The 144,179-nt window shown below is 40.5% G+C and overlaps 1 protein-coding gene across 2 annotated transcripts; it reads right to left on the reverse strand.

The window, feature by feature from the left end:
- Nucleotides 1-13,966: 13,966 nt before the first annotated feature.
- Nucleotides 13,967-98,799, reverse strand: LOC113020238 (shisa family member 6). Of its 2 annotated transcripts, XM_026164023.1 has the most exons (9): nucleotides 98,700-98,799; nucleotides 97,319-98,257; nucleotides 91,458-91,615; nucleotides 84,551-84,646; nucleotides 84,072-84,140; nucleotides 26,167-26,229; nucleotides 25,242-25,262; nucleotides 22,730-22,858; nucleotides 13,967-16,749 (listed from the first exon to the last, which is right to left on the reverse strand). In XM_026164023.1, the coding sequence occupies exons 2-9, from the start codon at nucleotides 97,885-97,887 to the stop codon at nucleotides 16,136-16,138; spliced, it is 1,719 nt and encodes a 572-aa protein (XP_026019808.1). In that variant the 5' UTR covers nucleotides 97,888-98,257; nucleotides 98,700-98,799; the 3' UTR covers nucleotides 13,967-16,135. The 2 variants fall into 2 exon arrangements, with proteins under 2 accessions (XP_026019808.1, XP_026019809.1); XM_026164024.1 differs by lacking the exon at nucleotides 25,242-25,262.
- Nucleotides 98,800-144,179: the final 45,380 nt, after the last annotated feature.

The raw sequence follows: 144,179 nt of genomic DNA on the forward strand, positions 1-144,179 counted from the left end.
TCTGCATGTTTCAGCTTGCATGCAACCAGTGGCGTAAAATGAATCTAAATATGTTAAAGTGTTAGACAGAGGAGGTGTTTTTAAACCATTCACTAAGTCTACTGCATCATAGTCTCTTAAAGATAAACCTGCACAGTGAACACGCGCGCAATACACATAAACCTTTTTGTAAACAAGTGATGGTCTCTGCTGGTGGTTCCCTCTGTCAGACGCTTCCCAGCAGGATACAGTCAGATTAGCAGCATCTCATTGATGGCTTGTGAACATCCTCGTTTCATCATGTTCACACAGTGGGAAGCTTCACATCCCACCTCAGCCCCATCCTCGCACAAAGTGAAGAGGGTTGTCACGTGCTACGGTGTTGCTGGCAGAAACCACACTCAGACCGGCACAAGTAACGCTTATCAATGTAACCTATCACACGTTAGGTTTAAATTACATGTGCTGAGGACTTTTTTCTTTTCCTTCACTACGCCATTCACGGGTACAGGTCTGGTGATCGTTCAGGTCAGCCCATGTGATGGAGCACTCGCACTCACTCCGCTTCTTGATCAAATAGCCCTTACATAGCCTCGAGGTTAATTTTGGCTAAGGCTCAAGCTAAACCTTTGATGATATAAAAGTGAAGCTTAAGATTTCTTGAATGGCCACTGAGGATGTGAATTTTGTTAAGGCTTAAAGTTAGAACACGTTGACTGGCAGGTTTGTTGATCAGCCAGCTGTAGCTGAGAGCTGTTTGCTAGGCTTCCTACTGCTAATTGGACCTCTCATGGATGTTTGTGCTGTTGGTGCCTTTTGGAGCGTTTTAATGGAAGTAAGTGAAAACAATAAATATGTCTTGCTGAGAGATACAGACGGTCTTTGTCCTTTGAGTTTTGGTGAGAAACTTCTGGTATTTTCTCGTATATTATGGTTGTTATTAGCATGTTACTTAGCACCAGTTAGAACCCAGAGAGGATGGATGTAGCTTGCTATCTTGCACACCAGGTTCTGGACTAAACATGGCCACTTCTCGCTCCAAAAAGAAAACCAACAGGGAGGTTTCCAAAAGGTTAACACACACTTCAAAATGTGGATTGGAGAATAGGTGTCACGTTAGCTATGGCTATTATTTATATATCATACAGTTAGTATAGCTGTATTTAAAGCATGTTTAATGCTTTGAAGAAAGCACTGAAGTCTTTTTTTTTAATAGTTGGTTGATATTTCCATTCTTCAGTTTTTTTTAGCTTTAATTTACTCAAAAACTTTGTGTATTTTTGTGTGTATTTCTTGTTAAATGGGTAAAACCATAATGGGTAAATTACCTAATATGGTCAAACACTGCTGCAGTGCAAATAATCAGGTATAACATATATAGGGTGTTATAATGTAATTTTATATAATCTATATTTTATGTAATGAAATGATATACCACCCATAAAAAATGTCACAATACTAGTAAATGGGTATATAACTACAATATTAATTTTAATAAATTCATTAATTTTTGATTATATAAACAGTAATATGGGTTTTCATGTTTAACTTAAAAATGTCCAGAAAATGTTATTACAATATACTAAAAACCATACACTGTAATTTACAGTTTGGCCTCTTGTAGACAGAAAACCTCTGTTTCAGTCCAGGTACAACTTCACAGCGAAGCAGAATGAAACAGTTACACGTTTCAGGTACCTGTTGATAGAGTTGTATTGTTGATTGTCATTTATGCTTAGAAACATTTACTCATTTATGCTTAGAAATATTTAACCATAGATGCTTAGAAGTGTATAATTAATTGTGTAGTGATAAGTTGTGTGATCTTTAACAGGCTACAGAGGCTTGGTGTGCATTCCTGGAATGCACACCTGCATCTTGGGGGCATGGGAAAGGTTTGCATCTTGCCTTATAGTTTTATGGTAGGATTAACGTAGTTACATTTGTTCTAGTCTAAGTGCTTTTCTGTTTAGATGAACTGCTGGACTTCCTCACCGGGGGGGTCTAGTCTACCCTCTTCCTGACCAAGGATGTTATATGACCCTTAGATCAGCAGTAACACACACACACACACACACACACACACAGGCAAGGTACTCTTTGTGTTTGTAGACGTCATATGTTAATGAACTTATGCATATTCATGTAACCTCAATAAAAGGACAGTGATACGGGAGAACGGACGAGAGCTACTGGGGTCAAGCGAAGGGACGGCGCTCTGTCCAGTCTCTCCCGTGCACGAGTAACATGAAGAACTTGCCTACTTCGTGTCTTGCTTTGCGGTGTAATTATATTGCCTTCAACGTTCCAGCGAATAGGTTTATGCTACAAACCTAACACCTGTTGTTACCTGAGTCGATACTTGCAGCCCATTCAGGTTGAACAAGCAGTTTCACTTCTCCAGGATGGTGCATTCATGGGTGCCATTGCAAGAAAGTTTGCTGTGTCTCACAGCACAGTATTAAGAGGTTCCAGGAGACAGGCTGTTACACATGGAGAGCTGCAAAAGCTTGTAGAAGGGCATGAATCACACCGCAGAACCAATATCTGCTGCTTAGTGTGAGGAGCTGCAAGACTCCTACAAAATGCATATAGACCAAATTGTCAGAAACAGACTCCATGCCATCACCTAACACCCTCTAGCGGGACCTGTGTTCACAGCCCAGCACTGCAACTCATTTGGTATTTCAGAGAATATCAAAACTGGAACCTGTTTGCGTCACAGATGAGAGCACAACTTTAGTTATAGGAGACCGATCGAACACCAAATGCCTGCTGGAAATCTCCTCCTCTGTTTCTCGCACGTATTACCTTAAGTTTTAAAAAAATAGTTTTGAAGTTTGTGTACACATTTACAAACCTTACAAACATATCCATCTTATATTTACATGCTTATTAAAACTGCATATGACCATTCATTTACACGGGAGCTGTCTTAAACTGTTCAACAGTTTCAAGCAGCTTTAATTCTGGACATTTAATCATTCATGGAATTGCTGTACTGTTGCAGCGCAGCTCGAGTGCAACCTTTAAGTAACAGGGCTGTTGAACACTGAGCTGTTCTGACTGCAAATAAACTGTGAATAGTTTAAAAAAATCCGGAGTGCTTTCATTTTGGTTGCATGAAAAGAAAGGTGTTACTTTTTTCTGCTGGCATTTGATCAAATGGACACGAGAGCCGAGCTTGGACTCTGGAGAGGGCCCGGGCTCTGGTGTTCTGCACATTGATCTGCTCTGTGACCTGTACTGTCTGAAGTCTGGAGTATCTGCTGTGCTTCACGAGTTAAAGTCCAGGTTGAGGGAGGGAAAAACTCTGAGTTTGCCTAGAATGTGTGAAAAAAATGAAGGAGAAAACAGAAGGGAAGGAGGTAAAGAATGACTGAGAATTGTGAGCATCCAGCATGTGTGACTTCAGCAAAACTAGTGCCGTTGTTATCTCGGTAGCAGATGGAGAATGAATGGTGTGTATGGTGTGTGATTAATGAAGGCTGTTGTCAATAAGACAATGCAGGCAGGATATCTGTGAGGCAGTAAGCTTTGTATTTAATTGAACACTGGAGCAAAGAAACAGGACTTTTAAGAGCTTGGAAGATAGTTATGTGCAATATCACAATATAATTTAGGCAGTTACATTCAACAAACATCTAATTATGGTCAATTTTGGAGGGATTTGGAATGAATTTGCAGATTTTGTGTCTTGTTTTCACTTTGTTCTCTTCAGGTATGTTAAAATCACTCATGAAACCGTGGCCATTTGGATGCATTGTGACATTTATAGCAATGGCTGCTCTTATTTGTTGTAAAACCCTGCAGCTACTCTAATAAACATAAGGCTTCCTTTGGTCTACCCTAACGAGGATGTTTCCATGATATTTGAGGAGGGAGTTTGCAAGAACTCCCATAACTGTTGTTATTATCGTTATGACGGTAATTATCATAATCATTTTCTGGACAGAGTCCTCATCTCTGATGCGCAGCTCAGCGGCCCTCTAACTTTTCTTGGTGGGTAAAATTGACCAAGGTGATGAGGTCTGGGATCATTTGAGGTATACAACTAATCCATCTGTGGTCCGCCGGTGCTTTGCCGAGCCCATTAGGAAATTACTCTAATCACATCCGAGTTATGGATTATTATCATCTGCAGGTAGCCACTTCATAATCATTCACTGCTTAATTTGTGGGTTATAAAATCACGAAAGGGATCATTCTGTGGATCCTGTGTAGGATTCACAATGAGAAATGTCTTATGTGACAGAAAGGAAATAATGAGGTTCACGTAAATGCAATGAACAGCAGCACATCAGTGCAGACCACAAGAAGGTAAGACACACCACACAGTTCCCACAGAGACAGTCATTTTGGATCAAAGGAGAGCCCTGTAAATGATGCGAACCACATTTGATTAGCAGAGTCATTTGTGGTTTCTTAATTAGTCATTTAGTCAGAAATAAAGTCATTTATTTATATACTATAAAGTTTATGCTGCATAAATGCCAATACATATCACACAGTTAGGATTGAAAGCCAGGTCAAATCTGTGAAACTAAGTCAATGAAGAGATCTGAGGTTCTTCCCTTCTAGAGGGAGTCAAGGAAACATGGATGTGTCCTATGCAGAAGCCTTCAGTCAAGTAAATTCAGCCACCTTCAGTCACCTTTCTCATTCACTATGTGTTAACAGACCTCTCTGCAGTGATTCATACTTGTTATCAACCTCGGTCTCTCTTCCACAGCATGTCTTTATCCTGTCTTCCTTCTCTCACCCCAACCGGTCGCAGCAGATGGCCCCGCCCCTCCCTGAGCCTGGTTCTGCTGGAGGTTTCTTCCTGTTAAAAGGGAGTTTTTCCTTCCCACTGTCGCCATGACCCCCTATGAGTGCTTGCTCATAGGGGGTCATATGATTGTTGGGTTTTTCTGTGTATGCATTATTGTGGGGTCTACCTTACAAAATAAAGCACCTTGAAGCGACTGTTGTTGTGATTTGGCGCTGTATGCAGCACTTTTCATATACTTTGAATGCTTTTCTTTTTCCTTTTATTATGATTTAAAACACAAAGGATTAAAACACTTAAGGCACTCTCTTGTGACTGTAAGAATCTCAGACGAATGCTCGATTGTCTGTCAAACTCATAAAATTAACACAAAAAAACTTAGACTGTATTTATCTGCAGAATGCACATCCTTTCCAGGTTATTGTTACTTTTTATGTTATAGTTATACAATTTCCTCCCACCCATCCCCTCCACCCCCATTCACCAACTATCACTAGAGGCTATCTCACACACAGCTCTGCTACTGACTGCTCTCATTTAAGCAACAGCGAAGCAGTATGTCGGAGGGATCGATAGCAGCCGCCTACGAGAAAGTCGTATGTGTGTGTGCTTTGCAGTGGGAACAGCCGCAGCCTGTTAGCTGCATTCATCTTCAAACTCCCATGGTGCTATGGTCACCAGTGAATGGCACGGTGTTTACACAGGCTCCTTAAGCACCCTACTCTATTAACTCTCTGCATTTACATGGTGCCCACATCCATTCATTTCTCCCGGGAGGTGAGAACTCTCGTAGTGAACCATAGATTACATGAATTGTCCAATTTCTGCTCAGGTTGGATCCTATTGGTATAATAGCAGCAAAGATAATAGCTTCTATTTCCACCCCTGTGGCTGGTCAGCCGCATTTATTATTTGAGTATTTCCTCTTTATGGTTAGGTAAATATTCTACTTAACAATCTAATGCATTCACTCATCTGCCAGCTATGAGTATGTGTTGCACAGTTGGAGCTTATATAAAGGTATTATTACAGTTTACAGTGTAGAATGATTGAAATTTAAGAGTGTTGGATGCAAATATGAGATGATAGACGGAGGAGATGAAATTCAGTTCTGATGAGTTTGAGAGTTTTAGTGTTTTGACAAAGTGACGAACAGACTAAGTTAAAGTAAGAGAAAACTGGAAATTCAAGAAAATTAAATAAAAACGTTTTTAGTATAAATCAAAGAATATAAACTCAAAGTATTTCATGAAGATCTTATAAAAATGGGCCCTGAATAAAACCAAGGAGTGCCAATTGTGAATCTGCAATATTGGAAAAAATCATCAGGTAGGAAGAAGGGGAAGAAAAGTAAATAAGTTAAAAGACTAGAACACACAGATTGAGAGAGACTCGTACAATCAAATGGAGGAGACACAGTGAAAAGGTAAACACCAAAGAGCGCTATAAAAAATTCAAAAGTTGTCTAAAGTGGATGGTGAGGATAAGGCTATGGGTTTTTTCCTTTGGTTCTTGCTTGCTTGCCTTCTGTCCGTTCTTTGTTTGGCACATCAATCAATCAGAGCAGCGTTTGTCCCTCACGCTGCTGTGGCTTCTGATTGGATCACAGTGGTGATTCAGCAGCTCGAAATCCTTTGTCCTTCCAGACAACTCAGATCCCATATTTCAGCACAGATAAAACCCTGAAGTTCTCTGCATGTTTTTTTTGTTTTTTTCTTCAGAAAAATACCAACAACAACAAAGGAATGATTCATGAGTGTACTTGGTTATTTTGCATTGTTGGGATTAGCACTAGGGCTCAATAGCACAAGGATATATCCTTCTGACTGTTGGTTTGCTGATAGTAAGCGGGACCACTTTACAGTATACACCATATCACCTTTTTGAACACCAGTAGCTGTTGATGATGGTCGGAATCATTCAAGCAGCTATCTGAATTAATTAACCTGATAAAGGACACAGAGGGAACAGGATTAAATTGCTTAATGGCCAAACATTTGACCATTGCTCCTCAATTTGGGCCACAGTTGTCCAAATAACCTTGTTCGTTTTTCCATCTAAATGCAAATGGATGGGTGTTGAAGAAAGTGGAAACCACTGCTATTTGCCATCTGCCCATTTGTGTGTGCACTATTGTGACCATTAGGTTTTGTTCTGGTATTGTACAAAATGCATGGCCTGCTCACTCCGCTATGAATTTCAAGAGGGTTTCAGATGGACCAGGACATGATGGGAGCAAAAGGTATTAATACATGTGTCATAAAAGTAATGAGGCTCAGTGCTTTTTGTTGATGGTGTCAGTGACCAGGAATGCAAAGGCAGGTTGGGGTACAGGTATTTTTGTGTGTTCTTTGAAATTATTATAAAGCGAAACCAACCACATTGTAATTCTCAGTGGATCCAAATCTGTTTTTTTGTCTTAGAGATATGCACAAGGTGTCTGTTGGTGTGCCAGGACACACCTGGTTATAACAATGCTGAGATGGTTCTTATGCCCAACTCATCTTTTATGTAGTCCTGTGAAAAATTAATCTCATAGAACAACCTTTACCGGCAATAACCTTGAAGTAAACATTTTCTGTATGACAACCTCTCAGGTTGTTTTGTAGGAATTTTGACCAACTCTTCTTCATTAATTGCTTCAGTTCTGTGATTTTGCAGGCATTCATCTAAGCACAGCTCTCTTAAGGCCAAGCCCCAGCATTTCAGTCAGGGTGAGGTCTGTACTCTGACTGGACCATTCTACTGTAGATTCACTGATTTGCTTGGCATCATCATCATCCTGTTGCATGATCCAATTTTTAGGCCAAGCTTTATCTGTCCGACAGAAGGCCTCACATTTGACTCTAGGATAGCTTGGTGTACCGAGGAGTTCACAGTCAACTCAATTCCTGGAAGGTAGCTTGAGTTGACTGTTATTGTGAGTAACAGTGTACTGTGAATGAAAGGAAAGGAAATGAAGTGAATAAAAGAAAAAACATACTCGGTATTTTTCTAATTATTCTGTAATGCACGCTGACTTCTCACACTAACTGAGGCCTGTAGAGTCTGAATGTAGCTCTTATTTTTTTTTTTTTGTAATTTCACTGAGCATTGCATGGTCAGCACCTAAATGCTGCATATCAGTAAACTGCTAAAACCTTTTGCTTTTATAGAGGTGGTCACACTTCCAGATGATCAAGTAGATTTTATTAAGTGCACTTAACTGTTATTTACCCCCAGAATTCCTATGGAAACACTTCCAGGACTGCATAAATTCTTTTTTCACTGTAGATTATTGTAAGACAGCCCTTTGGACTCATTTTTGAATGCAGAATCTTACTCTACTTACTTTATCTAGAGCAGACCTTCCCAAAGTGTGGGGCCTACCCCCCTGGGGGGGTATGGCGCAGAGCCATTGCGGGGGGCGGTATGAAAAGGGGAAAAAAAAACAACAACGCTTGGACACTACTAGTACGGGGCGCCCACACAAACGCAAAGCAGGAGATGAAGCATCGCTGAATATGTTTCCAAACCAACTTCATTCTAAGCCAAAGACTAGAAAATATGGTGAAGCAAATCTTCCCTTTGGTTTCACCTGCACAAGTGCCGAGGTAGGTCTCCCCTGCAGAATTGGTTTTCCCTTCCTCGGGAGCAGCGCTGGGCTCTTCCTATCACGGACAAACAGTATCCCACATTCTTGATTTTTAGTTCACAAACACTTGTTGTAATGACTAACTACTCCTGACATTTTGGAGATCTTTGCTCTTTATACAGTAAAGTTACAGCTGGATACAAATAACATCAGGCTGATCCTGCCACGATTTGTCCCCCGGTTCAAATCACGGACAAACAGGATCCCACAGCTGTTTATGTTTTTAAACCTATTTTGCACAGAGAGGCATTTTTTGAAAAAGGTATTGTAATTATTGCAATGTTGAATATTATTACACAGGAAAAAAACAACTACACGTAAAATAATTACACTGTGACGCCTCTGCCTTTCTAAATGGAGGAACAGTAACTGCGATTCTGCAATTCATCTCATGTAAACAATAACGTGGCGCACAGCGTGATGTGAAAAAAGATGTGAACATTTTTCTTGTAAAACAAAAGGGGGCCTAGCAATAAAGTTTGGGAACCACTGATCTAGAGCATATTTATGGCCAATTTAGAATCACCAGCTAACCTGACATGCACTGGACTGTGTTAGGAAGCTAGAGTATCCACACTCTAAAAAATGTTTTGTTGGCTCAACTTAAAAAAATTGAGGTAACAATTTCCACTCAGCTTTTTAAGTTACAAATTTTGCATATTATTAAGTAAATCCAGCAAGTAATTTTTAGGTTTGGCTAACTCAACTGGTTCAACAAACCAACATGATTTACTTTGACCTGTAAAAGCATAATTAAGTTTAAGCAACCTAATATTAATTTAGAATTTCTGGTAATATTGAGTTGACAAATTACATTAGTTGAGTTAATCTAACTTACTTTTTTACATATATCCTACTCACAATTATCCATGCAAACATAGCCATTTAAATTATTCCAGCTGATGAAACAGTTTATTGCATAACATTTTCGAAGTAATACACTTCTGTGTCATACAACATAAATCAAACATTACAGCAGCCCTTTAATTATAAATGAGTGGGCAAAAACAATAATATATTTCAGTACAATTCCTCCGCAAACAACCTCAGTAACAAAAGAAAATGTAGCATGTTTATTACTTGGACAAGGTGTGTTGAATCAGAAGCTAAAACATACCAATTCACTTCGTTTTTCTTCATCCACAATGGTGTCTACAACTTCTGATTAACTGAACACACCAGCCAATCAACAGTGTTTAGTTATTAATAGAAACAAGCAGAGCAGTGGGGCCTGATGACCGACTTTGAGAACCACTAAGTTTGTACTTAAGAGATATTACCCGTTGGCTGGCTTTAAGCCCATCAAGTTCCAGAAACACCTTCTGGAATACCTCTAGAGTGTTCTTTACTTGTTTGGGGTAGCTCAGATTGAGAGCGTATATAAGTCCCATCATTAAGGCACATGCTCTGGGCACATCAAGGTCTTCCAGGACAGCTGTTCCTTCAATCACAATTTTAGCGACGGCTGGAAGAGACACTGCTGCACGTCTGGTGACTACGATCTTTACCACTTCTTCTGAGAACTGTTCTTCACCATCCTGGCAAGTAGGTTAAAAAGAAACATGTCGGTATTTTATGTGCTATTTAAAAATATAACACAAAACAATGTGAGATTTACCTACCAGCTGTTCTCTGAAGAGATCCTCTTCTTTCTCTTTCAAATACACCACCAGGCAACGGATTGCGACCTCTCTTCTTGTTTCCACCGAACTCTGGAGAATAAAGTTTACTAGGCCAAAAGTCAAACACATTACATTCATAGGACTAGCGTTTTGCTAATTATTGATTTAATTTTTGTTTTTAACAAATAAACAATTAAATTTTTATAACTTGAATTTAATCTGTTACATACTGCCCTGCTTTCAATGCACCCTTTGCTAGCAGTAGGTTAAGGTGAGTGAAAGTAAATGTAACCTAGATTTGGAGACTATTTCAAACAGTTTTTGTTGAGCTCTAAGGACTATAAAAGACTACAAAGGCTTACCAAGGCTTTTGAGTTAAGTTATTTTAAGTATAAAACCTTCTCTAAAACACCACAATGAAACACTGAAAAGATGAATCCAAAAACTAAATAAATAAATAAATCTACAGACTGTAATTTAAAATTGGAAAAATTGTGTCATATCCAAATGTGTGAGAGAATTTTCTTTTTAATTATTTGAAGACCACTGTTGACATGCTACAATCCCACACTTCACATTATGCTTACAATTACAGAAGGTAACGAAAGCAAGTCTTATGTGCACACACACAATTTTGTTTTTTTCTTGCTAGGTCAACTAACTTTAACCTCAGGCATATTTCACATTTGAGCTTAAAATATCAATACATTTGATAGAAATACTTTTACTCACACTCTGTCAGTAATTAGTTACCTCACCCAAGACCGTCGAAACACAAATTTACTCTGACACCATGGTAGATAAAAATGCAGGCAGCTGCTGACTGGTTAATTTGAACATATACAGGTTCAAATTGAACATGCTGTGCTGTCTGCAAGGTCTATCAGCTAACCAAATGCACCCTGACAAGTGACAAATTTTAAGTATAAGTGGAAAAATTGACAATTGCGAGGAACGTTTGCAAGCTAAAAGAAAGCTAGCTAACAACTTTAACTTTAGCAACTTTACTATGCTAAACTATGATTAAAACCATCAAATTTAAAGTGTACAAATATAACTTGTAATTAATCTATTTTGAAATTCAATGCTTAGTTAACTCACCGAACACAGTCTAGGGGAAACACACCTCTACTCCCACAAAGTGATAAGAATGCAGACAACTGCTACGCCTGTGATGATACGAACATATGCTACGGGGTTACCCTCTGCTGTATGCATGGTCTCATACACACCTATGGCTAACCAAAGTAACCACCAGAGTGACAGATTTAATTGACAGATTTCATTAATAACAGGAAAAAATACAAACGCTCTTTTATACTTTTATAGAGTAACAACTAGCATAACACAGAGTGTCAATTCACATCATGTAGCTGCCATTGTCAGACTAAACTTAAGCAGTAAATTCCTGTAACTAGTACATATTTATAAAAGACTATAAAACAAGAAACTTACCAGGTAGTGGTGCCAACCTCTGTTTTTTTCCGTTCCGTCTTTTTTTATGGCAGTTGTAATTATTTTTTCGTTATGGTCCAGTTATGGGCAGGTCAAACACGAAGGATGTTCAAGCTCACTTTTACATGTTACACAAACTTAATATTTTGTGTTGTTGATTGATGACAAAAGTATTTTGTTCAATATACTCAAACATTTAAGTTAAGGAGGTGTTTATTAATTTCTGTGTTGCACTGACTTATAACATTGATTAGTCAACTCACTGAAACGTGTACATGTAGACAACTTACTTTTTTAAGTAGAAAAATGCTTTTTTGTTAAGTTCTACCTACAAACACCACGAATATTTTTTAGAGTGCATGGAAAGCACACAGAAGTGAACTCACCAGGGTTCAAACCAGGAAACTTGCTGGGAGGCTCCAGTTTTGACCAAGTATGCCACCTGTGAAGGATTAATTAGTGAAGTAGATCGCCCACTTTTTTGCAAAAAGGCTATCAGACGAGGGTAGTGAAACGTCAAATGCTCAAACCACAAACAAAAACAATAATTGTGTCTCACTGCTGAAACCATCATGTTTCCAAAGGTTTGCATTGCAAGCTTCACAGTTTTGCAACCTCTTAGTGAGTAGTTGGCGAGAGTTCAATGCAAAGTACTGACTGTCAGGGCAATCTGCTAGCAACAAAAGCAATTGCAAGGAGGTTTTTGCTGCAGCATCATATCTTTCTTTGTGACTAATTTCACCTAGCAACAGCAAGCAACCTCCTGCAAACACTTACCAACTGGCCCGAATTCACATTTTTTCCAGCCGTAAGCAGTAAGGTTAGTGACCAGGCCTATGTGGCAGAGACCTTACTTTGTTTTTTACTGGCTTTTGGAGGAAAACTCCTGTGGCCATTTGAGGAACTGCAGTTTTTGGTGCTTCTGCATCTGCATAATATCCAAGTCCTCCCCAGGTTCACGCTACGGGTTTCCGAGTTTTGTTATCTTGGACTTATATAAGCACACGTTATTAAATGCATATATACAACACACATGGTTTGCTTTAATAATTTGTAAACAGAAAAATGCACAAGAACAGTCATAATTTGTTTGTTGAAGCCTTTAAGTTAGTCTCCGGTTATTTGTGCAGTTACATAGACGTGTTTTCATTCATACCACATTTATCTGTATTATAAAAACTCCTCTTTGACTATGAAAGACAATACAATCCTAAATAAAAAGGACAACAAAGCCTGTACGGCAGCCAATGAACTTCACAACTTTTTAAAAAGAGTAATAGAGCTATAGAGCTATACTGCATGAACAGGAAATATTGCACATAGAGAAAAGGCTCTTGGGATGACATCATTATTAATTAAGTGAAAAGAAGGAGCAGAAGTTTGTGAAATTAGTCGAGCGAGTTGGATGAACACATATCTGTCTAAAGCAGTCTATTAATCACGCCTTCTTCAAATGGCCCTCATTTGTGCAAGCACTTTCCAATATAGGAAGAAAAAAATAGTGTACAAAGACGGTAAAGTTGGAAAAAAGACAACCTCAAACTGACATCATTAAATGCATATCTGACATTAAAACATAAAGTGGCACATTAAAACAAAGAAATACATTTCTTGAACTTAAGATACATTTGGCCAACCTTTCATGCTCCACAACGTAAATCAATTTTAAATGTATTGTTATGACAAGAAATGAAGCACACTTAAGGAAAACGTGCAACAATGCATGAGCGTACTTGAGCATAATCACAGAATTGAATGGAATGAGCCATTGCTTTCCTTTGAAGTTTTCCATTTAAATTGCACAGTCCAAATCACAAGTAATATTGTATCCAAGTTGTATATACAGTGGCTGACCACTCAAATATCGAAAGAAACAACAGTTTTCCTGATATCTTACTTGTCCAGTCTGCTGAGAGTTGTCACAAAGAGACACGATTTCAATTTCTTATTTCCTGACATTTTGGGAATGGAAATAGCAAGTCTGTAGAAATACAAAGGTTATTCTGAGGAGCATTTCCTGACCTTTAATGAAAACATAATGTCATTTCTGGCCTTTATACCATAAACTGAGCTACAATATAAAAGTTGGATGTAGCTTTAAATCTCTAATTTATGGAGCCCCGCAGGGGACATGGGAGAAAAAACAATTAAGACGGACTTTTGCGAGATATCGCAAAACAAACTCGGGATCTCGCAAAAGTTTTAGCTGCATTCTTCGAAGGCTGCCAGCTCGAAGCCGACCGGGAGGTCGAGGCACGATGTGCCGGGAGAGCGGTGTTCCTCCCGGCTGTAGTAGGTCTCGACCTCCTGTTAGCTTCGAGATGGTGGGTGTCAGATCTCCAAAAACGTCTGAGCACATTTGCAAATATATGATGTCTTGTAAACCGAGCAGGTATCTGACGTTTACACAACTACATTCACGCCTCAAAATATCTTAAAAGTGTATTTTGTGACCCAGAAAGAGTTTGTTTTGTGAGATCTCGCAAAAGTTTTGCGAGATCCCGAGTTAGTTTTGCGGGATCTCACAAAAGTCCGCCTTAATTTTTCTTCTCCCATGTCCCCTGCGGGGCTCCGTACTAATTTTATAAAAGTCTATCAGAAAATGACTGTACTGCTCACTTGATGTGTGACACTTTCTGTATGAGTTCATAGTTTCAATTGTTAGTTACAAATTATCTTTAATTTAGCAGGATGTTTATTTCTAAAGGGTGTGAAAGTGTTTTTGGATTCTCCATCAGACACACCGCTTCAGCAGAAAGCTGAAGTTGGTGGCTACGTCCATCTTTTATATTCAGTCTAGGCTTAAATTAAGATGGGACTTGTCTTAGTGAGAAAGCTATTTTTTTGGACATGTGACCATTTCCTAAAGGAGGTGCTTAACTGGCTTTCCCTGGGATTTGAATTGGGACTTAAATAGGGACTAGATTGGCAGGAAGCAGCATGACACTCCACCTGTAGTTAAAAAGTGCAATGGCACGCTTAAATTTTCCTGCACTTAATAGAAATTTGCCTTAAAAAACTGTCTTTGGCAATTTTTATGACACACTGTGGCGAGTCCATGTAGAAAACCCAAGCCCTGAAGGAATTACACAAATCCTAACAGCCACACTTCTATTAATAGTATAAAATCTGGACCCCGACTGTCTCACTTCCTGGACTGGATCTTCATATAGCAACCGAGAAAACCTTCCCCACCTCCCAGGTCAACTGAAAACAGAAGCACAGTATTTTCACATACCTGTAAGCCCATAAAACTTTAATAAATCTTATTCGAGTAAAGTTTAAACAACTTTCAATAAGAATTGGAAGATTGATATATATCTAATGGTTGTTTTGGCTGCAAAGTTTGAGACTTCTTCAATTGAATTTTTGAGGTATATATACTGCAACATCTCTCACCGTATAGGTTTTCGCTGCTGGTTCTGCTGGTAAACTATAGTCAATAATATTGCACAGAAAGCAAAGACAACAAGCATGATTGTTCAGTTAAGAGCATATGGGATTCCATACAATAAGGCAATTGCTTTAATGAAAATATCTCAAACATTTTAATCAATGCTTCACTGACAGGCGATGTGATGTCCTCTTTAGTACTGATTGGTCCATCACATCGACAAACTATTACACAACTTGTGCACTTCTTAACACGGAGTGCTTGATATGTAGAGATGGAAGCAGCTGACCAATCACAAACTGAGAATTATGGATGGATGGGGTTACGGATGACAAAGCAAGGATATGGAAATTCAGCAAATTTGAATGACCATCAGGCTCCGTTTTCACCTGTAGACTTATTTCTGCAGACTGAAGCTGCCAGTCAACACTGGTAAAAGATTTTTTCACACACAATCATTCTATGCTACAAGCACAGTTAGAAAAGAAAAAAATACCCCCCAGATATATATTAAATCCACATATTTTGCCGACATCTGTGGAAATAATGTTATTTGGGGGAATTCACCTTATCTAAAACAAAATTTTAAAGTAGGAATCAAGGATTCCAGGTGGGAGAAAAAATAATGCCGGAGGGCCAGCTTTTCTAGGTTAATGCTGCTAATGTAGCCTATTTACAATCTCCTATTATATGCAACAAAAATAGCCTTGTTTTTCACTAATAAGCTGATATGTTCTGGCCATTCACCGAAGAAGAAGAAGAAGAAGAGAAAACTTAATCGAAAAAAAGGGAAGTCATTAATTGTGCTTTTTAACCCACAAATCCACTTCATCGCTGAAATGGGACAATTCAAGAGGCACCATCTGAAGTGCTTACATCAGTTAATGAGAATCTCTAAAGCTATAACAAGGACTGAAAATACAAATAGTAAATATATCATATTTATATATTTATAAAGTTGATACAATTCCCTTCCAGTCCCAAATCCAGTTTAAAAAATATTTTCTTCACATTGTCTAATGTCCGACATGAAGGATCTTTGTGTCGCCGCGCAAAGCCCTTATGATGCTCTAAAAGAGAGATGTCTTTGCCAGGGTTTGATTCTAATTATCCAAAATCTGGATGACACAGAAAGCTTGTGCTAAAAAGCCGGAAGAGTTATTTTTTTGTTCTCTTTTCTTAAATGCAGGAGGTTGTTTTGATGAGAAGACTGAACAGTTCTGCTGAGTATCCTTCTGTCGATGTTGGTGGTGGGTCTCAGGAATGCTTCAACCCCGGAGTTAAACAGTTACCTCGTTCTTACTGGCAGTGTGGTATGTGTGGTGGTGGCCGGGAATGTACTGCAGGTGGTCCACCGTGTGTGTTCGTCGGGAAGCAAACGCCTGCCTCTTAGACGTGGTCACTTGGTGGTTGACCGTCAGCGTGTTGTAGGAGTCAGTAGAGGCACTGGGTTGAGAGTACATCTTGGTCACCTTGTGGCGGTCCATAACTGGCGTGGTGGGTATCAGCATGTCAGCATGAGACATCGCCCTCGCCATGGCCTTCTCCCGGAACTTGTCACGCCTCATTGCTGGGGACAGCAACAGCGGATCCTGGGAATGGAGGCGGTCCGCTGAGAGCAGCTGCTCTTCCGAGAGGTGGCGGCTGCTTCCATATGCTGCAGCCGCCATCACACCGTAGGAAGACAGGCCGTACTCTCCACGTCGCGGCGTCCTGGGAGGAGACAGGACGTGGTCCTGCGACATGGCCCTTTGGACTCGACGAGGACGTTGCCGCTGCTGGTGCTGCTGGTGTTGCTGGGGTTCTGCGTTCAGCTTCACCATGTGGGTTGGTCCCCGTCCACCAAAGTCAGGATGATGCTTCCTGGCGTAGTAGTCATCTATGTCTTTATCACCTGGGGAGTTAGGAGACAAAGATCATCAGGGAGAGGCAGGCATTGAGTCTTAATGGCTTTGCTTTGAATGGCTGTAATTTTGGATAGCTTGGCTTATGCCACATCTCTCCGCAGCTAGCTTTATTTCAACAAATTAGCAAAATGCACCCATCAATCACTGAAACAGCAACATTGCATCCCTGGTCAAAAATAGCTGCAGTACACTGGCAAAAACTGCAGTGTGGCTTATGAGGTGGAAAGACAGATGGGGGGTGGGGGTGCTGTTTCCATGCTCAACAGCGGGAGTCGGGAACCTTTCTTATAAACCAGGAAATTATGAGCATCCACCCAGTTTCTTAACTGTTTATCCAGCTTATGATCAGGAGCAGCCTGATCCTGTCTCCCCTCTCATAGGGCAAAAGGAAGGATACACCCTGGGCAAGTCATAAGTCCAGAACAAACAGAGAAAGGCAGACAATCACACATTCATACCCATGGCCAAGTCTTTAAACCGTGGGAGGAAAACTAAGAGAGTACTAGGAGAACATGCATATACAGAAAGGCACCAGTAAATCAGGGAACACTGAATAAACATGTTTATGTCGTTTATGTACACAGGAACACATGGTGAGCTTAGCTGTACTGACCTTCAGACTGTCACATAATGCCCGACGATCATCACTCTGCTCTTTCGGTATGAGTAATATAATCCAGTCGTGTCTAACCCTGGACTGTCAGCAGCATAAGTCAGTGTGTTAGGAATCAAAGGTTGCAGAATAATCCCACCTTGTAGCTCGTGAATTAAAAATTATCTTATTTCCATTTGATTTACAAAGAATTCTGGGTAATAAGCCCCCGTTGCTAGAAAGTCTAAATTTGGTCCAATCATGACACAATGTGTTGAATGAATATTAAAGCAATGGTTGCTCATTGCCAAAATGTTTCCTGGGCAAGTCGTGCTTTGCAGCATATTAGATCATTTTTCATTCTGATACGTTTTAGTAATCAAAACAAATTATTGCACAAGCAAGAGCCTGTACCTGCATCAGAAAAAAAAACCTCTCCCCAGTCTAAGGAGACTCTTTACTGAGCATAAAATCTCTTTTCTGTGGCTATTTGGGTATTAGAAGCTTTCTATCTACTATTACTGAAGGCCAGGCTCGTGCCATTTGTGTGGCTCAGTACAGATGACGGTTGCGTAGTGCGTCTCGCGACATCATTAAGTCAAATAACAAAACACTCAGCTGCGGCGGCAGATTAACCCGGTCTTTCACAAAAACGCGATCCCCACGGTAATAGTGGCAGTAAGAACTGATAACATAATCCCACACCAGCTGGAAAGTGCTATTCAAAGCAGTTTGAATTGTTTTGTCCTTTCCCTTCGTGAAAAACAGGATAACTCCAAGCTCTTGTCAATGTATTTGTCCTTCAGCATTGAGAACACTCATCAGCAAACCACAGTACTCAACAGTTCATGCGCGGGTGGTGCCTGAACGGGCAACCAGTCATTTAATCCTCTGCCAGAAAGCAGGCCGCCGCTCCGCTGTGTGCACACACTCCTAATGGTAAAATCATTACCGCAGTATTAGCCACAGGTAGCTCTCAGCAGACTTCTGTCTACCTGGTTTTTGGCCGTGCTCGCAAAAAGGGGAAGGCTACCAAGGAGCCTGCCTGATTAACTATTGTGCTGAGCAGTTGTTACCTCTGCAGTAGTTAATTACTGCAGAACACAGAGGTTGAATTGGCGCTTTAGGACTATATCACGCTTCACCAGGTCGTGGAGAAAGGGGATGATGGGAATTGTTTGTCTGGATGCTCGTCTCTCTGGGAGAGATGTCACGCCTGGATGCAGAAGGTCACCTTATTTTCTCCCACTCTGAGGTTTTAATGTCCACTAGTCTGTGCATTCCTAATGAGGGAAGCCAAACTCTTGCCTGTGGCGATGCGGTCTAGCATTCTTCCCCGAAGGGTTGGTTTAGATATGACATTACGGCGGGAAATGTCAACCGAACTACAAGTATAGACACAACTGACAAGCTGCGGCTCATATCTCTAATGACAGGTCAAAGTAAAGTTTCCAGTCAATAAGATCTCAAGAGTTACACTCAGATAATGATATGGCATAAATAAGAAAAAAACCCACAACACGGAGCGGAGTCTATATAACCTTAGGGTCTGAAAAGGGAAGATTAAAGATTAAATTAGCATTCATTCCTTGTGGTAAAATGTTGTAAACTGTGGTCTATGTGAACACCACCATGGGGATATCTAAGGTTGCAAAAAGTCTCATAAAAAGTCTACGAGAAGCAACTTTCTGATTTCGTTTCCAAAAGGATGACCATCTGTGGTATTTTCTGCGAACTTGTTTGCTAACGAATTGTCAGTCGTTAGCTAATGAGCAAGCAGTTTAAGTCTTCCCAACTCCTCCCCACATATATTTTTTGCAGTCAAGATGCCTGAAAGGCTCATCTTGAGGCTTGAAAACAGGAATTTGCAAACCAACAGGTGACGTCACAGTAACGACATCTATCTTTTGTACTGTCTCGACTGTGGTGCAAAATGCCTGTTTTAGTATAGAAGTCTATGGGAAAATGACTGTACTGCTTTTATGATTTATGACCTCAGTAACCACTTTTCTATTCAGTTTATTGTCTCAATCTCTACTTTTTCTTTATATAACTCAGTATTTATCTTTAGATGGATGCTGAAGGATGTCATTCATTAGGGTTGATGCTTTGCTATTGACACATGTAGTAAAATGTAGCAACGTCCCCCACTTTCTACAAATTCCTACACATTGTTTACTTTTATATTTGAAGTCAAAGTTTTCATAGGACAGGACAAGAACAGATCAGAAAACAAGAGATGCTTTTTGTTACAATCAGCTGAAATTAGCTATTTTTTCCTTTCTGCCACTGAGATAAGTAAAGTCATCCTCGAAATGGCCTGCTCCTCTATAACTGCCTCCGCTTCCATTTGATTTAGGTCTTATTCTTTATGGATGTACACATGTTCCACTGTTTACAGTGTAAGTGGCTGAAATGATTTAAGAAGGGCAATGGAAATTACTTGATCTCATCTCTGCGGCTCAGATAAAACGCAGCACTTTACTGTTAAAATGATTGCGAGAGGCTGAAGGGTCCCAAATGTGAAGCAGAGCTACAACACAGGAAATTGCTAACAACTGCTAATTAAACCCCAGCTCCCACTTTGCTAGATTACATGCAGTATAGCCAGTGTATTTATGTGTCAGCTATTGATCACAGGACACCGTAATCATATAATGCGCTAACACTCGTGAAATTGGTGGAACATCAATTATAAAGTGATCGTCAGAGGTTTGGAGTAGGAGTGGTAGAATGTAAAAGGGGGATAGAGTAATATCAATTAGGTATTTCTTTTTGGGCGGATTAAAGGTGGCTTATTTGTTCTAAAAGGTGTTTTAATCCCTTTTAAGGGTGATTAAGGGGAAAAACAGCAGAGCCAAATATGATTGGTTTCTCCTTCTTTGTGCCGCCTCCTTGGAGGAGCTAAGCGGGTTATTTTAGAGCTGCGTCCTCAATCCCTGCGTCGTTGACGTCGTTGAAGGACGGAGAGGATGGAAGTGCCGCTCTCGCTCTCTCTCTCATACACACACAAAAACTACACACCAGAAATGATTTATAATTGCCAATTTTAAATTGCAAATAAACCATGCTAATTTAATTTACTAATCATCGTCTCTCCAGATGGTTTCCATTAAAATTGCAACTAATTATATTACTTTTAGGCTTGTTTCCAAAGATCTCACTCATGCTAGAACTTCTTTTTTCTTCAAGGGATGACTTTCCTTGCGTGTTTGACAAATTCTGCTGGGCCCCTGTCTCAAATTCAAAAAGCTTCTTTGTAGTTCAACATGATTCATCTCTGTGATTTTCTGTGTTTGTACAGGACTCTGGCAAGATAAGAGCAAAGCCCTGAGTTGATAAGTGAAAGAAAAGACAAACTTATAAAAGACAAATGTGGAATGCGCTGAGAGGAGATTGCTCTGATGCATGTTTTTCTATCACATAACCACACAGTGTAAAAAAGGACCAGTGACATGTTTAAGTGGCTTTCTCTGTGTGCGTACCTTGTCTTAAGATTCCTCCTGATGCTTTGAAGGTTTTATTTGAACCATTTTTGCAAACTCTTGTGAAGCTCTTTCTGAGCTTAAGGGAAAACTAAAGTACACCCAGAAGTTAGCGATGAAATGTGTACTTTCTGGGTGCTAAAGCTATAAGCGAGTAGGATAAAAGCAATTTTATATATACATATAATATATATGCCAGTTGTTAACAGTCATGTCAGCCCACATCAGCTGCTGGAATGACTGATCTGCTTCAGCTTTATATATTTTGTGGAATTTTAGAGCATTTAGAGCATACTATTTAAAAAGGGAGTTTTTCCTTCCTACTGTCGCCAAAGTGCTTGCTCATAGGGGGTCGTATGATTGTTGGGTTTTTCTCTGCATGTGTTATTGTAGGGTCTACCTTATAATATAAAGCACCTTGAGGCAACTCTTGTTGTGATTTGGGGCTGTATAAATAAAATTGAATTGAATTGAACTATTTAATGCCCCACTCACACAGGCCTAGATACTGGTTGGCAACTGCCTGGCAACCACCAGTTGCTAGAGAAAAAGCAGTTGCTGGAGGTTATAGGCGGTTGCTGTGAAATTGTCTGCAAAGCCAAGGACACACAGACCTAAAGATCTGCCAGTGACTCAGTGAGTAAGGAAAAATGTGTCTTCCCCGACAGATTGGAAAGTGATTGCTTGGTGTTTGGTAGGGAATAGGTATATGCAGCTGGAACAAAAACCTCCTTATCATTACACCAGATGCCTGTATTTTGTATGGAAGATGCATGTGTATTCTTTTTAATGCAATAGAAAAACATTCATACTTTATGTTGATGCAAATGTGTGGAGGTACTTTTAATGCAGTTGTTGAGTTTGATTAATTTTGGCTACATGGAAACATGCCCCAGAAACGTCAAGCATGAATAAGGCTATATGCAATCAATATTTGATTATAAAATCTCACTAAATACGTCAACTCAATGGACCCTAACAATCCACGTGCCCAGCCTAGAAATTAGCAAAGCTGCAGTTTAATGACCTGGGACTGAATTAATTCACAAGATAAACATAACATTAAATAAACAGCTTAATTTAAAGATCGCATTAAAAAATGTTTAATTCATAAATAGTCGAGATTTCCTATTTGTTTTCTTGTTCATGCCTCATGTCCCATCTTACTGTGCAATAAAGGTAAATGTAATTTACTGTCATTTAGGAAAGACCTTCCACACAGATGGAGCATACCTCAGGAAACTTGTGGCTTTAATGAAAGTTAAATAAATGAAGAAAAACTTGACTCATCACATGAAACCATTCTACGAACCAGTGGACAATGCACCAGTGAGGAGGTTAAAGCAGCAGCATCCACGTTATCATCAAACTGAAAATGTCACCATGAGGATAATGAACTGTAGTATTGGCGAGACATTAAAGTGCCATCCAGTTGTTGTATAGAAGCCATTCAGCTGAAAAAAAAAATGGTTCTTAATATGTCATTAAGAGACATTAGCAACATGACATGGGCCACAGATGGAACTAAATTACACGCCAATTAGATGTCAGTCTATGAGCCGATAGATGAGTGGATGGGAATGAGTGTGGAGCCTCTGAGCGTGCTGTCATGCATTTTAAAAAGTTTATTTCCCTAAAAAGGTGAAAAGTGAGAGTACTATCTGTATGATGAGCTAACAAACATCTGGAGGTAGTTATCATGATGCATGTCTCTGTAATGGACATTGAGATGTTTCATCGGGCCCGGCGCGGTGAATCGAGTAAAACCTCTAATGCACAGGCCCGACATGAGGGTGATGTCATCGCCTGTGTTTTTGCAGCGTATCAGGTATGACACAGTGATGGAGGACGACTGAAGGACCACTTGCTAGATCTGTGGAAAGTATTTACTTAAGTCAGACTTGAGGGCCAGCTCGTAGGAAGGCGGCAGATGGCTCAGGTTCTGGAAGGATCTGGACAGGGACAGGTCGTAGGCTTCCGTGGCTGAGGTCAGGATGTTGTTCATCCGCTGGGGTCGCTCTACAGGGGACAGGGGAGGAAGTGGTGCACTGCAGTCAGCACACAGTCAGTCAAAAGGATGGGCTCTACACTGGGAGTCTTTACTTGAGGGAAAAAGAAAGGAAAGTGATGCAGTGGGAAATGTGTGTTGAGAAAGATTGAGCAGGACTACAGAGCATTTAGGGACTGTTTTACACATTTTTTCAACTTTTGGTAATAAAATTAATAAATAACTGAGACACTGAACAGCAAGTTAGAGTATTAAAAATGTGAATGTGGGCACGGGTAACTGGGGTAACCACTGTAACTACACCCACCATATCTTATGTGCATGCTGGTCAGATTTGGGCTGTTTTAAAGTCAGAACTAACAGAAAAGGCCAGTTATTTCTGTTCTTATCCTCCATATGCTCCTTGTTCCTCCTCCATCCACTCATGAAATGATGTGGTTCAAGTGGTTTTTGTATCTTTCTTCTGAACCATGTCGAAAGTTTTCGCCTATTCCTTGCGACCGTCTGCAACTTTTTCTTGGTTTTTTCCCCTTTATTTTCAAAGTCGCTCTCACCCTTTTATATTTAAGCCTGGTACATGGCTCCATTCAGATGAGAACATCTTTTCTTTTGTGACATTTGGATAGTTTATTTTGGGCATATGTGTATGTATCCTTAAGATAGTTGCATGAGTTCTCTCAGAAATGCCAAAAACTTGGGGCTCGCTCCAAATGATCACTGTCATTTTTCTTCTGAACTGTGGTGCTTGTTAAAAATAGCCACAACTGAGCGGTGAATTTCGGCATCATTTCAGCTTGTGATGTCCTGCTTTTTGGAATCTGGCATGGCCAGGCAAACATCTCTACACATATTTCATTTTCAAGATGAACAGTTCTGCAAAAAAACTTTACAAATCCTTGTTTTTCATTTCAACATTTGTTGACCAACAGCTACCAGTGCGTCAGCCTTAACTACTTTATGGACAAAAGTCCCGCTGCCACTGGTGGAAAAAAATCAAGTATGCATATATCAAGGCATGCACTCTGCCTTTCCAAATATTTGTGAAAGAATGTTGTGCTCTAAAGAACTCAGTGAATTCGAGCATGGTATTCTCATAGGATGCCACTCTTGCAACAGAATTTCCTTCCTACTAGATATTCCACAGTCAACTGTAAACTGTATTTTTGCAAAATGGAAACATTTAGAAATCACAGCATCCCAACCAGTGCTGAGGCACATGGTGCATGAAATTCACCAGTAATTCCAGACTTCCAAAACTCCTCTGGGATTAACATCAGCACAAAAAGTGTGCACTGGGAGCTTCATGGTATAGGTTTCCATTGCCGAGCAGCTTCTGTAGGTAATGTAAAGGTAGCTCAGTACTTTTGACCATATAGTGTATCTGTTGGTTGCATCAGTACAATCTATGGATGCACAATGTGAACCAAGCTTGCTGGGACTGGTTGATAGTTTACACTTCAGCCTTTTGTCTAAACATGGCTACTTCTGGCACTAAGAACCTCTCAGACTGGGATCCCAGTTTGGAAGATGTAATTTTAATTCTTTGCTGGACAGAAACATACTCAGAACTTTAAAAAGAAGAGATAACATGTTAGACTGAACTGAACTAAAAATTAAAAAGTCAGAATGGGCTGTATTTTAGAAAGGACTATGCTTAACAAAGAGCGCTTTGCTTGCTAAGGCTTGCTGAGGATTTTGCATCAAGGCATTTCAAGGATATTATTTACTGAAGTTGCAGCTTCAATGAAATGACTAATTTGTCTTCTTTGCAGTTCTGAGTCAGCGGGAAACTGCGTCACTCAACTGCATCTAAGCAGCTCAAACGACAGATCATTTTGCACGCCTTTAACAGTTCATTTGGGGATATCTGTGATATGTATAACACCATTACAGCTCCCTGCACTGCACAGAGCTCCTGTGGCTTCAGAATTTAGGACGCCCAGTCACGGGTCAGGAGGCGCGGTGGGCGGAAAGGGCTGGGATTCAGGCAGGGACGCGGGTGCTGGATTTAAAAATAGGACCGGGCGACTACTGCAGCAAGGAGGATAGGGACACACAACACCAAGGAACATATGGTGTAGAGGGGAGACATTCACAGAATCAGAAAGTGTGTGTGGGGGTTTGTGGGGTAGGTTGAGTGAAGGAAGAGGAAAGAAAAAAAATGTGTGTAGAAAAGATTTTTAAGGTTGGACTAAAGGTCATGGATTGTAATGCAGCAATGTGAAGTTTTGCAACTGCAAAATATACACAAGCGCTTGAACAAAAGGAAAGAAAAGGAGAATAATGACCCTCAGTGTGCAGGAAAAGAATTCAGTTGCTACTATACATGAATTATGTTAAAGAAAAACTGATGAAAAGATACACATAAACACCATGTGTATGTGTATTACTTACCGTATCTCATTTGTCTGTGGGCTAACAAATCCAAGTGAGAAAGAAAGGATCAATAACAATCAATGTGCACAGTATGTTTCAAACTAGAGGTCGCCCTTGGTCAAAAACAATATTGCAGGAATGCTGCCAAGGGTTAACAAAAACGTCCAAACCAGCAACTCTTGAATTATGCATTGCAGCTATGATCCTCATCAGAAGCTAAATAGACTTCAAAAGTGCTGTTTGAAGAGTTTTATTTGGTTCTGAAAGCACTTTCGAAACCCATTTTCCCATGAAAAGCCGGCCTGTTTAAGAGGCAGACAAGCGCAGGCAGGATGTGGATGGCAGCGCTCCGTTAATGGTAAAAAACTTTGTTTAATGACTCAATGACGATAACTTTAACCCGAAACAGTGACACAAAACACTGGCCTCTGCAGTTTTAGAATATCACAGAGGGGATTTTTGTAAGTAATTAAAAATCCAGGTTGCCTCTTTCATTTCACAGCCATTTAAATGCAGAACCGTTCAGTAATTCCACAGTGAAGAGCTGCTCCCCTTTCACAGAAAATCACATTTAGAAAAATAGATGGGATGCTATGAGAGTAACTGGGTTTTCAATAACTCGAGCAAACTGCACAGGCGATCCTTTGATTATCACACTTTTTGCTTTTCATTTTCTCCGAGGATTTCTTTATCAGCTCCTCGTACTTTAAATTCCCTGTGAAAGGCATACTTTTGTTTTTGAAATTGGAAATAGTCTATCACAGAAATTGCTCGGCTTTCTATCACTTAGAGATAATAATGCATATCATTTTGGAAAATGAAGCCAATGACTGCCATGAAATCAGGCTAAACTAAAAAGAGTATATCACGTTATCAGTCTAGGGTTACACAGTGAATTGGACTCTGCCTGTAACTACACATCAGCAGTCAAGCAGTTTCTTACCCATTTTAGGTGTCAGGGCGGTCAGGTCCAGGTGGCTATGCTGGTAGTCATGGTGGTGGTTTCCTGTTACGAGAAGAACAAAAGCAAATAAAAGTGTGTCAACATCAGCAGACACAAAGAAAGGTAATAAAAAAGAAGCCCCTTTTTGATTTATTCAGACTGCATTATTATATAGAATAACTGACCCGACTCAAAAGTAATAACAATCAAGTCAAAAACATATTACAAATCAAGTTAAACTAAACCAGTCAGCAGCACAGCAAACATGAGGTATACAGCCCAAATAAAAATAAGATGGTTATAACTGGAATCTAATCCGGTCGTTAAGTGATGACGTGACGAATCCTAATTCCGGGCCTAAAGTAGTCTGCGTTTAATATGGCTTTTGTGTTGTTAACATGTTTAATGTTTTGTATTTTCTTCTATTTAATCTCAAAAGGCTCCTAAAACAGTCAGTGATCACTGTTGACCTCCCTCTGCTTTTATTACCGCTAATCATTTATTTAAGCTCAGTTTTTAAAACCTTAGGATGTAACTAACCTCGTATTGTGGATGGATTATCTCAGTTGTTCTCCTGGCTGAAGTTTGGTCCTTTTACAGCATCCTGCCATGCGATTACATTTGTTCCTGACCACCGAGAACACTCACGTTAACTTTTATTGAGTGGAAAAAAAGTTATCTTGTTTATATTATGCTAACATAGCTGTGTCGCTAGCGATCACGTAGCACATCATTATATACCAGCTAGCCAAACTTCAGTAACCCTACAAACGTCACTGCTGTTTAGTTTTTGGTCTTCATTTATGTTGGAAGTGATAACAGAGCTGTACGTTTTAATTTGTTTCCAAAACCCCGCAGTCAGGACACGCTATATTGTATTTAGATAGAAGCTAGCGAGCTAACTTCCTGCTAACTTCTAACTCCGTTAAATGTCATAAATTCCGTTTTCATGGATGCCTGGATGTTAAACTCAATTGTTACACCTGGTAGAGCAGAACGCTGATCATTTTATTAAAGATGAAAGACTTTAGACAGCTTTTCAACTCTCAGTAATGCCATAGTGATCGTTTGATATATGGACCTGCAGCGGAGTTTAGGTCCAGACACGGCTAGTGATGTCAGACTTAACGACCGGATTACTGTTATAATACTGTTAATATGCCTGTTTGACAACAGCTTATGAAAAATGTCAACGTATCTCCTGGCTCAAGGGATCCAATTTTTGTTTTCGGGGTTTTTCGAAGACTCAGAATCTGAGAACAGATTCTTCTATCGGTCCTATTCAATACATTATACACCCGTGTTATACAGGCCATCCATAGCTGCTGTGCAATACAAATAACCTTGCTTTGCCTTGACAGTCACTACACTTTATGCATTATCTATGCCGCAGTGTTGAAGTAGTGAAAAACTGACCTTTATGAGTTCGGCACGACTGGCTCTTCTATAATAACGTGACAAATGTTGTTCTCTATTTCAGCAGAGTATCAGTCAGCCCTTCCATCCACTCAAGTCAGTATTTGCTATATCCCCAGACATGAAAGCTTTGATTTGTTCAGTGTCTCAAGTGAGCAGTAAACTGCCACTGCTCAGTTATGAGCCTGTAAGTGTTTCTTCCATTTGACAGAATCCACTGTTTAGCAGCGCTTTACCAAGATGATTGATTATAGTCACTTTGTCTGGGTACGTGGAAGCGGCTGCACCTCACGGTCATCCATCTTTGCGGCGGGTGTGTCATTTGATGTTGCGCTAATATTGTAATGTGTTGTTTTGTTGGCTATAGAACAAAGCAATATGTTGTGAGACCTCTGTCACTGAGAAGCAATGGGAATTCCAATAAGTGAAAATATTGCCTTTATTCAATTATATCTTCTTTTTTTCCCCCCTGAACAACATACAACTCATGGTTATGCAGTTGTGGCTTATTTCCATTTAAATATGTTCATCTATCATTCAATAAGGCAGTAAAAGCACAGCTCTGATAGCTGCGTGTGAGCTCTTTAAGAGGCTTTGAGCTGATGACAGTGGCTTGAGTTCTGCCTTTGTGAAAGATCGGTGCCCGTAGGTCACCGACGCTGATTTGCCGGTGGGAGTTTGTGACATTTCAGACAAATGTTGACTTTTGCTAACATCCTTAATGTGGAGTTGGTGGAGTCTCTTTTACATTCAGTTAGTTTTTGAATGTAAAGGCTTTGAGAGTTAAACGGTTTTGACTATTTTGGCTAGGTGCGTTGCATCATTATAAAGCATGTCTTCGGTCCGTCCTCCCTGCAGCTGTACTCTGTTTTCCAGTCACACAGGTTTGATCAAGGGGCCAATTATAGCAGCTATAGAAAACCCAGTTAAATTACCCTTCTATGAACAGAGGTTTTGTACCGAGTAAATAACCTTTTACTATCTGAGTAATTGGGGAAACTGCTTTTTCCCCAGAGCAGAAAAACAGACCTCTAGATAAATTTCACACATTAAAATGTACCACAAATGTTTAGCCAAGGTTCAAAAGCTTATCACCCGGCAAAGATGGTTTCGCTTTGAGGTAATCTCCGGTTCAGAGTATGCATGGGTGTGATGCCTTTATATAAATATGAATGGGATCACCAGCATTGTGCAGTGCCTCTGGTACTAAACTGAGCACATATCGGAGACCTAAAGAAAAATATTAAATATTATATATACATACAAAAAAAATAAATCAGATCTAGTCCCATGCATGGCAACATGGAGCATGGAGCTCATTCACATCAAACTCAGTTACTCATGAGGCTGGAGTCTCTATTTCTTTAGATGTGTTTGGTCAGCAAGCTGACATTTCACATCAAATATATGAAATTTAAAGTCCGTGCCTTCAAATAAACTGACAGCTAAAGAATCCTGCTACATATTAAGAATTACAGGGGATTACCAAATGAAGTGAAGGTAACTTGATGCAAAAAGTATTTTGTTTTTAAAAGTAAGAAGAAAATCTCCCCCACTAGAGAACATCAAGTGCGTCATGCAAAGCCGAGCCTTTTAAAAGATGTCCTCTTTCACTAAAGCCTGAAACCCAGCAGGACGACAACACAACAAAACTCTTAGGGCTATGCAGTCTGCTGCAACAGCAGTGCACAGATGCACTACAGATGCATTACATAGATAAGGCTTAACACTGTTTTACATACAAAACCTGGCAGTTTAATGCACTACTGAAATATACTGAAACATGTGGGTATAATTAATAGCCTTCACCCATCTGCAAAGGTAATGCCATTAGTCTATCCAACCATACATCTACCCATCCATTTTCTTCTGCTTATCCAATTCAGGGTCATGGGAGGGTTGGAGCCTATCCCAGCTGCCACAGGGCTGAATGCCGTCAGGCTTTTGGAAAAGACTGCACGTATTTGCTCTTATTTAACCACTGAATGTTAAAGCTCAGCTGACAGTCGATGCTTTTAGCAAAGCTCAGATTCAGATTGAGACTGTGCCGACCAGTCGAGTTCTTCTAAACCAAAATGTAAAAATAAATAAAAAGATTCTTTATGTACCCAGGTTTTTACTGCGACTGTCACCAGAGTTGAAAATGATCTTGTATGAAAATTTCCCTTTACTGGAACTAATGAGCCTTAACAAGAGAAGAGCCTCAGACTAAAGGTAGAATGAGAGAATACTGATACTGAGTACTGTTATTAAAGTGTTATTAAAGTGCTAAACAGCAGTCACTCGAGTACGGAATCAAAAAAGTGGAGCAAATGTCAGTTTTGTCATTCACACAGAGATAGTGGCATGTTGAATGCATCAGCGTGTACTGAAAAAGAACACACCGTCTAGGTGTTAATACATAATGCAGCAGCTCTCACTGTCAGTAAAGTGTGTCACATGGATTGGCTGTAGTAATTCAGGCAGATCTGTCACAAATGAACTGAATGCTTCCAGGTTCCAGCGGGTGGACAGAGGGGATCCCACTGTGACCCAGATCCATTTTAAACGCCTCGCTCTGGGGGAAGCTGATGGACAGACGCTGGCTACCGAGACAGCCCATGCTATGTCATTATGCTGGCAGAGTGTGAAGTACCATGTGGACTTGGTGGGACAGATCACCTCATTTTGCCCTTCTACATATGCATGTGTTATGGAGAGGCCAGTTTACAGAGGAAGACGAGTTTCTCTAGAGCCATTCAGGATTTTAAGCTCTCATGTATCTGTAAAGGGAAGCTATGATGGATACATTGAATTATTACTAACACTTTACAATCTGACACAGAGTAACTACATCTGTAAAAAAAAAAGAAGAAGCAGTTTAGTGACATTTTGTGTATTTGGCAACTACAAATTTATGATATATAATAAATTAATGTCGCTTTTTTGAACTGGAAAAGTGAAGTGAGGCAATTTGACTAACCACATAACGCAACAGATGAATAGAGCACTACTTGTGGGAGCCCACTTGTGTTATTTGTTAATGTTGGTGGAAAAAAATGGAATAAATTCCCAAATCAAAGCAAAATAAACTGAAAAACGTGTATACAGAAACTGAAAACTAAAATTTAATGTGACACCAGACAAGATGAGATGCTTTGGATATTAAATTCAGCAGTCATGTTTACACCTCTGCTATACTGACGACAATTACATAATTCTGCACATGCTATTTATCAGATTTCCTCTACAACCTTCGTCAAAGCTGAACTAAAGAAATGACACATTTTAATTAGCAACTTTGGTCAACCTAAAAACCCTACTGTGACTCAACTATCACTACAGCTTACATTTAAATTGCCAGCTGGTTCTCTGCTGTTTTGTCAAAGGCAGGACTGCCTTGACTTTGTAGAGAGATGCACAAGGTGTTCTTGGGCACTGGTGTATATATATATATATATATATATATATATATATATGATTATGATATGTTTTATGATTATACTTACTTGTAATTGCTTTACTTTCCTGAAACAAATGACTTTAGTCATTCATGTTTGAATGCCTTCTATGCACAGCAACGTTTTAGACAGGCACAGTTTTACATACATTTTACATACAGGGATATATATGGGAGATATATGCACTACTGCACTACACTAAGGAAATTGAGGCAGGTTGGAAAATACTGACAAGGTAGAAATATTTAAAAGTTATACAGGTAAAAAATTGTTGTGTAAAGTGCTGTTTTTTGTTTCTGTTGAGTATTGCAGCATCGACAGTGATCAACTCGAAGGAAAATGACGGAGGCAAAAATGTCCTTAATATTTTGGGAACTTTATTCCACATCAACATGCGGCAAAACTTTTCCTCATGGGTGCCTTTTTTGTTGTTGTATACTTTTTTTTCCCTCAGGGGCGTGATGACTCAGCATACGTGCCCTTACAATGAAACAGTGCCTCCTTGTGGTGACAACTATAATACTGTCTCTCTGTTAAACAACAGTTACCATAATGCAGTTAAACACACTGTACACCATGAGTACACACAATGAATATCTTAACAGTTTCCCCAGGGGGCTCATCAGAAATGGAAGGAAAAACTGTGTAACCCAAAGAGATGGAAAAAACAAACGAAATTTTAAAAAAAAGTCAATCGCGGGCAAAGTAAATAGGAAGGGGAGAAAAAAGCAGGACCTAAACTTAGAAAACTGAGAGAAACGAGGGATAAAAACAGCTGACAAGAACAAAGAAGAGCATATGATCAGGACCATTTAATACTCAGGGCTGAGTGGAGACTGGTGGGGAACGAGTCACAGGTGAAGTTACTCAAGACAAGCACACAGGGGGAGGGGCAAAGCAAGACAGATGAAAACAGACTATCAGAATAAAACAGGAAATAAACACATACCTGAAACAAGGTGAAACTACACTGAAGGAAAGTAAACCTTTAAAATGAACCAGAAAGTAGACAAACGACAATTTAACTGAAACAGGGGGACAGACATAGAAAGAGGGAGTAGACAGGTAAACACCAAGGATACTAAAACAACTACTGTACTCTGAAAAATGTAGACAAAAATTAAAACACAGAATCAGAAAAGAGAAAATGTGAGTCAGAAAGCTCACGATCTACTAGAACAAACAAACCTTTTAAAAAACAATGACAAGGACATCCTGTATGACTTTGGACTACACTTGTCTAATTAACTGTGATCTCACTCGACGATATTTCTTTCGTCTGCTAATTTTTAGGCCATGGCACAGGAACGTGTTATCCCATTATTATTTAACTGTTGTCCCTTCCAAGCATAGACAGTATGAACAAAGGGGTAAATCCGACGCATGCCCTGAAAAATCCTCCTTACACACTCTTGGAGTGACTGTAATCTACTTTTAGATATGACCCAAAATGACTGATTGCATCTATAATAATATCACAAAAGCATTTATAGGTCAAGATTTCTATAGGAACAGGCTCCACCCCCTGGCAGCTATTAAAAGAACACAGACTTAAGGCCCCCCTGCTTTAAATCTGCACTCCCAGCTTCACTTTTTAGACTCGGAAGCAACATCCATCTTTTATGGTTTCACAACACCAGCTGGTGGTGCAAACGATTCTTTTTCCCCTTCTTTCTTTCACCAAAAAATAAATTACTTGCTACTTATTAATCAGACATTTTCTTGGAGGACACACATGAAGTTACAAAGAGTTAGACTTCATGAACATTCAGGGGAATGACTTTAGATAAGGCATGCAACGTTCAGTCGTTTATTGGCTGCAGCCCATCTTTGATGAGTTTTGGAAGGTTGTTGCTCATCTCAGCGTATCGGGTATTTAAAAATTCTCAGTGTCATTTTTCACTTTCTGCACTCAGCGTAATTATAGCATTTCTCTGTGCACATGACTTCATCTTATTTCATTCTACAAGTAAACCACATCTGACTGAAATCATCTCATCCTGTAAAGACCAGGATTTGAAAAAAAAAAAACAGGAAAGAAATCCTTTCACCAATCCTTTCATGCTTTTCCATCTCACATGGTGCTGTGGTGAAAAGGAAAGTTGCTTCATTTTGCTTATTTAAACGCCGGTGTCTAACATTAACGCGATCCACACAAGTCTCAGAGCCTTACCCACACGCTGCCACGAGCTTGACCGATGGTGTTTCGGGGAGCACGGCTTCTTGGAGTCTGTGAATTACTAACAAGGATAAGCACAGATTTATCTGATGTCTTCTTCGATATGTCAGAAGTCACATCACACAAAGCTGCCGTTATCCTTGCCGTGAAATAGAGGACTCCATGAACCAGAAGGCTGAAAAAGGATAGGAAACCTGAAGAATCCAAGTAAGCAGCTGAAGTTGGAACAAACAGATTTATAAAAAACAAAAGCAGGCTTGCAACTGGCCAGAAGTGAAACGGATTACTGAAGAACATATTCACAAACCGTCTCCCCACCCCAAAGGTTTATCTAAAGCTTTCTCCTTCGACACGCCTTTCCATCCACTTATAGTTTGGCTCTGTTTTTCTTGGTTTAGGAGCATCCTTTCCTCCACTGCAGAGAAATCTCTGCTACATCCTCCAGTGTTTTTGGGGGGGATCTTTTTGTTAGCTGTTCTTCCTGTTTCAATAAAGCCAGCCCTGTAAACAAATGCTTTTCCCATTTTAGTGTGGAGAAGCTCAACTTGTGTACACACAGCTCTGACCTTCACCCCATCCAACACTTTAGGGATGAACTGGAAACAGAATGTCCAGCTTTAATGGAGCAAAAAGTGCAATGCTTTTACAGAAATACACAAAAGTCCTCCTTTAGTGTGAGTGTTTAAAGTGCAGACGTTCCAGGAAAATCCATTTTAGCAAAAGATCCATGAAGGTTCACAAGGTTCACAGTAGATTTAAGCAAATTTAAGTCAGCTATCCAATGTGTAATGGATTATAATAGAAATATATAATATGTGCAGCTTTTGATATTTGGAAAGCAGACTGACCTTTTCACTCCCCACAGGGGATAGACACCAAACTCTGGACACCACAGCTATGATACTAACTCCTTCTTTGCTGGATGGTAGTCCCACAGCGCTGACACTGGGCGAATCGAAATTAGCGACATCGTGAAGTCACCGACGTCTTATGTTCCATAAAAGTGTGCTCGACGTGTCGGCATAGCAATAAACTGAACATGAGTACCTGAACCGTCACTCAGCCACTGACCTCATTAAAAACAACGAGAATGTGCACATATCGTTAATGATTCTGCCAAAAGATTTCTTTTTATTAGAACTTTTTCTTCGCATCAATGCAGTGTCCTCTCAGAAGCAAGAATGCCGACATCTCTGCATTCATTTCAGAGTAGCTCTCATTAAATGACCACATTTAATGAGAGCTGTAATTAATGAGCAACGCTGAATTCCTGTTCTAGCGTCTTCTGTCTGTGGAAAGTTGGGCAGGCTGAAGGAGAGGAAGCGAGAACATAGACAAGCTGCTCAGTATTAAAGGAAAACCCCAGAACTCTGTGATCATACTTGTAAAACACACGTGCTCATTGGTTCAGATGAAACTATATTCTGTGCTCCTGAAAGATTGTTTTAATGCAGTATTAGTTAAAATACAGCCTTCATTGTCAGACTCACTGTGACAGTCCCAAGCTGATTTTCTATTTGCTGTTTTAAACCAGGTGTAATGATCGACGAATGGTAGACTGAGAGACTGAAGCACACTGCAGACTCATGGGCTTGCAACCTGTCAATCATAACCTGCTTTATCCTTCAACTTGTGACTGAGACCAGTAAAGTGTTAACAGAGGATTTTAAGCAAGTGAAACAAATGCTAACTTTCCCACAGACTTATGCTGTTTCCCCCTGGTGGCCATTGGAAGGAATTGCACTGCACTGCCTTCACTTTTCAGAAGGTCCGTCAATCTTTTAATTGGCGAGACCTGATTGCTACTTCAATTTTTCACAAAAAAACTGTAGTTATATTAGTAACAAACCTCCTGCTTGTTGCAGCTCTTCAGTTCAGTAGTTGTTGTTTTACCATTTTTAGATTGAACTTTTTGGCCCATTGCTTTTTGCTGATTTTATTTTTTTAATGCCAAAGAATATGTTTACAGACTTTTTGTGTGTAACCAAGACAGATTATAGCTCAAGCAAAAAGCTGAATTTAATAAGCCTCATTGCATGAACAGAAGCAAATGAGTAAAAACTGGCAAAGCGTTTTAATTCTCATTATAGATGTAAAGGAAATCATTGATGTAAAGGAAAGACAGGAGAGTATTCAAAAAACAAATTATCCAGTAAGTTATTTTCCATAATTGCGCTCCGTGTTTTCCCGTAATTACATTGGTCGTTTGGCACGGAGCAACTGTTGATAAGCAGACTGATGAAACGATGAAATGAAGGAGAAATGGGCAGGTTTTGTCAAGACACCACAAACTGGAAAATTGCAACTGGGATCTTTTAATGACTTTGTAATTATGAGGCAGCCTCATCTGCTCGTTGGCATTTAACAGAGAGCTCACGGAATACTAAAATTAAATGTTTATGTCTTTCCCTTCAATTTGGGAATGCATTTCATTTTAGTTACAGCTAATTGGAGTTCGTGCAAGTTTAGACTTTCATCAGTGATGACTGCGCAGTCAGGCGTCACGCAAGCTTCAGAGTGAACTAGAAAATCGCTCTGAACAAACAGCTGAAGAATGCTCTTTGTTTAGTCTCTGATGTGCACTTCCACACTCTGAAAACAGACGAGTGCAGTCTCTGTTTCCAGTGATTTAGTATGTTTTTAGTTGTTTGTCAGCCTGTCAGTTGTGCCCTCAGTTCTGACAGATGTTGGTCTGTTTTCAAAGAGCTCTCCCTCTTTGCCGAAAAGAACAGACCGGAGAACCGAGACGACTGTCTTGGCATTACATGATGGCTTCCCACCAGGGGCCCGCGAGGCCGAGGATCTTTGTTTCTCCAGTATCGATTAGGGATTGTGTGTCACAGCTCTTGGATGCATCATGTGCTCCTGACATGCTTTTTCCAGTCAAGAGGAGGCGCAGCCTGTTGTTTTCCCCTCTCCTCCTGTGACCTTGTGACTTTTTAACAAAAAGAAGAAAATACCTGCAGACCCTGCAGGGCAAAAAGCAGTAACACATAGGTGTGGAGGGACAAACCTAAGCTGTGTTTATGCACAATATTTCTTTCTGTGCCAAGGCTGTGCTCCCATTCTGGGAATGCGCTCCGTACTTTGCATTTTGTGGGCTATCTGAAGGAATCAAGGCTCTTTAATAATCGGCTCTCCCATCTCTATTCTACTTATCACACAACAAATTATAAATAAATTCAAGATTAAGGCTTCAAGATCATTCAGCTATAATCAGCTACAGGGTTACAATTTCTAGAGTAACACCTAAATCTCATCTTCAATATGTGGCTACTGTTTTAATCAAGTTTGAGCTGGAGGAGGTGGAGTCTGGTGACCGGGAGGTCTTCTTAGACCGCTGTCGACCTTAAATCACAAATTCTCAGTTTCGTCTGTTCATCGTCGTTGTGAAAGGTTTGGTCGATCAGCAGAAGGTTTCAGTTTACAGCATGAAGGTTGGGAATAGGTGCTTTACTATGTACTGCAAGATGATAAGTTGAGCCATCTGCCTTTTCAGATATCCAAAGAGAGAAAAAACATTATTAAGGTTAACACTAGCTCCCTTTTTTTAGCTCTGTTTTTGGTCCCCTCCATCTGATTCTTTAGCTGCTATCTGCTGCTTTATGGTCACCAGTTTAGTGGTGTGCAATGGGTTTTTAGAGGTTTTGCTCAGAAAACTAATTATAGAATAGAATAGAATAATCCTTTAATTGTCCCACAAGGGGAAATTTGGTTGTAACAGCAGCCAAAAAGACACATATACAAACAAACAGTACACAGGACACAGAACAGAAACATACACAATTTTCTTACATATCTATATATTTACATATTTACATATTTATACTCAAGGATGCTCTTCGATGGGTCACGGCAGCTTAACATTTAAAGTTCACACGATTTCAACCATTGCTAATATCTGTTGTGTCAGAGGAACAATAAATATTTGAGTATATTAATGTATATACACTAGCACTGTGAGGCTTTTACTCTGTGTATATGTTAGGCCATTTATTTCCCAGGCTAACCTTGAAAAGCAGCATCAGTGTCTTGCCATTTACTGACTACTGAGATGATCTTTTTCCGGGAGGCTTCAGTGTAAGTGGGTGTTATTTTACAGCCTTTCTGGCTCCCTGCATGTCTTTGAGTTGCTTTGTCTCCTTCACACTTCTGTCACATTCACAGAATTAAAGCAACAAACGCCCATTCCTCCGCCGCCTCCTGAGTAATGTGCGATGATTACAACAGATAATTACATCTATTTACATATAAATGTGATTGATATTTTTCCTACAGAGCTTCAGCTTCTTTAAGCTGCTGCCGGAGACGTTTGGCACTGATCTTGTTATAATCTATCCATAATATTTGGATCCTCCATCTGAAGTTACCTAATTAAATGATCATTCGCGACAAGTAAACAATCGGAGATGATGACGCTAATTAATGACGGCGCAACGCTGCGAGGCCGTATGTGTGGAGAGACGCTGCTATGGCATCTCACAGTGTTTATTCGAAGACTTGTGATTATAAGGAGTCAGATGTTGTGTTTTCTCAGTTGCATACTCAGAGTGACTGCAGAGGCCACAGGCTTAATTGATGAGGTGCTGTCATCCACAATATCGACCACCCTCATAAGAATCTCAAATGAACACTCCAGCGATAATGCCAGCACTCGTTAAAATCTGAGCGCAGTGGGACTTTCGGAAATGTCAAGACAAACCCAAATGGTTTCAAAACAGGAGGACCTTTTAAAATAGATGCCACAAACCCCATTTTCATAACAACGAGCAACAATATCTTGATTGTGCATTCATAATTTTCAGATCTCCCTGCTGTGCTTTTTAATTTTTACTGGCCCTGCCTGAAGAGACCATTTGCTCACCCTGTGCAGCCTTGTGTCAAACATGCCCGGCAGTCAGGTCGCGCCTCAACAGGTACATAGTCAGATTACTTATTAAAACGTTGGCTTTAAGCCCAAAAGGTCGGCAGCTTGCCACTTGGCTGCAGGTGCAAAATGCGGCTGGCAGGAGGTTTGACCTCGGGTCAAAATGATCCTTGATTTCCTTTGACGTACTGTAATAATTCTGACACACTTAGAAACTTTTACTCATTAGCTGCTGAGGATTTCGGTGTAGCACCTGTCACATTCGTGAGATGATCTTATACACAGGCAGTATAAAGTTGACTGATGTATGCCTCGTACAGCCTTTTCACGAACAGTTTGGTGCACATAATCCTCTCACTATTTAAAGAAAGGCTATCTTCACAAAGTTTAAGTGTCATATATCTACAGCATGGTCAGTTTATGAAGCTCACAGGCTTTCCTTGCAAGCTTGACTGACTGTAAGGACAAAATGTATGTTCCCTGACTGGGTCATGGGGGGGTTGGTCAATGCAACTGGTGATATTGTTGGAAATAAGTATAAAGTGCTGCACCCAGTCTGCATTTTACTTGCAAACTACTGGTGACCGTGACAATGTAGTAGTGACCAAAGCAATCCCCAGGAGGTTTTTGGTGAAGCTAATTTCACGCGGTGACAGCTAGCAACCTCCAGCAGCCACTCACCAACCAGCGAGGGAACACACACTTTTCCCTAGCAGCTGGAGTTTTGCAGGGGATCACTTACTGGTTTCCAGGCCTGAATGACTCAAAGTGTCAAGCAAAACAATAACAACTTGTTTCACAGGCCTCTATCAGACAGCTGCTAGTAATATGGGGCATTTAATAAAACCCAATACATCCTGAGCTTTGATATTTAAAGACTACAGCTGTAGTTTGCATTCCTCACCAATCTATACCTTAAAAATGAGCCTTTGAAAACCCTTGAAAATATTTAGTCTGAATAAACCCTTTCAGGAGGTTGAGATGAATATAAGCCACACATGACAACAAAGAATGTGGTTCACTTCTCGGCCTCTCTCAGAGTTGAACTAACACTGCTTTATTTAAAGCAAGCAAGGTGATCTTCGCTGACCTTAACTCCCGATGCTCTCGGCTATTTTTTGTAATTTCATTTATCAGTAACATCTCCACAACTGTAAGGCCAAACTGAATACATTCAGTGCCTCCGCACCATCACCTGGAAAGAGTGAGATATGTGAAAGTCCAGCAGAAATCCGGTTTAACTTCAGCCCCATCAAAATTCTAATCAAAATTCAAAACAGTGACTTTTTATGACGAGTCAGTGGCACTGTTGCATCTATAAAGTCAGTGTTAGTATTATGCACACTGAATGTGCCAACCCTTTTTTAAAAATGTCAGGGGTTCTGTTTTAGTAATTGGCATTATCCTCAGTGCAGGAATTACACAGTTTGGAAAGGCTCAAACAAAGAGGTAAAATAAACCAACCTTAGAGGACACATCTATGAAGATGACCAGCTTGTTTTCTTTTACACCTGCCATGACGACCAATATCTATTAGTTTTAGGTGTGGAATCTTTTTTAGGTGATGTCATGTACATTTTTAACATATGTTTGTCTCCTCTAGTGGATTTATTCTCAGGTTTTGGGATATACTTCATCAATATATAACACTTGAACAAAATCCAGCCAGTACATACATACATATATAGTCACAGAGAGGAAACGGAGGCTTTGGAAATTGAACTGAAAAGAAGCATGCACCTCTGGACAGAAGGGTCTTTAGACAAATTTGCAACAAATATTTTTTCAAACCAAGCTTGATTTTTTGGATCCAAATGAACAGATTGGACCAATCAGACCACTGCATGTTGCAACAGGTGCAACGTGCCCTGGTACTTAATATACAGTGATACACAAACAGGAAAATGTTACTGTTTTACCTCAGACACAAAACAAGACATCAGCTCTCTGAATGATTCCTCTGCTTCCTCAGATGAGGTATGAATTATGTCCAGCTGCCTCTTTGTCATGAGAAGTGAATAAACCCAGAATCTCATTTTCTTCCTTCTCTTGTTTAGAAACATCAGCTCATCATCGCTTGATGTTGATAAACTTCTTTTCCAAGTGCATTTTGATGTTTTTATTGGATTACACAAAAAGTTTGTGTCACTTTTTTGCAACTCACTCGGTGTGTAATGGCCTTAAGACTATATGGTAACCATCCATCCATTCATTATTTAAAAGAACAATATTATATAGAAGTTTCCAAATGCACACTTCAAGTCCTGTTGGCAGGTTTAACATCCCATATGGAACAGATATATATCAATCTTATAAAGTTTGTATCGGTCTTGTGTGAAACTCGTATGAAAAGCATACAAGAGTGAAAACAGATATAAGATCCCTTGAAAAATTATATAAATGAAACTTGTATGTTTTGGATATTTACTAAAACAATATATGAAAGTAATGAGAAAGTGGTCACATTCATGAGTAAATCATATAAGCCTTCTATGATTCACTATATTTCTTTTCCATATGTGATAAAAGTTGAATGTACTGTCACCTATCAGTTTGAGACGTCCTGTTTGAAGCCTTAGCCTGAAGATTGTCATCTCTGATATTTTAAAGTTGGGCGTGACAGTTGAGGAGTGGCTCTTACAGAAAAGCTGAGGGTCACTGCGCACCCACTTAGCAGTCACAGGCTGTCCTGCCTTAGAGCAGAGCCTGTTTTATAATCCATTTGACTGTAAATATGAAAATACAAAATGAACATTATTCCCACTGGCTCCACTTTTAAGATTTGAAAGCTCGGTCATCTGACACATGAACATGAACCCTGTGTGACTCCTTGAGCTACAACTTTGAGAGATTTCTCAGCAATGACACATTTCTCAGCACTGAAACGAAATGCACTATGTTCAAATATATGATATATGTCAAATATAAATATATGGAGAATATGATGATTGATATCGAAAACCATCAGTTTTATCAATTTAATAAGTGGAAAACCCAAATATGTACTTTCTGAATCGACTGTATCAGCCCGCTCAAGGTTTCCTCGAGTGAAAACAGTTATTCTGTTACAAAAAAGCCGCTCAGTGTTTGTATAACCGCAGCCTGTACCCTGCAGTTTTGCCACTAGTACAAAGGTAAACATGTGGCATTAACAATTTGACAATTACAATGCCAAGTAACAACACGGCAGTCCTTTTATAAAGCAAGTTAATTGACTCTTTTCTTAGGAGGTCTTTTTATACTCTGTGTCTCCACAGCATTTGGTTGTCTACCCCACGCTCAAAGCACCCCCCGTGGTGCTGACTGCAGGAGTGACTACTAATTAGACAACAGCAGGGATGTGTACAGTAAAATGGTATTGCTATATAACTTGACTTTAAAAACTGCTTCTTTATGTGTCTTTTTTCATGCGTAATCTTTTGCTTGAAATATGATCCTGACTTGAGGCAGGTGTCAAATATACAGAGGAAATGAAAACTCATCAGCTGCAATGTTGCTACCTGTCAGGACAGAAATACGCCGAGTGAAATCAGAAGAAAATAAAAATCACACAACTAAGTGAACATTTCTGGGGATTCAAAATACTTTTCTACCCAAAATCTGAAAGGCTGAATTTCAAAAGGCTGAGATAAGATAAGAAGTAAAGGAAACAAGGGAAGATAAGGAGCAGGTGAGAGGCCAGAGATGAAAGGAAGGATTGAAAGAGAATGAATGTCTATGAAGGTTTGTGTCAGAGCTTTTGAAGACATGTCTGGTTCTTACAAAAGGAAGGGTCAGTGAACAGATAAGGGTAGAATGGGTGGTCTGCCATATGCACAGGTGAAGAAATCCCACACTGCCAAACAAAAGAGAATGGAAAACACAGGTGAGAATGAAGGATGGATGCATCCTCCAAGGGATGCCAGACATTTTCTGACGTAGGCGATAACAAAGAGGTGAAGATGAAGAAAGGTGAAATAGACTAGGACCTTGATGTGTTGCTCTTTCTGTTCAAACTAGAGAAATAATGGTAGAATTTGCTCATATTGCTTTTCTTTCATGGAAATTCAGGGTTAAATGTGTGGTATAGACATACCTAAAGGTTGTGTTTGGTGTTTATGCCATGGCTAATGCACTGCTGTGGTCCTACACTAGGTTTTCTTTTATCTAGTAAAAGAAAATTTAGCAACATATAAGGGAAAAAAAGAAGATATCTCTCCTAACCTATGGTTTAGTCAGTAACCCAGATGTTCTCAATACAATGATGTGGACAAGCTTCACATTTCTAAATAATTTTAAGCCTTACCAAAACCTCAAACAAGCTGAGTGGCTCTCATTTCTTCTTTTATTCACCAAATCGATCAGACATCAGATCCATCTGCAAAGGCTCGTTTTCCCGAGTGGTAGTAAATGAAAAACATCTATGCCTCCCTCTGTAGTGACATTTGCAAAACCAATACTAAGTCTCGCTGCCCTCAACCTCCTCCCCTTACAAACAGCTACTCGCTTTGTTCAGTTTAATACCTTAAATGTAGACTCAACGAAACAGTTTCCGCCTTAAGTAACCTAAACAATGGACCCTGCTCTTTTTGCAGAATGACAAGTGTATAGTCAAGACACGATAAGCACCAGGGTATCCATTCAAAGATGCGAACTAAGAGAAAACTAGAGTCAAGCGACAGTTTGTAAGACTGATTTGCATTGTGCCTTCAGGTATCTTGGGGGAGTGTAAATGAAATTTCTGCAACCTCTTGTCATCTATCCGAAGACTCCTGCTGTCAGGGAGCCTCCACCAGCCACATTTTGATCTTTGCTTTTATGTCTCTCAATGCTTTGTCTCGCCTCTAACCAAACATGTGTTTTAATTAGACTCAGAAAGAAGCTGCTTCACTTTTCATCTGTTTTTTCTTTCAAAACTTGAACCTAAAATATTATTTATTATTTACTCAGAAAGAAGATTGCATTAGCAGAGGCAAAGATTTCTTTATGTGTTTACTGCAAATATGTGCCTGTGGATAACACAGCGTGACGATCGCACAGACAGCACTTATTTATATATATATATATAATAAGACAGGAAATTGCATTTTGATGGCCTGAAAACTAAATAAAAACTGAAACTAGACAAAAGTGAGAGATGAAAAGACTCGTGCAAGTCTGTGAATATGGGAACAAACAACGTCCAGCCGCTTCCCACAAGACAGAGTGATGCACTAACAAGCTCTCAGAGTGCCTCGTTTTTCCACCTCTTGCTGTTTCTGTTCATTTTGGGTGCCAGACACATCTGTCTGCGAGCCTGCAAAGGTTATGACTGCTCGGAGATGAAATCCTGGTGGGCATTGCATGACTGGAATCCACATAGAGATTCAGGTGTCTATCAGTGTCTGCTGTTGCTCCTGACAAGCAAACCTAATAACAAAACAAGAGCTTTGGAGGCGTGAGAGCTGCTGATGATAAACGAGTGTGTTCAAATCCGGGTGGAGGCACCAGTGCGCTGCACCACAGAGCAAAATATATCAAGCATAAATCAGAGTGTCTGCAGGGGATTGATTAGTTGATACTAATGAACTCCTGCCAATGCCTTGCATTTTTAACTACTCCATGATGAACGTCTCTGCTATGACTGAGCAGCAGGATATTTTATTTTAGCTCGAAACTATTTCAACTCTTGGAAAAAGTACAGTTTAGTGTACTTCAAGTCTGCTTGAATGGTTTTGGGCAGGAGAAATCTTAACACTAGACCACACAGCTTGTAAAATGGTTTGGGGAGCACCCTTTCTCTGCTTCAACATGTCAGTATTACAGGTGCTTTTGTGGGTAAATGGGAGCTGAAAGAGTCCAACAACTGGTGGAAACCCTGCCTGCTTTTATAATACCACATTATTGTGGAACTATTATGCTTTCCCTTATGCACTGTCATATATAAACAGCAGTGAATTCATATTACTTTGGCCAAAGTTTCAAATCACGAGGTCGGTATATGTAAAAATCATCCATGGGAGGTTCAGACTGCCCTACATGCTCAGGCTACGTCAACACGAATACGTTTTTGTTTGAAAAAGCATCTTTTTCTCTCCGTTTTGGCCTTCCGTCCACACTGAGACGGCGTTGTTGGTCAAAACGCTCTCCAAAGAGGATACATTTGGGAAAACGCCTTTTCGAAAATGATGACATATTTTAGTCACGTGATGCAGTCATGTGACCAGTTAAACTGAGATAGCTGAGGGCATTATACAGCGGTTGTTTTGTTTGCTCTCAGGTTTGACAGCCCTGTTAAAGATTAATATCAGTCTGTACATGTGACCAGACTAGCTTTTCTTCAAATTCTTTAACTCTCACTCGCTTTTGTAACTTTGTACTTTTGTGTTACTCGCAGCAACAACTCCACCTCATTGTTAGTCCATTTAAAAAACTCGGTGCTTTTCCTCAACATTTTGCCGCGACGTTTCAAAGAGCCGGAAAGGAAATAAACGGCAGAAAGAAATGAGGAAGGTCGAATCGTCTTGCGTTTTCAGTCGTTTCAACTTTTCGGAAATGATTGAAAACTGTAGTGCGGATGTGGAGCATTTTTAGACTAAAATGCCGTATTCAAATTTATCCAGATTAGTGTAGAAGTAACCTAAGTTTTTACCCCTCAGCCATAAAAGGCTTATGGGTTATTGTTGTGGATACTCAAGTTTGTGAATGCGATAAGTCAAGAACAAAGCGGCGTAGGAGTTTCAAATTGATATAAAAGTTGTATCTACTAAAAATCTCGGACGAATTTGAATTTGATTCTAATGGACCTCGACCTCAAGGTCAAGGTATAACCTTTAGTCAGTCAGAAAAACTTTGGCTCATGGTGACGTGGTGACACGTACGCTTGGCAGCCCTGCTTTTCTATGAGAATGTAACCAGACTACAACCAGTTGGCAACCAGCTGAGCCGAGTTCTTTGTTGCAAACAGATGTGTTGCAGATGAGTTGTAAAGAGGTTGCTGTGTTATTTTTACTTTAGTGTACCTGAGCCATTAAAAGGAAGGTGACCTTAAAGGGGGGAAGAGATTGTTTCACACAATCTGGAGGCACAATCAATCATATCGCGCTTGTAGAATCTAAGAATAAAATGAGCATGAAAATCTTCTTTAATGAGCATCGCTTTTGATTTCAAGTTAGCAGATGTTTTTATTAAATTCTGTAAATTTATACAAAGTATGACTCAAACTGAAGCAGAGACTAATTTTTTCTAATTAAGAGAGTGTCTACAGCCAAAAGTGTCTGACAAATCAATAAGACTGATGGATTTCAAGCAGCTGAAGGTGGAGATTTAAACGCAGTCATAAAAAGGTCTCCACCAACTTGCCAGAAATGCTGATCAGCACCGTGTGAAATAGAGGCTCCATTATGAAGTGGTAGGCACGTCCCCATTATTGCTGACAGGGTTGGAAACCTATCATCATCTCTGCAGATTAAAATAATCAAGTACAAACATTTCAGAGTTCGTCATTATTTCCTAGTGTGCAGTTTGTGATGAATGAAATCTGAGCGGAGATCATCGTGCGAGTAAAGCCAGTTTGAGAAGTTGTTACTCCAGGTTGTGAAGAGAGGCACAAATAACACGTCGCAGAGTGAAATGTGTTTTCAAATAATGTTCTGCTAATTATATTTCTCTGAAAGTTGAGCAAAAGCCATTAAAATGATTTCATTGCCGTCTGAGTGGAGCATTATTGAAATTGCCTTCATGTGAAGAACATAAAGACATAAAAATGGCTGTAAGGGAAAAAAAATCCAGAGCAACTGCTGGGTCACATCATTACATCCAGGTTTCACTGCTCAGCTCCACTCAACCGAATATCAACTCGTCCAACATAACTTCACTCATACGTGGTCCACAACAACGCGAAACCAGATTTTCTGCATGCATGTCAGAGGTCAGTGTTAGAGTCAGGGAGGAAGGAAGGATGAAGACAGCCAGAAAAGAAGGAATTAAAAAAAGGAAGAAAGTTAGGAAAAGGAGGTGAAAGGGAGAAGACTGAAAAGAAGGAAGGAAGAGAGAGAGGAAGGAAGGGAGAAAGGAAATAAGCCAAACAAGAAGGAACAAATGAATGGAGGAAGATGGAAGCAATAAACAAAGGAAGAATGGCAGGAAAAAAGTGTAAGATGAAAGAAAGACAAGAAGGGAGACCAGGAGTAGGAAGGAACAAAGGAAAACTGGGAAAAGGCATGATGATAGAGGGAATGAACAAATGAAGGAAGAAGAAGAAGAAAGGAAAGAAGATACAAAGAAGTAAGGAATGAAATAAATGCTAAAAGAATACAAGTAAGAAAGGAAAGGAGCTAGGAAGGAAGGAAAAGCAAATTATCAGCTGCATCATGTAATCACACTGACCAATAAATCAATAGTGGTGAACATGTGGATGTGTCTCTCAAACAACCAATCTGTCAAATAATTAAGGGAAAAAATCTCAAATGTTAGTTTTCAAAGAATTTTACATTTATTCTTTTACAATCTTTAAAGTTGTTGTCAGAAAGTGCCACACAGACAGTCTTCAAACGTCTTCATGTTCCACACAAACCGAGTGGCATCACAGGGACAAACAAGGTTTCCCTGCAGATCCATCGCAGCGAGCAAAAAACAGCCACCGAGGGGAATTGTGGGCATCGGTGGAACGAGCCTGTCCAGGCTGTCACAATCCACACAGCACAAAACTGTCAGGACTTTGTTCACAATAACGACCCAAAATCTGCGGTACGCAAAGACTTGAAGAGTCGCGATAAAAAGATGACACAAACGAATGAAAGACAACAGGGACGGAGTAGAGACTCTGACCTGACATACACTGAGGGAGAATACGCTGACTAAATACAGACACCAGGAAGAGAAGGGTCATGTTGAACAGATGAACTAAAGGAAGAGAACAATGGAGACGAGTTCAAATGAAATGAAAAAGTAAGCAAGAGGGACCAATAATAAGCTGACAGAGACAACACTGAGATGGAGGCGAACACAGTAGGTACAGAATTTAACACTTTGGGGTATCCAGTGGATTCAAGTGTACACGTGAGGAGTTGGAGGTGTCATCCCTTACAGCACTGGCACCAAAGGACACCTTGTACACATATCTGGGACGCCAGCAGCTCTGACCAAATTTAAATGAAAACAGTTTCATTTCCTACCAACAACTTCCAACATGTTTGAAACCGATGCTTATCCGTCTCCGTTACTTGAACAATATGACAGTCTCGCACCCAACCTTTACCCGTACAAGCCCGATGACCTATTTGCCGTTTGATGACTCGTTGGAGCGCCTTTTACAATACGCCAGGAAACCCATCCCATTTCTAACACGCAGCTCCTAATTCATTATAACAATGGTGTGTAAATTACCTCGGGCTCCTTCCTGTGTTCTGACACTGAAGAATGCTTCAAGAGGAAAACAGCTGAACTTGAAAAGGAGATAAGGGCAAATGAACCCGTGTGGGAAGTCTTAAAATACCCCCTTAAATAGGGCAGCGCAAGAGGCTCGGGGTGTAGCACGCTGTACGGCGAGCCCGTCCACGCAGACGGGACACGAGTTACATAAACCGACACGAGACACCGCGGGATCCAGCTAACTGGAGCTCCCGATAATGAAAGGGAGCGTTGAGGGCCCTGCGAGCGATCGGGACCGAAATGTCACCTGCTGCACGGCGACCCAGATGACTGCGCAGGTACGGCACCCAGCCGGGGATTAACTCCAGAACTTATACTTTGAATTTCAGCTCTGCCAGCGAAGCAACTTGTACAACTGGGGTGTTCTGAAACAAATGAAAGGAGCAGAGGTGGTTAAAGATTCATAGGCTCTATATTCACAGCCATCCGTTTCACTGATGAGGTGCATAGTGAGGGATTAGGGAGGCCTTGCATATTGTTAAAAGTAAATTGGTGCCTTTCAAATTTCGCAGCATTGCCCGGTCTGTCCTGCACATATAATGAATTCTAGTAATGAACCGCCTTATACAGGAGCTGTAAAGCGTTGTACTATGCAGACCACATTTGTCACCATTACAGTCAATATTTGGTGACTGCCACAAGATGAATGTTGCCCTGGGGAACAATGAAAGAAGCCTGGTCTAATCTAAAGTGAGTCATGATAGTCTCTTTGGCTCCTGCAGGCGCAGGTAATGGCCGGCATTATACAATGCAACACCAGCTATTTTCTATCCCTTTCCTTTGATTCTTCTCTGTATGCATCACACTCTGAAAGCATTAATATTAGTTCGAGGAAACAAAAAGTAAAAGGATTAAGGCAATTATACAACAAAAAGATGGAAAAAGAAAAGCTGAAATGGAGCAGATGTATTTTATTTCTGAGTCGCAGCACTGACCCAAATATTAGAGGTACATTCACCTCATTTTCTATTTGCGCTGGCTGTCTCTGGTGACCGAGCTTAACATGGAATCAATTCAACTAATTGGAGACTTCAAATGGAATTGTTCTTGCCCAGCACCTGAATCATTGCCAAAAGCGCCTCATTCAGACAGTGAAAAACAAACAATAGTGTTACTTCTATTAACTCTGTCTTCAATTAACTGCTTAAGTTCCCAGTTGTGTCTTTATAATTCCCCGGTAATGATATTAAAATGAAGGGGTGGGTTGTAATCTCAGGTTTCTTTCCTCCTACCCCTGTTAAACTATCGACAACGCCAGAACAATAAATGTCATGGTCCTGGGTCATTTTGACCCAGTGTTCTTAGTTTTTCTGTAGTTTTGTATTTTGTTTCTTATGTCCATTGGATTGTTTGGTTTGGTATTTGGATTCCCCCTGTGTCCATGTTTTTATTGTGGTGTTTGCTCTGGTACCGTGTTCCCATCCTATGTGTTCTGTGTTCTCCTCATCCCCTCGTATTCATCCTTCTTCTCTGCCTCTCTCTCTGCCTCTCTCTCTCCGTGCTCATCTCTGTGTACTGTGTTGTGTTTAAGGTCCACATCTTGGTGTCAGTATCGTCAGTTTCGTGTCCTCCCTTTCTTGTCTTCAGCTGTGTTCCCCGTGTGTTCCCACTTCCCTCGTTACCTTCTGTGTATTTATGTCAGAGTGTCCCTTTGTTCTGTGTTGCGTCGTCCCTCTAGGTTGTGTGCATTTTCCGTGTCTTCCCAGCGCCTCAGCTTTTAGTTGCTCCCAGTATAGTTTTGTATGACTTCTTATGTTCCTGTTAATAAAGACCGGCCTTTGAGTTCATCCCCGTGTGTCTAGAGCCGTGCATTTGGGTCCTCTCTTGCCTTCACACAGCCGCCGCATGACAATAAAGGTGTTTACGTACCAGACAAAGCGACTGCGCTTTGATTTTACCTAAACGTGCATGTTCAGTCTCAGTTTCTGCATCCATGTGTGGCCAAGGAAAACAACGTGAGTGGAGTTTTTTCTTTATCCGGCACAAAGCAGGTTCGGCACCTTCACGCGTGTAGACTCAGTGTTTTAACCTACTTCAGCTTTAGGCCAGCTGGTTGGGACCAGCGCTAAATGTGGCAGAACCTTCACATGAACGCACAAAGTTTGTATGGAGATATTGTAGGAAGCAGATTGAAGCTGACCTGAGTACGAATGATCTCTTTGTTCCAGGTGTCAGCACTCCCCTACCAGCCGTGCAGTGGCAGTTCAGAAGCCTTAAAGGTAAATTGGGGTTAATTTTGTAATTGTCACACCTGAGCGGAGTGAATAAAGGCATGACTGAGCGGCTTTGTGATGGTCCCAGCATCTTTCTGCAGAAACCTATCATACTCTTCTGGTTGTGTTTTTTTTTCGTGTACTTGAATCTTTTTTAAATCGTTGTTTTTAAAAAGATTTTTTTCAGCATGAACACATCCAAAGTTAAAACTACAGTCTTTATGTTCTGTTGCAGTTCATTAGCTATGTGACACCATGTGCTGGTTTATAGATCGTGATTCTTTCAGTCCATGTTCCCTCTGTTTGCTCCAGGCAACTAGGCCCAGTCTGGGCTTTGCCTTACAATCAGTGTGGTTCTTAGTTTTCTAAAGCATTCACAGGTTCACTGGAGGCAGGAATTACTAATGGATAATTCAGCATACATTTAATGTTTCTGATTTTCCAAACATTTAAATAAATATCTAAATGGTTCGAGTTGCAGTCGACAACGTGTGTGATCACAACTGTCAAATCCATTTAGTCTTTTCTTGAAGGAACTTGCAATCTCAGACTCCCCTCTGGCAAACAATTTCTCCAAAATGTCCATCACTAGCATCTTTTTATGTTTTTACTGAAGGTTTACAGAGGTACTGTCACACTGAGTGAAATCTAGGATCAGTCATATTTCTGATAAACCTGTCGTTTATACACATGACCAGAAATCAAATGTTAGATTTGCAATTGTATTAAATCAAATGTCTGTGGCTCTTTAAAAAAAGTCTAGTTCATTCCATTTCCATTAAACCCAGAGATATTTTTTTCACATTTTCAGCCACCCAGACTCTCTGCAGAGGACAGCGTCTTGCTCAGCAATTCACCCTGGATTTTCCCTGCACTGCCGGGTAAATCCAGCCACAAACAACCTAAAACTATCTGACCGTAAAACCTTTATTTTCTGCAGTGGTGTTAAGGGACCCATGCTCACCTCCCCACTTTTGTTTTTACTCCTAAGTCCTTCAGCTTCATAAGAATCCAGCTTGTCAGCTGACAGACTGACAGAATGCCTCGGGGCCACCCTGCATCTCCAGCCGGGCTGGGGCATTAGCATGCACGCAGAGTTTGAAGCTCGTGTCCGTATCACACTGTGTGCGGTCATATCAAACCTCCTCCTCCAGTGCTGCACACTACAGGCAAAGGCAGTTACAAAAAAAGAGTCGCCATGGCTACAAAATATAGCCCAGCATACGATCTGTAAAAGAAGCATTTAAATTAAATATTAGTTAAAATATTTTCAGATGACAAATCCTCAATTATTACTCAAGCCTGCACTTCCCTTCAGCTCTGTGGAGCTTTTTAGAGTTCGTTGTTTTAGGTTTTGTGCCCCAGTCCTACCTGCAGCATACACAAAAATAAAAGCATATGAAGGATATTAAACTTTTTCTGTGAACTGGATGCACAAGTGATGGCAAAGATATTTAACTTATCTGTAAAGTGTATTGCATTAAATAAATCAAGTCATTTTTTCCCAGCTACAATATTAAACCACTAAATTGAGAATTAAAGCTGTAAATTTTATTAATAACAGTTGTGATGTCTTTTTCCTTCATGCAAAAATAAAACACCGGTCTTGATGTTTGTTTGCTGTATTATTGCTATTTTAGTGTTCCTACTGTATTCCCCATAAACAGTTTATTAGCTACAGCAGTCTTGGTCACGACAGCCCTTTGCCAGTGAAATCTTTACGGTGTTCTCAGTCACGCAGACAATGAAAACCACAGCAATCAAAGTGTCACTGGAGAATAGCTAATTATAAAGATGCAGAGTGGATTGCTGTTAATTTGTTTTCCCTGAAAGGCATCAGCATTTATAATATTCCACAGCATTCACAAATAACTGTGTATTACTGTGTTTTCACAGCAGTTTGTTAGTGTGCAAAGAAGTGAGAGGAGCAAGATAAGTTTACCTTCGGCTTCACTCATTGAACCACGTTATCATTTGTATGTGTCTAATTAAGCAGATATGCTTTAATCATAATCAGAAAACAACAGTTTGGTAATTTAAGAAGTGGTTTCTAATCATTATAACATCTAAATAAGCATGAGAACTGTGCACACTTAACTTTTAAGGCATGTAAAATAATGCCCGTCCTGAACTGTAACCATATAATCAAAGGTCACTGTGGTTTGTGTTGCCATTAGCGATCAATTGAAGTTGTGTTTTGTCCTGTTAGTGCAGCTTCTACGAAATGACCTTCCCTTAAAACTGCTCTCCCTTCTCAATTATGTTTTGAAGGGAAACAATTTTTCTCCCAGTTAACTTTTGTTTGTAACCTTTCACGGATATTTTTGCTATTTATGTTCTTGCTCTCCTCGTGTGGCTCCTTCTCAAGCAACAATGCACCAAGTGGTTTTACCTGTACAGTGTAGGAATGACCTGTGGCAAAGTATGTGACACAAAAGTGTGCAAAAAAAAAAAGCAAAATATTTGCACACTTTTGTTTTGTCCGCTGACAAAGCACATTTAGTCTTTAAGGACCAAATCTATAAATCATCCTATTGCAGATTCAGCATCTTTAACAAAACACATGTTCAAATTAAAAAGCTTAAAGAGCTAATTTACTCTTGTGCCTTGCTACTGTGATTGTAGCACAGAGGATAATATTCAGCTAATACCCGTCACTTTTTAGACTCATTTCCTGAAATTCTCAGGTGGATTAAGAGCATTAGAGAACGACTTACAGTGTTTTGAACAATGCCTTTGTGTTAAGGCTACATTGTGAAATAAACCCAGAAAAGAATATGACCAAAAAAAGAGATTTAATATAGCAGGAAGCGGAGGATTGCAGCGCAATATAATAAGCGCGGTTGTTATTAATTCAGTGTCTGATCTCGACAGAGTGCTTATCATAGCAGAAAGTAGGCCACCGATTCCAGCCAAAGATCATGTAATTTTCTGAAATGAACATCGTCAGTGCAAAGGCCAATAAAGCAGAGACACACCTCTCTGCTCGATCTCCATAATGAGGTCAAGCATTAAATATGCCGCCTCTCGGAGTGAATTTCACTTCCGCTCTGATCTCTCTCTCTGATTCTTAAGCTTTTTCTCTCCCGGTGACATTTCAATTGCCACAATAGCTGCTCGTGTAAATGCTGCCAGTAAGTGAATCATCACAATTAAGTTAAATCATCACAAAGGAACATCAAAGCCATCAGTAAACCAAGTAGAAATGAAGAGCGACCGCAAAGGTTTGATGTGAGAGAAATGTGAAATAAGGAAGCCGGTTATATTAATACATAGAGGACATTTTTCCTGTTGTGAGTCGCCGACACAAAATGAAGTGTTTCATTGATCTTGTAAGAGCCAATAAAGCATTTGTTAACCTCTCTAATCCCTCTTCAGATATGTTTTAATCACTCCGTGCCCATTTTGTTTCGTTAGCTGCACATACAGCAGCTCTTTATCAGTGTTTTCCTCCATTGCATGTCCCTGAAATCTAATGAACTCGTCAAAGATGCGGCTTTTCATATACGGTCCCCGCTGACTGCTCAGTTAATATCATTTACCTCCGTGGAAACGCATCTGAGCCTCGGTGGATCACGACAAATATTAGAAATGTAGAATATTTATTTATATTTAGTCACAGTTTTTGATGAAAATGTACATCTAGGGGCAGGAAGATGATATTTTGTGAATATTTAAAGAGGCTGCTGTACAACTGAGAGGTTTGGTAGGAAGAAAGGAACTGATCTCACTGCGTGTGATACATGGAGTATGCAATTTTATTAAATGTTCATGCGCGTTTTATCAAAAGGAAGCTTTTAAAGAATTAATGGAGGAGTGTTTCAGGACTGTCTGCACTGTCTCGAGGTAGTTTTATATGGAAGATCTGTGTTCAGTGAATAAATCTCATTTCATATTAATGACACGGTGTCTTGTTAAGCCTCTGAAGAGTCAACACGAGAATTATGAAGAAAATTTAGTGCAGGGTGATGCCTTTAGAGAGATTTTGTTTAGTTTTCTGCGAATATTAAGTGCTGAATGTGAGATAAAGTCATGAACATGTCTAAAAAAAGCTGTAGATCCATCCAGCTCTAACCGGCAGGAACATGGAGGATGTTAAACCGTCAGTCTTAAATATCTGTTGACCAAACCTGGAACTTCGTCTTCCCCTGAAAACATCTCTCTGGTCTAAACAGGTGAAGGCTGCCTTGTTTGTGGCAAACCCCACAGAAAGGTCACCAGCTCCAGTGGATACGGGCTCGGGGTGTTTGTGGAGGTGTACCTTTGTTTAAAGACTGTATGATTAATTCTGCTGGTGTAAGGTAAAACCAGACAGCAGCAGTAACAATGCAATTTCACAGAATCCTGACTTTTTTACAGTTTTATTGTACAGCTGCGTGTTTTTATTGAAGTCTTTGATGAATAGTAGATTTTATCATTTATTCTTTTTTTTAAATTAATTTATTCCAGGAAGGATTTTACCTTAAGTGTTGGATTGGATTACAGTGAATCCTCCTAAAGGTGGGTGCAGTTACTTTAAATCTCGGAGCGCATTATCATAAGTGGCTTTCAGTTTTTCTTGCTTCTTATTTGCATGCTTGGCTTTTACGTGTGTTTAGTATTCGTCATTTTTAGTGCAGTGACTGAATGTCTCTCGTGTTCTTTAAATGAGCTGTGATTCCCCTAGTCTTGGATTGACCAGCCTTATCCCTATATTTCTATATCTTTTAATGTTATTTGAATATTACGTTTGTTAATACTCAATGAAAGTAGCACTTTTAAAAATAACTTTATGCAGATTTTGGATTTTTAAATGAGATACGATAAATTCTATCATTAAACGCGATGGGTGTGCTTGTGTTATAGGGTGGCTTTATAGTGAGAATCAAAGATGCATTTGTAGTTAATACGAGAAGGTAGATTGTGTAGGTCCTGAGGGGGTGTTACTAAGATCATAAATATATATTTTGCCAGGTTTTCTGTTGTGGCTGCACGTCCATCCATCTTCTGCTGATCAGGCTTTTGCCCAAGTGGAGAAGCCTTCTCTCCAACCATTGCCTCCAACCCTTTCAGGGGTATACTGAGGAGTTCCCAAGCTACACAACACCCAACCTCACCTGGAGGGATCAAGAACCTCAAATCACTTCATCTCAGTGCGTTTGATGCAGAGGAGGAGCTGCTCTCCTCTCAGCCTTTCCTAAATCACTGAGCCTCCTCATCCTTTGAAGGTCTTTGAGGATAAGCCCAAACATCCTTCGGAAGAAACTAATTTCCACAATGTAATTTTTTAGGTCACTAACCACAGCCTGTGACCATAGGCGAGAGCAGAAACATAGTTTAACTAGTAAATTGGCAGCTTCACCTTCACAGCAGAGCGGGACAGCATCAGCACCACTGCAGACACTGTGTAAAATCTCCTGCTCCACAGTTCCCTCACTTGTGTTTTTGTCTTACTTTGAAGGTACGCGAGGAAAAATTAGAAACCTGCAGCCGATGACTGATTTTTGTGGTGAATTACAATCATATGTCCTGTCTGAGCCAAGCACTGATGCAGCAGAGTCTTAACGCTGATAAATCGCCGAGGTGAGGAAGAGCCCAAAGGATACTAGAAGTTAATACCCACCCGAGCCACAGCCTGTTCACCCTTCTGCCATCTGGCAAGCGATACCCAAGTATCTGCTGCCATACCGCCAGACTTTTGGAGAAGTTTCTCTTTTCAGGCTGAGAGAGAAGCCAGTGTCATCCTCCTAACAACGCCACGATATTAGCTTTATTATTTTCTCATGACGTGCTTAATGTGTGGTTCACTTCTGCTGAAAAGAAAACAGATCAATGTGCCCACCATAAAAATCACCAGCACATTAATTCACATAACATTTCTGATGATCGAGTGCAAGCGCCGCACATGTAGCTGCTGGTCACATAAAACCTTCATCACTCTCCGCAGAGAGCTCTTTGTAATATACCTGGGGAAGAAAATAATTACACTGAGGCTGTGGGAATCAAAACACATGCATTATAGTGCTCCTTTTTCAATATGTAATTTACTATATTACTGAAAAAGTTATTAGCCTGACAAAATACCACAAGTAGGATGTATACACGTATACAAATACCACAGGTCCACTATTGGCTTGTAAACTGGATGGACATGATTTACAAGCAACAGCAGGAAATGACAAAGATTTTCTGGTAATAAAAAGAAAAAGAAAAAATCCTCCCGAACAACCTGTTCAACGCTGGAAAAACAAACTATGCTAATAATCATCAGAATCCAAAGTCATTATCTTGATTGTCATGCTGGGAAGCAGCCTTGCTTTAAAATAGTGACACTTATATTTAAAAACCCAAACAGTGAAAACTCAGAAAGGAGATTGTGTTAAAATATTTAAACAGACACATTAGTCTCTGTTTGCATCACTTGGTGTCAGTTTGTGTCCTCACATGGACACTGGAAGCAATCATGCTGCACTCACACCAAAAAGTAGACCCTCTGTCAAGTTTCATGTCTCAGGACATAAGAAGACATCATTTGGTTCTTACCAGAAGCAATGTGTGAAACAGCAGCAGTAACTTTGTGCTGTTTGAAATTGATATATTATTTTGCTGGTAGTGATTTTGAGACGTTATCAGTTTCTCACTTTTTGTGGAGGAATGTTAGCACACAGTTCTTTACTGCATCCTTTCAGTTCATTGAAATGTGCAGCATTCATTCATGCACAGCTCTCTCATGGTGCCACCACAGCACCACAAACTCATTGCCCTCTTATATGACCCAAACTGGTCCAAGATTTTGCTGTTGGACAGATGGCCTCACGTCTGACTCTAGAATGTTTTGGTATACAGAGGATTTCATGGTAAAGTTGGTAACTACAAGGTGCCAAATTCCTGTTTGTGCAAAAAAAAAAAGCCCCAAAAATCAGCCCTCTTCCACTCTGCTGACAGTCGGTACGAGGCGAAAATGGTGAATGTTTTTTCCAGACTTGGTGCTTTGCATTGTGGCCATTCACATTGTTGAGGTTTTGTGGTTTGTTTAGATGCAGCTTTGCAGATCTAAGCCATGCTGCCATGTTCTTCTCAGACAGAAGACGTTTTCCTTCCAAACAAGCCATACCTCTTCAGTCTATTTCTACTGTTGTGAACTGTAACATTTAATCTTAACATGCTAACTGAGCACAGCACCGTTTGACCGTGGGGTGAATTTACTGGAGCGTCCTGAGAAGGCTGGCAGCTCTCTCAGAGTAGCTGATGGCCTTAAAGTTCTTCCCAGACTGATCATTTTCTGTCATTTTTTAAGATCATTGCTAATGCCTTTCCTCCTTGGTCTTGTGATTACACACCTGAATGCCTCAGGACAGCAAACTGTCAACAATTCTGTTTTTATAGAGCTAATGCTAAAACTTAGTGATCAGTTAAGAGTGCATGTGATTATCCTCTCCGTTACTTACCCTTACAACTCCTATAAACACACTGATGGTCTTTGTAGTTGTTGACGGGACCATTTTTGCATTTTGGCTTCATTTTAGTTAAATGAATAGTTGCACATCATAATATATCATGTTTTGTAATTCATATGAAGTTGCCTTTATCTGGCATTTAATTTTAAGGACCTGTTACATCAGGAAGACAGCTGGAAGTTAAATTTTATAGTGTTTAATATAATTACTGTTGCTTTAATGTTTTGGACTGAATTTGAAGGTAAATGTGTTTGTAGCTGTTGTGAAACTCTCACAAACAAAGCCATTTTTCATGCCAACAAGGATCCCTGATGGTGTCAGAGAGGAAACACCATCTGTGCACAGCAGCCAAGCCTGTCAGGACAACTGCAGCATTCAGAAAGACTGACATCAGGATTATGTTCAGATTGTCTAACCCCGGCATTCACAGGCAAACAACAGACGAGGATGCTCTTAACTAAGGAACAACCAGGGAAAACAATCACAGTTTGTCTTTTAAAACTTGAGAAAAGTTGAATTATTCTCTTATGCTCATGCTGGTTGCTCTTTAAGGTTATTTTTTCCAGGAAGAAAAAGCGCTAAATCCCGAATACTCGGTGTTCTGCTTACATTTTAAACCTGCACAGCATCAGGTCTCAGGTGATACCATATTTATGGTTGTCAAACTGGAGGTAAGTGTCACCACAGATCCCACAGCAGCTTTCTACGTGAGCTTCCACATTTTTGAAGTTTTAATCACGCAAAGGCTTCACTCTGAGATGAAAGATTTATTTTTAGTGAATCAAACCTTTAGGTTCCTGTTGATCACAGAACTTTTATACCAACATCAAACGCTCCGTGTAAGTAAAAACCCACAGGCTGGTTGTGCAAGCTGTTATTATGATCTATTTTAGAAGACAAGCAAAGTGTATGTAAAATTCACACTGGTTTTTCACCTTTAGATAGAAAGGTGGAAGAAAACGGAGCTTTCGAACACTCTAAATTTGTGTATGTGTTAGGCCACACTGTGAGGGTTTCCTTGCCTAACCCAAACAGAGAGTTTGTGTGGCCCACATACCTTCCAATGTAGACTTTTTCTTTCTTTTAAACACTCCTAAATTATGAGGTTTCGGGAACACGAGTTTAGTTGGAGGACGGTGTGCATATGGAACAACTGTAAAAGAGAAACAGTTCACTTCTTAAATTTAGACTGCTGTTCTATTTTTCTATGCTTATGCACAGTATAGTGATACAAGTTGTAGAACTCTATATTTCAACTGAGAAATGCAACAGAGGAGCAACGGCACGCGCGTCACTGGCCAGAATTACAGCAGTAAGTCAGAAGCATGCGATGAGGTGCATAATATCTAAACGCGCAGATTTGTGACACCAAAATCAAAATGACGGCGTGCTGCTTTATGAAGCACAAAGATCACGGAGCGGTTAACTGAAGACTAAATTATCGGACGGTACAAGCGTTTGAAGCCGAGCCACTCTGTGACAAAAGGTGTCCAAATTACCTCAGCGACAGACCGCGCTTTCTGTTAAAGTCCCGGTGTGAGCATTTAATTGAGTTGTCAGCCCAGTAAAAACAGAGACTGCTCTAAGGTCGGTCTCTTGTTGATTGAAGGTTTTGTGGTGAGGTGAGGTGATGAACCTCTGGAGGAAGTTATTGCTGCTGTGTGGAGTGGCAGCTCTCAAATGATCTCAGTGGGAAAAAGTAGTGGGATGGGACCAGAGGCCACGAGGTTAGACCACACTAGAAGTGTCCTGAATTTCCAATCAGTCCAGCGAAAGGTAAAAAGAGACCTGTCCACTAAAAAAAATTTTTTTGTAAAGGTTTCAGAGGAATTCTTGTCCTAAGAATTGTAAGAGAGAGATATCGTCTTGATTTATGTCCAGGGGATACTTTGGCTGGATCTCACACCAATTGGTTGCCATATTTTCATAATTCCTCTCTTGTGAAAAATAACTTTGTCATTGATTTAAATGTTTTCACACTAGAATTGATAAGAATCATGGTTCAGTTTCTTATAGACTGAGATCTGCTCTATTCAAAGGCTCGGGGCTATTTGTAGCTGACTGTGGTCCAGGAAAGGTTTCACACTTCTACACTCAGGCTGGAGATAACTGAAAAGAAAGCTCTCTAATGGTTTGTCTGTCTGATTCTAAACAAACTCCAGAGCAGTTTGTTCATGGCCAGAATGTAATTCGACCTCGAGCCAACTCACCTAGCAGGTGTTCGAGCTAAACGGCTTCCCATAGCATTCTGGGATGTAGCAGAATACCAGAAACACGCAGAGTACACAAAGTGCGAACACGTATTAATATGAATGTTAGAAGTGAAATTTTCTTTCTTTATCTGCTTTTGTCGCTCATGCCCGACCCGTCTGACCAGCAGGCAGCATAAACGTTTTCGCGTGGTTTGTAGTGATGCCTTTTGGTTCACGTGGAATTTTCTCTGTGTACAAAAAGAAAAAAGAAAAGAAAGAAACAGAAGAAGGCTACAAGTTTGCAAACTGATCAACTGATACATCAACTATAGGTGTGAAAACGAATGACATCAGCATTTGTTTGCTATTTATTATTTTGCTGCCATTTCCTGCAATATTTTGTTCCTGTGCAATGTTTCGGCAGATGTGCAATGTCATCTCTTAACTTGTCCTTAACAACTATAGCACTTCCACTCTTATTTATCATTTATTATATTTTATTACGATGTCCTTGTTCACACCCCCACAATGCTTCCTGTAACCCAAACATCGTGTATACACTGCACACAGTGTTCTTATATTGTTTATCTTCTTCTTTTCTTGTATATTGTTTTCTTTACTTTTGCACCTTCATTGTGCAAACAGCTGTACAATGGCAATAAAAGTTCTAAGTTCTAAGTTTAGTCTAAATGCACAACACACTACTTGGTTTAGTGCCATGTTGTCGTGAACAAGATGTCCAAGTCCAGCTAAGTTTTCAGTTGCAGGTTCACAAAATAACTCTTCAGTCCAACAATTTATTTCTATTATTTCTATATAAATAAATCTATATAATCACTTACAAACAAGTCAAACCAACGTTGAAACCTTTCTCCTTCCTATCATTGCAGCAAATCTTAAGTCATATTGGACCTAAACCAAGCCATTTCATATGCAGTCAAGTCAGAGCACTTGAAGACAATTCATATTCTATTCATTTAAGTCCCTGAGAAAGTTCTGATGTCATTTGCACTTACATCTGTCTTGGCTTCCAGATCTCTATTAATATTGTGTAGAAACAGCTGCAGGTAAATATTTAAACATAAAAGCCTCAAAGCTCTAAGGACCTCGCTCTTGCTTAGTTATTTACGGTTACTTGTTTTTAATCTGTTAAAAACACGACACGATCACAGGCTTGTGTTCAGATTTTAGTCTTAAGTAAAACAGTCTCATTAAGCTCAAATTAAACTCTCGAGTTTAAGTCTTGAGCGTCCAGCTCTGAAATACAAAGCTCCTAAAATTAATTCAGATATTTCATGAATACTGTATTAAAAAAAAGAAAACTCATACAAAAACAAAAGCACTCAGAGAGCGCAGTTCCCAAAGGAGGGCCAGAGTTATATTAAAACTTTCATGTTTTATGACATTTTTATTACCACACGCTAATGTCAGCCTGCTTACAATACAAAATGCTTATGCTTGACCTTTGAACTATGACCTTCATGCATGACGTACTAAAATGACGTATGTTATTATCTTTTTTACCCTTATGATTAGAGCAGAACTGGATGACATCTTTGGTTCTACAGGCTGTAAAAACGTGAGATTCTAAGATATATTCATGCTCTCTCCATAATGTATTACTAAGTTTTGATTCTTGACTTCTTTTTGGTAAAGGGTAAATGGACTGATTCTTATATAGCGCTGTTCTACTCTCCCGGAGTGCTCAAAGCGCTGTATACAACATGCCACATTCACCCGATCATACCCATTCTCACAAGCACTGACACTAAACACTAAAGTGCTTTTTCTAACAACATTCACACACATTCACACTCCGATGGACGCATCGGAGAGCAACTTGGGGTTAGTACCTTGCCCAAGGATACTAGGCATGCAGACTGGAGGAGCCGGGGATCAAACCACCAACCTTCTGATCAGTAGGTTGGTGACCTGCTCTAACTCCTGAGCTTTCCAAGATTAACTTTGACCTTGAGCACTAACAGTGGGGCTAGCTGTAGCTCAGGAGGTAGAGCAGGTACTCTGCTGATTTCAAGGCTGGTGGTTTGATTCCTGGCTCCCCCAGTCTGCCAAATATCCTCGGGCACGATACTAACCCCAAGTTGCTCTCCGATGCATCCATCCGAGTATGGAAGCACTTAAATGCATAGAAAAAGGTGAATGTGGCATGTTGTATAAAGCGATCTGAGTGCTCCAGGAGAGTAGAAAAGTGCTATCAGTCCATTTAACAATGAAGGCCAAATGCCAAAGATCAAGTATATTGTTGTGAAGCTTGAAGACAATGCATTGAAAAATGTGGGTAATATAAAGTTTTTACTGGTTTTCACATTTGACGTGGCCTTGTCCTTTATCCAGTCGCTTGAGCTGTTATTGGTCTCCACCATCACACCAAATTTGAAAATTATATCTTGAAATTTGTGGACTCCTAACAAACAGTCGATTACATGCTCCCTTCCTTCAGGGGGAGAATGATGGCCATCATGAAAAATGTTAAACACCAGAGGTTTGAATTTTTATTGAATTTTAAGGATTAGTTTATATTTTAAACCACAAACCTTCCTAATCACAGCTATGTGCTATAAAGACACTGATTGGCATCAATCACAGCTGCCCAGAGAGGCTGACTGTTATAAAAACCAAACAGATGGTTTCTCATCAGGGAATAACCTCAGTGTGACACTCGTTTATTTATCCAGCCAAAAGAGAGCAATATTTTATTAGAACTTGTTAGATATGTTGTTCAGAAATCATGACCTTCGGAAAAAACCCAGCTGTCTTTGTTCCAAATAACATGGCTGCTTGCTTGTCTTAATCAATTAAATGTGTAAGCTCTTAAGCTCATTCCTCTTGATATCTGTGATATGCATAATAATGACCTCATTACTGGAGGCGTCAGCATTGTGTTAGGGAGATTGGCTGCAAAACACACTTTTATTATTTGTAATTTATCCTTCCGAGGGGCCGAGGAGGAAAAAAGAAACAAATGGTGAGAGGAGCCAGGGAGGCTGCGACAGAGAAACCAGACACTGTGTGAAATTGAAGCTGGTCTGAGTCATTCCAAGCATGAACGCACATCCAACCATATGTGGCATCTGTGCTATCTGCCCATCACCGACAGCAGGCTGAAATGTAACACATAAAACACGTCGTCTGCTACCTCTTTGACAAAAAGGTGCAAAGAGGAAAGAGAAAAATGACCTTTTCTCGAGTGACTCAGGGCCTTGGACATGTTCTTTTCCAACCAGCACTGTTTCATTAAACTCCATTTTCAAGATGTGTTTCTGTTGTCAAGGTTTCAGTGTGACGATTATCTGTTAAAGGACAAACTTTGTGTTTTTATTGAATAATCAGATGGTCCTCTGGCACGAGGAGAGACTCGAATATACTTCATCGAAGTAGTTGGCATGTTGTTTGACAGAAACGTCAGTTTAGTTTTAAGCACAAAAAGTCAGAAAATAATCATTTATCACGCACTGTGCACTTTCTTGTGAAATGCATTGAGCGTGCCTCGCATTTAAAGGCGTTTTGTTCATAACTTATTCATGAGTTTTGTAATTCTTTCTCATGCAAACAGACAGAATGTCAAACAGGGAAATGTGTGAAAAGAGCTGAGAAAATGCAAAAAAACAAAAAAAGAGAGATGTTATTCAGCGCAGCCTCGTGCCTAGATTTAGATCTAGTAGTGGACATTTGTGATTGAAAAAATAAATTAATTTAGATTTAAAAACTGCTTCTATAGCCTGTTTCTCACGTCTACTACATTATCTCTAATTCGCTTAGTTAGTTATTCTAAACTGAGAGTTATGAAGTGCTTTTCTATTTTTTAAACAGATGAATACGTTGTGTAAGTAATATTTATAGTTCTGCTGATTAGCTTCATCTTTGAAATTGTGTCTCGGTTACAGTGGCTCAAGTTTGTCGTTTAAATGAATAAATTTAGACACTGATGTCTGCTGACGAATTGCATCTTCTGATGTCTTTCCTTGAGTTGTGTAACTGTCTGATGTAACTGCACTTTTGTTGAACATGAGCATGATGTGCAGGATTAGGTCGTCTTGTCTCGTTGTGTTTTAAACTTCCAGCTCCAGGTCCAGGCCTCGAAGCCCTCCAGGCGTTCTCACTAACAAGCGCTAACACGAAGGTGTAAAATAATCTTTAATTTAATCATTATAATTATAGCTTACACTGTGTGAAAAATACTGGTTACGAAGTTGATATGAGAGTCACGGCATCTTTTTACTGGGTTTCCTTGCTGTGTCATATCACACGGAAAAAAGGCATCGTGTTGTGAGCCACGCTCGAGTTTCGTTGCTCATCCAGGTCGTGTGGGTAAAGGAAGATAATCTATGACCGGCAATATGCTGATGTTAGATACATGCCAGGGTAAAGGTCAATCAATATCAAGTAGGGGGACATTTGTAGCATATGTGGTGATAAGTGCAAAGTTGTTATGCAGATTTCTGCAGTGTATTTGCAGATTTTCTGTGTGAAAACAGAACTAAGGTTAAAAATGTATACGGCATCACAAAAGATGTGGCTGCTTAAACATGTAGATATAAAAAAATTGGAGAGGATGAAGGTCAGTCGCTTGAATCTTTGTCTCCAGATTTACTTTCAAAAAGTCAAGACTCTGTAAACAAGACTAGATAGGATTTAAAACATTATGGATGTGTCCTGCACCAAAAGCAAAAGGTCTGCTGTTTAACAGCATGGAGCTGAAATATTATGGTTTCTAGCTTCATATAAAACATTTTACTTCAGAGTTCACAGATTGTGAGAGATCTCTGCCACAGGACTCACAAAAGAACCTTGGTCACATCACAGGCGGGCTTTGTGCTAAACTAGTTTGAACCTAAAGGTGACCTGTTGATAAAGAAATCAGGTCTGTTTGGAGCTGTGGATTCAGCTGACCTGAAACACTCACCCATCGCTTTGTCACGTGTGCAGTCTTCTCTCCGCCTGAGCATCAGCGGAGGCAGCAGAGTCTTGGAAGCCCTGCTGCACTCTGTGGTGCAATGTGACCTGGATGAGAGTTGGAGGAGACTTATCTAATGTGGGGCGGCACAGATTGCATTGTGTCCACAGGGCCAGGGACCACAGTTCTGAGAAACCTCAGGGACACAAAGCGCTGAAAGCAGATCTCTAACAGAGAAGACCAGTCTCCAGCCTGTTCGGCTTAGCCTCTGGTCTGAGGCTAAATGAAAAAATGGAAACATGTAACTGATTCGCTTAAGCCAAGAACTTTTATGTTACAACAGTTAGTCATTTTTTTGTTGTTTAATTTGACCCCTTTGGCAATGGTCACTACTGGGGAAAATTAAAGTTAATTTCAACAGTTATGATGTTAAATTGGCTTTCACAGTAAATTTCAGAAAAAACAATCATAACTTTGTGTTTGCTCATTTTTGAGTGGAGTCCAGAAGTTAAATGAGGTGAATTACCGCCACATGTAATGATGATCCTTGTTAATGCTGGTACATGTGTACAGTTATATAAACTGAAGCAAATTTTAAAACTCATCTTTTGTGGAGTTGGACGAGCAATGAAAATTAAAAAACAAAAGTCATGAAAATACTTCTATGGTTCAGATAATCATCCACCAGGTGCAACCAAAGGCTTTAACAGCAACAAAACCTCCACCCCTGATGCCGATGCTGATGCCAGGCTAAAGTTTATTGTGGTCTCTGCTAACAGTATAAAAATCCAATTTGGCCTGGATTACTCTGAGGATCAGGACAAATCAAAGGAGCTCGGAGGACCTCTCTACACCAGATGAGGTCATTGTACAATTGTGTGTAAAGAGAAGCATCTTTATGTGTGGTCAAACAGTCACACTTGAGTGCATCACAAAAAGTCTGCTCTCAAGTACAGAATAGAAGAGCGAGGCGTCAGCGCACACTGTCAGACAGTCTTGTCAGAGCTGTCTGTTGTGTTGCACTTAATTGTACCTACAGAAGATCCACAAGTGAGGGACATTACAAGGGAGAGCTGGAGAAGGAGTCCACACCTTGCCTGCCTTCGCACTGCGGCAGACGGTGTTTCAGAAAGTTACACGTTCTGGACAAAGCTTGTTAAGTTCTGTTAGAAGCAGTTTGTGCTGAAAGTGGGAAGTATAAAGATCCTGCAACACAGAACATCAGTAGCTGACATAATAACATTCTGGTATTTTGTGTTTAGCTCTTGGTGGTGACGGCGACTGAACTACTTGATCTAAGAAGACAGATTTAGTTAAATCAGACTACTTGTCAACAGAGATTACTTTTTTCAAGTAGCGAGTAAAGTAAGGGATTACTATTGCAAAAACGGTAATTAGATTACCATTACTTTCCTGTAGGAACGCTGCGTTACTGTGTTACTAAAACCGTGATTTTTTTGCGAGAATGTCTCACGACAGTGACGTAAGTGAGTGCGACGTTCGTGACAACAGCTGTGTGCAGATCAACAATGGATCATATATTGAGTGCGGGAGAGAGTATGAGCGTGCAGCGTTTAAAGCGTGGAAGTACTGACCTTACTTTGAGTTTGAGTCCATAAAAAGTGACAAAAACATTAGTGTCCGTTGTGCGTGGGAAGAAAACTTCTTTTTACACCGAAAAAACCCCTAAACAAGCACCAAGTGCGCTACGACGTAATGGGAAATTCACAGAGAAGCTGCCGTATCCTTCCACTGACCGCTGCGGCACACCTGCACCAGGGTAAACCTCCACCTACCCCACTCCTGCTTTACAGGTGAAAATAGAGCAACAGGACCGCTGAGTCTTTGACTTTATTTATTTTCTGCTGTGTTTTACTTGCATCTATTTGAAAGAGTGAGTGTAAACACACAAAATATTTTATTTTATGTGCTGGAATGTGCAGAAAATAGGTTTAAATGTTAAACAAATTTCTTCCAGTCAGAGAATGTTGCATATAATTTAATTTTTGCTTGATGCATAAAGTTAAAAGATTAAAACTGATAAAACAAGTAAAAAAAAAAAAGAGACTTTTCCATTTGATTACATTTTGTATGATGGATTATGTAGAAAAAGTAGAATTGGGCTGAAAGATCTATCGCTTTATCACCTCTTCAGGTTGTAAATCGTGTTTTTAAAAGTAACTAAGTAACTAAGTAATTAATTACTTTTGAAAATAAGTAATCAGTAAAGTAACAGGATTACTTTTTTGGGGAAGTAATCAGTAATTAGTTACTGATTACTTTTTTCAAGTAACTTGACCAACACTGCCTGTCAACAACGAAATGAAACTAAAAGGGTGATAAGTGTTAAGATGCACCGCCAACCGATTCTGACCGAGTACATGATGAACTGGGAGAGAGTCCCCTCTCAAAAACCATATGTTAGCTGTAGCTAGTTTATCATTACAACTTGTGGAGACGTTTTATACCTCGTGTGCATCTACTTGTCACCAAAGCTCAGCTCTGAATCTGGCAATCTGAGCTGCATCTCTGGCCAAGAAAACACAAAATCATTATCTACACGCTCATCACTAACTTGACATGGTGGATCTGTGAACAAATCCAATTTCTCTCCAAAATAATGCCTCTAACAAGAGCCAGCAGCGTGGCAGCACGTCTCACACGATCACAATGTCATACGAGTCAAGTGCTGCTCAGCCATTACTCGAGACATCTCGTCGGGGAAACTGACCGCAGATCCAGTCGTCGCCCGTGGCCTTGGCTGTTCCTTTGTCGTGGGCTAATGTAAACACGAATGTACACTCGCCTCCTCAGGCCGGATGCTGGTCTCTACCCTTCGGATCACAAGTTCAATTAATTTCACAGTCGGCGGCACCCGCAGTCATTTCACCAGGGCCTGTTGTCTGGAGCTGGAGAAAAATGGGAAGAATATGATGCGCCCAGAGTCAAAGCCGCTCAGCTGCTCAGCCGCTCAGCGCCTCCTCCTCCTCCTCTCTATCCACTGCACCCATGAAGGCTCCAATCGCCCAGAGCCACATCTTATCAGATAGTGCCACGGCTGTGCAGCATATTAAAGCTCATATCACGACGATAAGGGGAGATGAGACGGATTCATGCATCATTACTACTCTGTAAAGACATCTCTTTTCCATCTCATACAGCAGAAATGTTGGAATTTAGGAGAAAAAATGCAGTTCATTAAGGAGTTTGAGCTAATTCACAGTCTGCTGGATCAAATGGCTGTTGGATTCTCACACAAATAAATAAACCAGCGACTGCTTCAGACGTGAATGGAGGTCACGTAAACTCTGCATCATAACACAAACATTTAAGAAGCAATATAGTGGAATAGCTCCACTGCAGACACCCAAAACAGCTCGATATGCTGCCCTCAGTTTACCATTTTATTCATCAAAGCAAACATGGTCTCACAGAAATGTTTTCATCAGGACTGTGAGGCTCCGATTTGCACTCAGTTATTATGAATGACTACATTCACAAGACACCTATGAGTGAAAGGGGTATAACTTGCACCTATCAATACAGAAATCACTGCATAATTACAGCTTCACGTAGACGCTCCTATTGGCAAAGTTCAAATGTGTCAGAGCTGCGAGGACTACTTGACTGGTTTACTGGCAAAAAGTAATTGCAACCATATTGATAATCAATTGCAAATGATTAAAAATGCCAAACATTTGATAATTGGAGCTTCACATGTAGAAAATCACTAGGTTTAGATAATTGTTTGGCAAGCTAAACCAACTAACGATGTCTCTTTGTGCACTGCAACTTAAATCTTTGACTATTTTATGAGATTTGAAGTCAGCTTAGTACAGAAAATTAGCAGATTGAGTTTAACAGCTAACAAAGTTTATGTAACTATTAGTAAATAAGTATTTGTTAGAGTGTTAATTTCGTATTATTAGTTAATAATTATTCATCCGTAATTCAGTCCTGCTATTTTGCACGGCTTCCTCTTCTTCCTATCCAGAGCATCTTCCGGTGTGCCTTTCGCAGCCTTCATATTGTCTTTGATTCGGTCCTGCCAGCGCTTTTTTGGCCTTCCTCACGGCCTGTTGCCGCCCGTTTCTAATCGTTGGGCTGAGTTCTCATTGCAACGGACAACATGGCTGTACCATCAAATCCTCGACTCTCGCATCTTGTCCGTGATCAGCACCACTCCCCATCGTTTCCTGATGTCTTCGTTCATCACTCGGCCAAGTCGTTTGAGCACTTTGACTCTGTGTGCCACTGGGTGCACGGCTGACTTGTAGACTTTCGTCTTGAGATGAATTGGCATTCTCTTGTCGCACAGGACTCCAGTGACCTGATGCCACCAGTTTCGCAGTCCGAGGTGACGAGGGACCCGAGGTATTTGAATTGGGTGACTTTGGTCAGTGGCTCGCTGTTGATGGTGCCGTCAGTTTGGGGGCTGTATTCGAGGTACTCAGTCTTCTTAATAATTAATCCGTAATTGTTAAGTATTAATTAAAATTTAAGTATGGATATTGTGTCAATAAGGCACATATGATAATATGATAAATAAGTAATAATTATTGTTATTTTATGCAATGCGTGACCACAGCATTCTTGCCATTTAAAAATGATCTGTTGATACTGGGAGAACAATATTAATGTGTTTTTTTATTTTGCCACAGTAATGATGAAGTGGAAAGCAGACACCATGACAGCCCTGCTTGGAACAAGAAAACTGAATTACACTTGTGTTTACTTCTTTCGACAGGCTTTTGGCCTTCAGCTGCACGCTTAATCACTGCAACTGCATTGTATCAGCGGCACTCACACTCTCACAAACAAAACTTCACACTTGTGTAAGCACTGATTTGCAAGTGTGTGTGATCAGAAAACTTCAGACAAAAAAAAGAAAAAATACAGAGTGATAGATGGAGACTCTGTCTCATCACTGGTTGGCTTTTAAAAGAGTTATTGAAACACACTTGTGTCTAAAAATGCCATTTTAGGAATCTAATGCATGAGTCTATATGCATACTGCTTATGACTTGAGACAGACTTATTTTAAGGGTGACCTGGTTTCACTTTTCCTTTGCATATCTATAGTGCTGGTTAAAAAAATGCAGATATGGCCTTAAACCTCTGTGTCCTCTGTGAACTGTCCTCTTGTGGCACTGGAGCCTACCCATGAGGCACAAGGGCACTCCCTGGACACGGCTCTTTAACAGGACCTGAATCCAGACAAAACCCCAGCTGGACCTGTCCCCAACCTTTTTACTGCGATGCCGTGGGCTGCGCATCAGCTCAGTGGCACGCACTTAAATTAACACTAATGCTGATAGCTCTCTGCAAACCACATTACACTCAATGATGAATGAGTCCAACATCCGTAAATATTGTAATGAACCATCATGCATTCCTGCAGGCACCCAGCTGGCGTCGACTCTAATGAGCACTCGGAAAAGTGGCCACACGGCTTGTTGAAACACCCCTGATAGATGCATCGCATTATGGGCAAAAAGGCCACCTTTAGTAGAAGTGAATTCACCCTGCTCCCCTTTGGTTTCCTTCTTTAACATTTCTCATTCTGTCTCTTAGCCTCTCTGTCATGCAGGGCTGTGTGTGCTGGTTGCTTTTCCAGGACAAAACACAAGGGATGATACTAATCGCAGACCTCTCAGTGCTACCCACTCACAGCTTATACACCTCAGATTTGCTGTGTAGTAAGCCTTGAACTCTCTGTCACAGTGTGCTGCAGTACGGCAGCTGAATTTTTCATACTGCTTCACATCTGTGCTTTTTAAAGAGCTGGATTTATGAATGAAGCCTGGTCTGTGAGCGAGTCTTCGTGCGTGCATGTGTGAGTGCATGTGTGTGGGGGTTGTATCACTCAAGTTATTCAAGTTAGGTTTGCCCAAAGGGTCACGGGAAATCTGTGGGCAGCTCTGTTCACACAAAACATGCAGAGGCACTGACTAACGAAGCATTTAGAGCAGAAGACTCAACCTGAAGACGAGCTGCAAATGTAATTTCTGATGATGATTTACATACAATTAGCATCATTTTGTGAAAGCTAGCCACTGGTCGCAATTTGACAAGAAGCACCAGTAAAACGAGCGAGGAGCGGGAAGAGTGGGAAGATTTCACGAACACGAATCACATCTCTGCCCAACTGCAGGCTGATCACTATGATAATTTGAGCATTCACTCTTTTTCCCCACAGTTATATTTGGCAAATTTTGGATATCATCTGGAGGTAAGCAATATGGGGCGAGACCCTGCCGCAAGTGGAGGAGTTTAAGTATCTCGGGGTCTTATTCACGAGTGATGGGAGAAGGGAGCGGGAGATCGACAGACGGATTGGTGCAGTGGCTGCAGTGATGCGGACAAGTGAACATTTTGTCCTCAGAGTTGACGCAGGAACAATGTGATAGCTAGATAACTGGCCGCCAAACCTGCAGCTCTTGTGGGATGTTTCCAGTCTGAAGTGGTCAGTATCTATCAAAAGGGGTCCAAGGAAGGAGCAGTGGCGAACCAGTGATCCAGCATCTGTGGTGCGTGCTGGACAAACAAGTCAGCATATGTCCAATGAAATTGTGGTCCCACCTCACAACATCAAGGACTTGAAGGATGTGTTGCTAATATCTTGGTGCCAGATACCACAGCACATCCTCAGGGGTTTGGTGGAGGGTTAGAGCTGTTTAGGCAGCAAATAGGGGATCGACACAATATTAACCAGGTCCCTGATTGGTGTTCAATCTCATATTGCAAAAAGCTCTTTTACATTTATACTAATTATGAGGGAATTTAATGATGAAAGATCCAAAAGCCATCGATCCTTAAATGCATCCTCTACATTATTTATCTCATCTGTTTTTTCCCTGCTACTTGTGCTTCTTACCTTATATTTTTCCATTTACTTACATCAGGGTAGTTAGTTTTCTTTTTACCTTTTTCCCTATTTGCCACAGCGATGTTCTCAAGATTCAAAACACACACTTCTCATCTCGACTAAGGCCGTTCTCTGTTTCCCCAAAGCTTAGTTTTGACGTTTAGCCAAAAGCCCATCATTACAATGTCAACGTGCGCGTCTCTGCTGGTCAAACGAGAGTAACTATTACGAAATGGAGTCCCATTTGTTTTCCAAATGAGCATATTGTCCTTCACAACAGAGACATTAACATTCAGCCTCTCCTCACAACACTGAAACTCTTTTTCTTTATCCTTGGTTGTCAGCTTTTTTCTCGCTTTAATTATTCTATCGCTCTGGCAGCTCTCTGGTCCCATGCAGTCCCTCATCATTGTAAAGGGAGAATACGTCCCGCATGATAAAAGCAACGCTGCCTCGAGCTTGCCTGCCTACTGTACGATAGCTAATTCTTTGCATACCAATACAAGCAGTCCTCTTGGTATTTGCTTGTGGACAGTGTGCTGACTGAAGCATTTCCATGTCCAGCTCTGCCGTGTCCTTGCCCCCTACTCATAATAGATATTGACAGGTGCGGCGCAGATAACACTAATCTGCATCCTAATAGGATTTTACATGTCATAGAGTGCTTTCTCGTCACCACGGCATTCAATTCACAACTTTGTTATGCGGCTAATAGCATTACGGTGGCACAGCCTCCGGCCTTCAAAGGCAAGGATGTGAAAGTGGAGCCTGACTCATTCACAGGTTTGCTGTCTGAGCAGATGAATTAATGCTTATTGGACTCAGCATATGGTCCATTAACAGTCACGATAAAAAAACATGTCATTAATAAAATGCATCAGTGAGAGATTTAGTACTTCAACGAGAGATGTATTATCTTAAAGAGCATTTTTCTTTCGTTTCAGCTCAACGATCAGAAGGAAAACAACACTGTGACGCGTTTTAGTGGATTTTCTTAAAACCTTTAAACATCTAAGATAATTGGAATGATCTCAAATTAGATTTGAAGATCGTAACTTTTATCAGCTCTATTCCTTTTTCACAAGATTCTAGTTTCTTCTGAAAATCCCAAATTTATAAATACCATAGGCTGCTTTCTCTTTCTTCCCCTTCTCTTGCTACTATTACAAATACAACCAGCCATTCCCTTCCTGTTGTCCTCAGTGGGTGTCCACCTTTCCATATGACCTCCACACCCACCTGCTGCCACGTGTCCTTCAGCCATTGTCGGATCATCTTTGTGCCACTTCAACCATGGGGGCCCTGCGGCTTTCTTCTCTCCTTTTTTCTCCTTATCACCTTTTACCGTCAGAGTGTTTGTGTCTGAGCAGTGAATGTGAGTTCATATCCTGTCATAGCGAGCTGCTTCATATGATGGAACTGCAGCACAGCATTCGTGGAGTAATCGTTTAAAGGGCCCCTGTTTTCCAGCTCCATATTTAGATTCTCCTCTAGGGTAGTTTTCCATGATTCAGACTTCAAAACAGAATAGAAAATTAGTGGAAGCCATAATAAATCAAGTTTAATTTGAGCTTTTAGGGACTGTTAATGAACTGTGTTAACTAATGATTTATGTTTGCAGAAACTCACAGTATTGATAAAAGAAAGGCGTGCGGTGAGATCCAGTACAACTGCACTGCAGAAAGTGCCCGTGGAAGGTATTTTTCTCACTCTCGTATGTCTTTGGGATTACATTTAAATTTGGATTCACATTTTTCATAATACTCTTAAAGCCTCCCGTATGAGGCAGTTCTTGGTTATTTTTTCAGTTTAAATGTTTGTGAAGCACTTCGAAATAGCCCTTCTGTGTAAAGACATTTTCCTTCCTTTTATCTTTTACTTGTAACTTTTACCCACATTCAGTCACTTCGACTTTTTTCTGCACTTATAAAATTACATACTCTTAATTTAAACATTGACTACTAAACCTGATATTAGAATTCAAAGCGATATACAAAATGTTATACATAAATATGTTCAGACAGATATGCACTAGCCTCGATATCAAAAAGGACAATATATATTTCCAATTTCAGATAAACGGTGTCAGGAAAAGATACGGCGAGAGCTCAGGTTGACCTTCCATTTGGTAAGCTCTCGAGATGTTATTTCAGTGTACAAACAAGCGCTACATAATTCATGAGGAGAGGCTGGATCAGAGGAGGTGTTAAGAGGCTATCTGTGTGTGTGTCAGGATGCATGAATGAGTCTCAATATTCAGTTCTCGGCCATGTGGTTGGAAAGACTTGTGGGATTCTCCAAGTGTGAGTTTCATCTAACCACTCTAATCAGGCTCATTAGCCTCCTATTTAATGGACAGGGGAGATAAGGAGACAAATCAATTCATATTGTGCATTTGGCAGCCGCAGATCTCTGCACGGAGACTGCACCATCTCCCTGCTGTTTGGAATCACGCTCATTGAGAAAGTTGAGGATTAGGAAAACGCTGCGCTGACTTGAAATGACTTGATAAAGACCAATCACAGACTGATGCTGCCTGAAAATTGCCCAGAAACAGTCAAATATGTTATTACAAATCAAAAAGGTCACGTACCAGGTTTATCTGGAGGCTGGTTTACATCAATGATTTTAAGAGTTGCACCAGAAATGAACTTCTTAAGGTTTTAGCATACAGGCACTGCAATAAATGCAGTGACCTTTAAGTTATTAAGGTTTGTTATTGCTAAATATTTGCGAACGTTTTTATATTTTGGTGCAACGAAAACGTGATTCACTTGCTACAGATATCTGCATACATTTGACTTTGCACTCTGTACATGAAGTTTTAAGGAATTTTGCATTGCAGCATCACACTGTTGAGGGTACGCAAGTTACAAACTACAGCTTCTCTCACATACTTTTTAGAGCTTTAGAGGTCTGTGTGTACAATTTCTTTTTACCAACATCCTATTTATAATTTCATATCCACATGCAGACTCAGATCCAGTAGCCAATGTTGTGGAAGACATGAATGACGCTTCGGTAACACAGGCCTTGAGGGCGACCCTGCTTTGAATCATTGGTCTCTGTTTCTGGTTTTTGAGTCACACTCTTCAGTTTCACTTTCACTCAGTGAGTAGTTGCTGAGTGTTTGCAGATAAGTTGGCATCTTCCGTGCAAACTGCTGCTGGCAGTCTGCAGTCTCTCTGTAACCAGTGTCACCTAGCAACAGCCAGCAACCACTCAAATGCACATTTTCCCCTAGCAACAGGTGGTTGCCAGGCAGTCAGCGACCACTCTCGAGGCCTGTGTGACAGCGGCCTAACATGACTGTACCATGGGCTTGTATTAAGCTTATACTGACCATCTTGCAGTAAGTTGTACCTTGTTTTTCATCAATGCCAGTGGTCATAAAACTCAGAGACTTGCAGCCCTCTTCACATTTAAGTTTTTGGTAGGCTAGCGACAACCAGGCCTGTGGTGTTTTTCCAAATTCTTAATTTCATATTTCTTGGTGGCTCAAACCAAATTTTATCGCTTATACAAATTTTGGTGACGGTGTGGGCGAAGTTAACACAACGAAGAACGTAACATCGCATTCACAGGGAAATGATGAAATCAAGACAATATATAGGAGAATCAAAAGAACTGAAATTTATAATAAATGCTTTTTAAAAAATCTTAAGGTTAATAATGAAGACAGACAAATATTATTATAGCGAGAAAGACTTATTTATGTTCCTGTGACTTTACTTCCAAATTAAATGCAGAAGACTGCAGCTTTTACCATCCATCCATCCATCCATCTTCATCCGCTTATCCGAGGTCGGGTCGCGGGGGTAGCAGCCTAAGCAAAGAGGTCCAGACCTCCCTCTCCCCAGCCACCTCCTCCAGCTTGTCCGGGGGAATACCAAGGCGTTCCCAGGCCAGCCGAGAGATATAATCTCTCCAGCGTGTCCTGGGTCTGCCCCGGGGCCTCCTCCCGGTGGGACATGCCTGGAACACCTCGCCCAGGAGGCGCCCAGGGGGCATCCTTGCCAGATGCCCGAACCACCTCAGCTGGCTCCTTTCGATGTGGAGCAGCAGCTGCTCTACTCTAAGCCCCTCCCGGATGGCCGAACTTCTCACCCTATCTCTAAGGGAGAGGCCAGCCACCCTTCGGAGGAAGCTCATTTCCGCCGCTTGTATCCGCGATCTCGTTCTTTCGGTCACTACCCACAGCTCGTGGCCATAGGTGAGGGTAGGGACGTAGATCGACCGGTAAATTGAGAGCTGCAGCTTTTACCTCATTTCTCAATCCAACATGTAAATATAGTGCATTTAAACTGAGTTAAAATAATAGCTGACAGTGTAAGTGTCTCTCACAGACAAATGTTTCTAATGGGCTCTTCTTTTAAAAATGGAGTTTCTATGACAATATAATCCCATGGTGGCCCAGCAATATTATGCAAATAAACCAATTACTCTTTGGAATAAAAGCAGATTCATTTTTCTGCATAAATACACAATGCAAAAATAGTCCATTTAACCTTGTTACCACCTGCTCCTCTCATCTCAGTAAACAACCGCAGCAAAGGCCGTATGACCCTGACATCATGTTGAATATTTTATTCCACCCCACTATGCTGAAAAAAGGTGTCTGATAGTGAGAGTAGCGCAGTTTGCCTTTACAAGATTTGTGCGTTTAGGTTCATATGTAAAGCAGAGCAGGATGAAACGCTGCAGGGATAAGGCACTTGTATTTCGCCCGATGTGATGCCTTGCCTTTGAGTCTCAGCCCTTTGAATGCTCTGATCATCTTAATGGAGCAGGTTTGATGCTGCGTCTACACCTGGATCCCACGCCACGTCTGCCATTTGTATAGATGTGACCAGCTGGGAGATGAGCTGTGGGTTGTAAGTAAGTGTGCAGAAGACGAGACTTGATGAAAAACAAAACAGCTTCTTCTTTTTTTTAAAATCTAGTCGTATTTCCTGTAGAAAACCAGCAGCATTGCCGTGCTCTGTTTCACCACCTGTGAAGACTATACATCAGATGCTGCTGGTAGCCCTGCTGGTTTTAGATAAGTGTTGGGATGGGAACTGGTCTGTGTGGGCAGAACACAGCGGGTCTATCACAGACTTTCCTGCCCTTGTAATAGAAGTCCTGTAGCTCTGTAAGCTCAGTAACTCTGTGACATATAGCGGTCGTGGAACATCTCCGATCTTGTATCTTTTATAAAATAATAAATATGAAGATTGGAAGGAAGCATATTAATCGGTTGAAAGAAACAGTAGCTCTTATCAAAAGGCTTGTTGTCAAACAATTTGCAGTGACAATTTTTTTATTTTAATCTTACTGTAACAAACCACATCTTGTTGTTCATGATGTCGCTCTACAAGGTGAGGAATTCAGTTACCAAACACACAAACACAGGTACATGTTAGGGCTCCTGAAGATATTTATCTATGCCAGAAATGGTGACATCATCACGTTGCCTAGCAACCGCCTACCTATGGGCTGAAACGACTCATTTTTGCACATACAACAGCTTATATAGGCATAATATTTTAATTTCATAATAATAATAATGTTTATATTCACATAACTTGAATTTTATGATATTGATGCTGCTTGTAGCCTCCTAACAACAGAGCATAAGCATGCACTATTGTTAACTCATTCACTGCCATTGACGTCTATAGCCATCAATGGCAGTGAATGAGTCAATGGGTTTAACTCATTCACTGCCAATGGCTGGCAGTGAATGAGTTAAGTTAATGTTGGGAAAAGACTAATTGTGGAACAAACTGTGGTCAAAGCATGTAATGATTGATGAAAAATAACTGCAAAGTCAATAAAAACTGAGTCATTTACCAAAATGTGAGCACAGTCTGGTTTTCCTTTACCACCCTGCACACCAGTCTGAAGGCCGGCAGTGAATGAAATGTTCTTGTTGTTGTTATTTGGACAGTCTTATGTAAATAGGCAGCATCACTTTTGCTTATCATTATGAGTGTAGTGTCGATGCACAATGTAGTAGCTATCGAAAAATGATACCAGCAACATTTTGATTGGTGCCTGTGACCCTCACTGAGCATGAAATCTGCCAGAAAATTGAAGGCTTGGTTGAGCAATAAAAGGCTGTTTTGGTTTAGCAGGTAGCTGAAATGGTACACACTGGGAAAAATAAAATAGATTTACTGTTGAAAAATATTTCCATTTCCAGAAGCGGCAAAAAGAAAAAACGGCAGATTTATAAGAAAAAGACAAGCTGCAGATGCAGATGGTCCTTCAATTCATCTTATTTCACCACCCAGGAGCTCTGAGACGGGTAAATGCCAGAAGGTTTGCTGGGAAACATCCACCGGCTAAATGGGAGACTTACTGTACAGCTGAATGGGACATTTATTGGAGTGTAGAATGGGGCACACCCACTCAGTACCAGTAGTGCAACTGTACACACTGACTTCATTGACTATTACTAACAGAATATTTTGCTTCAGAGGAATCAAAATTCTCTAAGAGACTTTCTTTCATCGCTAATTCTTTGTTTTAGACCATCGGTCTCCCTTTTAGACTCAAAAATATTATAGTTCTTTTCTTTTAGAGGAGTTTTTTTCATTTCATGCATTTTTTTTCAAGACGCATTCCACAACGACCACAATCTCAACCCAGTGATATTTGGATATTTGTACCAAGACTGTCGAGGAAGCATTAAGCCTATTCAAAATCAGATATCAAAAATAATTACACATTATCAGCTCCAATCACAAACGGTGGCTGCACACTGAGGGGAGAATGCATGATCTTCTATAACCAATAAAATCTCGGTTGCTGGTGCACATCCTTATCTTTCCAGATGAAGTTGGAAACTTTAGAAAGAATTTCAAGCAGCAGCAGCAGCAGCAGGGAGCCGTCACTGGATCCAGAAGGAGCTTGACTCACCACTGATCCCTTTGAATCAATATAAAGTGTCATAGTCTAGTTTGGTAAACATGAGTATGCAATTGGCTGATGTCACCTTACAGGATTTTATTGATCAGTGATTCTCACGTTTGACGTTTTCAGTTACAGCATGCTCAGATTTTCAGCCGCTACGAGCATCTGTAAAGACGAGCCTATATAAGGACTCGGTAATGGAGGCAAACTGGAAAGTGAAACCTACTTGGCACAATTTGACACCCCTCCATTTGTACTCACACTCAGCTACGCAGCCCCATACATGCATAGGCACAGACACACTGTAGGCCTGGAGGGATTAAAGCAAGGGGAGGTGGGAGCGCTGCAGCAGTGCGTCCCAATAAGACAAGGTCACCTTAAGTGGATTGGGATGACGGGGTGGGGAGGTGGGGGGGTTGGGGAGGTTGGAAGACAATTCCCTCAGGATGAAAACAGGGAGCAACTCATGAAAAAGTAATTAAGCAGGATGCACATCAGTGGATGCCACAGGCGGGGAAAACAAGGAGAGAGATGAATAAGCCCCGAGGACGAGGGGGATGTTTGTACACAAGATGTCTGGGAGATGTTCGCTAAATGCACACATTGGGACTGTTTAACCTCCGAGATATTACACGTTAGCCTCAGAGTTACAGTGAGTCGACAACTATTCGGGAAACAGCAGTCCAAACATGACTGGACCGTGTTACTGCACGGCTTTTGTGGCTGATTTACCCCATTAAACAGTATTTTAAAGCTGCAGATTTTACTTTACTAGTAGAAAATGATTGCTAATTGTTTTTAAATGTCAACAGCTGGAGGAAAACTCTTGCTGCTTACGGCACCCTTTTCTTTGTAGTCGCAACAATAAATACTGTAGCAACGTTCTCTGTTTCAAAATAGACATTTAAAACTACAGAAAAACTAATGTATGTGTAATAATTGGTAAAGTCATATAACTACTTTTGAAAGAAGTCCATCCATCTACATTCTGCTCCCTATCTGGGTCCAGGATGTGGGGGCAGCCGTCCAACCAGAGATGCCCAGAAACCCCGCTTCCTGTCACCTACACCAGCTCTTTCAGGGGGCCACTGAGGCCTTTCCAAGCCAGCTGAAAGAGACAATCACTCAGGCATGTCATGGGTCTACCCTGGGGTCTCTCCTCTAATTACCAACCCAGAGTGGGCACTCCACCCTTTTCCAGCTGAGAACAATAGTCTCAGACTTGGAGCTGCTAATTTTCATTCTTGGCGCTTCACACTTCACGCTGCAAACCACCCCAGTGAGAGCTAAAGGCCAGCGCCTGATGAAGGACCACACCAGCAGCAAAAAGAGGTGATCTTCAGCCTCTTGGCTCTGCCTAGAAATTCTGTCCATAAAACCATCCAACAGCCAGTGCAAACAGGTTTGACTGAGGACGCAGCGAAAGAAGCTGCCTCTGTAGCTAACTTGTGTAACACCGGTCGTGTACATCCATCCATCCATGGATGGTAGAAAGTCATTTCTAAAAAATGAAATAGCAATAAAAACTTGAAAAATCTACCAAAAAATGTGCTGGACCAATCAGAATAGACAGATTTGTGTCACATCAATGACAATCTGAAGTTTAGATGTAGATCTAAGAACTCTGAGAACAAAGCTGAGCCTTTAATTCCATCACTGAGTCAAATTTCTGATACTGATGCACAAGCCAGTCAAGCTTTCTTTGAATCGTACTGTTATCTAAAGCGCTGCTGATTAATTATTTCAGATAAAAGAAAGAAGGAAAATGCCCTGAATGTCATTTTGATGTCAAATTAAACTCAGAGAAACAGGCTGAACAAAGAAGAGATCTTATTTTGAATTTTCCTTTCCTTTGGGAACATGTTCTTAGACAAAACCTTAAAATCTGTGCTACTTTGATTAAACTGACATTCCTTGACTTGCAAAAGGGAGCGCAAGCGTTTTTACTAAAGGAAGCTTTTCTAAATCAACAATGTAACAGTAGACCCTCTTGTAATTATGATGGAGTTAAACAGGAAAAATCAAATAAACTGAATTATGTTACTTTTGGCCTTAAAATAAACCACTCACCCTGCTTTCTCCTGCCTTATCTCATAACCAGACCTTATACAAAACAAATACAGTGATCACACTTCTGGATAAACCAAAACACGGAGCATCTCAACCAGTTTTATTCAGTTAAAATATTTAGAAACATCAGCTGTTTGCATCTGCTTGACTTGCATATAAACTGATATCTGGAGCTGTTAAGCAGCATCGCTACATATAATCCATCCAGCCTCACTTAGTCACTTTACCACCTGATCCGAGCACTCCTGCAGGCAAACCAGAGATGCTCGTGTGTCTCTGTGGATGCACTCAAAGCTCAGAGAGTCATGTTATATCACAGGTGCATGAATATTAATGACATTATTTGGATCTTTGTTTAACAGCTTGGTGGGACTGACGTACATTCAAATCTGTACTGTTTGTACTGTTCCTGTCACTATAGCACCCCCACACAAACAAAACAATGCTGCACACACACACAATATGGGGCGTAAGGTCAAAGTATTCATGCTTAGATATTGTCTAACGGAGTGATTGTGAATGTCTCATCCAGCCTTTTAGGCCAATAAACGCATCCAGGATGTACCTGAATAGAAAATGGACTTCTAATGAAATAGTTCTTCTTTCACTGATATAATGTGTTCAACTACTGAACCTGGTCTGTGTGACCAAAGCCTTGTATCTCCAACGCTGGTGTGTTTAATGGTAACTGATCCATCGAAGGTGAAGCAGGAAGGACAAAAACTATGATAAATGCAGTAAAAGATAAATAAAGGATGGAGAAAAGTAATGGAGAATGCATCGTGACAATCTAGAAAGAGTGAAAGAAAGGAACAAACTGAAAACTAAAAGAGGAATACAGGAAGAATAACACAAGGGAGAAAGGGAGAGAGGAAGCAATGAAGGAAGCAAGACCAGAAAAGGAAGGTAAGGAGAACAGAAAGAAAGGGGAGGAAGTAAAGAATGAAATGTGTAAAATTCCTCCAAACGGTCTCTGACTACAACAGAACTTGAGTAAATGAACTTTCCACCTCTTCACATGAACCAGAATTAAGGACGTGATGTCTGCCTGGAACAGCTGACCTGTGCAGATGTTCGCTGTGGATGATCTTTGCTAAAAACAAATAAATAAATAAATGTTTTTGGAGCAGATTTGGAGCCAGGGCAGGATGCAGTCAGCTGTGACACGTGCACATCTGTCAGTCTACTTCCTCCTGACAGTAGCCGTGTGTTCGGGAAGTGTGTGTGTGTGTGTGTGTGTGGGGGGGGGGGATCCCGCCGACAGCCAGCTGTTAAACGAAGACACGTATGATGGAAGCTGGCAGGACCTCCGCTTTGAAGTGACAGCTACCGCCATCAGGCTGCTAAAGCGTGTCAGCTAATAGGTGCAGTGAGAGGGTGACAGGTACAGTCAGGAGAGGGTCGCTGCCTCAGACAACAGCTGAAGTGTTACTCTTTAGTTAGAGGGATTCATCCAGTTCATGAAAGCTGACGTTTCCAGCTTTCAGAACTGCTGTTCAGTATTTGCTTTAATGACATGCGCATGCTAGCTTCACTTTCAGCATTTCTGTTGACTCATTTTGTGTCTTTTGAAATCGATTTGCTTCTTTCATAATATTTCCAAGTAGAGTTTCTGCATTACCTCCAACTTCTTCAGTGTGCTACTGTAAGGGAGCTTCAAGGCTGAGATTTTGCCAGTTCCCAACAATAGATGTCAACAAATTCATTATCAGTGGCAACAATTTCGCTTTACTCTTAGATTTTAAGGTTTTTCTGTGTCTGTTAAATGAAAAGCTTTTACGCATTCTGCTATATTTTATTTGGTGTTGGTTCTGTTGCTTCGGAGCAAGTCCTTCTTATCTCAAGTTAGCCTCAGGGGAAAATACTGTACTGTGCAAAAGTCTTGAGCCACCCCTCATTTCCTTTTTTTTTTGCTTCCAAGGAGCCGGACGTTGTTGTATTTTTTTTAGTGCTCTCCAGCAGGAGATCTACAGGGTTTCTGAAGGTGTTTCCAAAATATTCTGTGGACACTGTTTGTTTGTTTGTTTGTTTGTTTGTTTGTTTTTTCCTGTTAGTCATTTAAGCATTAAAAAGCCACTTAAGTCAAGGAAAGATAGTATTGAGTTCACACAGACGGCAAAGAACCAACTTTAAAACAGCTATTTAGGCACATTGTTGTTAACAGCCTGATGCTTAAACACATGATTCGTTAGTTTTTTTGCAAAAGAAAATAATCCAGCTTCATAAGAATGAAATTGCATTTTGTCATTAGCTGAAATGTGTCAGCACGGTGTGCAATGTGCCCTTAAAAAAACTGAAAAAACGTATGTACAATAACATCCTGCACACATTTCCCATTTTTCTAGCAGAATATAAAGAAATGAGGGGTGGCTCAAACCTCTTGCACAGTCCTGTACATAAAACATTCAGTGGTCATTAATACATTTAAAAAGATAATTTTTAAATTGATTAATTATCATCTCTGATCTTTATATCTGGGTTTTATTGAAAAAGCGTATCTTTTACGTATGTATATTAAGGTTTAGAGATAAATGTTCACATACATAGAGTGAAGTTGCAAACAATTTGCAATTTGAAGTCCTTTCTTGAGCTTTTCTTTATGTTGAGTACTGAGTTTTTCTCGGTATTTTTACAACAATCAATAATTTTACAATAATCCAAATGTAATCTTTCCAGACAGACACACACTTATTCGCTGGTTTTAGCTCAGTGAGAGTCTGTGCAGACATAACCGAGACGAGTTTCAGCGTTTCTCAGGTGACATGTTAGGACTGCGAGCTGGTCAACTCGACTGGTCCAAATTTAACTTGTTCAGGTTGTGTGAAGCTGAATGATCCAGAAATGTTCTCCCCTTTTTAACGACACTAGACTTTTTTTTTAAATCTCACAAAGCCATTTCCACTGCACTGTCGCTCTCTCTGTCGCTCTCTATCACTGGGACTCGAAACCTATCAGGTTACAATCATCAGTTCAATCACCAGTCCTCCTGCCACCACACTTTCTAAAGGAGAAACACCTCTTAGCACATCATTGTCACTTAAAAAGACAAGCTTGCAACAAAATGTTCTTCATGGGTCTGAATTGCAGTCTCCTGAGAATTCGGATCAGTTATGATGTTAAAAGTGAGAACTTCAAAGATGAACCACACATTTTAGGTTTAAGAACTGGAAAGGATTCAATAGCAGATTCAACATTCAATAATAGAACATAAGACTAAAGACACGATTAAAAAGCAAGTATTTTCCCGATCAAAGTCACATAAAAGTCACTCATCACGTCCTGCAGCCTCGATCTTCTCTAAACGTTACCCAGCAGAGCTGTGTCTCAGAAACCAAATGTCCAAATGAGTCACGTTGGACATTAAGCACACTTCACCCTCCCAGCTCCCTCGTGCAAATAGAGCAGGTAATTATCTGGATAACTCACAGTCAGAAAGTGGGTGACATGCGACTCATCGCCATAAGCAAATTCAATATTTCCAGTAGTAATAAAACATCTGATACAGAGGATCATCTGCTGCGTGACACAGCTGAGAAAGGGCCATTTCAACCTGATTCTCCAGGAATTCACATGTGAAAACAACTAATCACATGTTAACTCAACAAAAGAAGGAAAAACAAACAAACTTCAGACTGTGAACCTTTCACTTACCTTCCCGACTGCTGAAAAGTGTTAACCCCTGGCTAGACTCTCACTTATAAGCATCAAAGCAGCCCTGTTAACGTCTGACATCCTCACCTGTGCGTAGAGGTCATACAAATAAAGCCGACCAGTGTATTCATTCAGAGCTGCTGTCAAACAGCCACCAGCAGAAATCCAAGGGCTCTGAGAACCACCTCCCATAGAATAAATAAAATATTACAACTCTGGCACTGTACACCCGGTGACTGAGCTGTGATTATCGGCCAAGGGCACTCCACTGATCCGTGTGTGTGTGTGAAGTGTGAGCAACTTCTCTTATCAGGTGTGAGCAGAAAACAGGTTGTGTGGCTGGAAAATGGAAGATTTAGAGAACATACCGTAGGACATGGGGATGTCCAGATCGCCCTGCCAGGACATCTGCCCCGATTCGTCTATGGAGTGCTGCGCTATAAAAACACAACAGGCCTCTTGTTTACGGCTCATTCTTAATCTAATGCTCCTTACAGGACAATAGGAGGGAAATCTACAACTGTGCCATGCTACGTTCACACTGGCTGCCTACAGAGTTGGAAAGTGTTACTTTGTCATTGGAAGTGTGGATTTAATCATAGATAAGAAATGTGTGTCTGTGTGGGAACTTTGCAAGATGTCACTTAAAGCCATTATGAATTGTAGCGTCCAGTTTCCACTGAGCTGAAACAAAAGTCACATTCTTTGACTTTTTTTTTTACTGCGCAGTCCTGCACACAGTCATTTGGCAGAAAGAGCTCGACAGCACGGCACAGCGAGTGAAATGATTGTTATTCTGCACTTCACTGTACTGTGAAGTGAAAAACAGATAATGAGGATGGACTACCTTTCAAGTGGCCACGTCCAAGTGTGACAAACCCAGAGGAGATGAAGTTGTGCATGTCTTGGCCTCCGCTGCGCAGGTTCTCTTTTCCGTAATGTCCTGGTGAGACAAAGATTGTGGAAAATTAATATTTCAGCAACAAATTTGAGAGTTTAAAGGACGTGCTGTGTACTGTGCCTCAAGTTGAGACACAGGCTTCGTGATGCAGACTCAGATAAGCTGACATCATCTGTTTCACAACTCAAAAGGCAGTTGCATCATCATGTTAAGACTGACAACTGTTAAGTGAATCCTTCCCTGCTGTTACTGATCTCTTCATTTGTTCGATCCTCTACTGGTGAATATCTTAGTGTTCGGAGGACCTAAGGAAGATACACAAAGTGTCTGACATATTTCACATTCAGTTATTTTCCAAGTTTGTCGTCACTGTTGGAGCAGCAGAGCTGCTCGATATCCTGGATTCTCCAAAGATTATGAAAAGTTACATGAAAAGTAAAGTAAAAACATGGATTATTGTGCACTTCTTGGGCCAGCTGGCATTCAAAACATTCATATTGTGACAATGGTGACTTTTTAGTATTCATAGTTGCAAGTGTGCTGTGAAGTCTCATTCATTTTTCCTCTAATAACATTATGAGACTCACAAGTTGAAAACCTTGGCCAACAGAAATCCTGCAGATTACATCGATGCGAAAACGGAACCAAACAAATGGTAAAATATTTGAAATCTTTCGAATATTTGTACATGCACGTGAACTAAAAGACCGTACTTTAGTTTAAAATGTCATTTAATTTTGAGAGCCATCTGAAAATCTACAAAAAAAAGTCCCAAACAACTTTTGAATTCTGGTTCTGTTTTGTGAGCAGCAATGACAGTAACAATGTTACTCAAGATAATTAAAATGACTGAAGTCAGATAAATTGGACCAACGAATGCCGAAACACACTTTTCCTCTTCAGAGTCAGTCGCTCACTCCTTCACAGATCACTGCTCTCAAGACAGTTTGCTATTGGCTACCAGAGCAACATCGCCAAAGTTCAACTCACCTGAATTTACTTGACCCCCTCAGGTAAATCCATTGATTAAAAACGCTCTATTGGAAAGAATTTAACAGAAACATTTCACCATGTTAAATGCTGGTGTGGCTGCGCTTCTGAACTAAGGAGAGTCTGCAGTGAATTCCCAGCTGTCTCTGCCATTTTATAAAAGAGCAGCCGCAGATGACAAGAATACTAAACAGGGATAAAATGGCAAAACTGGCAAAACTGACTCTCAGGTGGGTTGATTAGCTTGTCAATATGCATTGCTTAAGGATGCCAGAAATGAAATCAGCAGATTTCAAGGTTTCATATTTCCTCTTTTCAGTGGCCCTTTGTTTTTTCTGAAGTAGCTGAAAGCTTTTGATAAAACTGCAGAGGTTTTGGAACCTTAGTAAGGACAGAACTGGGTTTTCATATAATTCAGACTAGATTAAAGTCTTTAAGACTTTTGGAGGCGTATGTGTAAGAATGACCAATGCTAAAGCTTAAACCCCGTTTGTGTTAAAAGATCTGTAATCGGTGATTTCCCCTCATCGGGATGAACACGGGTGTAACTGAGAGCCTGGTGTGAACACAAAGGAGCAACACAAGGTGTCTGCTAGCACCGTGGCAGTGTTGAGTGTTCCTGTCTCCCACAAAGCTGCCTAAAAGAAAATGAAAAATGGCAGCATTAATTAACAGATGAAAACGTTTTTAAAAAAAAAAAACATGCAAACTCGTAGAGGTGGTTCATCAAACAGCTTCTCCTCCTCCTCCTCTCTGCTCTCGGTTCGCACCTCTCTGCATTAACTAGCAAAGAGTTAAATGCCTATTTCTCCAAAGAGCCACTTCAAAGTCAATAACATCACTCAGACCTTTGGGCCAGGGGAAGCGGAGATCGAACAGCATTTCAAATTATCATAATGAGAAGAAACAAGTGGGAGCATTAGGCCTGGTCTTCATCACGCCTCGGCAACACAGCTCGTTTGTTTCCTTTTATCAAACCCAGAGGATGACTAAAGCCTGATTACTGACGCACTTTGACCACCACTGTTAGTTTGAGACCTTGAAAGAAATCAGGAAATATCCGAGGATGGGAGGCAGCATTTTTCACTCCTTTTAGTGCCTGATTTTTAATACTGCTCTCTGTGCAGATATGAATGCTGTACTATAGCTATGTTTATTTTTTCTCACAGGGTGAAATGTTGATGATTCACAAGTTCTGTACACTCAAAGGAAAACACCTAAAACACTAAAACCATGAGCTGGAGACGCTCACCATGATATAAATTGCTCCTGCGAGGCAGCCTGAGCCTAAAGCCGCTTCGATTTATTATTTTATTTTATTTCTACTTGATGTGTTTGCAAACTTTGAGGAAAACACTGTATGACTCCCTCTATTTCCATGACTCCACTCATTGACAACAAACTCCAGCCTGAAATAGTTTGGCTTACTCTTATTTAGTTTTAAAGGGTTACTTACAGCAGCAGGATCCATATGAGTGTCACCAAAGCAAAATGGTTCCCACACATTTGTTATACTTGGAATACCAAATATAGTGGTATCTTCATTTTTTTTTTACAATTGTTAATTATTCCTGAAACTGAGATGGAGTGTGTCAGGACCTAAAAGTGTGACATTTCACCTCCATGAAATATAGAGAAGCATAAAAGGGCATCGACATGTTGAGCTGCACTGCAGCTGCTGGGAAGTTTAAAAACATGTTGCTTTAAGGTGTGTTCTGGCCAAAAACTAAGGTTAACCTTGTTTCCTTTGGACATATGTTACTGCTACAGATAATGCACTAAATATACAATGTTTTAATATTTGTCTTCAGGCCAGCTTCTTGCTGTTATCATGTTCCAGTTTTTCTCCAAATAGTTCTAGGTCAAAATTCTAGGGACATTTCAGATTTCGTTACCACTGGACAGAAATAAACAGACTATTTCCCCCAGTTTGCTAAGATAATCTAACTAGATGCTGGTTGCAGAGATTGATATCCTATATAAACAGATGAAAATGGTATCAGTCACCTGATTAAACAAATAAACAAAATCAAACTCTTTATTCAGAGCAGCGTTTGTCTTTTTCCTCAAAAACCATCTGCGTGCAGAAAATGTTTTCTCTTGCATTGTTCAAAGCCTCTGAATCTGCTCACCAGGACAGCAGATTCATCTGGCATCTTGACCTGACACCGAGGTTTCTAGTTTGAAAAGGTGATTGTGCTCATTAGTCCTGCAGGAGGATGTACAATTACCCATATGAGCAAAAATCAAATGTCCCTCACCTACAGAAAACCTTCAGAGAGGAGGCAACAACAGACTGAAGATGGAAACATGGTGCAAGGTGTTGACAGTTTTGTCAGGTAGCAGTCCCATGCACCACCTTTGGAGCGCTGACAGTGAGCCAGGCCTTATTAGCCCATATCAGTGCTGGGCCACACTAATTCTCTTGTGGCTGAATGTGAACAGATCCCTCCAGCCAGGGTTAAAAATGCGGTGCAACGTTTTCTCGGGGGAGTGAAAGCTGTTAAAGCAGAGGATTAATGTCTTTTGTATTCACCACAGTGGGTTCCTTCCCATATACAGTTATATCTGAATGTCAAGTAAAATAACGGAGTACAAGTATAATACATATAATACAGACACAGTTTTTTGCTACTCTTCAAGCAAACTGATGCAATGACATCATCTTTTGAAAGTTTCAGCCCAAAGTTGTTTCCATCAAAACTAAGATGAACCCAGTTGCTGTAAGTGTCCTGAAAGGATGATTTCATTCTCCGTGTGGAAAGTGTGGAAGACATTTGTCGCCTATTTTCGCAGAAACATAGAAACTTTAGAGGACAAAATGAGAGTAGAGAACAAAACTTTAGGAAATTGAAGTGATAATGCTCACTCTGGGACAGTTCTGGAGGGGTACTATCCTCACCAGAAGACACACTCCATCACCATCATATCTTGATAGGCTATAATACAGTTTCTCCTCCGGAACAGCAAGTGCGATTTGCTCATAACGCACTGCTGATGTTTCGAGTTCACATCCAGAACACAACTTGCTACACGTCATAAACCTCTTTTAATGAGTTTTCCCCCCTTTTTTCCAACTCTGTCCTTTTTTTGGGGGAGATATGACTTGGCTCTTGTACGCTTATAATTCTTTGAAGGGCTATTTTTTTAATCACAACATATAAAGACAGTGATAAAAAAAGATTAAGAAGAGAGAATGAGCTTCATACTGTTAGAGCCCATCCGCTGAGTGTAGCTTCTTCTGAGTATATTTTATTCTCTTTCATGGTTGTATATCAGTGTTTCACAGAAGTCTATTCAAATCTGTCTTCATTCTCTCTGCCCATTAACTCTGATTTGTTGCAGCGATCCAGAGGATGGTTTCAGGCTGCCAAAAGAATACTGCACCTGTGGGATCATCGACATCTTTCTTTCTTTTTCTGCTTAAATAGCTGGCTTAAATAGTAAACACCATGAGGTCAAGGAAAGGATGAAGCGGGAATTCAAGTTCATCTACTGTTTGAAACAGACGAGCAGTGAAGAAACATGAAATGTAAATTGCTCCAATAGAGTCCAAGGATAAAAATATAGAACTAAAACATAAACATGTCCTCTTTAGCTCAGACCTCTTCTACTACTTTAAAATTACTGCAGTGTTTTGTTGTCGCCCTCATAAAAACTTACATTTCCTCAGTTTCTCGATATAATGAAAACCAAACGCAGTCTTATGAGACGTGTGTGTTTTGTGCATAAACTGATCTGTCTTTGTAATGTTCTGTAAAGCTAACAATAATTATGATAATGAAAATAAAGCCGCATGCTGCCAAGCAGCAACAAACTCTCCCCATTCTTCTGGTGTAAATGAGTGGGCTCACAAATCCACATACTTAACAGTAGTAGTAATAATATGTTGCAATACATCGTGTAAATGCTCGCACTAACACTGTAATACTTAAACGAGATAGTTTTCCTCATTTTAAATTCCCATCACTGTCCAAAATTTCAGCCATCTCAGCCTAAACATCCGTCATCCTCCTTAAGGTCACCATTCACCCGTTCACTGGGAGGTCTTCTGTTCACACAGCAAACAATAGCCGGGTAATAAAACACGGGTTTCATAATTTACCAACATCTTTTCTGTGGGTGTTACCATATACTGAAGAAAGTTATGTGTCACTTTGTGAATCACAGACAGACTAGTCCTTACACAGTGTTTGTACTCACACAAACAGACACTGAAGCTTATTATAAAAGCTGCTTCAATGTTTTATCAAAGCGGATGAGCTTTTAAATTTACCCCTAGTGCATTTCTGCTACTTTGGCGTCACTTCTGCCTGTTTCAGGTTAAGGGTTGGTAAATAATAAATGGCCTGTATTTATATAGCGCTTTTCTAGTCCCTAAGGACCCCAAAGCGCTTTACACAACCAGTCATCCACCCATTCACACATTGGTGATGGCAAGCTACATTGTAGCCACAGCCACCCTGGGGCGCACTGACAGAGGCGAGGCTGCTGGACACTGGCGCCACTGGGCCCTCTGACCACCACCAGTAGGCAACGGGTGAAGTGTTTCGCCCAAGGACACAACGACTGAGACTGTCCAAGCCGGGGCTCGAACCGGCAACCTTCCGATTACAAGGCAAACTCCCAACTGTTGAGCCACGATCGCCAGGGTTAAACCTAGAATTGGTTTATGGTTTAGGTAATAGTCTCAGGCTTGGTTGTGATGTTTAAAGAATGCATTAATGCCAATAAAGATTGTCAAACAGACATGCATGTGTGTATGTGTGCCTCTCCCGCAGGCTTCCTGGCTTTGACAACTTTTTGAACCAGTGCTGCAGCTTATACGCCAAATTACTACTGCATCAGAAAGTGATTGTATTAGCTCAACCTTGACAAATAAAATGCAGTTTATTACTTTAAAGATACACTCACTAATTCAGTTATAAGTTCCAGTAGCAAAGGCAATATCTCAGAAAACATCCCCTTGGGTCTCGGCTGTTGTTTTGAGAGTTTATGAAGTTCACCTTTGAATCCCAAAGCAGAGCAAAATGGCAACAAATTATAGGAAAATTATGGAAAAGAATGTACACTGTATTATTTTCGACCATCTGAGTTGGTGATTATGTGAGACGTGATTTACTTTTCTTTCTTGTTTGCTTTTCTTTGGTAAAACACAAACTTATAGGCTTGTGTTGCTTCTCCTGTCTGTTGGAGCAGTTCCATTTCAATCATATATGCCAATGAAATCAAGTCATTCTGTAGCAGAAAAGGAGTCATGCTCTGATATCCTGCTACTCAGTATGAGCTCTCCTCTGACACTTCATGTTGGGTGGTGGTGCTGATGGAGAAAATGGTGAAGGCAGAATGACACCAGAGTAAAACATAACACTACGGAATCTGGGACACCATACTAGGGCACTTAGCAAACAAGCTAATCCCTGGAGCAGGGATCTGGAGACCAACCAGATAAAAGTAGCAGGAACAGCGTTACACCAGAATTATCTCTGGACAAAAAGCTGGCGTAATCCCGCAGAACATTATAGTTTACGACTCAATTTTTAGCCAATGCTGAGTAGGCTTATGCAACCTTAGCATGAGGAAGAGGAGAACTCAGACAGAGGATTGTGCTTCATTTATGCACCTCCGTGAGTGCTGGCTCTACAGAGCAACTCAAGAAAAAGGATCTGTTTCACTGGACGCCAATCACAGGACGCTGTGGCAGATTAACCAGAGCAAAGGAGGTCTCTGTTTACGCCTGCACGTCACAACATCGTAAAGCTGGATTTGTAAATGGACGTACGGTGAGAGCTACACATGAAGCCAGTTATTTGGCCTTCACACACACACACACACACTCTATTTTACAGTCAGTGTCACCTACCGTGGTTTGCTGCCTTAGCGTGAACAGGTGTGTAATGATTCTTCAAGGTTCTGACCGGTGTCTCATCTTTGGGGGACCCGTCAAGCGCTGCGATGTTTTCGTGCTCATACTGAGATATGGGAACCGGTCCTTGTTGTCTCAAAATGTCAGCCAGGGCTCTGAAAGGAAACCGCAGTGATGTTAAAAACATGAACTGATATGTTCTCGTTTCCAACTGCCAACATTTTCTTTTCTTAGCTCTTCTTAATTTGTTTAGCTGCAGCTTCAATTTGAGCCACAGAGGTTTGGGGCAAGGCGAAAAGGAAATCCTAATTACATCCACAATCACGAGGGAGTCAGGTGGTCAATAAAGCAATGCACACGATACAGAGTGTTATTTGTACCGGACTCAAGCTCGAGGCCTGTTTGCAAAGCGATAAATCCGTGTCTTTTCTTTGCAGCTGCAAAATAAAAGTGATATTTCACTAATTCTGCTTCCAACTTTTGGAGGCTCAGTGTCTGTCTCTGACACGGAGTGCCAGCAGTGCGCTTTCTTAGAAGAAATGAAAGGGCAATTTAACTGTGTCAATGTCAACCTAAAGGAACCACATAGTCCACTTTTCCATAACTCTGTGACTTTGGGAGATATACTGTATATTAATAGCATTTCCCTTCCAGGATGAGCACACTTTAGCTGTTTCGTTTTCACAGACAGAGGCGACCTGATTTTGCATTGTCCCAGTTGATACCTCATTGCGTGCAGCAGGAGCACATCCTGTATAGTCTGCAGGAACTGACCCAACTTTAATCAGGTATAAAACTGCAAAATGTGAAGGAAGCAAGTTTCACACAGCTTCTTCAAAACTGTAGGAGCAGCTGTTATAAATGTGATTACTGTTTATATGGAATATATTCTATCTATCTATGTTATTTACAAAGAAGAAGACTCAATATGTAAAAAAGTACTTGGTAAAAATAAAGTCCTAAAAGTAAGTTACAAGTTTAGATAAACTTTGTGCCATGATTACATGAGCTCGGCTATATACAATATTCATAAAAGCTCATGTAAAGAAGAATCTTTTAGGATACAATAAGAAAAAAATTTGGAGCAAGAATAATCAGTCAAAGATGCATAATCCAATCTGATCATATTTTACAGTCAGAACATTAGAGATTTTAAAATGAAGGCAGCCTCAAAATGAACTGAGAAAAATAATTACTGTGGTAAACCAAGTTTTACAATAGTAATTACAAAGGGCCAAGAATCGATCCTTGGGGAACACCGCAATTAAACTCACCTACTGTTGTTAGAGATCTAATAGCAACACTGTGTATTATAACAACTTTAATATAAAGGATAGGTATAATATTGCATATGTTTTCTTGTTGAACTGAAATGAAAGCAAAAATCCTCCAATTTCAGTGATTTACGTGAACGTGAGTGAGTCGAACTGTGTTTTGAATCTCATGCTGATGCCACTACTAAAAAAGTTCAACAAAGACTGTTCTTTTTAAGGAAAATGAGATCTTTTAACGTCTCATGTGAGATGTTGTCCTTGTTTTATAGAAGTTTTATCGAATCTGTGATGTCTTTTTGTATCGCTGCCTGGTTTGGTAACCTGACGGTGAAGAATAAGAATCGGTTGGGACTTCTGGTAAAAACTGCTAGCAAAATTTCAGGGCGCTGGCAAGATGGACTTTTGGCCATTTACAATAGAAATGTGCTTAGAAAGGCTCATTCTATTATTAATTGTGTGAACCATCCACTTCACAGTGAGTTTGAGTTGTTGCCTTCCGGCCGCCGTTTTAGAGTACCTCCGAGGAGGACTAAAAGACTCCAGGTCTCTTTTATCCCTACTGCGTCTTGTCTCCTTAATGGCAAATAATTGTTCTTGAATTTTCTATCATTATTATTGTTATTATTGTTTTATAGTATTGTTCTGTTTGTTCTTATCCTCCTGCTGCTAAACTAATTTCCCCTTGTGGGACAATAAAGAAATTGAATTGAATTGAATTGAATTGAATTGAATTGTTGTAAGATGCCTTTCATTTGTCTTTGAACATCTACAAAGTTACAGGTGAGCTGTGCAGGGTTAGATTTGAATAAGAATTATGGAAACTTGGAGCTTTTACATTTCAAATGAAGTCTCGTCCTTATTGATGTTATACGTTTTCTGATAAAACTGTCATATAAAGGGTTTGAACATTAACCAGACTCCGCTCCCAAACCCTAGATGTGGTCTCCCGTGTCCTGGTGGATGTGAAGAGGTAAGTCAAACCAACCGCCCTGCACCGCGCTGCCCCAAACGCTCACAAGCACCAAATGTGTAACTAGCATAAATTGCATCTTGTTTTTTTTTTCCGAGAAAAGCGATCAATAAAACTTTAGCTCTCACTCACATTTCTTGCGTTTCGGTGAAGGTCACAGACCAAACAGCAAAGGTCTGCCAACAGCTCAATATTCTGCTCACATTCCTCCCTCAGTCACAGAGGTAGGAGTCTAAATCACTTTGGAGAAGCACCGGAAATTAAGAGAGACGCTCACACTTTTCAGGAGCAGGCCCTTGCCAAATATAAAGCTGATCCCATGTTCCACTACTTCTTTGTGGTCACGGCTGTCAGCATGAATGTCTGCTGCCAGCCTCTGAGGTCTATTCCAGCAGACATCATTACAACAGCTCTATGTGCCAAATGGCTGGTGAAAATAAATAAATCATAAAAAGAGGGAAAATGCTACTGAGCACCCAGCAGGCCGTGCCTCCTCGTTTAATTGTCCTCTCTCTAAACTCTCGACACCAGCCCTCATATTGAAGTGGTGACATTAAGCAGATCCACTTGAAAGTACACCCCATGGCTAGGATGGAAAAGCAGTACGAAGGCATAAATCTAAATGTTGCTTCACTTTTCAGAGTACAGACTAAAAAAAAATCTGCATCGTGATATTTGTTGTTATTTTTGTGTCCATTACAAACACAACACTGTATTATAAAGTCCATATGGATATTAAAAGCTTGCTGTGCCAGCTTTTGAAAGGAGAAAGCCAACACTCTAGCTTAAATTGAATCTATAATTGATTTGCTGAAAAGGTTTCTTTGTGTTGTTTGTCAGAGCTTGAATTTGGACATTTTCTATCAAGAACTTGTTACTGTGTTTCTCTAAGAAAGACAGCTGAGTAATCTCCCTCGACATTTTCAAATCAGCAGGCAACAAAGCTTCATGACCCGAGCATAACAATGCGTAATTATCATTAAGTCAACTTCTGGGCTCTGGAGAGAAACAAGACATCCTCTACTGCTCTGTCCAGAGTCAACTATGGATAATACGAGGTGACTCCAGAGACTATTGAACACCAGCAGTGACTAACTGACTATAATTTTTCTTTAATTGTGGGTGGAAAATGCAATTTTAGTCAAACCTACGACTAATTAAACACTATCCTTAATTATCCTTTTAATACCTGCTTCAGTGACGACGGAATATCCATCAGACATGGAAGCAATCAGCTACGTGGAAAATGTCTATCAAACAGTAAAACAGACAGTGGTTTTCCATTTTACCTTTTCTGCAGGAATGCTGACGGAGATGCATCTAAAAAGATTTTTTTAATCTCAAGGTGGAAACCAAAATTCAAAACACAAGAAATTCTATCTAACCACACACCACACGAACAATAAAAGAACCCCTACTGTAGAAATTTACTCTATAACAGCATGAGCTGATATACTACGATACCATAAAAGTCATTCCTGTGGACGAAAGCAACCTATAAAGACTTCTGTAACATTATGGCATCACAGTTACAGTCACCACACTCTGCTAAATCTTCAGAACAGTCCATCATCAGATCCTCTGTTACCTAAAATGTTTCAGCCATGAGCAAAGTAGGCCACATGGTCTTTTGCTGGTATCTGAGGAACTGAACACCAAGTTTATTTCTTTTATCTTTAATGTCAGCACAATGCATGTCAAAACTGTGAAGCCAAATAACAAGGACATAACTATTAGATCCTTTGGTGTTTTTCCATGATGACTTTTGTGCTACCATTTGGCATAAAGTTGCTTCTAAAATGTTTCCTATCATCATTATTATTATTATCACATTATAGTTCATTGTAAAATAATAGTTCAGAAAGGCAGAATAGGCATAATTTTTTCCATTCGAAGTATCATTCAGTCTGTGTCAGGTGACATGCGATCTGTGTGCTGCCATTTCACAGACCTCTTCCAGAAAGATGGGGTGGCCACAGTGGCTCACTTCCATTTAAAGCTACAGACAGTGAAAGAGCCATATTTGAAACCACAGCTGCACACATTTGGTAGCAAACATGAACAACTAGTGTGGCATTTTGAGCTATCGTGCCAAAGAGGATGATTAAAATGTAGATTTACTTTATCTGTAATCCCTTTGTTATTAAAGATAAGAAAGATAACAAAGTTTTCAGTCGCTTTAGGGTTCTATGGATGGATGGATAGACAGACAGTGACAACACTTGAAGTGAGAAATAAGCTCCCAATGATCTTGCATCTGGCCTTTGATTTGCATAAAGTACCAAAGTTCTCAGTTTTATTCAAATAGGGAGTAGGGTCCTGCACGTTTTATCACTTAGAATGCAATGCAAAGCCTCCAGACTGCACTGCATGGAAAATAAATGAGAAATTTGGAAATGATATATCCTGCTGAAATGAACCACAGTCTGAATTTTTCCACAGTTATCTGGCTATTTCTGGGCTGCAGACAATACAGTCCTGAAAGATCAGTTATTCTTTGTAATTTATTAAGAGTCTAGCTGCAATACTCCAAGCTTTCAAATTGACAGTCATAAATTTTTCAAATTATAAGAAACTGCAAGATTTTACACCCAGGTTAAAGCTTTCTATACAACAGCACACCATTTGCAGTGTTTAGCACAGCAGACTTTCAAATGCACAACGGTGCCCATAATTTGGTCAGCGGGATTATTTTTAGGCAACAAAAAATGCCTTGAAGCTGAAAAAATAGACGAAGAGGTCTGATTCAGGACATAAGGATGGAAACAGAAGTCATTTGCATGGAAAATATCTTATAATTGACTTTCTGATGATGATGATCATGATGTGTGTGTGTGTGTGTGTGTGTGGGGGGGGGGGCAAACATTGCCTTTGGCCTGTTCCACACATCATACAGCAATTTGTTCAGCTTGTGACTGAAATGGCTACAGGATGTGGTTTTATGTGGCTTTAATATTCACTGAGCAATTCAGTGACCACTACTGGTGCCTCGAGGACTTAAAAAAAAGTCATTGCAAAAGAGACCACTCCCATCACGATGAACGTGATCACTTATAATGGTTTTCAGTGGCATTTGCTTTATTCCCTGGAGGTTTGACGGACATAAAATACCACCACCCGCCTTCAAGGATTGCCAGAGAATGGGATGTGTGCCCTGTAAAGGTATCTATGATTTTTTTTAAAGCAAATCTCTGGGAAAAAGAGTAATGGTAATGTTAAAAGGTCATGGGGTAGACTGAACCCATGATACTGAAGGTGTAAGTTATGTGCGTTACTATAGATTAGTTGATTCCCCATGAGAGCAACTATATAGATTGGGTTTTAAATCTATTGGAAGGAATTGACAGCAAAAAATCTGATTGTGAGCTGAAGTCTGTGTCAATCTGCAAAAAAGGCTTCCCCATCTGATCATTTGATAAACTGTAGTTTTAAGAATTAGTCTTAATTACTCTGACACATGAAAACAGGTTCAGATTTATATGAGTAAACGGCACTGACAGAGTCCAGACAGGAACACAAGTGTAAAACTGAAATTACATAAAGGACATCTTTTAAAATTTATAATTTCCCAGATTGGATTGTGACAACATTAAAAAAAGAAAAAAAGATCTCACCTGTGCACGTTCATTTCCTGAGGGGGCTTCGTGGCTTTATCGTAGGCAACTTTTGCAGAAATCCCAATGGCAATGATGAGCGCAATGACCCCGCAGGTGATGTACACTGTGGTGTTGGTCTGGTCCAGCGCGGGGTCGTACGTGTCACCTGTTGGCGCCGGTGACGGGGGCTGGGTTTTGATCCAGTCCGGGGTGATGTAGTTGTTGCAGCTGTTCTGCTCCAGCCGCTTACCCCGGTCCGCGCAGCAGAAGCGCAGAAAGCAGCTGCCGCAGCAGAAGCGGTGATCGGTATTGTTGCAGGCGAACGCGTTGTCGAACTGACCGCTCACGTCGTAGTAGCCCTTACAGGTGTCGTGCTGGAACGCGACGAGCGGCGGAGCCTGGACCTGGGTGATCTTCCCCGGGACGGCGGCGGCTCCGGGGACCGCGGTGGTGCTGCCGTTGACCTCCTTCACCTTTGGGATCCTCCTCAGCGGGGTTTTGTTCTTTTTGTTGGTGGTGGCGGCGCACAGGACATTCAGAGGGTCTAAGTAAACCAAAAGAAGCAGAAGGTGCTTTATCCCCATCATTTGATGACGCGCTGGTGTTTGTTTGCTGGCCCCCACTCTCTTCTCTTTCTTCACTGAATATCACTCTTCCACTTCTTACCGGGTGGAGCTTCTTGCGGGTTTCTTCACCGCGGGTACTCCTGTCTGCGCCGAGCTCTTGATCACGGACTTTAACTGGCAGATTTTGCACTCATCGGACACGCAATGCATCTTCACACGTCGTGGTCATCCAATAAAAAGCGTGTTTTTCTTCTAAAGTTGGGTCTGACCAAAGGTCTGGATTTATATCTGGACACAGATACCCGATAAATACACAGAGTCCTTCAGGGGAATCTGTCTTTGCTTTGCCACGAGCTGTTGGTCTCGAGTATGATCGGGGCTCTTAGTTACACTGTGGAGAAGAGAGGGGTTATCCATGAGAAACTTTGTCAATACAGACAGAGATAAAGCTGCGACAACCGGACCGTCTTTAAACACGCGAACACTTTCAGCACCGTGGACAGCGCCCAAGTTTCCCTTTGGTTTGCTGGAGCGCTTCAGCACCCGGAAAGTAAAAAAAAAAAAACACCGACCCGTTTCTATATTCATATAATTCAAAACACCAATATCAGCTACTTTGGTTTAAAAAAGAACCAATTCTTAATGTTGACTTGCACGGAGATCCCAAATATGCCGCTGCGTTGCGTTGTGTCGCCTCATCTGTTTCCATTTTATGCGCAAACTTTATTTCTTCCGACTTCCTGACCTGTAAAGTAACTTCTACTCGTTTCTAAAGAGAGATAAATGGCAAATGGTCTGATTTAAAGAGAGAGAAGAAGAACATGAGGACTTACCAGGTTAACATTGGCCGGTAACAGGGTTGTCTCAGCCACTGCCACTGAATCAAAGAGCCTCGGCAAGACAAGAGGCAAGACCTCTCTCTCCTCTCCGGCCCGCCTCCTTCCATCGCTCTCTCTCTCTCTCTCTCTCTCTCTCTCTCTCGCTCTCTCGCTCTCTGTCTTCCCCACCCACGTCACCGATACAGGTACTTCACTTAATTATCAATCATCTCTGCTCCCCTCTCCTTTGGTCATATGCCTGCAGGCTGCACTCGATAAGTCGCGAGGTGGAAAAAACACAAAGATAACAGTGTATTAGAAGTTGTCTGCGGAGGCGAGGCGCTGCTGTTGGTGTATATTCACGCATCAGTGCGCACACAAGCTGTGCGTGCGTGCGTGTGTGTGTGTGTGTGTGCGTGTGCGTGTCTATGCAAACATGCCCCAGCTGGTTTACTTTAGAATTATAAATCAAAGCCCATCCAAGTGGAGGGGAAGGTGAGACGGATTTGGGCGCTGCAGAAATATCTTGAAGCGGGGAGGAAGTTTTAATTTGACGTTCAGAGTAAAAGCTGAATTTAGGGAAAGGGCTACTTTAAGAAAGGTTAATATTAAGCACATACATATGAGAGTATTTCAGAAATCCTGCTTTTTGCAATCTGATTACTCATCCCTTCACTTTAATGCCAACATCTGACTGACATATTTGAATATTCTGTACACTGATGGGAAACAAATGACTTTAAGATGACATTTTCTCAGTTCACCGCAGCTCCCAGAAAATATTTTCTACAAATGCTGACTTGATTTTCAGGATATGCTTCATAGATCTGACAATTTAAAAGTCAAACTTGAGAATGTTTTACTAAATATGGCTTTTGGGAATCATGACTTCGGGCTGCTATTTAATTTCAGTATTAAAGATTTTCCTAAAATCATTTTCCCATTGAAGTCATTTACTTTATTTCAAATTTCTGGCGAAATCAATGTTAAGTGATTTTTTGTGTATTTGTCTTGATGACTCTAAGCTCACTGTTTTCTACACTACTATCAAAAAAATGTAACTTTTCACTTACTGGTAATTTCACGTTTACATCATATGATACTTGGTAACCACTTATTGTTAGGGAACGATTATGTTCTAGGTCATAACACCTGATCGTGTGCTGCTTTCTGTGTTTCCAGAGTGCCAATTTTGTCCCCTTATAAAGGTGATGACACCTGAATCCTGTCACAGCCAGGATGGCCAGTGTGTTGTGGAGTGGACCCAAAAGCAGACACAGGAAAGAAAACAAAGTATAACAAAAAGCGCGCCGTTTATTTAGGCTGATGGTAAAAACAAAAACAAAGGCAAAGACGAACTGAGGAAAAGACTAAATGATAACCTAAACTGAGAACAGCTAGAATGAGACAAGAAAAGTATGACATTAACATGAACCTGAAAAGAAGCATGACAAATGGAGACTTGTGGATAGGGATGGGTACTGATATCCGGTGCCATTATGGCAAAGTCTGGCTGTACTTCACAGCAAAAGATGCAAACTCAGCAGCCTGCAACAAGTGCTTTAAGCTGATACTGTGATACTGTCAAAGGAGGTAACACCAAGAATCCGATTAAACAGCTGGCAACGCATAGCGTTTTTTTTTTTAAAAGCCGAAAAATGCGCCGTATTTGATAGCTTGCTGCGAGACCTCACATCGAGCACATCTACTGCGGGTGTGGTGCCTGTTATCGGACCCGGAGTTAGCAACATCCCCCAAAAACCCGAAGAGGAGAGTCCTGGCCCCTAGCCCTGCCAGTGTAGCAGAAATGATGAGGATGATGATGCAGCAGCCGTTCTTCTCTGCGTGAGTAGCTTAATGTTGTTCGTGTGTAATTTACGTTGAGTAGGCTAACCACGTTATTACATTAATGCATGTAAGGTGAACTAGCAAACACCGTGGTAGTTACATGCGGCTGTCTTCTTGTTTGATGGCAGATACTCCCTTCACCCTGGCCAAAAAGGCTAAAACGACCAAAGAAAAAGTGGAAAACAGCTAAACATGAGAGGATTTTGGACAAAAGTTGTGTTTTTTCCATTGATTAAGCACTGCTTCCAGCCAAGAGTGATGCCATAAATCCCCTATAGCTGCAGAAAAGGCACACATTGTTATCTTTTTACAAAAAACCAGCTGAACAGGAGAGGTTTTTGGACCAATTTTGTGTTCTCCATTCTTTAAGCACCGGTTTGAGCACCGTTCAAGCACCGGCAGCGTTTCAAAAGTACCGGTTTGGTACTGGTATCGGATAAAACCTAAACGATACCCATCCCTACTTGTGGAAACACAAATAATCCATAGACATGAGGCGAGATAAGCAGATAACCTGACAATGAACAGAGGGAGACAGAGGACTTAAATATACAGAAGGGTAATGAGGGAAGTGGAAACATCTGGGGAAACACAGCTGACACAAATCAACATGACGCATCAACAACAGAAGCAAAACTAAACACACTGAACATGGAACACAAGATTCTTCAAAATAAAACAGGAAACGGGACATAGACAACAAGAGCTTGACAACATGTAACACAGGAGACACACGACAGACTGGGGAGACACAGAACACAAGGAGAGACACATGAGAACAGATAAAGACTCAAAACTAAAATGACCTTGATGACAGCATGGACTAGACTAAACCTTAAGAAAAAAAAAAAAGGTCATTTTTGCTTAAAATGGTCACTAAACCTTCTGATGCTGGCCTATAAAGCTCTGAATGGTTTAGGACCAAAATACATCAGTGACCTCCTGACCCAGTATGAACCTTCCAGATCCCTCAGGTCATCTGGATCCGGTCTTTTATCAGTTCCCAGAGTCAGAACCAGACACGGAGAAGCTGCATTCAGCTTTTATGCTCCTTATATCAGAATCAGAATCAGAATCAGAATACTTTATTGATCCCTGGGGGAAATTATTTTATTATTATTATATTATTATTTTTATATCTGGAACAAACTCCCAGAAAGCCTCAGATCAGCTGAAACACTCAGTTTATTTAAATCCAGGTTGAAGACTCACCTATTCTCAGCTGCATTTGAATAAAGCACCAAATCCACTCTTTTAAGCTTAAATTTCAAAACTTACACTAACTACTGATTTTATCTACTGTTCTGATTTTATCTGTTTTGATTTTATATACGGTTTTGTTTGTTTGTTAAGTGGGTTTAGAGCTCTGGGTAGCTCCCCTTTCGATAAGGGTTCAGATCGCGCGAACAGGTGTGGGATTAGAGCTCTGGGTAGCTCCCCAGCTGGGTCTAGACTGGGTCTAGAGAGTATTTTAAATTCAGGGAATTTAAAATAGAAAGTAGCTCGTCCACAGAAGGACTGGTAGCTCCCCTTACGATAAGGGTTCAGATCGCGCGAACAGGTGTGAAATGTGTGTGTTTAGTTAGTTTGTTTGTTTGCTTGTTTTAATCAATTTTAAATCATGCTTTTTATTTGTTTTTGTTTCTAATGTCTCTGTAAAGCACTTTGAATCACCTTGTTGTTGAATTGTGCTATACAAATAAATTTGCCTTGCCTTGCCTAAACCAAAAGTATCAGTGAAAGTCACATTGAGCTGGACCATGCAGTGTCTCAGTAAGACCCACACTGCATCTGATTTCATCTAGTTTCAAAACACCAACATCGCCTCAGTTTCACGATGAGCGTACGGCTACTGTCACAGTGTTTGTGTCCATCTTCTTTATGTAGTCAGTGAATTGTACATATACTACATCTCCCGATAGCAGGGTTTTATTACAAACATATTGCAAACATTTTTTATGAACAGATCACTCAAAACGAGAAATATCAGGAGTGGGACATAGTTAATAGAATTATTTTTTTTAAAACTCAGCCTTTCCCATTTTCTCAAAGGTTTAATCGTTTTAAAATATGTGCTTTATTCTGGCCAAATCTGACAGAGCAGATGGTGAGCATTACCACATTAAAACATCCAGACAGGTAATTTGACAGCAAAAGGAAACCGTATCAAATTGACTTTCAAATACTTTGCTGTCATTGCATGAAGTCTGCTGTCCTCATTCACTCAGTTATTATCCGGCATGTCAAAGCTCATCCATCTGGTGTGCAGACTAAAACTACTGCCAAGATTTATTTGTTTTAGCCAGCTCTAGTGCCATTTGATCAAGGTGAATGCTGTTTGACCAAGGTCTGCTGTTATTACTTTTACAGCAATTCTATTTTTCACATAGCAAGGTGATGATATTTATGGGGTCCTCTGCAACATTTAATGCACTTAAGTTATAAAACTGATATCACTGGTGCATTCTTGTAGTATTATTAATGTTAAAGCCACAACAAACAGTTGTTAACATTTATTTTATGTGTGAGTGAATTACTTTCAGCCATAGTTGAATTATTACATGTGAATCTTATGGTGACAGATTTAATTTTAAGGGTAGGGAGATTAGATTTGACATTTTAGGACAAATAATGATTTTTTGTGGGTTTTTGTTGTTTTTAAATGTAAAACAGTTTTTGTTTTCATGAACTGCACCATCTCATAACATTAGAATATTGTGACAAGCAATACTTTTTGTGTATCCTATATTCAGTACACACCATTTCATGCTTTTTTGGTTTAATTTTGATGATTAGAAAGTACACCCTTTTGTCACTTCTAAAGTTTTATATATCAGGACTTCAAGAATCATCTGGTCCTTCGCAGATCTTAGGATTAGGTGTGATATATTACACTGTGTGATTATTTATCTTTTAAAAAAAAACCAAAACAAACATGAGCAACATTCAAAAGCAGAATGTAAAAACACTAAGCAGACCTATACGGCTTCTGTGAGAACAAAGAGGGTAAGAAGCAGCCAGGTGATTATGGGCAAGTGTGAAGTTTGGGCAGTTTGCTAGTCGGAAGCATTTAGGTGTGTTTTAACACCGTGCCAAAGAGGAAATACATCAGCAATAATAGAGAAGGAATTGTTGCTGCCCATCAATTCGGGAAAGGTATTAAGGCAATTTTCAAACAACTTCACTCTACAGTCAGAAAGATTGAAAATTCAAGACAGTTGTTTATCTTTCCAGGAGTGGACATCCCAGCAAATTCACCCCAAGGCCAGACTCTGCATTCCTTAAAGTAATTGCAAAATAAAAACCAAAATAAATAAACTACATGTCATACACTACATGTCTCAGCTGACATGTTAAATGTTAAAGTTCATCACAATTAGGAAAAGAGTGAACCAGTATAGTTTGTTTGGAAGGGAACCAAAAGATTTCTTTAACAATGCAGATGTTTGGTCATGATGAATATCAGCACAAACACCTCCTACCAACTGTGAGCATAGTGGTGGAGGCGTGCTGACTTGGACGTGGGCACCTTACAATCACTGAGTCGTCCATGAGCTCCACTGTATAACAAAGTGATCTTTGCATCATATAACATGACAGCAATCCCAAGCACATTGCCAAATCTGCAAAAGAAGGGCTGAAAAAGAAAGGAATCAAAGTGTTTCAAAGTCCCAACCAGAGTCCAGGCTTCAGCCTGACGGGCATTAAAAGAGCTGCGTGTAAACAAATACCTGCAAACCTCAATGAATTGAAGCAACACTAAAGAAGAATGGAGATTACATCAAGTTATTGCTTTGGAGAGTCGTACTACAAGTTACCCAATCAGAGCATCTTCTTAGTTCTCCCAGACACTGCTTCTGAAATTTTATCATGAGCTGTGAGTTTGTTATTTTGAGTTATTTCCCCAGCCAGCAGTATCCCTTAGTGTCAAGTTGCTGTATGAGTATTTTGACTTAGTGTTTTGTCACTGCTTGTTTTACTTTGTGTCTCTTGTGTCTTGTCTCAAGTTTTATCTTCTGTCTGTCATTTTCCCTGATTGTCTCGTTTTCCCAGATGTGGTTGCTTACCCGATTATCCGGTGTGTGTGTATAAATAGTGCTGTTTTCCCTTTGTCAGGATGTCTGTTATCCTGCTGAGGTGTTTTCCTTCTAAGTTATTTTGGATTTTGTGCTTCATGATATGGACTTTGTTTTAGACTCTGTCCATTAGCCTAAATAAATAAATCATTCATTCTGCTTCCTGTTTCAAGCACTTGGGTTCTGGTCCTAAAAAGCCTAGTTTTTGTTTACTCAATAAAGCTCAGGTTGTATTTACTCAATTTAAAGACCCAGTAGATCATTTTATTATGTCTTTTACCTTTTTATTGTACCATGGCTGTATCTCACAAATCCCATATCCCATGATCATTCAAAAATAATATTTCTGACCTTCTGAACATCTTCCATTACCATGAAGCCTTCGGCTTGTCTACAGTTTTGCATTCGACATTTCTCACCTTATTTTTGACAGTAGAGTCTCTGTGGGGTTCAGATCAGTTGAATTATCAGGCAACATTAGCACAGTATGATCAGCAAACAATCTGGTGGTAGTTTTGGCACTGTGGAAAAAGAACTCAGTGTCTTCAGATGGTCCTATGAAGTGCTCTAAAGCTTCCTGGTAGATGTGGCATTGGCTTTGCACTGTGGACGCAATTGTTCAACCACCACCAACACCAGAAGATGACGTGACATCCCAAATCATCACAGACTGCTGAAACGTTAAACACTAAACTCTTCCTTCAGACACTGAGCAGCTGTTCAGTTCTGTTTCTTCTTAGTTCAATTAAGGTGGTTCTGTTGTTGTCTCTGGTTCATGACTGCCACTTCTTTCTGAAAATGGATGGATGCTGTTGCTCTTGATGCTCTGATACCGCCTCAGTCCTCTCTTTGTGAAGCTGTCCGCACTCTTGAATCGACTTTGCTTAACAGTCCTGTCAAAGTTGCTGATTTCCTATATGCTGGTGTGCTTTTTCATGCTTGTGCACTACATTTTTCCCCTTCTCGTCAATTTTTTCATTAATATGCTTCGGTACAGCACACTGTGAACAGCCAGACTTTTCAGCAATGACCTGTGGCTTAGCCTCCTTGTGGTGTCGATCATCTTCATCCAGACAGCTGTCAGGTGAGCTGACAACCCCATGGTTATGTTTGTGTGTACTGACACAGACTAAGAGGTACTGATGCCGTCTGAACAGTAACTTACTCAAACAAGATATATCATCTGATTGTCATAATCTATAAGCCATAATTATAACAATTATTATTTTTTAAAGTCTTGAAATATTTGACTTTATATATAATGAATATTGTTTAAAAATTAAGATATAAAAATCACAACACAAAATATTTGAGCTGTAATTGTATGTAAAATTTGGAGGTAGCTGACTTGTGAAGAAGTGAAGAAGCACCTGAAACCTGCATTCTCTCTGCTGGCCAGCAGAGGGCAGCTGCCCTGAGAGCAAAAAGAAGTGTAAGTGTATAGAAGTCTGTGGGAAAAATGGCTCCACTGTTCACTTCGGTAAACACTTCCCCGATGTGTTTATGGTCTCAGTTTCTACTTTAAAGTCTTCTTTGAAGCAACATGATGTTTATTTTGTAAACTAGCATCCCCTTCAGAGTAAATTTAGATGATTATGCAGGGCACACATTAGCATTTGGCTGCTACCAGGCAGCAACCTCAGAGACAGGAAAAATGAAGCCAAAAATCAGTTGAGTCCCTCTAGTGGCCACTTGAGTCTGGGTCCAAAAGCGAGTCACATCGGCGAACTCCCATGTTAAAAGTTTCCACTTGAGCTCTAAAATCAACATTTTACAGTCGAGTACAAATGTTTTCATAAATCACCTGTTTTATATTTTTTAATTTTTCTATTTAAAGTTTAATGATATTGTTGAAATTTAATTCTCAGGGCAGTGCCTATCATTATCACAATTATTACAGCCAATAAATATAACTACAGTAACCTCTTATAAATGTAGCAGCTCGACTGTGTCTTTTGCTAAGATACCTGAGCAGATATTAAGACTTGCACACGTTGCACCGTGTTAGTGGTGGCGTTTAATTCTGTGCCCCTACTTGACTTGTCAGTTGTCTAAAGCACTTTATCCCACACCGCTAACTCCAAGTTCCAGATAAAAGAATAAAAAAAGAGAGAAGAAGAAGTTAATTGCCCACCCATCCTTTACATCATTCAAGTGATCTAACCATGCAGGCCTTTGATATATGGTATGATCAACTCTGCAGTGCCCCTGACAGCACTGTACAGATAATATGACAAGAAGACAAGAAAAAGGGCACAGAGCTTTTGATGAATGTCTTTCCACAGTGGATGCTCTGGAAGGCGGCATTTGCAAATTGGCCCTCCATTCCTCTGTCAGTCAAAATGGCACATCAGATGGCATGTTGAGCAAAAAAGCAAGAGGGATTGTCTATTAGTGTTAAACAGCTTCTAGTGTGCAAAGCTAGTTTCAGCAAAAAGAGCTGACAGGTAACGACGGGGTCGGAATTCGCCGAAGAATAATGAGACCGTATTTCCACAGACAAATGAAATAAATAACAATAAATGACACCGAGGAGCTCTCGAGCTCTGTGTCGGCTTTCCACACCACGAGCGCTAAACAATCACGCTGTAAAAATAATCGCCTTTCGCCCCACAGAGGGGATAATCTTGAAAGCGCCCGCCTGGTAATTGTTATGTTGATTAGTATCACAGATATTTGCTCCATATTCACTCTCTAGTATCCAGCTGGTCTATATTTTGTCTTTCAATCAGGGATTTTATGTGGGTCTTGATTTGACTGAGCTCAGAGCACCATCCAAAATGTCTGCCCCACTTCTGGTGCAGGAGGGAATTGCTCTCCTTTGACATCAGTCCTGTTCAAGGGTCCATTCTGTTGCCTTTGTTAATGAGCCAGACTGACCCGACATCTTTCACAAGCTTGACGTTGGATGTGAATTGAAAACTTAAAAGCTGGTTTGATGTGCGCCACCAAAGAGAGCCGGCTGCTCATATCTACCCACCTGGCAGGTGTTTGACTTTCCATAAAACAATTTAAAATCCCCCCAATGCTAATTAGAAATATCCACACATTCAAAGTCACTGATGTATGCTAAACAATTTATTCCTCAGAATCTGTCAGTTAGCATATGTTGAATTTATTCAATTTATATTATTCAAATAATTAATTATTAAAGAAAATATGCTACGCATGAACCGAGTATATACCAGTCGAGGAAATTTTATTTGACCAGATTCAATTTGATATTTTAAACTGTACTGAAGTAACAGAATTATGTATTACATGTAATCAAATTACTTACAGTCAGCATTTTGGGCTTAAACATTATTATTTTGAATATGTGGCACTTCAGTGTTAAAGAGACATAAATAAGTTATAAGTTAATTTTATCTCATAATTCACATTTATAAATAATATATGAATAAATAAGTCAGTTTTATATTGCAATGGTATATTTTCTGCTATGTCTCTTTGTCCTATATCAAAGAATCTCGATCAATATTTTCCTAAATTGAAGACATGAGGTCTTTTTTTCATGAAATATACAACAATGGTGAAACTTATTGTTTCTTTTAACTCCATGGGTGAACATTAATACGTAATAAATAAACAATATTAATAATAATAATTCAGATTGACATTTTTTCCTTTCTTTGGCATAATTAACTTCAAATCCTTCTTGAGAGAGAGTAAAAGAGTGCAGCTAACAGATAATGTTGATGACAGGTGGGGTGAACTCGGAGAGCATCGACACTCTGTCATCAAAACTTTTGTTCCCATGTGGAAGAGATCCCGCTGATCTGATGAATTATTTACCAAATATCATGCAAATGAGGGAAATAGCAGCTTTTTTGCCCTGTTTCATAAAGAGTGCTCCTTGAGCTCTGCGGGGAACAAACCAATTCTGAGAAAACTGATGAAGTTTTCTCAGTGTAGCTGTTACTCCTCCGATTTACGCTATAAGGGAAAACGTACTGAGTCACATCTCTTCATCTTTGAGTCCCGTTGCCACAGGTGTATAAAATCAAGCACCTCGCTATGCAGTCTGCCTTTACAAACATTTGTGAAAGGATGGTCTGTTCGATGCTGCTGTTGCAACATGTCAGTCTGGGAAATTTCCACTCTCCTAGATAGTCCACTGTCGGCTATAAGTGCTGTAGGTGGAAGCACTGAGGAACTACAGCACTCACTCACAAAGTGACAGACCACATAAAGTTAGAGTAGGGTGCTGAGACACATAGTGTGCAAGTGTGGCCAACCCACTGCATTTATATAACTGCAGAGCTCCAAACATCCTCCAGCACTAACATCTGTACAAAACCGAGTGCCAGGAGCTTCAAGGCAGTGGTTTCCATAGCCAAGCAGGTCATGTAGGTGTCATGTGTAGGTGGCCCAGGACTTTTGTCCCTATGCAGAACTGTGAAAGTCTGCAGTCACCCCTCATTTCTTTTTATTTTGTTTCCAGGGAGCCACTTTCATTGTTGTGACTTTTTTTTGTCCATACTGCGAACTGATCCGATTACAAGAAACAAGTGTTAGGCCTGAAACTCTACAGCAGATGAACACTATCTAAAAGTCATGTCTTTAATAAGCTGGGGAAAGAAATCCAGCAATGACCTGACACAGGATCTGAGAGATGCATCTGGACCTTCAGCCGTTCACTGAAGGCTCATCAGAAATGGTCTCAGTGGAAGGGCGGCTGTTAAGAAGCCAGGAGAAAAGGCTGAGGTATGAAAATCACCATCAACAGCTTGAAAGGAATGATGAATCCACCTTTGAATTTTTGTTTCAAGAAAGTACAAGAAAGCTGGCTAAGAGAGTTCAGGCTGTGTTTAAGAATAAAGGTGGTCATGCCAAATACTGACGTTGAAGATGATTAGAATTGTAAGAACATTTAGTCTGTCATGTAATATTTCCATGAATGTTTGCAGAGGTTTCAATAAATCCCTGAACTTCTTAACTATTTTCCTAGTGACTCAAGACTTTTTCACACTGCCGCCATGTTATAATGTTTATTAAAATCAGTATGTTAGGATTTAGTGTGAAAGAGATATCAATATCTCCCCTGTCCTTAAGAAGAAATCCAGGTTCTTGAAATCCATCAGATTAATTTTGATGTTCACCTTTCACCTTCCACCATCACCACTTCCTGTCAGCCTCAGTCTTTATTGAATATATGAACTTGTATTTTGTTTTCCAAAAGATTAACAATAAGTCAGACTTGGAGTTAGTGTTAAAGCATATCCAAGAAATGTTATGGAAATTATGGATCCAGGTTTGCACCCTACAGCAACTCCCTCGATAAGGAAACACAACGTGTCTCTGCAACTGCAGCAAGCAGCAAGTATGTCCTCAAGAACTACTGTATGTTCTGTTTAGTCCTGGTTAAAATGCATAGTCTAAAATAAGGGGATGTTTCTATGTGAGAGGGTGTGAAGGAATCAGTGTTGTTAAATGAGTCAAGCTTGCAGTATAGTCATTCAAAAAGGATTGTTCCATGGTCAAATGGATCCACAGACCGTTCCAGTACTTGGAGAGGGCAGTGCGTGCAGCTATTTCTTCAATTATCCAATCCCAACAAACCAATTTTCACGACCGATGCACAGCCAGCCAGGTGTTCAGAGGTTAGAAAGGAGTCGGGGGTTTCAATTTCGCTCCACTGCTGTCTTTTTTCGCAGTTGACACAGCTGTTTTGGTCATTTTTCACACGAACGAGCAGTTGTACAAAGTGTACTAAGAGTGTCTTCCAGGAGAAATTACCTGAAAATCCAGATTGATCAAATTTGTTATGGTTGGTCAAGAAAATACAATAAAGAAAGGGCAAAGGTTATCGCTTTACACTTGGCTGCAGGCCATCACAGGTCATACACTGGTGGTGAAAGCAATAACATTCACGATATTGGGGAAAAGCACCACTCAGCTGGATCCAATCCATGAAAAGCACAAACAGATTGATGATGAAGGTATTGGTTTAGCACAAGCTAAGGCTGAGAGATGTTTGACCTTAAAAATGATAAAGGACATCGGCTGTTAGAGTATCAAGCCTTTTCTTTCCACTGTTATTAAACAGCTTATAGAAAGTCTGAGCACTCTAAGTATTTTAAGACCAAAAGGAATCAAAATAAATTGAATATTCTGCATCATTCAGCCACTTTGAGGAACTTTGGAAAAGTATAAGGTGGAGTTGATGTGTACAGAAGCAGCAATCTGATTGGCCTGCCTTCACATTTTGGCTTTGACCACAATAACACAGGGATGTAATACTTCTGCAGTTTCAAACATCATGTGATATGTCAAATAAAAAGGAAACAACAACAGAAGGGAACTAAGATGGCTGGTGTGTCCACCTCTACACCAAATTTCAACCTGTTGATGGCAGTGACTGAGAGAAAGGATCCACTGTGGATCCAAGAAGATGACTCAACATCTTATTTCAGTCAAAAGAACAAAGCCGAGTCTTAGGAGTTCAGTTCAGGCACTTTGGATATTGGACAAAACACATTTCAAACAAAGCAAAAAGTGTACTTTTTTAAATTTAACCAATGAGAGGTGAGCGCCAGACGGTTATTTGTAAGAGCCCCACAGTGCAATCTAACCAGAATACTTACTTTCTTTTTTGACTTGGCATTAAGTTAGAGCTTGATCAGGTGACCCTGCTTCTTCTTCACTCACCTTTATTCACTCACTATGTGTTTACACATAATCATTTAATCATTAGTTATTATTGATCTCTTCCACAATGTGTTTCCCCCTCACCTCCAACCAGTCACAGCAGCTGGACGCCCCTCCCTCAGTCTGGTTCTGCTGGAGGTTTCTTCCTGTTAAAAGGGAGTTTTTCCTTCCCACTGTCACCATGTTCACTCATATGGGGTTGTTTGATTGTTGGGGTTTTCTCTGTAATATTTTAGGGTGTTTAGCTTACAATATGAAGCACCTTGAGTTGACCATCTGTTGTGATTTGACACTATATAAATAAAACTGAATTGAGTTGAAGAGTTTTTCATCCCCCTGAAAAAGAGAACTTCTCAGAGTTTCAGCACTTTCTCCATGTTCTAAGTGGTTACATTGAAACAGTGTTAGTAAAAGGTTAAATGAGTGTTACATTTTTTTTGTTTGTTGTTTTGACAGGAGCGCTACGCTTGAATAAGTTCTTCTGTAGATGTGGAGTTTATGATAACAGGGGAGCAACTAACAGAATGGCGCAGAACATTTAAGAAGTGCATTTCCATCTTTTTTTCATCAAATGAACTAAAGCCGCACGGCCAGAGAGACTTCTTGGTGCGCTGATTCCTGTAATTTGTTTCAATTTGACACATCTCACTGCTCTATGATGCATAGAAGGGGATTATAAGCTACACTAAAACTTCTAATTTGGACCTCGGTGACTGGATGAGTTACACCTTAAAGAATACTTAATGACTTCGTAAAGAATGCAAACTAGGGTTGAGGGAAATTAAAACTCTTAGCCTCTGTGTTTGGTTCTTTACCTTAAGTCCATATCTTGTTTTTCTCACGTCTGAAAAACCACCACAAAGCGCAAGAAGGGAAGGAGAGAAAACGGCTCAGCGAGTTTTCTCAGAGGAGATCAATGATTGCAAAGTCAAAATCAAAACAGAAAGTCGAGCAGCAGCTGTGCGTGTGAGTGTGTGTGTGTGTGTGTGTGTGTGTGTGTGTGTGTGTGTGTGTGTGTGTGTGTGTGTCACACCGTCACAGCTGTTTTGTGACGAACAAATGAGTATTTATGAGAAGACATCTGGCCATCAGCTGGTGGGAAAACAAAGTAGAGTTTTAATGTCAAGCACTCCAGTCAAGAAGAAGGCGCTGATACGTTTCTGCTCTGCACAGTTAGGAACAAATATCTATGTAATAAATAGTTATTAGTGCACTCTGAGATATAGATCTCGAAGACTGTATACAGTACGTGCAAAAGTCTTGAGCTATACCTCATTTCTCTATATTTTGCATCCAAGTAGCAAGACTCTTATTTTTTTAGGTGGTCTCAATAAATCTCCAGGATTTCTGAAGGTCTTTCAAACTTTATCTTTGGACACTGGTTGCTTTTTCACTCATCTTTAGTCCTGTCCTTACACCTGACCATTTCCCCACAAAGCATTCAGTCTAAATAAATAAATAAATAACAAAGCCCTCGTGCCCACACATAACAAACAACATGTCATAAACTAGCTGTGTGCAGGCAGGAATTGGACCCAAATGCAAACTCACTGAAAACTGGATTTCAACTCAAAATGCAGCTTTATTCGCTGAATGGGGGAAAAGGCGGTACAACACTAAACTGGGAAGTTAATAACTAATGCTGCTAAGAGGCACACAAGGAAACGCAGCCAAGAGGGAGGACGCGACACGGAACTGAGGGAGACGCTGACCTAAATACACAGACGTATAACAGGGATGTGAGGACACACGAGGAACACAGCTGACATCACTAACCATAATGAGACAGGGAAGCTAGACCAAACATAGAAACACGGGACCTTCACAATAAAACGGGAAACACGATACGGAAGTGGAGAGGCAAACGAGAGGGAATGAGGGAACATGAGGGAGAGAGCGGACATGATGGGCTGGGGAACATGATGAAACAAGGCACAAGAACTCACAATTAAATAAACAGACACACAGAGGGAGACAGGGGGCAAAGACACAAGGGGGAATCTAATAGACCAAACTAAACAGAACAACCTAGGAACCATAGAATCCTTAGAACAACAAATGAACTTAACATGATACAGAAACACAAGAAAACTGAGAGCGCTGGGTCAAAATAACCCAGGACCATGACACAACATCACCAAGAACCAACTTCAGGCACTTTGTTACCAGGAGCCTGTCACAAACACACATCATTTGTTCTTTCTCTTTTATTTTTTACTTGAATCGCTGCAAAAATGCCTCATGTGCCCAACACTGGTCGACATTGTTTGACATAAATAAAACAATACTTTTGCACATACAAGGTGATATCCAAAGAGCTACTAGCTGAAAACCTGGCTTGTGGCATGTTGTGGAAAATTAGGAAATTTGAGGAAACTGGGCAAATGGAGGATAAAAGAAGAAGTGGCAGGCCTAAAAAAATAAATACCTACAGCAGATCTGAACGTTGAGTCCTTAAGAAATAAGGAAAGAAAAAAACCAGGAAATAGGTGCATCTGGACCTTCAGCAGATACAACGCCTGTTCACCTAAAACAGGGGTGGGAAACTCCAGGGCTTGAGTGCCGGTGTCCTGCAGGTTTTAAATGTGTCTTTGATCCAACACAGCTGATTTAAATGGCTAAATTACCTCCTCAACATGTCTTGAAGTTCTCCAGAGGCCTGGCAATGAACTAATCCTTTGATTCAGGTGTGCTGACCCAGGGTGATATTGAAAACCTGCAGGACACCGGCCCGTGAGGCCCAGAGTTCCCCACCCCTGACCTAAACCATTCGAAATAGTCTCAGCGGAAGTGTGGCCACCAAGAAGCAATTCCTTAGGAAGGGACGGTATCCCGGACTGAAACTCATTGGCAACAGGTTTGATGGCGTGATGAATCCAAACTTGAGACTTTTGGTTCAAATCATTGTCAGTGTGTTCAGAGGAGGAGATCAGGACGTACAACAGTGAGCGACTGCAGTCATCTGTACACGGAGCCTCTGTCAGGGTTCACAGCTGCATTTGTGGTGTTGGAGATCCTGTTAAAATTGATGGAATGATGAATGTAAAAAACGTACTGTCAGATTTTACTCCAGCATACAAAACCATCTGGAGAGCTTCACTCTGATGTAGTTTATGGATGCACACTTTCAAGTCTTCTTTTTGACTTTTTATTCTCAGTCACTTTTTGTTTGACTTCAGGCAAAGGTGGTGCTTTGGGGTTAACAACAACCACCTAATGTTAGAAGGCAGCAACCTTTGCTTCCATTTTCCCGACCAAGCTCAAGCAGAGCACATTTCCCAAGTTCGAATGACATTCATTTTGTGTGCCTCTGAGAGAAAATGGAGTGGAAGGAAAGAAGCCGGGGGAAATAAAGGCCTTACAACTGAGAGAGCTGATGATTTCCTTCTTTTCATCACTCGCGCAACACTAATGAATGACGGGGTAGGAGGTGGGGGAGGGGATAAATTAGATTAGAGCAAACTGAAAAACACAGTTAATTTAGCTAAGATTGTAGTGCTAAACTCATTTTACCTTTGTTCCAACCCGACCTCAAATTGAATGTTGGCGGCAACAGCTTACAGAGAAGCCGTGGATGGTTGCAATGAAGGGAAAAGTCCTCGGAGTGTAAAACGAGCCACAGGTGCACTAAAGTTTTTGGTGTTTTTTGTTGTTAACAGCCCGGCTCATGATAAGTGATGGCTTTCATCTGCGTTAGCAGCTGCTGAACGATAAGAGCGAGGACACGCGATGAACCCGGCCGTCAGTAGCTGGAGGTCACATTATATGGCCAATCATCGCTTCATTTGTTCTCGTTAAGCGTGTCATAATTGTAACTGTCCGTGGCTAGTGCTCACGAGTGGTAATCATGAGTGACAGCGCTGGCAATTTTGCAGGGCCTGCATGCAGTCAGCACGCTGGACGCGATGCCATTATTTCTGTTCAGCAGGCTTTACCATATCTGGGAGGATTACTGCTGCTTGTCTGTCCCTTGTGTTGCTGTTGTTGTTGTTGGTGGTGGTGGTGGTGCCTCGACTTCGCCGGTAAGACGCACCAGTAAACACAGCCTGCAGCCTGAGTGGGGAGGACTGCCTGTGACAAAGTCCATTCTGTCAGTGGCATCCAATCAATAACAACCTCAGCAGCATCCCTCCACACAAGCTGTGTGTGTGTGTGTGTGTGTGTGTCAAGTTAGGAAGCAAAATGTGGAAAACAAGCCACCTCTCTCTTTCCAGTCGTCTCTGCCTTCTCAGGGGGTCTGGGTGGGGATGGAGGGGGCTGGGTGGGCTGTCTTAAACACAGAAAACAACAACCTCCAATGGCAAAAAAGAAAAAAAGAAAAGAGAGAATCCTTTCTTTGCTTTCCGGGCCTTGATCCCCTCCCCCCTCAAGAGGAGAATTGTTAAATTGTAGCTGCATACTAACAGCTTCCTCTGAATCAATTACCATTTGGATATAAATGTCACAGCTTTGGAAACTGTCACTGGGCACAGACTGAGAGGAACTGCTGGTTTATTACGGATGGCATAGATGCTCAGGGTTTCATAAACACATTCTTGCTGGTGAAAAAAGTGACATTTTCAATTAAACTATCATCTTACACTTGGATATGTTGCGAAAATAGGAAATGAAAAATATCGCTGGCCGCATTGTTGCATTAAACCCTTCAACACTGTGCGTGTGCAGGAAAACCACCAGATGGAGTTTACAGTAGGCTGCTTTAACCTGAAAAGACACTCTGAAGGGAGCGCTCCAGTCGTCGTTGTGAAGACCCTGTTATCCGCAGCAAAGGTGGACCACAACAACATTTGCAACTCTGCACGTGACCTTTGCTTCGACAGCATAAGGTTTGCTTGTAGCCGAAACAAAAGTCCAAAAGAAAATGTCCTCAGATGCAAGTGTTCGCTGTCAGTGTCTTGGAAAAAGCAATAAGGCTGAGTGATTGAAATGTCAATATAACATTTACTTTTAATAACCTGGAGGCAATAAGGACTTGACGTGTATTATGAGAAGAGGAATCTCTTAAGCCTTCTTTCTGGTTAGTGGCCAGGTTTTTTTTTTTTAAACAGACCAGGCTTATGCTCAGTCTAAGAGTCATTTCTCTGAATCAGAAATGAAGGCCTGTCAGCCTTATCTCACTATAATGCCATGTAGCTGTGCAGCTCCTGGATCTTTCAGGGTTTTGTGGTTGTGTCTTTTTTACGCAACACAAAGACATGTTGTCATACCCAAAACATACTGTATTCCAGGCGCCCGCTGGATAACTGTGTCCCGTTCAGGCAGTGCTATGCTCTTCTCTTAAACGTCTCTGCAAACATTTCTTGTGCTGACAGCATATAGCTTAAGTGCACCATTCTGTAATGTCATTTCAGGACATCACAGTGGATTCATTAAGAAACCCTGTGTAAGGAGAGGTGGGAGATGTTTGGCTCAGAGGTTTTTCCCTACATGGAGATGCTGTAGTGTGTAATTCTGCAGAATTCACCGCTTTCATTCTCCAAGCTCTGCTGCTCCCATTGCAGCTGTTCTTACTGTGTTTTATGTTATGCAGGGTCTGGTCACTCCCAGTTCCCTGCTGTACTGTACCCTGCTTAGTTCATCCTTGCAAGCGGTGACCAGATCAGAACTTGCTAAATGGTAAAAATCACATGTAGTGTTAGGAGTGTTCTGCCTGGTTCCATCAAGGAGAGCTGACTCTCGCAACACTTTAAGCCAAACTAAACCTAAAAAATGCTGACTCAGAGCTTATCGCCAGCATAATTTCCCTCCTCAATGGGCCACCAGTGTTCTGGAGCTACTTTGCTTACCTAGCAGGTACTTCCACAAATTTGAAGCAGAACTCTTTGGAAATACTTATGATTAAGGTCCATTTTGCAATTTCACTGTGATGCTCTTTTCTTTTTTTATTCACAAACTCATAATAATGTAAAGTCTGACCTCTCTACTACCTCACTCGCAAAGCTGCATGAATTTTGGGTATTGTTTTGTTTTGAGGACACAAAAGGAACAGTGAATTGCTTTTTTTTTCTTATCTGCAAAAGAAGAGAAAATAACAAACATATAAAAACTGACTGAAAAAATCCCTTTGCTGTCTTTGACTCATTTGTTCATCACCTCACATTCGAGCAAGGTTCACCGAAACACAACTGCAAAAACCTGCGTTGTACTCCACGCCACATCTGCCCGTCTCCTCTGCCAAGTATGTTATCAGAGCCAGCCCCTGCTGTGCTGAGCCTGGTGTAACTGACCAGATAAAAGCCTGGTAATCTCTATAAACAGATATCTGCATTTAAATATAATCTGTAGGCAAGGGACAAGATTTTTGGTACAGGAAGCTTTCTGGTTATCGTTTGTAGTCCGCTATTCCAGGCTGATGTTTGAACAGGCTTTGGTTGCATGCAGGTAAACGGTCCATGCACAGAGCACAAAGTGTTAGAAGAACTCAACCTTTAAACCACCACCTATCATCTGATGACTTTCTTTTCTTTCAGCTGCATTCATAAATGATAACCAGGGGTTGGAATAGGAATTCTTACACCCGATAACCACTTGTTACAACAAAAGATGTGAAATGTTGTCATCACCTGAGACTCACCAGTGGATTAGCAGACAGAAAGACTAACCTGGCATCAAAGGTTAAGCTGCAATGATTGATGGTTAATGCTTTTTGTCATTTTTTGGAGATAATATATTTTGAGTTCTGACTGTTGGGCAGGTATAATCTGAATCTATTATCTGGTTTTTGAGCAGCTTTCCCTATTTTTCTGATATCCTTGAGATGAACTTGTTGCAGTCCCATACAAATAAACAAAGCAAAAGGAAAAGGCTACGCTCGCTCCAGGGCACGAGCAAAAATTTCCAACAAATGCACTTGTGAGCAAAGAGCTGCATTCCTTCTTTTTCATATTTAGCCCTGCATATATCACTGTATGCATTCAGCAACACGTTGACAGTAGTGAAGTGTGTTCATTCAAGATACCAGTGTGAACAAACCGAGGCACCTGCCACCTTTGTGGGGAACAAAAAAGCCATAAGTCACCAAGAATGGAAGAAAAGAGCAATTTTTTTCGTGTGGTTTGCAAACTGAGTTAAGGGCCGTGCGTTCTCCTTTCCCCAGTTATTGTTTTTAAACTAAATTTTAACTTGTTGGTGTGTCTCAGAGGGAAAATGAAATCTAATCTGCTTATTACACATATACACACACACAGTAAGTACAAATATTGAATTGTGCATATTGCAGAAGGTGCAAAGAAATGTTTGGGTCCAGCAACACAAACAGAGGAAGAAAAGACAAAGGATGAGATGATTAAACCTCGACTGAGGAGGAAAATGTAAAACTCTTGAAGCAGAAATGTTTCTGCCTGTGCCCTTGCTTTTGTTCACACTCTGAGCACGTGTCAGTCTATGAATGGCTGCGGCAGGAAGATGCATGGAGACGGCACCGGCATAAGATGATGACTGATATGGTCACATCTCGCTGCTCACAAAAGCATAAAATATAAGGAAAGGATCCCCGTCCAACCTGGCAAGAACTTTGCTTCATTTTGCCCACTTAATGGTCCAGCGCCACCTGCCAGTCAGCCTTTATCACCTCCATCACTCCACTTAATCAGAAGTGCTGGCTTAGGAGACCCTCTAATCAGACCAATTATAGTTTAAGGACTTGTCTTTCTGGCGAGTGTCCTCTTAGTTCAGGAAACTCTTTTGGCTTCCTCCTGCCTGTCTGGCAGATTCCCAACCGAGCTTCCAGAGAACAACCTTGAGCAGTTTTATATTCTACATAACCTTTATTTAACAAGGGAGGTCAATTAACAACAAATTGTTTCTCACGATGACAGCGAAGATAAATGTCTCTTGGGGCTCTAAAAGGGACTTGGGGTAAAACAAAAGAACTCATAAGAGAGGTGTATGCCAGCAAGGCGATTAAATCACTCACAAAAATTGGCATGACTTTCTCCACTTTGTGCCTTTTGTAATTTTTAAGAGTTTAATACTCCTCATTAAAAGATACATGGTAGAAAAAGGGGCTAAAAATAGGACTCGGGTGAAATAATGATTGAATGAATTAAAAAAATATTCTTTATATCGTTTCTGCATAAACTTGAAAACAACACAGAGCATGCACGATCTCACGGTGAGTGTGTCCACCATATAATTTCACATAAATTATCTGAAGAACTGGAAAACCAACTCTTCCAGTGACCTTGTAATAGTTTTTGACATTTGGAATTTCTGAAACACGTTTAATCTCAGGATAATCATGGTAAATCTGACAGCACTATCCATCATAGCCAATTGTAATTACCTGCATATAGATCACTGTCACATGAAAAGGGCCATTAAAGGGAGCTCTGTGTGTGAATAGAAAACATTCAATCAAAATGCCACAGGCAACACGAGCGGCGGCCAGGAGCAGAGATTGAACAAGAATCCTAACCAGGACATCCCCCGCTGATGGCTTCATTCCCAGGTGGGCTGGACGTGTGACAGTCACAAACAGGTCTATCAGCAAGGGAAGGTTTTTTTACCCTTTTATTTGACCAGCTTGGTTCAGCTAAGCTCACATCCCCGGTGGGCTTTCGCCAGTCCCAAAAATGGCCTCAGATATGTTGGTGATTCAAAGGATATTTTTACTAAAATTGTTTTACTCATATTTTTATATTCATTTATATTAGTTTTTGAAGTTTACTTGCTCGGGCGCATGTGAAAAAGTTTTCCATAGTCCCGTGTACAACCCATCATTCAGTAGTGTGACTACAGCAACACATCTCTTTAAACCTCTTTCAGTCATCTTGAGATGCTGTAGCGGGTCCGGACTTTAACTGGGCTGTTTCAGCCATTCTGTTGGAGGTTTCCTGTCTTGGTCCAAGCTTTAGCTGTCAGACAGATGTCTTCACGTTTGACTCGAAAATACTTTAGCTCATGGTTGACTCAAGTACTGCAACTTTCCAGGTCCTACGACTGAAAACAAGCCAAAATCATGACCCTCCACCACCGTGCTGACAGTTGTTTGTGCTGATACGCTGTGTTTGGTTTTGTCTAAATATGGCCAAACATTTCCACTTCTACAACACGGGCATGTTGTAGAAGTGGAGAAGCCCGTGTTGGGCAAACCACAAGACCACAAGTCTTGTGGTTTGTTCAGATGCAACTTTGCAAACCTGCGAGGCTTTCTCCAGGCAACTGAATAAGCTTTTTCTGTTTGTACTGTCATAAACTCTGAGATTTAACATGTTATCTGAGGTCTGAGCTCTTTGGCTCTTTGCACGGTCTGACCATGGGGTGAATGTGCTACACTCCAGGGATATTAAGTTATTCTGTTAACACACATCAATGCTCCAGACCAGCAAACTGCCAAAGCTTTCTGCTTTTAAAGAAGTGCTTTCACTTCATGATGATTAGCTAATTAAGTGCATCTGATTAGCAGCACCTTGCTGCTGCTTACACTCTGAAATGGAAGCAGTAAGGGTGTACCATACTTGACACTATACTTGACACTTGGGACTAAGTTGTAAAATTTTAATGTTTGGTTATGTTTATATTGTTTCAATTTCTTGTGGAGTGGCTCCATAGTGCAGTGGTTTGCACGTTTGCCTAATAAGTGGAAGATTTAATCCAGAGAGGAAACACAAATCCTTTGGGGATTGCATCAGCGAGGGCATCCGGCATAAAAATCTGCCAAATCAAACATGCAGAGCTACCTGCTGTGGTGACCCTTGTGAATAAGGGAGCAGCTGAAGGTAGTTTCTAGACTTTAGTTCCTGTGGATAAATAATGTGTTTGTGTTTGTGTGGCCGCAAAAAAATAAGAGGAAAAAAACCCACTTTATTATTTATCTGCTTTTCAAATGATCCATCTGTTACATTTTAAAATGTTAATGTACAAATTCCTGTTCCTCTTTTTTCTTCAAAATAACAAAAAAATAATAGAAAATTTAAACTTTATAGCACAAAGGACAACTCAGACATCATAAAAATTGCAGTGTTCCTAATTTGTGGTTGAAAAACACAAGAAAAAGATCACAATGGACTGCAAACTATGTTTGAGTCACGCTACCTATCAGCTGCAAGCTCCTCTTCACATCTGAAGCACCTGTTAGCTTAGCACGGCAGCTCAAGGATACTGATGTCGCTTCTGAGGAGGAAATAATTCACCCAAACAGCAACAGCAAGCTTTTAATGTGGCTGAAACTACCACATTACTCTGGTTATATGATGGTCACTATTAAATGACTCAGTGTCATTCAGAAGTATTTATACACCAACATACAAGTTTTTGAAAGATATACACAGCAAGCACAGACTAATAGCGCTCTAATTTCACTTTTCTCACAAAGCAATACTGCTCATTACTTCTTAAAGCAACACTGCTGATAGTTAATTCTTGGACAGAGATTTAAAAGTCTTATAGCAGGACTCCTTTATTTATTTATTTTTAGGCTAAGCGAGGAATATTTTCAGAAATAATGTGAATACAGCCAGTAAAACTAAAAAAACATCTCTGTAAATGTAACTCTTCCCGAATATGGCAATCTTGTGTGCTCTAAAAATGTCATTTCACCATAGTTGTCCAGACTACTTCTCAAACCTTACAACAGTTCTTTAAATAACAGTTCTGTAGATGTACATATATAACACAGCTTCCTTTTTACGGTTTATAGCTAGGTTTCATTTGACGTAGACGTGACGTCGACGTAAAGCGCGAAATTTGACTGGCGGTCGGAAGTGAAAAAGATAAGCGCAAAATCACAGACAGACAGTACGCAAAATGCCTATGTCCTGTTGTGTTTACGGATGCTCCAGTAGGTCGACCAGAGAAACTGATAAACGGTATTTTAGGGTACCAAAAATAGCCCAACGAAGAGGAGAAAAATGGAAAATTCTAACCGAAAAACGTAGGAAAAAATGGATTTTAAATTTACGTTTACAGTCGGGAGGAGCAGAGTCTGCCAATGCCCGTGTCTGCAGCGACCACTTCGTCAGAGGTAATGTTATGTTTGCAAACGAACTTATTAGCATTAGGTTGTCGTTAAATTCTCGTTTACTTAGTGCTTTTAAGTTAGTAGTCTAATATTGACTTGATTGGGACTATAGGCTGCCCAAGTGCTTTGGATGACGAAGAGTCGGAGGACTGGGCTCCGACGGTCAATCTCGGCTACGAACGAAAACCCAGATCGGAATCAGTTCTCAAACGAGAGAAAAGAATGAAGCTTAAGGCAGAACAGCATCGATGTGCAGAGGCGATTTTGGATATGCAACAGACGGCTGAGAATGGTTTACCTTGAAACAAACAACTGTCACTCTAACGAAGTCCTAAGGATGTGGCATGTTTGTTGACGTTAAAGCCGCTACCGCTAACTGTTAGCGTGTTTAAGATAAAGCAATATAAGAACAAACACTCACCCTTGCAAACACCAAACTGTATCCATCACGGAGACGTTTTGTTCCAAGGTTGTGGACCCACCCGCTGACAAAAAAATTGTACGCCTCCAGACTCTTGAAAGCTTTCATTTGCTGCCTAGTGTAGTAAGAAGTCTGGAGGACCAAGTAGTTGGTGATATCCACAGCCTCGATAGTAGGCAAATCCTTTACTTCTGTGGTGTATTCGGACATTTTCAAAGAATACGGATCACGTCCGATATATTTTTTAACTATCTGTTTATATCTCTCCCGAGAAACGGGGTCTAAAGTTGCACAATAGCTGCTCTCCTGACTCTCCACAGTGTCCTCCATGTTTACTTCCGCCCTCCACTCAAAAATCGCGCTGCCTCCGCACGTCATCAGAACCACGTGACCGCAACCCAACTATATATTTATTTCACATGGCTAGAAAGGAAACTGCTTGTATTTTTCTGAACCCAATTGTAAAGCACTGCTGAACATGCAGTAGTAGGAGTCTTTATAACTGGGACGCATGAGGAGTAAAATGACTTTGCAAATTAAGGCACTGATGGCAAAATCTATCAAAGCTACATTTTTTCACATAAGTAACAATTTAAGGCCGATGTGTCGACGTGTGGAGGTTATCGTAGGTTCAATCAACACGATAATAGAAGAAATAAAACTTACAGAAACGTCAGAGCCTGTAATGTTGCAGAAAGACATAAAAATTGCATGCCAACATACAGAGCGAGACAAAAATAGAGGGGGCAAAATGTGAAATGTGCTGGCTTTGAAGAAAGAAATGGTGGTTATCAAGTGTTGCAGTTAAAGGTGCTCTGTGTCTGTACATCACCTCACATTCTGATGTGTTTGTTTATTTTACTGTTGTATAAATGATAAAAGTTGAAAAATAAAAACACTTAAAAATGATGCTTCTGTTATGAATTTCTAGTTTCTTCACGGAATCAGGGTGGAGGATAGAAGTAACATGGCTGAGCTCCGTAACCTAAACATGCCCATTTGAAAGGCAGTACAGACCAGATATTCGCCCTATCTAAAAGTAGATGTATATACTTTTTTTCCCTTCCATTATCGTCAGGCAACTAAGTGGTGTAAACTCAAGCTGTATTGATTATGAGTTTGCTATGCCTCTAGCAAAAATACCCAGGAGGGTGTTCTTGCCTGGGATTATGGCGCGGATGCTGGTGCAGCACCATAATCGCAGAGAACATCCTGAAGGTTATTGCAGCTTTAATACAATGGTGGGAGAAGTCTGAGTGTGCTCTAAAAAGTTTTCTCCTAAGTAGTAAACATATAAAAATAAAGTCACAAGTAAATGTCATATAAATATAGGAAAGCTAGCAAGAGAACACATCCCACAAAGTACTTTTTTGGCTCTCTAAGTGAGTGTCTGAGCGGACAGATATAACAGCTTTCCATGGATGAAGAGAGCCGTTAAATCTACAGTGTTCCTCCACATCAACTAAAAATCATGTTTCTGTCTCTGTCCTACCAGCTTTCAGCTCATATATTTAACAGTTTCTCTCATGAAACTGTCCTTAAAGTCTTTTTCCATTTATTTTTCCCTCGGTTTAAAGTAGAAGGTGAAGCTGACCAAACCAATTTTTCTAATCACAAGGTTGTTGGTTCAATCTCCAACTACAGCTTTCTACACGTCCAAGTGTCCTTAAGCAAGATCGTGTATAAAAGAGGGACATATCCACTTAGAAATCACCCACTGGGGTTTTGTATTTACTAATATGTTTTGATTTTTATTTCATTTTGACTGTCGTTTTTCTTACTTCAGTTTAGTTTAGAGTTTCAGTATTAGCTTTACTCTTTTTATATTTTATTATTGTTTTGTGGAGGGCTTTAGGCCAGAGGCACGATTTAGGAAAATTAGGACAGGTATTTAAAATGTAAAAAAAGAAAATTAACTTTTTGAAGACATCCTGCAGATATCCAGAGTCTCAATAAACACATCCATCAAACTCTCATCATCTTTTTTTTTCTTTTCATTTATTTTTTTTACCAAACTAACAAATACTAATAATCCTTCATCTATATGTTTATTTTAGTTAACCACATTTTTTCACATCTACTTTAAGTTTTTAGTTTAGTTTTAGTTAACTATAATAACCTTGGTGCTAAACTATCAGCTAATAGCGAGCTTGGTTAGCGAAGCACATTCATGGATGCTAATTGGTGATTAGGAGCAAAACTGTAGCACAGATATCTTAAACAAGCTTTAAAGAGATATTAACCACAAAGCAATCTATTTTGTTTATCAAATATTTACAATTAAATACCTCAAAACACTATCAACAGGGTACTTAAGGTATGTAAATTACCACTGGTAAAGTTTAGCAACCAGATAGCAGCTATTGAGCTGCTGCACAGTAATCACAAACTTATTCAAAGTGCCATCATGAGTTAAAAACACAGTGTTTGCTAAGTTAAAGTAGAAAAGATGCTTTATGAATGCAGTCCATGCATGCCAGGCGGGGGGATTGGCTCCTGTTTTATTTATTTATTTATTTGCCTTATTTATTTGCTTTTATCTTTTTTTTTTCAACCCACCCTCAGACACCTGTTGGACCTTAAAACTACTTTTGAAGATGCAACCTGCTGCTGGATAACAGGTTAGAAAATTATTTTCTCCTTAAGTTTGCAGACAGTAATTGGAAAGTAGCTTTAAGCTCAGACATTACAAAGTGTGCGGTAATGAAGTCCACTCCTACGCAGTGGGTGCATCAGATTGCCCGTCGTGGTGAACGTGGCTGCCTGATATGCAGAGGAGCCGGTTTGAGTTTTTGGAGCAGCGTGCACCGTGAGCCGTGCCGCCGGGTTTGGGTTTTCTTGTTCCCCGCTGAGGTTGTTGTGGTGAAAAAGTGTCTGAACTGGGTCACAGCTGTGCAGCACACAGCGGCACCGTGGCACATTTCTCTGTGAGTGAGGACGTTGTGAAGGCTGGGAGTGAAAATGAGAATGCTTGTTAAACTGCCCCCCCCTCCAAGTAAGATGAGAAGAGCAAGAAGCCGAAGCAATAAATCATTAATTCGCCATAAAGGCACTCGGGAGAAAGGCAACCTCTCTCTGTCTTTTAAAAGCGCTGTGGATGTATGGCAGCGCAGCCTGTACGTCTGCCACCTCGCTACGGCTACGCTACGGCCTTCTGGAGAAAGACAGAAACAAGAAAACACAGTCTGGAGATCAGCAGTAACAACAAAATAGTTTTCGAAGAGCTGAGGAAGGCTAAACCGAACACCTTCTAATCGTTGTTTCTTTAAGCACTGGAGTTTGATCAGAAACCTTCTGCTGCACATTCATTGTGTATTTCTAAAATAAGCATTTTTAAGCAGAAAAACAAATATTAAAAAATCACACTAAACCCTGATAAGGTGAATTTAACAATGTATTAATTCATACATGCAAAACTCTTAGATTTAATTCCCTTTCAGCCTCGACTCTTGTGAATTAAAGGTCTGGCATTAAATGACTTTGTCTTGCCCTCGATTACCAAAGGGAATAAAGATCACTGAATCAGAGCAGAAGCGACGCAGATGCCCAGGTTATAAATTTGTATAATCTATAACTCTGTTGGCACACGCTGTCATTAAAACACGCTCTCATGCGTTCATTGTAATAAAGCCCGACTGCATACCTGCAAAGTTTTTAGAGATCTTCATGTCTGGTATTAATGCGAGGGTCTAAAAAGGTCAGGTCCAAAAGGTCTTTGAAGTCAAATTGAAGATTTGAAAAGATGGGAATCAGTTCGCCTCCCTGCTGGCAGGAGGTAGAGTCCTGCTGTGACATCCTCCTGCAATGCGATTCAGCTTCATTTTACCAAAAGGTGCATCCTTATTTGTCTTGTGCATGTTTTCTCTTTATCTGGTTTGTCCTTCTTTCTTGGTTTCTCATTTCCACACACCTGCAGGGCTTGTTTTGATTCATCTACTCTTGGTTATGTTTTTACGGCCCAGTAACATAAATTTATCTAAGACGGACACTCTCTGTACTTGGACCTTGAAATTAGATAAGATAAATTTCAGCCCTCCTAGGTTGGGAAAACAAAGGGGTGAAATTAGCCGTGTAGATGTGCGCCTGGACGAGTGAAGAATGCTGAAAACCACCAAAGGAAAAGCAGAAAAACAAGCAACAATAAGACGTCACGGAGGAGCGAGACTGGATGTGGTTACAATACTCATACTACCATTGTATTTCAAATACAGCCAAAGTACCTCAGTGTTTTACTGCGTGAGGTCGCATTTTGCAGTATGCAAGCCAGCATGTCTTTCTGGCCACTCTAACCCAAATACTGCATCAATAATACAAACCTACTCAACATGCAAAGAAATGTATGAAAATTGAAATGCAATGAGTGTGGCAGCTTCTCTCCTCTCACAAAAACCTCGAGCTTCAAGGCTACTACAAGGACACACATCCACACTGAGCTCGAACCACTAAACCTTCACAGACTTGAAGTCACAGCTGTAGTTCTGGAGAGTTCATGAAATCTTGAAAAGGTATAAAAATGAACCTCCATTCATAAAAAATGTTAAGAATCATTAACATTTCTGATATATCAGGTATTTGCGTCTGCTGATACTAAGTTTTAGTCTGATGGCATTATTAAAATAAAAAGCTGTATTCTTTATTTATTCATAAGATAAGATCCTGCTTCACTTTGTTTTCTTTTGCAACATTTATGTTTCTTTAAAAAGGGACAATGCATATTAATTAACACGAGCACTTAAATTCATCAAGCAGGTTTGCCAGAGTTAGCTGCACATGCTAATGTTCATCTCCAGTTGTCACGGTCTGGCTGGCAGACCGTGAGGATGTGGGGAAAGGAGGACCCAGGCGCAGAGCTCTGAATAAAGACAGTGCGTTTATTTACAGTGAAGGTAAATATTGATGCACAATTGATCCCCGTGCTCCCCAAGACTCCCGTGTGTGTCTTCTAGTGGCGTCCGTGTGCTTTCGTGACTCTGCACACCCTGTGCGTGCTGTCCTTCCTCTCCACGTTCCTCCTGTAGGAAAACAATAGAGGCAGCCGTTAATTACTGACCCCGGCGGGCACACACGATCTGCACTTCCTAAACGCACACTGACTTGGGAGTCTAACGCAATGATCCCACGTCGGTTGGAGCTCCGAGTAGCTCCCCCGACGAGGCCTGATCAGCAGCAGGTGTGTGGCTTCGGGTGTGGCCAGTCCACCAGCAGGGCCACACCCACCAGGCCTAAAGGCGCCCGCAAACCGGCGCTTGCAGAAACACATATACACACACACACATCCACAAACAGGGAGAAGAGGGACAGCAACACCAAATATACATACAATAACAATATAATTCATAACTGCTCAGGGACCCTGGGTCGCTCCGACACAGGACCCTGACACCAGTACCTGCATTTTAATGGCATATTAAATTAATCAACAAAACCAAACATAGAGACACATGTGAGTGTAAGAGTGCAGAAATAATGCCCATATAACATTAAAGATCAAACATGAAAATCACTTATATTTAACCTCCTAGGACCTGGCGTCCACTTATGTGGACATCACATTTTGGGTTGTCTAGACCAAAATCCTAAATTTTGCTCTACAACGGCCTGATACAACAACAACAACAACAACAATCTTTATTTATAGAGCACATTTAAAAGCCTTGGGCATACCAAAGTGCTTTACATAAAACAATAAAAAATAAAACAGTTCACACATTAACATCAAATACATAAAGGTAACGAATTATGTTCACAGATAAAAGCCACCAATAATGGAAAGATAGCAGAGAATTTAATACAATAGGTCAATAGGTCACTGCAAGCAAGCCAGCATTTAACTGGTAGAAAAGGCAAGTTTAAAAAGATATGTTTTTAGCTGTGATTTAAAAGAATGAATAGAATCAGACGCCCGGATGCCAATCGGGAGATTGTTCCACAGCTCCGGTGCAACTAGAGCAAACGATCGATCACCTCTAGATTTCAGTCGAGATCTGGGCTGAACCAGCAGTAACTGTGAGGATGACCTTAAAGCCCTAGCAGGAGCATATGGGTTTAAAAGTTCCTTAAGATAGCTTGGTGCAGTGTTATTGGTAATTTTAAAAGTAAACAACAAAATTTTAAATTGGATACGATATTTGACAGGCAACCAGTGCAGATCAGCGAGGACAGGAGTAATGTGGGCAAACTTCTTGGTTTCAGTTAGAATGCGTGCTGCAGCATTCTGAACTGTCTGTAATCTATGTAAAAGGGAAGAGTGGAGACCACAGTAAAGTGAATTACAATAATCTAGCCTTGACGTTACAAAGGCGTGGATGAGCTTTTCTAGGTCTTTATACGGGATATAGTGCCTGGCCTTAGAAATAAGGTACAAGTGACATTATGCTGCCACTCTTCTATCGAAATTTTAAACGAATATCCTCATATGTGGCTCTCATTTTTCTTAGAAACAAAATTTGGTAAAAAAAACAACAACTGGTAATTCTTTGTTTTTACATTCATTCTGTTTTTACATGCTGTGGCTACAATGTAGCTGCCATCACCAGTGTGTGAATGTGTGTGTGAATGGGTGGATGACTGGATGTGTAAAGCGCTTTGGGGTCCTTAGGGACTAGTAAAGCGCTATATAAATACAGGCCATTTACAATTTACATTCATCGGGTACAAATATGTCCAAATATCAAAGGGAAATTAAAAATGTTTGCCATGGAAGAGTTCAGGTCTTAGGAGAATAAGCACACAAGGCAAAACAACACTAGAATCAACGACTTTCAGTGGCACAACTTCCAATCATGACAACATGTTTGAGTATTCAGTAACGACTGTTTCATAAATATAGAGAAAGAAGAGTAATACTACTCCTCATTTCTCTGGGTAATGTATTTACTACACCAGCTGGATAAGAAAAACGGACCTTTCAAAAGTACTTTTCCTGAGGATTATTTATGTAATAGTAAGATAAATGACATCAGGACCAAGATTAAAAAATTTAAAAAAGTTAAAAAAATGCATTATTCACCTCATTTATTTCACATTGAGCTTGCTGTGAGTCCACCTGCTCACACACATGGAGTGCATGTGGAGAGGAGATGACAAGAGACAGGTGACGTAAATAATATCAATGAAAGTGACTACAGTCCTTCATGGTATCGGTGTGTACTGAAAGCTTCCCAAAAACCAAGTAACTGAGAGACACTGCTTAAAGAGTCTGATCTTTCCAGGTGTGTCACATGACTCTTTAAAATCCACATGATTACTGAGTTGGGATGCCTCTTAAACACAATATTGGTATAAACACGTTGGACGTTTCTCATTTGATTGAGCTCATTTCGGAGCATTTTCTGATTTTGTTTTTGTTCGCCAGGGACATCCTTGCTAAACACTGGCAACCAGGTCAGCAGTAAGCTCAGTGACATTCCTGCTTTGGTTTTCATCCCTTTCTCCATCCGTCTCCAGTTAAACTTGTGTGGAAATGCAGCACTGTGAGATTAAAAACTTCTAAACCAGGAGGCTGCTATTTTTACCCTCGGTTCTCTTGCAGAGGTTACATTACGTTCTTTTGAATAGAGGTCAGGTCCTCTGTTCACATTTAGGTTCTTCATCTGCTGCGTTAAAGGGATGAGCAGCTGTAAAGAAAAGCAACTGCGCAGCGTGTTCTTTTGTGATAGTCTCCAAAACAAAGCAGATTCTTGGATATCTTGTTTCTGGATTTAATAGAGTCGTTGCTGTTGAGAAACTGAGCTGTCGGGGATTATAGTAATTGCAGATTGTGCCGCATTTTGCTTACAAATTGGGGAAAGCATTACATTTTAAAACAAAGCAATCCTTAAAAAAAAGCTTTCTCGTTAAGGAAACTTCTGCTTTTTTCCCCCCAGAAGAAACACAGCGTCTCAGCTGTTGCCTGCAATCACTGGCTAATTGTAGCACAACCTCGCTGCTATTAGCCCTGCATGGCCAGGCTTGCCATTAGCTGATTACTGCACACCCACTATCTTATTAATGTAAATCCCTGAAAGAAAGTATGGCCGAGGCATAATATTTACTTTGCAAGCAATTCACATGGTACAGAGCCACAGTTGGCTGCGATGCTTTATAGCGATTTTTAATGAGTCTTAACCAGTCACCAAAGAGGAGGATTTATTATTCCATCCTGCTGCCCACTTAAATGAAAAATAAATAAATAAGCAAATAAATTAAAAGAAGAAAAAAAAGTTTTTGCAGCAGGACGAGACGCCTGCTGAGGTGAAGGTGCTGCATTTTAATTTACTGTTTGGGCACGGAGGTAATCCATCTATGTTTGTATCTGAACAAATATAATTTAGACCCTGCACTTATCTTGTCTGCACCAGGTGATATACAATACTCCTTCCTTTGTTGACTCTTTTGTTATAAATTAATCAGTGAGCTTGTCCCATTTCTCATTATGCAGCCTACGTGGTGGCATCTGACTGCAGCTAAACTGCATTCTTAGCAAAAAAAAAAAAAAAAAAGATAATTGATAGCAGGCCAAGCTTATTGATTTATACAGAAAAATGTCTTGTTATCTTATTTAAACAGACAGCCTCTGAAATATTTCTACACCGCAGTGCTTGTTTATCATTTGTATTTCTACTGTGTCTGCAACTCACAGCCTCGTTTTTGTGTCCAATTAAAATGCATCGAGCGTTGCGACAATGCAGTGAATGCAAATAATCGACTTCCTGTCTGCGACCACCGGCGCTCAGCTTCTTTGCTACTTTAAAACTAGAGAAGACGTCCGCTGTCACCTCAGCACTCTTGGCTGCAGCCGTCCTGAAGCCCTCGTGCCCTCTCATCCTGCTTGGGCACCTGCCAATACGTCCTCATTTAAGAAATCGCCCGGGCTGATAAATAGCCGCACTCTCTGTCACCATAACTAACAGAGTGCCTGCTGCCCTCAGGGTCGACGGAGAGGTGCTCAATCTGGTGTGACCAAATTACATCTCATATTGGCCAGTGGGATGAGAGCAGGGGCCTGCAGATGAGAGCCAAATCACAGCATCGCCGGTACAAAATACTGCCTCCCTGCATTCTAACTGGGTTATCTTCCCGTCTCGCTCTCTAACAGTGTTATCTGATTTGCTGCAATTCTCTCCCAGAAATAAAAAAGCATGGAGCTGAGGGTGGAGATCTCTCTATGTCTTGAACCTTGAATCAATACCCAATCAATATGGCGAGCTCCATAGTCTCGTATGAAAAGAAGCCTTTTTTTCCTGCAGAGGTGTCTGGCTCTTATCTGCCTGAAGCAACCAGTCAGTAAAACTGCCTATAAGAGATTAATGTCAGTTTAATTAGCTTTCCATAATAGATTAATTTGACCTTCCTGAAATTATACAAGCTCAGCAATATGTTTCAATTGAAATAGCCCAAACAATTCTCTGCAGCCTGATTATTTCTTTTATTATCGCTCAACCTTTAACATCGGTGAAAGATTTCTAGCTTCTTTGCTGACAAAGAGACGGATATTTGGGCCAGGGTATTCCTGCGGAGGGGGGCGGTAACCTCTTTGTCGTCAAAACAGGCTAAAATTGGTGACATGTTAATTTTGGACTCTCCCCTTGTCCACTGGATGGGGTTGATTAATGTGGCTCCTCGTCACAGTGAGCTGGCAGAACCAGGACAGGCACAGATTTCCACCCTGCTCTCACTTCTCAGCAGCTGTGAGATCTGGTTTTTCAGTTGTCATGACAACAGAAACAAAAATATGAATGACAATATGTGGACTGTAAGCAGTTATAAGAAACAGTGAGAGGTCAAAGAGAGAGCAGGTATGTTGTGCATTAATAAAATCTTCTGCTTTGTTCATGCATTATGAACACTTGGTGTTGATGGGTCAACAGATTGGAACACAATTTGGAAATTCCAGAGACTCTGCAGTTGTGCTTTTCAGTTTCTGCACGGATTTCTTTCTGAAATACTTAATATGTGCAACAAACATTGAAAGGATGTGACATTTGAGCTCATTACCAAGAGCACACGGTGCTGACAGTGAAAAACACTGGCTAAAGTAGGCTTAGAAATGTAAGCCACACCATCAAAGTAAACAAACAGCCAGATTTCAGTCATGAAAGATGGGCGTAATGTCCAGTCTGCAAAGTGACACCAATGAACATGAGCCTAAAACCTGCATTCTTTTAATAGCCACCAGGGGCAACCCTTATGGTTGAAAAGCGCCTTTGGGTCCCCCGTAGCTCTTTTCCTCGACTACATACTCATCTCCACTCAACTCGGTTTTTAGGCTTTTCCATTAGGTGGTATAGGGTAATTTCAGCAGATATTGGGCAAAGCAATCTGGGTCAATCTGAAAATATGACGTCAAAAGACTGCCCGCCACGGACTAGTCAGTCAGTGGCGTCACTCGATAAGACATGAGAGCAACTGCTTACAAAAATCAAACCCGTCATTTTTGAAACCCAGGAATGAGGGAAATGGCTCCACACCAAAGACCACTGTGGTCCAGTAACACTGGTTCAAGTTAGATTTTCCCCATTAGCATTTCAGAACAAATAGAAAACATAACATAACATAGCTACAAGAAGAATCACAAGATGATTTGGATAAAAAAATAAGGTACAAAGCTACAAAACTGCATACATAAATAGCAGTGCTCTCAGCGTTAATCTCGTTAAAATGACGTTAACGCCATAACCGCATTAATGCGGCAAATCTCTGTTAGCGAGTTAACGCGGACCGCCCCATGCATGGGGCTGCACAGCGATAACACGTTAATCAGAATCAGAATACTTTAGTAATCACTAGGGAAATTGTGTAAACAAGCTAACTGTGCTAACGCATTGACACCGTGCAGCCCCACGCACGGGGCGATCCGTGTTAACCCGCTAACGGAGATTTGCCGGGTTAATGCGGTTATGGTGTTAACCTCACTTTAACGAGACAGCACTAATAAATAGTTTTTGCAGTGAATTATAATCTCTGGCTCTCTTCCACTCCATGAGCCTGGTTCTGCTGGAAGTTTTCCTCCCTTTAAAAGCGGGTTATCTATAGTTGGGGTGTTCTCTGTTTTATTGTAGGGTCTTTACCGTACACTATAAAGTGCGTCGAGGCAACTGTGTTGTGATTTGGTGCAGTATAAATAAACTGAATTAAACTGAATTGAATAACAGTTCATTCCACAAAGTATTGCAAACTCCAGATTCCACAGCAAAGAACATCCAACTTTCTCAAAGTGATGATTGTTGTTTTCCATGACTGTTGTTTTTGTTTGGCTTGTGTAGTAAAGCGTTGCATAGTTATCAGTATGGCTTCAGTAAACTTTGCTCCTCCTCACTGCAATTACTGCTCCCGTGGTTTCTGAAGTTCTGTTCTCAATAACCAATCTGACATTCACGGATTTTGACATTTCTATAGTAACAGTGACCTCCACCAATCGCAAACATTGCTGTTTCTGTTTACGATTGCAGGTAGACATCATGAATAAAATGCTTTTTTTTTTTTTTTGTTAAAACGAGGTTGGTTTCATACAGACTTGTGGCTTCTACAGGAGCACATGCCTTCATTTCACAATGATGGATGGTGATAACATTATAGCTCATAATCAAAATCCCTGAAGAATATGGATGGGATTTTTACTTCAGCAAATATGACAAATGACTAACAGCTTTCGCACACATATATCTGCAAACAATGCTGCCTTTGCTTAATGCAAAGCACCTCATAAATGTTGATGTACTGAAACGCACCTGGTGGTCTGTGTTTGTTTACTGTACGGCGTGAAAACTGCTGAGATAATGAACAAGAAAAAGAACTTTTGTGACATGCAAATAGAAGTGGTTATGAGCTGGGAAATCTTCCAAAACCTATTTGTCCAAATTGTTTCTGCTTTTGTTTTTTTTTTGGGCGATCGTGGCTCAAAGAGTTGCCAGTTCATCTTGTAACTGGAAGGTTGCCGGTTCGAGCCCCGGCTCGGACAGTCTCGGTCGTTGTGTCCTTGGGCAAGACACTTCACCTGCCGCCTACTGGTGATGGCCAGAGGGGCCGATGGCGCGATATGGCAGCCTCGCCTCTGTCAGTCAGGGCAGCTGTGGCTACAACTGTAGCTGCCTCCACCAGTGAGTGAATGTGAGAGTGAATGAATAGTGGAATTGTACAGCGCTTTGAGGGCCCCGAGGAGTGCTATATAAATGCAATCCATTATTATTATTAATCGCTTTTTTTTTAATGGCTACCCTTCCCTTGAAAAAACAAAACAAAAACAAAACTAGGTTTGAGGTTCTTTAACGTTTTGGATGTGATGAAGATATATGAGGAATGAACTTCTATCCTGCTTGTTGCAAAGGGCCACACTGCAGCTTTCACAGCATATTATCTGAGGAGAATAAACAGTGCTTTCCCATGACAGCAGTTAGATGACTAGCACAATGCTAACAAACCAAAGGTAAACACAGGCCTGCCTTTGTGGACACCTGCTCATAGAGATTAATGTGGGCGCCGGGGCCAGTAAAAACATCATTAACACTCAGTCTTATTTGGTTGGCTCTGCAATACAAGGTTAGGCCAGATGTTCTGTGGACAGAAAGCAGCTTATAAATACTGTTGCACCCTCATTATTAGGCAGAAATGTGCTGGGCACGCACACACACACACACACAAGGCCATGTCGTCAGCAAACTGAATATTAATCTCTTTTTGTTCATGTTATGCACTCTAGAAAATATTTCCAAAAGAAAATCCAGAGTAAAAACTTGAATTTATCTTCCTCGACGTTACAGCAAAGCACTTATGCGTAGCTATATTTCTGTACACAAAGCGAGAAGAATCATTTTAATAATTCGTAAATGAAATAATGTGTGGGGGTTGTCAGTTGGGTCAAGTTAACAGTAGCAGTTCTGTGTTTTAATGAGGCTGTGAGCAAGTGGTGTAAAGATTGCGTACAGTAGCACCACAATGTAAACAAACTAATTCCATTACAAAGATGTGTGAGCGTGCTGGCCAACTCCCAAATGTAAAGGAATAAGTTTAAACTGTTATTCTTTGGCTTAATTCTATAAAATCATATTCAAAATATTTGTCCTGACGATGTCAGAACACATTTTAACGCCCACACTGGAGTCGTTCAGCACTTCTAGACCCACTTGGTGCTCTGGGAGGTAATTTTACAGATGACAGTAAAAGTGGAAAATTACTGCTGGCTCAGTTAATCAACTAACAATTAAGCTGAGAGGTTGATGAAGGTTTATTGTGTTAAACTAGATTACTGATAAGCTGAAGACAAACAACACCGTGAAGAGGGAAAGATTTTTCCTATTTAGCATTAATAGCATGCGATCACCTCTTCGATGTGAAGATGTTTAGTTAGCTGGCCGAGCTGTCCACACTGACAGCCACAGTAATAAAAAAGATAGCGGGCAGAGGTCTTGACTGTACAATAACAACTGTGTATTACCAGCATCTATATGCCAAGAAATTTCAATGAATACTTTCTATAACTGGAGACCAGTAGAAACCACATTTACCATACTTGTCTTTCCCACTAATAGTTTAGTCCGAACCCTGCAGCACAGTGATGTTTCATAATGTTTTAGCAGAAATGAGGCTCATTGTTGTGCATTACCATTTGTACCGATAATTGAATGAATGGAAACCAGGGGCTGCCTCAGAAGGCCTCAGAAAAATAGTATGGTCAATTACAGGTGCACTAGGACATTTATGTGAAATTACACCTCAAATTGGTGCTGCAGCAGAGAGGAACATCTTGTTGCATGTATTGAGTCTGTAAAGATGTACCTCATTTTCACCAATGAGCCTTTGGCAGCCAAAGTAGAGATGACACGATCATACTGGAACTACTTTGGTGCAAGGACATGTCAGAGAGGCAGAAGTTGTTGCAGATAGAAGTTTGCCTTTTAATGTTTAACAATTTGAAACTGCAGCGGGTAGTTTTAGTGCATAAACCTTATTTACCTTGTGGTGGAAACAGACCATATAGGGGTCTTCCTGTTTGTTCGAGACCACAGCAAGAACAAAACTATGGTGCACTGAACTTGCCTGGTTGCCTTTAAAAGTCAGACCAGGTCTGTGACCAGTCAGTTACCATCTTACCATCTTCAAAGTGACTCTGGTGCTTAAAACCAGCAATAAAATGGAAATTAGATGGAATGAGTCTCCTATCAGTTTGTAACTAAATAGGGTCAATCTGGCTAATATGTGCAATTTGTTTGTGATAACACAGCAATTAACAGAAATTCACATTCAGAATCCAACCAAAGCCTCATAGATGTGAAAACAAAATCAGTAATAGTTACGTGACTGCTGCAGGACGGCGATTTAAGGCCACAGTGACATGGGTGCTCTGCAACGTTCAATCAGGGGAGTCGACTCCCCTATATGGCACCTTATAGACTGGTTGCTGCCGTCTGCACAGACTGACTCAGATTGCAGCATGTTGGCAATCTGCATTTAGAAATTAGATGCCAGTTATTTGCAAGTCTTCACCGAATTTTCTGAGAGTGATTGAAGTCGATCCAAATGTTTGGAGATGTCTTGTGATAAAAAGCGGTTGTTTCAGCTACTTGCAATTGGTCTCCAACAGCTAAACAATATAAAGTAATCACCAGCGGACATTTCCAAGATTTTGACCTTCTCTGTATTGTGTTATCTTACTGTTATCACCTTTAGCTCTCCGAAGGTTAAAGAATGATGAGAATGGATCTTGATCAATCATCAGTAAGAGCTGGGAGTGAGAAAGCGTTGTGTAAGGTGTAGTGCTATTTCCAACCTGGTAAAGGATCCATATGGAGAACTGGGTAAGTAAAACGCACCTGAGTAAGACAGAGAGAATTCCTATCCTCCTTAACAAGCGCTCCATCAGCGTCATTCCGATGTGCGATTTGGCTGGCTGGGATCGCACGGCAACCTCATCCATCTTTATCGCTGCTCCAGGAAGCACATGGTGATGGGCGTTGGATGACAGGCGCAATAGAGCTGCCGGCTTTATCTATCGGCATGTCTTCCAAGCTTCACCCTCTGAGAGCTTTGAAGGGCAACTTCCTCAGACTGATAGCAGGCAGATGAATGCCGGGACGAGGGCCCGAGGTGCTCCCCCCCTCCTCTTAACACCATTACTCCTCTCCCGACTTCATTCATTGTATTTATGCGCTGCTGCCTTGAAGCATCTGAAGCTGCCAGGCTGAAGTAGAGCCTGTTTGGGGTGACTTTGAAGGTAGAAGCACAAACAAACACTGGATAAATTTTTAACCAGAAGGAAATAAAAGGAGGATTTCCTAAATGCCTCATATTTACAATAGGGGTTTTGACTTTTTTGTGTGCAGCACAGAATTCAGAGCACCAGGGAGGAAAAAAACATCTTGATTTATTTAACAGCCGTGTACGTTCAACCAACTGAAGAATGATTTTTTTAACAACTATTATTTTGAGTAAGTAAAGTGATTTTTTTGTTGCATTCACGCGCAATTCTGTTTATTTTTCTAACTCTTTTAACCACTGTCTTTTCTCATTTTTTATCCCAGCTAATAGAAGTTATCAAATACACGAATACAGATGAAACATGAAGGAAGCCCACAAACCCTGCTCATAAAAAATCCACAGTAAAGTGAGACAATTCAGCTGGAGCTATTAAGATATGCAGTTTAATTATGAATGAGCAATGTGTGGGTGTAATAAGCATAGCTAATACAATGACTTTTTACACAGTATGTGCCTCCCTGTATGAATTAGTTTCAATTTGAAAAGAAAAAGAAAAAACACCACATTACACATTCAGCATGAAACAATAGTTTTACTACATTTCTGCAGGTCACGAGTCGGCCAGTCACTGTGTTAAGACATAAATAAAAGCAACTGCAGCTGATTCAGATTATGGTGGTAGGTGGAAGAGAGTAATATTAGATAAGTGTAATTTATCTTTTTTTGTAAAGACTTTCATAATTAATTAATCCATAAGATTAAAATTAAATGTGTAAAATGAGCTCTCAGACATTTAGAGTACAAAAATTATACTTATTTTATCAATTTGCAACCAATTTGATTCCAAAATAAAAGCAGCTAACAGTAATTGTTTGCTGAAGAAATATTACATAAACGATGTAGTTTAAAATGTCCTTAACTTGCACTGAATTAGCATTTAAATAACACTGTCAAACTCCTTTTCCACACACGTTTGGAGTAACAACTTTTCAACAGTACTTTAGAGATAAAATGATTATAGTATAGCTTTTATAAAAAGCCCGCATGAGATTGTCAATTACTTTTTCATGTTTTTCCTAGCATGCTAAAGAGCAGTGTTTTGCCTCTGACCAGCATCTGAACTGGAGTACTCATGCATCATGCAGCAGGGTGAGCAAAAAACAAAGATATTCAGCAGCTTTTAACTTTAGCTGCAAGTTAGGAAGCTGTAGCTAACTTCTGTTGGGCACATGAAGACTTAATCATGTTGGTTTATTTTTTTATTTGCTTTTTCTGTCGGTTGAAGGAAATGTGTTTTCATCCAAGCTTAGAAGTTCAAAAACAGACAAATCCAAGAGTCTAGATTGATTGTTTTTCCAAGTCTTTCAATCGAATCACTAAGGAAGAAAGGAAGAAAATGCGATTGCCTTGAAAAACATGATTATTAGCGCGTTACAATGTTCTGAGCAGTTGCTGTTATTTATGAGCTTTAGAATAGGCAGTAAAAACTAAATGGCAAAATGTAAGGTAATGATTATGGCCACTTAGCAAACTGTGCAATAGGTATTTTTGTCCACTGCTGCACAAAAACAATGCATTTTTTTATAAGAAAGGTTAAAACTGTCACACAAAATTAGGTTATATTTGCAGAGAGTGAAAAACTCTTTAAGAACTTTAATTAACAACTTAAAACAAACACAAAGCTCTGTACAGTGATGGCAAGAAGAAACTTGGCAAATTGGCAACTTGGATAAATTCAGAAACACAGAGAAACAGAGGGAACAAAGACTAAATACACTTCAAATCAAATTCAAATTTTATTTGTCACGTACACAGTCATACACAGTACGATATGTAGTGAAATGCTTGGACAACTGCTCGTGACCTAAAGAAAACAAAAAAGGAAAAGGCTATGAATAAGATAGGAAATAAATATGAAAAATTAAAAAGGGTAAATTTAACTAGGAAGGAATAAAATATAAATTAAGGTTAAAAATGAAATAACTGTACAACACAAATTAGAATGAAGGGTAAATTTAACTGGGAGAATAAGATAAAATATATAAATTAAAGTTGAAAATAAAATAACTGTACAACAAAATACACAATATAGAACTATATAAGAATGTATGAAGAAATATAAATAAATATATACACAATAACAGCAGCGTGATTTAAGTAATGAAGTGAAACAAAGTCCAGACTGTCCAGTGTGTGTGTAAGAACCATATGTGTGGGTCAGTACTGTGTGGTGGTGTGATTGAGAGACCGTATCGCCTGCGGGAAGAAGCTCCTCCTCAGTCTCTCTGTGTTGGTCTTCAGGGAGCGGAATCGCTTTCCTGACCTCAACAGAGAGAACAGTCTGTTGTTGGGATGGCTGAGGTCCTTCACGATCTTCCTGGCCTTGGTCCAGCACCGCCTGCTGTAGATTGAGTGCAGGTCAGGGAGCTCGGAGCGGATGGTGCGCTCAGCTGACCGCACAACCCTCTGTAGAGCTCGTCTGTCCTGCATGGTGCTGTTCCCGAACCAGGTTAAGATGTTTCCCGCCAGGATGCTCTCTATGGTGCACGAGTAAAAGTTCCTGAGCACCTTGGAGGGCAGTTGGAAGTCTCTCAAGCGTCTGAGGTGGTAGAGACGCTGTCGGGCCTTTTTCACCACGGTGTTGATGTGACAGGACCATGACAGGTCCTGCGTGATGTGAACTCCGAGGTATTTGAAGCTGTCCACTCTCTCCACTGGGCACTCGTTGATGACGGGGGTCTGGTAGTTCCTCTCCTGCTTAGTGCTGAAGTCCACTATCAGCTCCTTTGTCTTACTGACGTTTAGAAGGAGGTTGTTCCTCTGGCACCAGTTCTCCAGATTCCTAATCTCCTTCAGGTAGGCCGTCTCGTTGTTATCAGAGATCAGGCCCACCACGACGGTGTCGTCAGCAAACTTGATGATGGTGGTGGAGCTGGTAGTGGCCACACAGTCATATGTGTACAAAGAGTACAGCAGGGGGCTCAGAACACACCCCTGGGGGGCTCCAGTGCTGAGAGTGGTGGAGGCTGAGACATGTCCGCCCATCCTTACTGCCTGTGGTCTGCCAGTTAGGAAGTTGGAGATCCACTGACACATAGATGAGCTGAGTCCCAGATGCTCCAGCTTAGTGGTGAGTGTGGAGGGAATTATGGTGTTAAATGCAGAGCTGTAGTCTATGAAGAGCATTTTAACATAATTCCCCCTTCTAGTGTCCAAGTGAGTGAGTGATGTGTGGAGGAGATGAGAGATGGCATCATCTGTGGAACGATTTGGACGGTAAGTGAACTGTAGTGGGTCCAGTGTGTCTGGTAGTGAAGAAATGATGAAGTCTCTGACCAGGCGTTCAAAGCACTTCATCACTACTGAGGTGAGGGCTACAGGGCGATAGTCATTGAGAGAAGCAGGGTGGGGTTTCTTCGGGACAGGAACAATGATGGACTCTTTGAAGCATGTGGGGATCACCGACTGAGATAAAGAGATGTTGAATATCTCAGTGAACACAGGAGCTAGCTGGTATGTGCAGTCTCTTAGGATACGACCTGGGATGCCGTCTGGTCCTGCTGCTTTCCTGGTGTTCACTCTCTTGAAGGCTCTCCTTACTTCATGCTCGGAGATGACGAGCACGTTTCCGGTGCTGGCAGTATCTTCCTGTCTGCATGAAGACGGATAAGGAACACATGAACGTCCACAGTAACAAGAAGGAGAAAAGAACAAAGGCAGGAAGTGAAAACACTTAAAACTCCCTGGAAAAAACTAACCTTCAGAAAATTGGCCTGAATAAAGAGAAAGTGAACAACTTAACTTCAAAAAAGTTTCCTGAGTTAAAGTCTTGTAATCTGACACATGCTGCCACCATCAACCTGCTACTGCAGACTCGATCAGTTTCACTATCGGCAATGAGAATGAAACAGATTACAGAATACAGGTAAAAATAAAGGAAAGGCCAAAAATAACATGTCACAATTTGAGAATATTATTTGTAAAATAAACATATTTCACCTTTTATTTGCTGGCACAGTACTTAAAGCCTTAAAAATAGGTGAGGAATAAACTTTAGTAACTATTATGATGTTAGACAAAAGCAACTTATCGATTTTGACATTTTCGCGCTGATAAACTGCTAAAACTCTGCATAGCTATAAGTCTTTGGGATATCTAAAAGGAACACAAATCACAGCACTAATGTCCTATTAACTTGTAATATTTTTACACACTCGTGGGCCATTAAGAAATTCACCAGGTTAATTTTCAGAGCCATTTCTCGTCGGCTATCTGAACGCCTGTCAGCAAGAATTAATGTGCAAATTAAGCGTTGAGAAGTTGCTTTAGGCTTCTTTCACAGGTCTAATGCAAAATGCTCTTGGGTGCATTGTAACAGAGGCTCTCCGTCCATAACGAGCACAATCACACTGCAGCTGAAACTCATCATGCCCTCAGCCTGGACCCCTTTGTTATCACAGCCGGCTTGCAGCAGATTTAGTGCTGAAGAAGATTTGGGCTACAACAAAATAAACGGCTTTTTTTTTTTTACACTTTAGTAAACACAAGTAAACATGGGAAGGAATGTTGCAATGACATCTCCACTTTACTTGGCTATTACCACTCCTTCTTGCTTTTACTTTAGCTTTCAAATGGAAAAATTACACATTTATTAAATTATGATCTTATATTTTAAACATTTGAAATGTTGCAAGACAGATTTTGTTTTTAAACTTTTTAGATACGACACAGGCTATGTGCCAGAGACAGAAATGGCAGAAGTAAAGTGAGGTTACCTTTCTAACCTTAATGAGATTAGTAAAGCTTGTTCCTCATCTTTCAGCAGACACAAATTAAAAGTGTCAAATATATGCATGTGTTTTAGTCAGTATTACCATAGGTATAAGAGAACAGTACTTTTAACAGAGTGGCAATCTCGCTCAAGAACTGCAGTTCCACTAGTGACCACTTGGGGCTGTCTCCATAGACTAAGGTGTTAAAAAAGCAGAACTGTGTTATTTACCCTTTCATCACAACTCAAGGCCCATTTTGAAGTCTTTGGGCTAATGGGCTTATCTTAAAAATAATTTAGCCAGTTACAAAGTAGAGTTCATCAAAGGTATACATTCACCAAAGCCAAAATATACACTGCAAAAAAAATTAAGGGAACATTGTGAAAACATACATGATCTTAAGGGGGAACTAAACAGCCTAGATGACTGAAGAAAACTTACTAACTGTTAATTTGTTATTTAATTAATTATTTTCTTAGGCTACTTATTGCTAACCAAGCTTGATAGCATTAGCTAACAGCGTAGCACTCCACCCTCCCATCCAAATATGGCAACGGCTGGCTCTAAAAATCTAGCCTGGCAGTGGCTATATGACGAAAGCTTCAACATGCAGAGTCCAAAAAACCAGTGAGTAACACTGAGGTGACGACTTCTATCATTTGTATGCAGACTGTGTTATCACGATGTAGCTTAGTTGTCCTTCAGGCCCTTTGCAACAGAAACAGAAGATGTCCTCAGCAGGCTGATCGTTTTTGTCCTACTCAAAATAGTGAAATCTTATCAAATGAAGGGGAAACTCTCACACACTCTCTACACCTACAGTTTATAAAGTTTATTTAAATAATCAATAATGTCCTTTAGAAAGACAGATCAAACTGACGAGTCAAAGAATGAAACTTACTGGTTTTCAGTGATGAGAAATAGCTCCTGTTGGCCTCTTAGTTGCCACTGCTGGACTGTAAGCAGCTATATCAGCTGCTTTAAGTATGAATATAAGATTAAAAAGAGTGAAGCAGAATATGTTTGGTTATTCCCCCATCAGGACACCTCACATTTATCTTAAATGCCTTTGTTAGGGTCTTAACAAATAGGTTGGGAAGCTCTAGATTTTGCTTCTGTAACTACACAGAACACTTAAAATCCAATGTGACTGCTATATTATTTCAAATGGCCCTATTAGTGTTATAACTCCCTATTATTTAGTGCTGGGAATACTTCCCCCCCCCCCCGCAAAGCAAATGCTTTTATATTTATGAGTACATTGTAATTTAAAGGGAACACAATAAGGGAACTAATCTGTATTCATTTTTACACTGTGGTATTTTTACGCCGTCATATTGGCAGTTTTTACCAAAGTATATCAATACTGCTTCCACCACTCTTTATCCACAGTTGACATCTCCATGTATCAAATAAATTAAAAAGAACGCAGAGATAAAATGTCTGCAAGCAGAGAAAATAAATAAAATAAAATAAAATGGCTCAGTAGGAACTCCACAGAGTCCCGGGCAGCATCCAGGATATTCAGTGTTGTGTACAGGATTTGTCATCATTTGTCTTCCATGACTTACTGAGACATCCATCCCTGTCGAAACT

This window comes from Astatotilapia calliptera, chromosome 4 (genome assembly GCF_900246225.1).
Source record: "Astatotilapia calliptera chromosome 4, fAstCal1.2, whole genome shotgun sequence".
In the NCBI taxonomy this organism is placed as follows: Eukaryota; Metazoa; Chordata; class Actinopteri; order Cichliformes; family Cichlidae; genus Astatotilapia; species Astatotilapia calliptera.

Coding starts and splice junctions, on each gene's coding strand:
- LOC113020238 (XM_026164023.1), bottom strand. CDS start 97,887: ATGATGGGGATAAAGCACCTTCTGCTTCTTTTGGTTTACTTAGACCCT. Junction 84,141..84,550: donor TGGACGTGGCCACTTGAAAG/GTAGTCCATCCT, acceptor GTGTTTTTATAG/CGCAGCACTCCATAGACGAA. Junction 26,230..84,071: donor GGACATCCCCATGTCCTACG/GTATGTTCTCTA, acceptor TTCTCGTAACAG/GAAACCACCACCATGACTAC.